This window comes from Falco peregrinus, chromosome 1 (assembly GCF_023634155.1).
Source record: "Falco peregrinus isolate bFalPer1 chromosome 1, bFalPer1.pri, whole genome shotgun sequence".
Lineage (NCBI taxonomy): Eukaryota > Metazoa > Chordata > Aves > Falconiformes > Falconidae > Falco > Falco peregrinus.
The window spans coordinates 6,168,004-6,312,182 of NC_073721.1; the positions used below are offsets into that span (position 1 = coordinate 6,168,004).

Sequence of the window (144,179 nt, forward strand, 5' to 3'; positions counted from 1 at the left end):
TAAGTATGAAATCCCACACAAGCATTGAAAAGACTCCTGTTGGGCAGAAGCCCCATTAGATTTCATCCCATTGGATTTCGTTTCTTGTTGGGTTCTTGTCCTGTCTCACGGCTTTATTATTTTTCTTACTGTGTGCAGCATAGAAAGCTGCTAATATTTCTAATTTTAGAATTGCTCATTGCTAATATTTCCACATTGTTAATATTTCCTGATAAAAGATATTACATTTATTCTTACCCTCAACTGTTACAAAAGGATAAGAAAAAATATTTTTTGTATGCATTTGGGCAGACTTTCTTCCCAGTGTGTATCTCGGATAGCATGCTGTCACCTTCATCCCTGACCTGAAGGTATGGTCAGCCAGTCTCAGTGCATCAGCAGCACCCATGGGCAGGTCCTGCAGGAGAAGAGGGCTTGCAGCACCCTGATGCCCTCTCTTCACTGCCCAAGCAGTTCTGCTTCAATAGCACTTCCAGATTGCGGGGCCTGATTCCCAACAAGCAAGAAGCAGCTCCGTGTTAATAGTAAGTACTCAGCTGAAGTACACAGCATTACTCAGCTAAAGAATACGACTCCTCCGAAACCTCTTATTTTTTATTCAGGAAAGGCAATTGTGTTTTTATCTGTTAATCACAAGTATTTCAATTCAGAAACCATTAACCAAGCGGCCTAATTAGTTCAGTGTAAGGTGCTTTGTTTTGCTATCAGATGTTCCTGTGGCCACTTCTGACCCTGTTCTCAACCTTCTGTGGCCACTGCTGAGCCATGGGTTTTATTAGCTCCACGCACAGGTTTCTGTACCCGCTGCTCGCTCAGACGAACAGGCCCTGTCTTGCTGAGCAGAGCTATTTGACAGGCTGACGAGCATCTTTCCTTGCACAGCCTGGGAAGGGCATAATGTTGGTTTATATTTATGAGTGCCATCAGGATGCTTTCAAGCTTCACAGCAACTGTTTCTGCTGTTCTTGCTCCCTGCAAGAAGCCTGTATATAAAGGGAGGGGGAACGGAGACTGCTCCTGAATTGCTGGCCCAAATTAAATGCCATTCTGAACAGTGGGTGAGACTTACCTGGGAAGAGGTGCTCAGTGTCAAAAATGATCTTTATTTTACCCTCTTAAAATTCATTCTGGCAGGATGTGGCTAGACTGGATAGTTTAGTGCAGAGGTACTTGAAGGGAACTCCTTTCCTACCAACCAGTATATCAAAAATATCTTAACCATAGAGACGTGCAGCTTCACTGTGAATAATTCGTCCAGGAATACTTCTTTGTAAGACTGTACAGGTATTTCTATAGGTAGAAAACACTCCCCAGACACAGGTGGTAATAATTTAAAAACAACAAAAAGAAGTATATGTCTGCTTTTTCTGTTTCCTTTCACCTTTACCAGACTGAGTATATTCTAAGGTGATAAAAACCATGAAGATGAACTTACATGGATGGGTTACCCTATACAGCTCTGAGAACTAACTCAGACTTTTTATCTTCATGATTCTAAAGCAGCATATACTGTGACAGTGTAAACTAGACTAAGCTCCCCATGTGAGCATTAAAGCAGCTAGCTGAGCTATTGCTAGCATGGACACAGAAGTAGGCAACCACTGAACTGGTTACACATTGTAACACCAGGACTTGGTGTGAATTCATGCCTCTTAATGAGTGAACTAAAGATTCTTTTGATTCTGTTTCAGACCAGTGCGAAACTCATAGTTTGATTTGACTTCAATATGAGCACAGGTGAGACTTGATGGATTTGACTGAATTTTGCCTTGAAAGCTGGTGTTGGTATTTTTTTTTTTTCCCTAAGCCAAGTAAAGGCATAGTAGAAATGTGTAAAATATTTGCTTCTGTGACTGTAAATATCCAATCTTGGGCTCTGGCCTTTGCAAACTGAACTGTGGGTTTGCGGTTTGGTGCATTTGCAGACCTCAGGCCATGCTAAGAAAAATTCAGCAAACACAGGCTGGGATTGTTGGCGTTGCTGGGAAGTCATCAGATCTCCCTCATCCCACCTCCTTCCTTCCTCCCTCGCAAGGTCTGAGCCTCCTGAAGGTATGTATGCATGGGAGCACTAGAAAGTGCAGGGAGGCTTTAAATGTGAGGAAGATTTTATTTGGGAGTCAATGATTTGGTTTGAGAACGAAGGGCTAAGCTCACACACTCATGTTCCTCTACAGCAGGAGTTAAAATCCTAGTGAAAAAACCGATTTGCTCTTAGCAGAAAAGCTAATCACTAAAATATTTCTTTTTTACTTCCACAACATGAGTCACACAGATGGAGCTGAGAAGCAGACTGCAACCTTCATCTGCCCATGGGGACTGTCCCCATCTAAGAAAGGCACGTTTCCTGCAGAGCATCTCACCGGCCCATCTACTGCGCGCCTCTGGCCACTGACAGAGGATGTCAAACATTACAAACTGGGGACCAGCTCTGGGTGAGCAAAGATCTAAAGTTTCAGTGCTCCAGGTACTAAACAGCCAGTGCATGACCAGCAGAGAAGTCCCTGCTTTGCTCTTGCCCATGCTGAAACCCAGAGTTCAGAAAAATGCAGCATAAAACTCGAGGGGGGGGGGGGGGGGGGGAGAGGTGTTTGGCTGGACACGGTGGGAAGGGGGGATGGGATGACGACCCTAACCCATTTCCTGAGATTCCCCTCATTCATCTACGTGAGGAAAGGATGATGTTAACAGCAAATCTCCTAAAAAGTTGTTTTGTTGTTTTTCTGCTTAGATAGAACTTGTGGGGTATGAACTTATATTTTCATATATATAAATTAAAATAGCCCTTTAAGAGTTCTGGTACCCAAAAGTAATCCTATAATAAGTCAAGCCCTCAAATTATTCATACCTTCAGTGGTCAACAGGTTCATAAAAGAGGCAACGAGGAAAATAAAAAGGGGAAAACTGAGGTGGAAGGTCATGAAGGGAAAGGAGACAACTGTGAGGAATTAAAGGTAGAGAACGGGTCTGAGAAATAAGGGGTGCTGGGATGAAGCTCTTCCTATTGTCCACATCCAGGAGTACGTGGCTGAATCGCAAGACTCCTATAGATAATTAAAGTGTTGGATGCACGGAAATACCTGCACCTTCCCATGGCAGCGAGCTTAGTTTGGTTCTGTTATTACTGTCTGTGAAGTAAACATGACCATAAAAAGGGAAAAGTCTTACCTTGCTTCATTTCTTTTATTCCCACCCAAAGTAATTTTATTCTTTATACTTTTTGTCACATACCAGTGGCCTTGCTTCCAACATTTTGACTTTGGCAAGAGGCAGCCTAGGTCTATAAAAAAGAACTCCAAGTGTCATGCACAATAAAAGACTGGGGTACAGTTTTCCAAATGTCTGATTTCAGTAAAATTTACTGAAAAGCAGGCAAAGAACTTATATCTAGAAATCGAGTCTCTGCTTGTAAAAGTCAGAGGTTAAATTCTTTTTTTAAAAAAGCTCTCGCATGCATCCCTCAGGCATGCCCTATCCTTGCTTAAATATTTGAGAGGGGGAAAAGTATCTGGATAGGCGAGAACATTTCCATAGTCGTATGTTAGAATTCTACAGCACAAAATTAAATTACTTCACTTTTTTAAATAACATTTCTAATTTTCACTTATCAAGTATTATGAGCTGTAATACAAGTTTTTAAAGGCAAAAGGAAAAGTGAAATAACAGCAACAAAAGGCACGTCCCAGTGTGTATTTATTTTACTTTGTAATTCAAGTCAGTCCAATTGTGCTGCAGGGTATTTAGTTTATGCAATGCTGAAGTTTGAAAACTACACCCAGAATTATTTTTGGATCGTATTTAGTGAGATATATAACACAGGAATGATTGATTTATTTGCGTGTTTTGAGGTTTTGTATTTTTCTCAGCGTGTGCCTAAATTCTGATGCAGGCAGAACCATACTCATAGCAAAGCAAGAGAAACAGTATCTAACTTCTATTTTCTAATGTGAAGACTAAATTTTAAAAGTAAGCACCGACAGTTGTATGGTGAAAATACAAGTTTCTTTATTGACTTCCACAGGTCAGAGGAAAAGATCTGTAACTGCTTCCCTCGTCGCCCAGTGCACATTCATGGAATGGCTGCTCCTGGCGGGCGAAGGCTGGTTTCACCGTCCTATTAATTTTACTGTGGTAAGTACTGGTCTTCAGAGAAATGGAGTTCACTGCTTAATATTTAGTGGCCAGCTTAATTATATAGCTTCTGGTCTGAAAGAATGACATATTAGGACGTTCTCATTCCCTTTGCTGGGAACTGGGAACAAACCTCCACCATGTCTCCCAGCAGCGCGGTCAGAGCTGGGAATGTGCTGAACGCCTGAACGCAGCAGGCTTTTCCTGCTGTGTCCCGGTGCAACCAACAGCATGGTTTCGGGTGGCCTTTCAGATGTGCCCTGCCAGGGCTAATTCTGTTTATTGCCAAAGGCAATAATGCTCCTGACTCCCTCTGGAACATTTCAAAAGCCTCCTCTAGCTCAGAATAGAAACGACTTCCCCAGAGCTGTGCGAACGCAGGGATTAATTGCCTTTTAACTCCTGCTCATCCTGTGGAATTAATACCAAAATCACGCACTCTTGGTCGGCAGCCCAGAGATTCACAGATCTGGTTTGTTTCCTGCTGAGGAACCTCAATGGTGTTGCAGCCCAGAGGTAAAGCAGTCAGGGGGAATCGGTCACGCTGGGTGGGGGCTGAAGGCTGTGCACCCCACTGCACTCCCCGTGTACAGGGGATGGGAGGCAGCCTGTCTCCCTGAGCATCTCCCCCAGGCCTTTTGGGTCATGGCCCCAAGCAGAAAATGGGAAAATGAGGTCGCTCTACCACCTGTGCACCTTGCCTGTAAGCGCTGAGGAGGGCTGCTCGAGGTGCTGGTCAGCAGGGTGGTGCAGAGGCAGCTGCCCAGTCCCGCTGCCCACCAGCAGCAGAAACCCCAGACAGCAAACCCTTCAGCTGCACCCCATGGCACGAAGCAGTTGTGGAGGGCACAGGTTCTTCCAGAGCAGCTACCACCCAATTCAAAGCCACGTTAAGAGGTGCCTCATACTGCAATGAGCTCATGCTCCATTTCACGCCGGGGGCTGGAGAAGGGGCCGTGCGCTGAAGGGAAGCAGTGGAGCACACCTGTAAGCACCAAGCAGGCTGGGGCTTGCCTGACTGCCACGAGACCTTCCAGCCGTACAAAGTAAACCTGAGCACCACGCATGTTTTTAAGTGGGTAAACTATATCCCCATTTCTTGGTTTTAGACAATTCACTGTCTGTGCCACCCGTCATTTGGACAAAGGGATATTCTCATGACACCTAACCTCGCCACTGCGGGGAGCAGAAGCTTGTCCATTCATTTTGAGGAAGAAGCAACAGAAGCAATATAGGAGCAAATACTTCCATAACGAGCACTCCTTAAAAACGTAAGACTGACTTCTTTGTCCCTTTCCAAGTCAAACTTCCCTTTAGGCTTAATTCACAATCAAATGGGATCTAGCCTTTGCCACTAACGGGGCTCACTTTGCTCTGCTGTTGTTGACTATCTCCAAGGGCCGGCGTGCTTCTTGTTGGGTTGGTTTTTTTCCATGGTAAGACAGAGAAAGTGTTTCCCCTGTATTATTTCTCTAGATCAGGTTGGACTTCATTAAAAATACATAACTTTGCTAAATGGATAACTAAGGATACATGTCAGGATATAGGTAGCTGAATTAAGAGGTGTTACATCTGCTTTAATAGAAGAGAAATACCACAGAATGCAACAAAATTAGAAGAAAGCACAGTCATGAAAGATGTCCTGTAGTATTTATTTGTATAATAAGCATGCCTCTAATACATACTTCCATCATTTTTTTCCTGTAAAATAAGGTTTACAAACCCCACTAAATGGTGAGGAGGCAGACTACTCATGGACATTAGCTTTTACCTCCCATAATCCAAAGAAATGGAAATACGTGGAGTAGCATCTGACCTAAAAAAAATAGTACTTTTCTTTCTGAACTATCAAACTGAGTCATTTAACAAAATCCATACTCTCACCCAGTCCATCCAGATTGTAGTCCTGCAGCTTTTGTCAACAGCAAAATATTTTATTTTTCTTTCCAACAGTTGTATTAGTGTGTTCAATGGAATCACTGGAAAGAAAGAAATGTCTTTTACACTAGTCTGGAAGGTATGAGTATGAAACAGATCTTCATAAAGAATTAAATCTTTGAAATCAGAGCTTCACTTTGGCCATAACACTTATATAAGAAATGGCCACTTAAGAGCTAGGTTTTTGACACCATCATAAATAAATCTGTGGCTGAGGAACGCTACTGAGTCACAGGCAGAGCTGGAAAAAATATGGAATCTAGCCCTGTTTGTGTCTTGCTAATTTTATACACATCTATCCAGTGGCAGAATGATTGATGTCATCTGTTTTTGACTCATGTCATTTTAGCTCCAGGAATAACAAAATAGAAATGCTTCTATGATTTAGGGAGATTTGTTTGGTTATGCTATCAGCACTGTTTCTGTAATGGCAAAAGAAATGTTAGCATTAAAAATAATTACAAGGTTAAAAGAAACTCCATGACCTAAATTAGTGGATGCACTGTGTTATCTACAGAAGGAAGAACTGGGTGTGTTATGTACTGTGCTCAAGGCTAACTAAATTCCTTAGCTTTAGATAGTTTAGCATTAATTACCTGTAATTATTTTGGTCCTTTCATTGAGATTTATGTTGGTCTGAATCATCATTTAAAACCTAATTAGATCAGCTATTTCCTTTTCTCTTAGTCCTGTTCAATGATGAGTTTGTTCTCATTTTCTTCATATTTGGATATTAACCTTTTAAATGTTTGCAAAAATCTCTGGAGAAGAGGAATTTGCATGAAACAAAGTGACATGACTGGCTGCAGTTCACTGATTTCTGAGACATTTTATGTGCTCAAGTGACTAGATTTTCCAAAGTATTTAGAGTTCTTGCTTGATGCCCAGCCTTACAGCTCCCTAGTATCCTCAGTTCAATCCTCATGTCAGAGCAAAAAATGATGGCTATTATAATTGCAGGACTAATACTAATTAATAGCTGTCACGGTTGTAAAGGGAATTTTGACTGCACAACTAAAGGATTCTCTCTTTGTCTTTTTTTCTATATATGTATACAAATACATTTAAAATTCATTTCTATGCTTCACTTTCAACAAGGAGAGAAGACTTGCTCTCTGTGAATTCCTTTTGTAGCTGTTTTCAGGCTGCGGGGTATTTATTCACTTCCTCTGACAATGAATCTGTAGAAACTCCAACAAAACCGAAGAAGCTGCACCTGTGTGAAACTGGTTTCAACACTACACCTACTGTGTAGCTTGAAGTAAAATGTACACATTTTCAGAATCCCACAGAACCCAAATATTTGCTTTAAATGGATGTGAGCGAGGTCACGGCAACACCTGTGGGATCCTCGGCCTGAGTTCATCACTGCTTTTTTAAATTCTTCTTGTATGATCCATGAAAGTTAGGAAGTAACAAAAACTCTTGAAGATGCAAGCAGTGAAAAAGATTTGTAAAACAAGAACAAACGTTGACGTTTGGAATCCAGAACTTGGTCTTATTAAAAAGCATAATAGGGGCTCACATAGACATAAAATTTTAATGCCTTCAGGTTCTCTATATGCAAGAATGTGAGTATACAGGTAATTGTCTCTTAAATTAAAGTCCTCCTCATAATCATGAAATGCTTTTAGTAATTTTAAGGCACTCTCCTCAAACTTTTAAATTTGTTCTTAAATTACAGCACCTTTTGCACCAGAATTGTATAGTGTACACTAATTACTGATCCTGACTTACTGCTTTAGTGCGCCTCATTCCCCTGTAGCTGTGTCTACTTCCACATAACCATGCCCTTTTCCACCCCTGTGCTATGCATATGCAAAGTGTGTTTTAATTCCCAGCAACCCCTCAGCACGTGCAGTTTCAGTTCTGAATTCTACCCCAAGGAACAAGGGGCTGTGCTCTGCAGAGCTAGTGAAGGCGTGAAACACAAACCCTCCGCTGCTACCAAAGCATTATCAGGCACACAGAATTCAACAGGAATATGCACAGAATAGATATATGTATTTTTTTCTTCCAAGCAGTGCAATAAAAGCGGATTATTTAACAGAAAAAAATACCATAATACTGTTTTGTGGAGGAAAACAGGTAGTCTTCAATTTAAATGCATTTCCAATTCTTGTAGCCGGCTTATAGATGTAGGTGGGGGAGCTTAAAACATTTAATGGAACTTTCTGATGATTTTCCTAGCTAATATCTAAGGAGAAGCAAAGTGAATTTTAGAATCTTATGCTGCATTTTTTTAAAGCTGTTCACAGATGTAATTTTGAAGTATGAAAATACATTATTAATTCTGTTAATTGCGTGAAATGTTGTCTGTTAAAGTAATTGGGGAGTAAATTGTTTTAGCTGGAAGTCAATGTCATGCAGCCAAACCACCAGATTCTAGAGGCAAATATCAAAATCCAATTTAAAGAGCAATGGCTTGTGTCACATCAAATCATATTCACATAAGCAGGAATAAGAGGTTTTAAGCTGCTCATATATTTTGTATCGTAAGAAACTACCTGATGGTGCAGAGGAAGAGAGTGTGGATTTACAGAGGATGATGACAAAATGTCTGCTCTAGCCCCAGTCCTCCACATATTCTAAAGTCTGAATTTGTTCCAAATTCCCAGTCCTATCTAATTTATCTCTTGCTGCTCAGTAGATGAGCGTTGTCATGCGGCAAGTCCACAGGAGTCACTGCAGTTTCACCAGGGATCACTTTCTCCCATTAAGTGTCAGCGTTGTTGGTTACCAGACACAGGAATGAATACAGGGGCGCACGCTACAGACCTGAGACATCATCTGCTCTGCAACGCATGTTTATTTCTGGCAAGCTGTGACACAGCCTGAGCTATGTGTATTTCATGCATACAGGTGGATGGAGTGAACGTTCATGAGGGCATAGGCAATAGTGTCTATTTTGCTAGAGCTATCCTCTGAAATTCCTTGTGTTTTCTTCTTAAAAAAAAAAAAAATGCATTAGAGTTGTTTTCCTTTTCAATGGTCGCTGACAGTGCACCGCGCGTTAAGCACAAAGGGACGAGAGCTCTGTGTTGTCAGCCAAAACCTGAACTGATGGAAATCAATATTCAGCAGATCAACATCTGTTTACATCAGCTGAGAATTGAGAGCAACACTGTAAAGTGAGTAGTGTATGCTGAATATGAAATGAGCTTCCTGCAGATACTGGGGCTGAGGAGAATACTGAGCTGGTTTTCCAATGTTAACACTAACTACTACATTTTTTTTTTTCTCAACAGATTGGATTGACTGGGACAGTGGGGTGAGCTCAGCCCCCCGGTAGAATCCTGTAATACAATTTCTTGTGTAACTGCTAACATATAATCTTACAGGTAATTATAGTTTAGGAGCATTTTACTTAAGGAAACAATAATTAGTGCTGTAATGGTTAGAATAAGGTTTGAAGGCTTTATGCACAGCCAGTAGCTGATAATCAGTGCAATGTCTAGAAATCATAGGGATGTGAGACATGAATAGATTTATTTTTCCTGTTGCATGTCCAAACAAGGGGAAAAAAAAAAAAAAGACAATGTAATTCATGCTTTTACGCTCATGGAAGAAGGAGAGGAGGGAGGGAATTGCAAATACACCTTGCTAAAGTGTCCCACTGTTGGATTGCACAGATGATCAAGAATAGCTCATTCACGTCCAGTGAAGTCTTTCTTTATTTGGCCCAGACCCTGAGCTCCATGAGGAACCACCTTCCAAAACAAGGTATGTATATCCATAGTTTTGTCACTCAATAGAAATGTTCCCTTTCCTGGGCTACCTTCTATATTGAAAAAAGTGGACAACTGTTATCATCTTAGACTACATTATCAGCTAGAGATCAAAAAATCTCCTTTCCAATGGCACATGAGATACGTAAGATGTGAGTCATTACACCAAATTTCAATTAGCTTGAAGTGAAGCTAACCCAGTGTAAGCCTATGGCCATCCCTTAGCTTCTTTGTCTAAGGCAAAAGGGCAAAGGCACTTCCAGAGGGCAATTTTCCCTTTTTTTCCCCCAAAAGATTTATCTTTGACTGCAATCACTAGGTTGTTTGAGAGGCCTACCTATGATATAGCAAAAATGAGATCTTAGTCCAAACGTAGTTTTGATGAAGACAAGTGGCAATATTAGGGGAAAATGATAAGCAACAGAGCTGAGGCCCAGGGCAAAGGGGGAGGCTTACTAGGCACGGCTCCGAAGCTCAGATGAAGGTTGGGGTTTACATTTCATTTACCAAGGCACCCTTAAAAGAGATAAGCTATTCATTCCACCCGTTATAAGGATACTGTGCATGTGTGTTGTGGGTCCATATTAACAAGTAACTGCTTTTCAAGGCAAACTTATTGAAAAAAAGTTATTTGACATTCCTTCTTATGTGCCGACACATAAGTTGAAGGGTTTGGGGTTTGTTTTTCCTGTCAACAAGTGAAGACATCACTAAAGAAAGGAAATAATTTCTTCTGCCTTGGGATTTAGCGGTTTTCACTTTACAAACAAAGCAAGCTGAACCTGAGTCTTGGGCAGGTGAAGAATTCTGGTAAAGAGGACCTTCACAGAGACATAGGACTGGATCAGGCATTCATCAATTTGATCACGCGGTTCCTGCAGAAGCGTACCAGCTGCTGCAGAGGAAAGCACAGGAAGCCTTACAGAAGGCAATTATGAAATAACTTGCTGACAGGAATAAATTCTTACTATCGCCCATTAATTAGAGGTTATCTTATGTCCTGGAAGCATGAAGACTTACATCCTTTCCAAAAAGACTGTCATGCTATTTATCATTTTTGATCTTCACTAGCTTTTAAACTGCATCTTAGAACATATTTCTTGGTTCAGCTTTCAAGTTTTACTGGCACAAAATGAACAGTGTTTATTTACAATGAAGACATAAACTCTTTTGTATAAATCAAACCAAATTCTCACAAATTATTGCTAAGGATAACAAAACTGAGTCATCTGGCACCAAAAAATAAGCAGAGCTTTGAGGATTTCCCTCATAAATTCAGCAGAACATAATCACGTTTTGTAACAATGAATTATAACAAACAAGATGAGTTTTCCCACTTTAAAAATCTGCTGTTAATTATTGACTGGATCAAGCTTCTCTCCACTTATCTGACCTTCTGTCAAATGTGTTTGGGAAGTTTCCATCTCTGTAGTTATGCCTGTCCCTCTCTGACACATGGTGCTAGGGCACACACTCAAGCTTACGTCTGACAAGTAGAAATATAAACGAGATGATTGTAGCCCTGAAGCTGGAGACTGCAGACATGTAGCGGTGGTGAGAAACACCCAGCCAGAGTCCCTTACAAGGTTTAAATATAACCGTATGTCACCCGAGGCGATTAAAACCAGCTTGCTGTTTCCCTCAGTGCTAGACACTGCTAACACTTCTACTGGTTTTGCAACCGATTTTTAAAACAGCGTGGCAGCGTAAAAGGCTTATGATGGTAGAGGCAAGGATGAGACCATGCAGCTGCCTTTTGGCCACCAGCACTCCCAGTTCGATGTGGTACTGGCCACCCTGCTGCCAAGTGAAGGGGCTGTGGGTGAGGAAAGGGGCCCGGAGGCTGACCATGCTCCTCTTCATCTCCCTTCATCTCCCCCTAACTCCAAATGGGTTGTGTTTTCGTTGGTTTATGCTGGTTTTGGCTGGTGGTATTCAGTATTGCCCTTGCTGCTGAAGCCACCCTCATGCAAACCTAGCATGCAGCCACTGGATTCAGCTGGGGCTGGAGAAGTCCTGACCTGCCTCTGCAGCTGCTGGCTGGGGTGGAAGGACCCCCTCGGCTCCCCTCCGCCTGGAGCAGCCTTGGCTAAGACGCCACAAACTAGGTTTGTTTTCACTTCAGAGACCCCTTATACCAGAAGGGGTCTGATCCACCCTCGTACGCTGTGAAACCTGCCCGGCTGCCTGTGGCTCAAATCCAAGAATGGTTTTACATCTCCTGTCATGTACCTCAACTGCTGCCCTTTCAAAGCATACAAATATTGCCTTTGTTTCCGTGACAGACACCGTCCTGCCCACACCTCTCAACGCTCCTGGGGTGGTTTCTGAGAATTTTTTTTTATTCTGCTGGAACTCCCTGCCACATCTGTTACTGAACAGAAACCCGAAAGGAAATCAGCTTTCACCTGTCAGGCGCCATGTGCGTATGACCTTCCCTTTTCCATCACTTTCCATTAGTGTCTTTCATCGTTTCAAGGGCTTTTTCCCATTTACTTCTTTTTCTACCTGTTCCTTTGGGAAGTGCCGTTTTCCTTTATAGCTACAGCCCCTTTGCTTGTCATGTTTACTGCATCAACCCTACACATAACGCCGGCTCCTCTTTGTCCTTGGGAAGTGCATCCCTTGGCTGTGGGAAGAGGTCTCCCCATCTGCGTTCCAGTGGTGGCCTTCCTACGAGAAGGGTTACCTCTGGCATCCACTGCTGCTCACCAGCCCAGCTCTGCAGAACCGTCTTTTGTGCAACAGCTGTTTGGCTCGCAACACTCCACCGTTTTCCCCACCCTACTGACCCAGTGCTACAGAACAGCGCCGGCTTGCAAAAAAACCAGATGGATGGAGTAGAAAGATGGGAGCTTTTTTTTATGTGACCCCGAAGACCCAGAATTCAAGCAGATTTGGCAGATACTGTATATACTCTATAGCAAGAAAAATCCCTAAATGCAAGGCAGAGGATTTCAGATGGAAGAAGCTTAAGCACAAGTTGTGTACTCCACACAACGGTTGCGCAGCAGTTGTTCTGCATTACAGCTTAGATTTACATACTTCCCAAAAGTCCCCAGTGTAAATAAACTGTAAGTCTATACTACTTACATGCATAAAAACACACAGCACTTAAAAAACAGCCGATGCGTCTACCATAAATACACAAAGAATTAAGCAACAGCACATGATCAGAGGCCAACTGCTAATGTGGAAGATCGATATTGCTTGAAGCTATGAATCATTCAGGTTTGATTCTTCTCAGACTTACATCAGAATGCTATTATTACGACCAGAACTGGGTGAAGTAATTTCTAATTTTATCCATGCAATGTATTTTTATAGATCTAAAAGTACAGGAAGAAATCTTGCCCCACAGAACTTGATCCAAGGTTGGCCATTGACTTCCATAGAACTAAATGTTCACCCACAGGATTTTCTTTCCTTTTCTGGCCTCCGTTGCAGTTCAGGGCTTAACAAAATACAGAGAAGCTCAGAAAATAACCATTTTATTTTGAGCACCAGTAAGGGATCAGTCTCGTGGAAATTTGGAAGCCTAAGATTACTGGGGATAGAGAGTTTTCAGGGGGCTGCCCTCAGATGGCTCACACCATCATGGTGTTGCTTTTGCAAAAACTCTTTCTTTGGAGGTTTTTGAAAGTGTGTCTTCATAGTACATGCACTGTTAGGTACTTTCCAGAGGAATATTTACGTTCATGACCCAACTTGGAAAACATTTCTTAGACGCAGTGCTGGTTTCCAGCGAGGTTCTGCCTGGCTCGTTTTGGTTTCCATGAAACAAAAAGAGCTCGTGACTGGCCCACGGTGATTCAGATCCTCATCTGGTGTGAGATGCCGGCAGCCTCCAGGCACTCCATCCTCCCATCTGACCACATAACCACATGTCCTCCTAAGTATAAAACTCTGAATTTTTCTGCTTTGTTCAGTTTTCTACATGCATAGGCCATGGTTGTTACACCTTACAGGTTATGTTACGATCATACACATAACCTGAGTGTTGTTCCAGCTCTGCTTCTTTCTTTGTTGTTTTCTATCTGGGTGAAGCCAGCAACACTTTAATTTCAACTAAATGTTTTTCTTCATGCAAATAGCATCAAGATTTGGCCCAATTCACGTTTTTTGTTTTATCCAGTAGTTAGGGTATCTAGTATAATTCTTTATATATCCACGCCCTAGTTACACGTTTTAACATTGACGTTTAACAGTCCCAGTCAGACGCTGTTTTGTGAGGACACAAAAATGAGTTTTTATTATTTTAATCATCATTTTAGTGCTTACTTTCATTTGACCCTTATCGGCTTCCATCCAGAAAGTTTACTCCCGCATAGTTAAAGATATAAACATGCACCCACACACTTATCTCTGTGTTCATACACATCCACACAAATAAAAATTTCCAAACATTTTGGGTGGTGGTGAACTGCTGCCTCTATGAAACAGGTGTGTGGACAACATGGCCCTCCACAGGCTCACCTGAGGAAGTGGTGGCCAGCAGAAGTGATGACACTGACTGTTGGACACTTGGTACCAGAAACTATCGTGAGGAAAACCGTAGTCTAGAGTTGAGAGGATCTGCAGGGTAATGTTATAGGTGTCCTGTGGACCTTCAATTATGACCATATTCCTGGATTAGTTTTTCATGTACGCAGCAGAAAGATGTACTTCTGAGGACTGCTTCTGGTTTAAGTAAATAAGAAATCTTATTTCTTATTTTGAAACGATGTGGCCCACAAAAGGTGCCTCAGAGAATAATGACCAGGAAGTTCAAGTGTTAATAAGCTTTCACGTTAACCGTTTACAAGTGTAAAACTTGCCTGTGGCAGGTCATCTTTCATTTTTCAAAGTTGTCAATTCTGTGCACAAAAATAGATTAACTGAAATGCTCGGGATCTATTTTTTTATAGACACTTTGCTCCCAATACAAAGCACCATTAAAGATCTTGCAGTAACGTTTAGCAGTGTCGTGAAGTGCTGGAGCTTGGAAAAGAGCTTCTTGGGACCTTCCCATGTAACAAAGGGCAACGCTGCTGGCTGCAACTGGGAAGGTAAAAGGGATTTTCTGACTTTCCAACCAGCTTGTGTTTGTGGGTTATGGGTTCACTCTGACAGATTATGACCCTCCAAGGTATTCATGCCCCTAAGCCTCCTTGGTGTTAGACCTCTAATGTTAGGCATTAAAGAACTCTGATCACTACTTCTTAACGCCATGATTCTGTGTACCCAGGTCTCTGCCTGCCTGTCCCTTCAAACCCACAGAAAGACAAGCACTGTCTGACACTCATACAGCTGCAGCAGGGGGGCTGGGGAGGAACTGCAACCCAGACTGATCTCCAGCATGGCTGTTGGTCATGACTTACAACTAGGAGATATGGTCTAAGTCTCATCTACCATGAACAGAAGAACGCTAATGCTCTATTTTTTAAAATAACAATTTGATATTTTTTTTCCTGATTAATTTTTGAAAGACAGTGACAGCCACGGTGCTTTTTTAATAAGCAGGATAATGTATCAGCATGTGCTGGACATAATCTGGGAATGTTTCCCTCCTGGAGGCCTCATGGGATGGGGTGGGGACCGTGTGCCTTTGGGGACCCACTGGAGCGGATGGCGTGCCAGGCTGCTTGGCAGGGTCAGGGCTGAGGCAATTCTGGGTTTGCAGGAAGGCTCAAAACCAGGGGAAACTTTAAAGCCAGAAAGTGACAGCCGCGTGTAGCTGAGAGGCAGGCCTCTGAGGTGAGGCAATAAATGATTAGTGGTTTCCATGATCTCACCTTTTGACTTCGCTGCCCTATTTAGCCTCTGTGACTGTTTACATGGAGCTAGCCCTTAGAAACCTACTCAAAGTGAGACAAGAAGTGTGTGCCCTGATTAAGAACCAGTCTTTCACATCTTTTTTTAATGCTTTTGGGGCTCTCACTGAATTTCCTCTCCTCTGTTTTATCCAGAAGGCTATACCTGCAAGAGGTAAAGCCACCAGCCCTGATACCAAAAAGGGGAAGGAAATTTACCCTTCACCAACTCACACCATGGTTTTAAGGAAACTCACTTTCCTGACTATAGGCAAGGCCCTGCTCATGCGGGAGGGCTTCCCTAAGCAGTGAACATGAAGGATGAATATTTTTTTCTATTTTCACTAAAACTCCCAAGTATGTTTTTTTAATAGCACATACTAAAAATGTTGGTGGAATAAACTCGGAATCAGGATTTGCCAAATTTCACATAGATGTATTTACCAAATTTCACAGCAGAAAATTACATGTCCAAAGTCTGGAGCCTCCAAAGCCAAGTTAGGTTTCCAGTTGTCTAATTTTTCTAGGTATTTGGTTTCTGCCAGTGAAGTTTTCAAAGCAACTATGTCCTTGTTTCTGCACAGAAACTGAGCCTTAACATCACTGAGAAGACTGGTACCTATCTCAGCCTTAAGCCACGCTGGGCTTCATGGAATTCCCTGCCTGTTGATCCCAGGTAGGTTTGCTTAAAACATCCATTTTTACAACTGAAAAAATCCTTCTTTCATGTGCAATCAGATACAAAAATAGGCCATCTGAAAGCAGCTGAAAGTCATACTGTCACTGCAAGTGAAAATGCTGGCACTTTCCTCAGGAATGTAATGACTCAAGTCCCTAAGTAAGACAAAACCAAATAAATAATAACAAACCTGGGACACCTAAATTCTAAAGCAGTGCTTCCAAACTGGTATTTAAGTCATTGCCTATAGACCACTGATTAAAGTACTCACCTATAATGTAAAACTCCAAGGATATATTTTCCTTTGGTTGGGGTGACTCAACTCTTACCTCCCACAACTGTGCTCTAACCCCAACCGCTAAAATATATGGGTTTCTGAAGTGGGGAATTTCTCATGTTAAAGGTATTTCACTTTGCATGGAGTAACTAAATAGTCCTTGGGCAACTGAGAGTATTTGGGAACTGTGCTTTAGCCTGTGTTTAAGGATATTAAGCTTCCTTGGCAGGTTGGCTGTCCCATACAGCATAGACTAGAAAGTGGGTTGTAGGTGTTGCCAACAGAAGAAGGTGCTTTTCTATTTCTTGACCAGGTATTTCAGCCACAAGCCCCATACTGGGCTTTTTAATTGGTTGATTAAGAAAGCCTGCTGGGAGTAAGTGAGCTGCCCCAGGCAGCTTGTGTGAAGAAGAGAGTTTGCTCTGGCTTCAACCAGCTGTGAGGGAGCAGACCCCAGCCCTCTTGCGGTATGATGCTGCTCTCCAGCTCCCAGTCCCGATGTCTGAATTGTTTCTACCAACTGCCTGGACCATTTTGCCTTTTTGGATTCAGTGGCCACCAGCAGTGTCTCATGTCCATTGCAACCCAATGCTATGGTCCTACCCTGTTGTGTACTCCCTCTATGGGTACCCTGGCCATCTCTGATACCATCCTGGTACAAGAGCATCCCACAATTGCACACCCCAGGCCACTGTTGACCCAGATCTCATCTGTTCTCGTTTGATAACAGCATCACCTTGTACCTGGGAGAGTCTATGACACTTTCTAGGCCCCTTAGTTATCCTTTGGGAGCTGCATATTCTCCGTGGGCTGCTAGCTGAAGAGCCCTGCCTGTGCTGCAACGCAAATGATGACCTCTTCTTTTTGGAAAGAACGTTACCATGACTGCCAAACTAAGTGTGGTGTTTGTATGTATTGGGCACAGTATGAGCACATGTAACTAACTAGTCATCTTACAGTACCGGACTGGTAGATGCCTTAGTTTCTGAACCTCAAATGGATTGAAGGATAAAGATATGCTCTGTTTTCTCTGTTCAGGCCTTAGGGCATGTTTGGGAGCAAAGCACTGAACACCAGGCAAAGTCAGTCACCTCAGACCTCAGTGGTGCCAATATGGATTACATGTCACTCTCTCTCTCTTTTTTTTTTTTTTTTTCTGGATGGCTCTTGAACTGTCATGGCTGATGCCTCCCAAGTTTACTTTCAGACTCTTTATTCAAATGTTGAATCTGCTCTCATGGCTGACTTTGGCTGTGATTTTGAGTGAATGCCATGGTAATGTTAAGGTTGTCCTGAAAATCAGATGTTAGAATGAGGAGGCTGAGTCTTCCCAAGAACGTTTGTGCTATGCCAACCAACCGTTGTGATAATACTTGCCAAAGATTTTAACCAGCTCAGCTCTTTGATTTCCTATTTTCTTCAAAGCTTTTAAACCATCCTTGTTCTTAATACTTTTTGTTCATAAAGCCCTGTGGGAACCCTACAATACCCCTGCCCTGGGCAGGACTGCTAACAGCAGGGTTAATCTAAAAGTTTTCTTTTTAATGTGACTTTTCTGGCCCCAGCTCATGCATACAGTTGCCCACGCATTTGCTAATGTGAACAGATGCTTTGCAAATATCTTTGAGAGGAAGGTCAGTTCTGTATTTCAAAAGTTCACAAGTCAAGCTGCACTGAAAGGCCTCTTTAACTTCAACCTTAAGCATCCTTAGCATATCGTTAGGAAGATTAGCAAAGCCTTTAGCACCCCACTGGATTTCCTTATGTATGGAAAGGCCTGGCAGATCAAAGGAAGCATTACTTCAAATAGCTGGTGACTTATCTTGTGCTTACCCTAGCACCACTGACCTCTCAATCATCATATTTTCTTCCAGTAGGAATTGCTTTTAAGGACAACAGTCTATCCTCCAAGAGCCTTGTTTTGACCTTTCCAGCTTTTCCTTACTAAAACGTGCAATTAAGACAAGCGGCAAACCAAATACTTGGTAAATAAAATGTGTTCAAAATAGAAAAGAATTGCAAGTCATAGTTACCACTTAGTTCTGCTAATGAAGTGACTAAGAATGTGAGTAAAGTCATGTTTATTGTTTATAGATTTGCCTTGTACTTGGCAGAAAGTCTTCACAAACACTGAGGTCAATGATATTTGACCTTCTTTGGCATTTTCCGCCTAGGAAAAGACTTTAGTGAATGGCTAAAGAGGGCTGAAAGGTTAGCCCTTGTTCCGCAGTGGCATCCATGTGGGGGTGTGTATGGACCTTTACACCCACACAGAGACCTAGATATGTCAGCTAAGTGTTTTCCAGCTGCAAGGCCCACCCACATGGATTGGTTGCAAGCGTAGGTGCCTGATTCATGAACAAGCTGTTTATAAAACCATATTATTCATCAGCTTAGGGTATTAATCACTTTATATTTAAATTTCCTTCAGGGGCTTGTTATTTATTCTGTAGGTGTGTTTTAGCATGTTTTAATATGAAATTCACTTTAATTTAATCAGCCATAAAATATTTTCAGGTTTATTACTTAGACTTAAAGCTGAATTGAGATATATACGCAATAACCAAGAAATGTGGTTTTGTAAACAAGGTATTTGACCTTTACCTTTTTCAAAATTACAGTGTTGGCAACTGATGCTTAAATGAATCATCTGAAGAATTAAAGATCAGATATATAATTGTTACTCCAACATATCTATTTCGGTTGAGCGTCAGCTGCCATTTCCATCGTAAGTCCCATTTTCATGGCTATAAAATTTGATGTTTTCCATTTTATGGGGCTTGAACTTTGCTTAGTACTCTTAACAAATAAGCATGGCAATTCAAAGTTAAACCACTGTGTAGTCAGAGCTGGTTCAAAAAGTGTCATTTAACAATAAAAGAATAAGATTTGTGTTGCAAGAGTTTTGTACAGATGGCGAAAATAACCACGATAAAATTATGTTTAAGATCAGTTCAGTTTGAATTTAATGACTGTGACATTTTAACAGCATTTTAAACTAACTCTTTTGTTACTTCCATTCCATTTCTTTTTTCATTAACTTTCAAACACTACACTATTCCAACAGCTGGAATATGTATCATCTACTACGTATCGTCAATCCCTCATCCTTAGACAGACAGGGTATGTAAACAGTCTAATATTAATTAGCTGCAATTAAAATCAGTATCAGACAAAGAAAACATAGAGTTTTTACGCAGCGGTCCAGAATCTTTTGAGTCGGGACCTGAGATATTTTTAAGAAATGTGAACGATGTAGTCCCAAATTCTGTCACATTTAACTCAGTGATAGCTGTCTTCTAACCCTGACTTTGACAGAGAAAGGGACCCTTCATACTCTGCTGTCGTGTAGAGATTAGATTTGTCAAAACTCCAGTGACATACAAAAGCCTAGAAAGAAATTCATTAAACCCTGTTGTTTTCCAGAGGATAAATTTCAGCTATTAAAGTCTATTGGTCTAAGAGGACTTGTGTGTAATAAGGGAAAAGTTAGTTGCTATATGAGAATTTTATCTATGTGTCACTGTTGCTCTGAGAAGCACAAGTCAGAATTCAAGCTGACAGACCTGTGAGGGTGCTGCGTACCAAAGCTGATGAGATGGTTATCAGACCATCTGAAAGTAGAAGCTCTTATTTTTGCCACATATGCTAACAGGGAATGTCACACCACCTATCAGTCCTGCTGCCTGCTGTCACAGCAGCATGTGCAGCCTTTGGGACAGGATTCATAATGCAGGAGCCCTGGGCCGTCAGTGGGAGAGCTCAGAAATGTCTCCTGTACACAAGCACATATGTATAATATGAAGCAATATTTATCCTCTCACTTTACATGTGTAGTGGTGGTAGGAAGGCAAAGATGGACTGCAGAACCGATCCTGTTTTAGTGATGAAAGGGATGTGTATTTGTCACAACTAGGTCAGTGGGCTGGAGAACCACACCATCACTGGTCTGAGAGCTGAGGAGCAAGCGTAAAGTCATAAATCAAAAGATGATATAAAAAAGTAACAAAAAGACAAACTAGCTAAGAATGAAGGGGGACTTACTGGAGTGAAATGTACCATCTCTAAGCTGATGCTAGCCTTGTTCCTCAAACTTTCTCTCCAAAACACAAAACCTCTTCTCTTTATGTTGTTCAGCAGGAATGACACTTTCCTCTTCTGCATGTCTCAGTGGTGGGTCTGTTACTGGTTATTGCTGCATGCAACAGAGCCAGTCTCACACAGGCCAGGGTAAGGATTGGCTTTGTAAAGGTGCCTTATGGCTCTGCTGGCTTAAATGAGAAGAGAATCAGTCTCCCATGATCTGATGGGACCCTTGATGTCACTACCTATGTATGGGTATTTGCAACTGTGTGAGACACGTTGCAGGAAAAGTTACCCACAAAAGAGATACAGATGCGCCTAAAATACAATCATCCAATTCAGCGTTTCTTGTAACAACCGTGGAAAAGACCATGAATCTTTAAGGGGTATGTCTGCTCCCCTCTGAAGGAGACACCACTGTTCATCATCACATAAACTGTTAAGGGGCTTGTTGCAGCAGCGGTCCATTGTTCTCTGTCTTATTTCACTGCTAAGGAATTCTTTCTCATTGTTTCCATCAGGACGTTTTAGAAAGGTTGATACTCTTTGCTGGCTGCTTGTACTCTAACACCAGGGAGGGAAGAAGTCCCCTCACTCCATGCACTGACCTGGGAGTCACGGCATGTAGGGTGCTGTCATCTGTTTTGTCACAGGCTTGGGTGAGTTATTTAGGCTTTCTGTGCATCCTTTATTCTGCATGATGAAAGGTGTGGTATAATATTTATCTACATAAAAATTTATTATTAATTGTGATGTGCCAGAAAGTGTACCAGGTACCTTACAGTACTAGGGGAGATCCGTCGCTCAGCTGGGCATGTGTGAAAGCCGCCACTGTGATAACTCACATTTTAGGACGAGGAGGAGGGATGTTCTGGGTGGAGAGAGGTAGCTGGGATGTGCCACGCATCAGTGACCCACTTAATGCTTTCAGGTATTGTTACAAGTCAAAGTGAAGTTGAAAGATTGCTATACACTGCCTTTGGGACTGGGCGTCAGCCCTGAGGATCAGGGAGTGCAGGATGTAGCACAGACCCACTTTCACCTCTCTGTGCTGGAGGTTACGTGACACACTTGCAATACCATGGCACCCTGATTTCTGATCCTCCCACACCAGGGCTTCTGACATGGCCCCACTGATTAGTCTGGCCCACTAGTTTACAAGAAAATTTTCTTGCACTCGCTAGAAAATAAAGGATTACCACACTGAATGTTAATGTCCCCTGGGAAGATCTGTAGATGTGATACGGTTCAACATGAATCCCATTTTCCACAAGTACTTCCTAAGGGTTAACTCTATTTTAATAATTCAGTAAAAAAAACCCCCAAAAAATCAAAGAAAGGGAAAGAAAAACAGATATCTCTTTTCTCTTTATATCCAAGAGTTACTAAATACACAGTCAAAGCCCAGGTAAACTTTGTAAGATAAGGTTAAGAAGTATATGACATATTTATGAAAAATCAGTAGTATTAGACTGAACACAGCTTTAGCCAAAGGATGCTGCCAGGGTTTGATTATTTTCTTACATTTCCCTTCTTCTTGGCTTAATTCACAAGTGCTGGCTGTTTTTTTCTTTTTCCCCTGAGGGTGCACTCATAAGTGCCTGGGCATGGCAGATGATAGCTGATCCCAGCCAAATGTAACATCACTGGCATCTAAGGACAAGGTCTTCCTATCATGCTCCCAAGTTTTTACCTGTTCACCTGGTATATAGTTGTAGTCTGCTGGCATCACTTTGGCTGCAGATAAGAGACTCTGGAGGTAGAGAACTAGACAAATTTGGTGCCTTTGGTGCTTTCACTTTTCAGGTGCACATCCCTTTTCAGGTAGGATCTTAACGGTCCTAGATCTCTGTATATCATGGCAGGTTTTCTGCCCGGGGTGGAAGCAGAGATGATTAGATTCCCTTTACTCAACTTTTTTTGGTGCTGATCCCCTCTCCTAGGTTTGACTTGGCATCCCAGGCTTCTCCTGGCCGCAGGTGAGCCACACAACAGCTTGCATACATGCAGTGCTAATACAGGATCCCTCCTGCATGCATGTCTGTCTGCCTGCGATGGCTGTCCTGGGAGAGGTGAGGAGACTCCAGCAACATCACCCGCTGCCATGCTGCTTTCCGGCAAAGGAGAGCCACAAACCCAGCTTGGCTGCTCCCCCCTTCCCTTCCTGCTGCCTCCACTCACCTTGCTGTTGCAAAAAGAAACCCATCGGGAGTGGCAGAGACCCTGCTGCACTGATGTATTTGGGGGGGGGGGGGGGGGGGCAATTTCTGTCTCAGAAGGCTCGGTAGATGGCTGCTCCCAAGGCTAATCCTACACAGGCACTGGGACTTTCTCCAAAACCTGTGGTGCAGAGCAGGGAAGGTGTGCGGTGCTGGCACAGAGCTGATGAACCTTTTTCTGCAGTGGAGGGAACAGAGCTGTGAGACGGGCTCCAATCATATATCATTAGCATTCATAAACCACATTTCCTGCCAGGAACAGCCACTTAGCACTGAAAAATCATAATTTCACAGTAGATTGCCATGCAAGTTGAAATAAATCCCTGAGGCAGTGCACCACACACTCTGTCCTGAAGCGAGGCATGCAACCCCCAAGAAGCCTGCTAAAGGAGATCGTTGACACTCTGTCATAAATGGTCTTTTTTAGATACATAAATATTTGGGGTTTTAAAAAATATAAATGTATATATATGTAAATGTGTGTATATGACAAACAGATAAGTACCCTGGGAAATATAATTCCCTACGAATGATAGTTATTATTAGAAAGAAATATGAGACTGTATTCCACCTCTGTACCATCTGTGTTAAAAAGCAGCTTTAAGGCTCTAGCATCACTAAAAAAGCCGGCAGTGCATTTTTTTTATTTCTACTGTCTCCAAACAGAAAATTAGCGAAGATTCCCCAATATTGAGCAATCGAACATGTTTACCAAAAGTGACCGCCAGCTACACACAATTCTGCTTTTGATTCTGTAAAAAGATGACCTAAATGTCTTCCTTATCATTTACTGTGCATCTTTCTCATACGCTTATTTTTCATAGTAAGTATTTTAAAATACCCAGCATTGTCTTCCCATTGAATTTTTCACAGTATTTTGAGCAGATAAGCCATTTCCTTACTGACTTCTGTATTTTGTTGAGTCAGGTCTTTGCACTCAATTACAGTGAACAGAGTAACAATCCCTCCTAGTACTAAGCATTTGGCTCTTTCAAAGGTAAGTTGAAAGCTCAAAATTTTTAGACTTTTTTTTTTCACTTTTCTGTCAGATTCAGAAAACAAGTAGTAGTTTTCCCAAATAACTCTTTTCTACGTGGCTTCTTTGATTGCAGACAGAAGCAGCACTATACAGCTGAGGTTGGTTAAGACATCAAAACCCGCAACAAAATTAAGGAACTGGAAGATGGATGAATTTCAGAAGATGTAAGAGTCAGGAATGCCTTCTGCCATCACTGAAACTGGTAATACAGCAAGTTATTGCTTATTGTAGCCCTGCACAGAACCAAAAAGAAGAAAATATTTTCACAAAAGAATCTGGTATTAGAAGGACTAGATTCTGCTCGTTATTAATGGACCTGGGGCCAGCCTCTGGTACCACTGCATATTACTCTTCTAAATCAGCATTAAATCACACATTCAGAGTCAAAGACCTTTCACTTAGGCAGCTCTTTAGCTGGTATGATTTGTTTCATGTCTATAGATTGTTCACATATTTAAATTGAGTTATAACATTGCAGAGTTGATCTCACCAAACTTGATGTGTCCTAATTCATCTTTGTGATGACTGCCTACTTTAAATCATATTGAACAGCACATCTTGGAACATAACTGTGTCTGAAAGCCGAGGTCAAATATGAAACTTATTTTTTATTATCCTGGTATTAAGAGCTGTGAACTGTTCAATATGTATGCTAGTCTTCACCAAAGACATAGTGCTTTATTTAGTTTAAACTTCTTTTAAATAGACATGCCTTTTTCTTGTACAAGTTACCTTTTTCAACCTACTTCTCCATGATGCAATCCATTAAATTAATACTAAGGGGCAAATCTGGGCGTTACAACCTGTAACCACAATGAGGGCATGCAGATAGATTACCAACGTGAACACAGAGGTGTGAGTTTGTGCTGTAAAAGTGGCAGGTGCATTGCATGACTACAAAGAGAAACTGCTCCGTTTGGGAAGCCTGCCATAAACACAACGGCCTAAGCAGTAAGGGTTACAATGAGCTCATATTTGTTTTAATATTGTTTGCTTCTCTGCTCAAAAAACTCCCTGGATTATTTTGACCTCAAGTGTTCGTTCCAAAAAGGCGCTTATCTGTAAACACCACCTGCATGGTAGAGCACATCATGAGCTACCGCTGCCACTGTATTGCTTTCTTATCATTCATAATGTGAAAATTTGATTGCCCATACAGCCAGCCTGCGGGCTGCCAGGCCCTGCAGATGGTAGACACATGTGTGCACAACATTTGCATTTTATAGCTTTGATGAGAACAGTCAATAAAATGAAGGCTTTTCCACCTCTGCCACTGTCTTGGTACAAATGGTCTTTTTTTAGTTGCTGTTTTATCTTTATCCCTGCAATTTCCAGATGATACTGTTTTTAAATATTTGTACTTAATTTTGGCATTGGTAAGCAGTTGGCCCACCCATTGGATTTTCCTGGAGCCAATATTTTCTTGGTGTTATCCGGTATTTTAATTCATTAGCTTCCCTCCCTAGTGAAGGATTAACTTCCATCTTGTCTTATCTGCTGTTGTGTTTGTAATCAAAGTAACTTCTTCAGTGTAATTCTTTATTAGCTGGGTTTCTGTGGCTAGGTGGTAGACTTGGAGGTTAAAATCAGCTCCCCTCCTCATGCCTGTGGTACCTGAAGGCTATGCAGTCACCTCACCCTTCTCAAGGCATTTGCACAGACAGTGATGCGCACCTCTGAAGGTGGTGATATCGATGATCATGGTGAGAGCAGCAGCAAACCCGCATTTCATACCGTTCAACAGTGTATGCTTTGGTTTTGAAATCACTACGCAGCGTTTATGCAGCGAGGGCTTCTACTGGTTTATTGTCTGAACGATCAACATCTCCAATGACTTGTCTGAAGATAGATAGAAATGGTAAGGACATAACTGGATTACCACAAAACAAGCTTTTTCCTTTGTCTTAGTTTGGAATAGGCAAATGGTTGAACCTCTTTAGGGACTGAAGAAGGAGAGGTACAAAACTCTTCAGACAGCAAAATACACGAAGCTCAGCCCTGTTTTCATTTAAGCAGACCAACTCACTGAAATATTTTCTATCTCTTCTGGCTTTTGAGAAACAGTTCCAATAATGCAGCTTTGGGTATTAAAAATAAAAGCTTTGCCTATGTATTTATTTGTTCAAATACCCGTTCCGGTATGATATATCAAATACACAAGTGGGGTCTTTATAACACTTTCTGTCCCGAAAAGTCATACCAGTCATGTAGACTTCAACAGATGGCACTTTCCACAGGTTTTCTTACATAAAAATATAAGGGCAGCGATCACACCAAAGGTCTGACTACCTCAGTCCGCTCTCCCTGACAGCATCCACAGGCAAAGAGCAAGAACAGAGCAAGCACGGAGGATTTCCCAGCTCAGGCTCTCTCTGCTTCTGGCCGCTCTCAGCTTCAGATGTCGTTTCCATGATTTAATTACCCTCAGTGGATTCCTATTCCATGAACTTGTTCAATTTCCTCTTAAACCAGACTAAACCTTTAGCATCTACGATATCATCATTCATGATTTTATAGACCCTGTCATTACCCTTGTCAGCTGCCTCTCTTCTGGAAGAGTCCTAGTTGATTTGATGGTTTCCCATGTGGGAGCTGAGAATCATTGCCACTTTGTTGTTCTTCAGATCATTTCCAATTACATAAAGAAGTGTCACAGGTAACCAGAATAGTAGGTAATCTAGCAATTTCCCATGTGAATTATTCTGTGCTGGGAAATGGGAGATATATGATTATCTCCCACAGATATAATCAATTCATAAAAATCCTGAAGCAACTTCTTGTCAAGTTTTCTAGCTCCTTCATGATATAATGATTAACTGTGGGTATTGGACTTCAAATTGCCATTACATGAATGACAGCCATCAGAGGAATGGTACATTTTGTTATATACCGTGTTTACAGGATTGAGAAAATGCAAGTTCTAGAAAATTGTTTTTCATGATGCAAGTGTTTTAAGGGCTTTCTGGTTCTTGGACTGAATAGAGGGATCGTTCTCAGAGAATATTTACTTTTTACTATAGTTCCGATAAGAGGTTGTGAGGAGTACTACCAGTATAACTGCATTCAGGAACACATAGATTAACCAAAGTACGAGTTGCCAGGGCAGATAATGGTTCTGTCTCCTTGACCACATGCCGTTCTGCAGAGATATGGGGATTCTAACCGCCCGAGTGCTCATTTACACTTCACGTGACCATTTTGATTGTCTTACTGAGGACTTTGAATATCATAATTATACTCCCAGGTTTAAAGCTGGGCTGAACATCTATTTTAATTGCTAGCATTATAGTAGCTAAATAAATGCTTGTCCTTCAAGCAGTGTGTATAGTCTTACACACTTGCTATAGAACTTGTTATTGTGTTCCTTCATTTTAAAAAAATTAAAAGCAATTTTAAGCTGTAAAACTGGTGGCACCACGAATAATAGCTCCCATCGATATGTTCTTCCAAAAGTGAGTCTACACGAACTGATGCAGTCATAGTTTGACTTATCTTCTGGCTTAGCCAGCCATAAACTACATCTTCTTTGAAAGCAAAGTAGATGCACTTATATACACCCAAGGAAATGTGATGGCTTTAATGTGGCTACCCAGGTTTTGGTCTAAAGCGGGCTTACGTCTAGTCAGGTAGGTCTCAGGGTGGAGCAGGCATCATTGTCTGCGCTTGTTGTTTAGTCATGCCCGTATGTTTTCCAGAGATCACAAAGTAAAGGGTACGACTGGGTCAGAGCAAACACTCCAGCTCTTTATAGCCACAAGCCTTTAGGGTAACTAAAATCAAACTAGCATTTTGTGATCAGGTCCATTTATGCTAAAAAAAAAAAATTAGAGAAGGGCTAAGTTGAGGTGCCTGACTGCCTCTTTTACTCTCGTTCCATTTCTTTTTCTTATCTGCAAGTGACATTTTTGTTTAAAAAATAAACACAGTAAAGAAAATAAATTCAGGAGGAAGGAAATGTGTATATCTTTGTCAACAACTTTGCATTGCCATAGTAAATGCGATGCAATAGGTCTAGCATCCACTGGAAAATAGCATCACATTTGCTGCTGACAGTATTATCACTCTTTTTTATGGCAGAAAACCAGGAGCTTTCCCCTATGTTAAGTTCTCATTTGCTTAATCTCGTTCACTGGCTGGTACCAGACTTCACAAATTGGACATTTTTCTTTTCAAGCCATGCATGGATGTACATTTTGATTCTACCATTAAACTTAATGGAAAAAAATTTGACCCATCTATGTCAGCACATTTTTATGAGTAAAACCCCAGAGCCTTTTATTCATACTCTTGGTAGCTTATAAGTTTATATGCAGCTTTGGTAAGGGCTTTTAAATAAGTGAATGTATTTTAAAACAGTATTTGTCAGAATTCTGTATTATTACATTTTTCCAATTCTGTTGATTTATATATAATCTTCTCATTTCCTCCCTCTGGCCTGTAAAAATGATCCTCACTGCTACACTGCTCATATAGCAAAAACTGGCTGACTTTAGTTCAAATAGCTATTGGACCGACTCTCTCCTGAGAGTGTCCACATGCCAAAAAATTCACTTGATAATTATTTGTGTCTTGTAAATCTTCTTTCCCTCATTTTTCCAATCCATTGAAACCCTTTCTTGACCTAGATGTGTTTCCTAATTTAACACAGTTTCCTTGTATACTCTAGTTGCCCTTGATCTTGTATACATTTTCTTCTCTTTTGCATTACATGTAGACAGTCTATACCTAGCATGCTAAGAAGGATCCTTACAGCTTGCCTTTCTACAAATTAAACACAAATTACAACACAAGCCCCTAATGAAGTCTCACAGCATGAAAACGCTCTCAGCCCTCATGTGGAGTTGCTTTGCCTTGTGCTTTTCTGGGGGTGGGTAAAGACTAAAGCCTCAGGAGGCAGAACCCATCAATGGTTAACCCCATCTCTCAGACACCTAAATGCCAACCAACTGTCTCTCAAATGCTTTTGGGCTTTGAGTACTCTCCCGACATGTATATTCCCCTAAAAAAAGTAAACCAAAAAAACAGAAGTGGAGTAAGCCCTCAGAAAATTTGCAGGTAACAAATACACAGAGCTGTTAAATTTACTTCAGTGCTAAGAACCACGCTGCCAGCCCTCGTTCCGTTTTCCTGCTGCTCCCAGCATGAGCAATAGCAGCCGTGGGTCAAACCTGTGATAATATTATGCACACAGAGTAAAGTTAGGCTGAGTACAGCTTCTTTTCTACTGAAAAAAAAAAAAACCAAAAACCAAACCAACTCTAAAATACAGTTCTCTGATCCTTTAGGATCTTTTGTGGGGAAATTCGAATGGACGTCTCCATCCCCTAGGAAACAGCTGCCTATCATATTTCCTTAAATCTATTGCATAGACTGAACTTATGAAACTAAGTTGCTGCAATACTTAAACAGCTTTAGTGAACTTACATACAATATACATGTTAATAATAATCTTTTTAAATAAAAGTGCATTTTCAGGTTCAAATGAAAAATTTGCAGATTTTTTAAACCCATTTTTTCAAGGTTACTTTTTTTCCAAAGTTTAGCCCCCAAAGTCACAAATTATTGGGTGATATATTTCTTTCTGTAAATGTATTTATTAATTTTAATAAAGAATTTTAGTTTCATTGCATTTTTCTAGGTTCTATATTTTAAAACACAAAATATTTACCAAAAGAGTTCCTGAAAAATAATAGCAAGTTAGTTAAATAACAAAACTCCTCTAAGATTGTTAAAATAACAGGCTTTAAAATAATTGGCTGTTTTCCTGCAGCTCTGCTTAGTACAATTATTACCATAAATTATATTTATTTTCTTTTCATACATTCCCAGTTCCCATATCTAGTTGAATACTTTCATTCTCTTTCCTTCCCCGGACAGAAGTCTACAGTCCCTAGAGACCACGTGGGTGCTCACTGTGCAAGTCCTTAGGTCACTATGGCCCCTGCCCCAAAGTCAGTACTAGTACAAAATTAAACAGTGGCACCCCAGTGCTATATATTTGTGTGCTTCAAACGATCTTGAACAAGTGACCCCATGGACACAGATGACTTCCATGAGCTGAGGGACATCTTTCATGGAGCAGATGACACCCTGTTCATTGAACAGTTGTTTGGCAGCCTACCTGTGGGCAATGTCTTCATCCTTTCATTGAAATTCCATCTGGGTCCCTGGAGAACACAGCTTTATTCACACAGCTGTAAGACTCTCTGACTTACAATCTGCTCCTGCAAGATAACCTCTTCTTAATTGGGTGTGTTGTGGGCTTTGCTTTGGCTGATGACTCTAGTTATCACTTTGCAGCCTGCATGAAAAAGGGCCTAGAACCTCTTAATGAACACTTTGTCTAGGCTTCCTGTCTCCTCTGTCACTGAGTGACTAATTACTAATTTCCAGCTATGAATAATTTACATTACATCCTGCTTCATAACCCCAAGGGTATTTCCTTGAACTTATGTGCTTTAAATTTCTGCAGACATCTTCATGCTCCTGCAAAGGCTTCACTGAACACCTACCTGAACTACACAGCAATTTTCCAAACAAGTATTTTTAAATATCTGACATCGCTCACAGCAATTCAGAAATTTATCTCTGAGTGCTCTGCTAAATCTAATGTGTCAAATTGTTCTTTTTCCTTATATAGGATTCTTTCAAAATGTCTAGTTTCCCAAACAGCTAAATGGCTGCCCTTCCCCACACACCAGCTCTTGACTAATCCTCTAGTCTTCCCCCAAAATCTCTCTGCAGAGCCTGGATTATGATTATTGCAATAGATGTCCTGGCTGCCACCAGCTGACCTGGTTATTTCATTATGCTTTTTATCACAATCATTTCTAGTGATCTGGGCAGACTCTGAATGCCCAAGGGGATGTTTTTCCAAACATGTAATTATTCTCAGTTTACCACTTCAATTGTCAGGACTAAACCCCTGGCTGGTCTCTTGATTAGTTAGAATTAGAGCCTGTGGCTCTGTGCTGTTGATCTCTCCTCCCTGCCTGACCTAAATTCCATTGTACACCTGCCATCATGCATCCTGGTACTTGATGTTCTGCCAGCCTCGGGTTTTAATTTGGGGAGCTGACTGGGTAAGGCAATTTGTCTCTGCATCAGCTTGTGGACCTGCCACAGAACTACCATGCACATGCTTCTGAGTCAACAAAGCTCACCAGGATGGAGGACACATCGGAGGGTGCAGCCTTTGCCCAGCGCCTCTCACTCCTCACGTGCTCAACACCACGCGGCTGCTTCAAATGCGGCTGCTGGTGGTGCTGCTCCTGCTTTTGGCTGGCACTCCATGCGCAGGGAAGTCTGAACAAAAAAATGAGCACAACACTCAGTGAGAAGTTGTGGAGTAAAAAAAAATGCCATGGAACAAACATATGTAGAAGTCATATTTAAAGAGAGCAGTGTCGCTCAAAGAAAAAGAAGTTTATTGGAGAAATACCTCACTGTCTCTACACACTTGTGCTTAGCTAGAAGGGATTTGTAGCCTTATTATGATTTTTTTCTAATACATGATATAATCAATGTTTTGCTCTTACAAATAATAACATGAACATCATCCAGCCAAAGCCTTGCAACAAATTGCCTCCAAGGCAGGAGGCATCTAGGGTACTTTCAACAGCTGGCAACAGCTCTGGGGCTATGAAGTGGGGAGCTACAGTTCTTGCTGTCTTCAGGTGAAGCTGTAGAATAATTTTTTTACTTCTGTAACTCAAACTGATAAAACCTTAGGGCAGCTGGTTAGAAATCTGACATACTCAAAAATTAGTGAACACTAGAACATTTTGGGCCAAAGAATTTGGTCAGAGCCATAACTGGAGTTCAACTGGAAAAGCCCACAGTATACACCAGTCCTATCCAGGACAGCATTTGACACTGCTGTTCTCTGAAACAAGATCTTTTGGAATGTTCCTGTAGCTCTACCAGAGCTTACCATGCATCTCTGCTCCCAAGCAGTGCAGAGGTCTACTCTCCATTTTCACAAGACAACAGGACGAAAATAATGGGCCAGTTGCCAAAGTGTCAATAATTTTGGACACCTGAAGGTTTATGCAAAAGATGGAGTGTCCTATTTTTGGAAATAGGCACCTAAATTCTGCCAAGATCCGATTTAGGTGTCTACATCCTTGAGTAGATCTGACCAAGGTGATATGATCTAGATATATTTAAAATTTAAAGACTACTTCTATACATGGATACCTAAAAACCTTCAGATTCTCCTTTTCTGATAAGAAATACCCAGATTATCTCCAACATATACTACTGAAATGTATGAAATGGAATAGTTTAATTAAAATCAGGAAAATAGGAAATGTTTCCAAGTAGTCAGAAATGTTCATGTTTCAAACTGTATGAAACTCATATTAATTATCACTGCAACATATAAGTTCAATTAATGGTGCAACCAGAAAGAAAACTATTGACAGAAAAAGTGAGAAAAATTATTAAGACAGGTAGTAAAATGAATTATTTTTGTCAGTGTGTCACCAGTAGTTTGTCGGGTGACTATAAATCTAAAATGCTTCCTTGTGTTCCATGAAGGTAGAATTATACTGAAAAGCACATCTTGATATTGTAGGCAGCACTGGAGAAAAATTAAATCTTCAGTGTCTCCATTTGAAATGTTCACTGTTGTCAAAAATACAGACAAGGAAATAATTTTTTTTTTCCCAATTGTTTGCTATATGGGCAAAGACTTTGCCTTTGTACATGTGTGCACAGTGCAAAGCTCGTTTTGGGTGTGACTGTCTTTTGGATCTGTTCTACTTTCTATAAATAATTACTTATGCAACAAAATCTGTTTAACTCACACGATGCAGCCAGGAGTGGTATTCGTTAGTCTGTTCTCTTTTACCACTAGCAAAATCTCTATCCTGAACTGACCACTTTTTTCTCGGAAGAAGGTTCTCAAAAACTTATTTCTCATCCTCAATTTTTTCTCTCAGTCCTAGCAGGGAGAAAATTTCAGAACAGCTTTAAAATCCAGAAAGAATCATCAGCCAAATTACTGTAACATTTGTAAACTGCACCTATGGCACAGAGTCTAGACTGGATAAAAGGTCTGACCCGTTTATTGGGTTAATTCTAGTATAATTTAAATACTAACAGTTCTTCCATCTGATACGATATTTGCCAGAGCAGCACTGCACATTCCTGCTGAAGGTTGTTAGAAGAGATTGGCAGGGCCAAGTGTCCCATTCCCGCAGCTCATGAGCACCGCAGGGCCAGTGAGCAGCTTCACGTCTCAGGAGCAAAGCTCTAGCACAAGCTGGCCTTTAGACCTTCATAATTAGTCATGAAGTACTCACGGCAAAATTGACATCATGAGATGAATGCATGTGTTAGGGTTTTCAAAAGAAGTGAAGGGATCAGAGACAGCTCATAGGCAGCTGGTGCCTACAGCCCTGTATCTTCCTTTAAAAATTCCAGCAAAACGTATTTCTTCTAACAAGGAGGAGCAGGGCCCTCGATATTGCTAGTGTCTTTCCAGTCAAGTACCCAACTCCTCTGGGGCCTTTTAGCATTGTAGCCTTGGAGACAACTAAAAAAAAAAAAAATATTTCTGAATCCATGCCAAGTGGGAAAACAGGACAAACAGCCTCCCAAGAGCACAGAAAGCAAAGATGAGACAGGAAAAAATAAACGAGGAGAGCAACAGTCCTATTTCATTCTGAAGTGGGGCTTATATAAAATAAATGATGATGAAATTGCTGTCCAAGTGGAACGTAAGAGAGAAAGAGAGAGAGAGCATGAGAAAAAGCTTTCATACATTAAATATCTGCAGTTAGCACTTTCAGTTAAGCTGGAAACTCCGAAGTTTCCAAGGCATCTTGCAGTAGACTGTACAAATGCCTAAGAAAGAGTAAAGGTGTCTTGGATCAGGCAGCACCCAATATGTTTATGCAGCCTTGATGGAAAGGGACATGTTTATTCAAGCTGCTAGCCAAAATTCTATGTGCTAGAGGCTGTTAAGGAAGGGAAAGAATTTATTATTTGTAACAGTGCAATGTTACATATATATATATATAAAAAACCCACCTAAGAAAAATGGATTAATAGAAATTTCAAGCCAGGCTTTCACAAACTGGAGAAGGAATAAGGGAGAAGAAAAACAGGGTGGGGGGTAGGAAAGCCCTTGGAGTTGGACTCTTGCTTCCCAGAACTCAACAGTGATTCAGTGTCACCCAGCAATCAGGCACTACAGTGAGGTGTGCTACCACGGGGGCTGCACCACGGTCTCACCCTCCCTCTCTTCCCAGCACTACGAGTATCTCTGTCCTTGCCCATCTGTGGTCGTGCTGTGCAATGGGGATCAGAGTGCCAGCTTAGCTAAACTCCAAATATTTTTTCTTAGGGATCAGATTTCACCCAGGTGAATAGTCTGAATCAATGCACAGCAAATTTGTAGGTATTTTGGAAAAGAGTATCTGTATCTTCCTCTAAGAATGTGGCTTCTCATCAATAACACACACACACAAAAATATATATAGCTGAGAACTCCATGTTTCTGTGTGTTTGAAAACTTGCAGAGCAATACTGCTAGATGCTGCAGTGACTCAGGAAGGCACATTTTCTAGGTAGAGCCTACTCACTCTAAGCACTGGAGCTGTATCTCCTTGTTAGACTGAGTTGCATGTCACTATTGAAGTATAACTCATGTGTAAGGGGCTCATATAATCTGCCTCAAGGAATTATTACCATACTTAAATTGTTTTGCAGGCACTGGATTTCTAGTTTGGTAATAAATTTAGAGTTTCTTTGTCTTGCTTTATTTTGTTTCAGTGCATAACATCCACTCACCGCCTTTTCTTCCCCAGATATTTGAATACTTAATATTTTCAAAGCAAGAGGATTTGTTTGTGTAAGTGTAAATATGTTTGTATAAATTTGCATACCTCAAAATGCATGCAAATAAAGACAGGGGGATGAGAGAGAGACAGAGTGTAGAGAAAATAAGAGGAGCAGGCTAAAGGAGAAAACCCCAGAAAAGACAAGCTTCCCCTGCTTGAGTCACTGCTGGTCTTTTGACTCGCGTTTGTGATTTTTGCAAGGGAGCTTGAGTTTACAGTTCTCAGATAGTACTTGTGAAGATCCAGCTATCTAGCAGATGATTTTGTGGACATCATGGTCCCATCCCACACAGCCTGTCTCCCTCTGTCCGCCTCGCCCGGCCACAGCCGGTGGCAAGCACAGGGGTAGGGTCTTGCAGAGCGTAGGCTGGCTGGGTCTGGGGCTTTTTTACAGTAAATGGGTCTGCAAATTCCCTTGGATATTGTTTCAGCATAAAGGAAAAATCAAGGTTTTACCAAGATTATTTCTGTCACTTGTCAAACCAAACAAGACGGGAGAGGAACGCTTTTCTGTTGCCCTACAGATTCTCTCACAGGGTGGTCCTAAACTGTTTGCCCACTCTCTGGGACTGGATCCTTACGTGCCCCATCCAGGCCCATGGGAAAGTAGCAGTCATGCAGGCAAGGGTGCTGGTTGCTCTTACGCTGATGGACGCTGTGGGTACAGTAAGAAATTAAACAGCTATTGAGCAGATATCGGAAATGTGAAGAAGAAAGGGCTTTGATGCAGGCTGTGTTTAGGCGTTTGGCTGCAGTGTGGGCAACATGTCCCTTCACAAAGCAGTTCACACTTTATCATATGGAAGCTGAATTCTTTGGGTTTTTTCTTAGACAAACAGAATCTTGCTGTACTATTCTTAAGGCAGCAGTTCCTCCCACTGGAAAAGCCCGGACACCTCAGCTGTAATTCTTGTGATCTAACTGCTTGGCTTCCTAGCTCAAGCAATTTATTTGTTTGATATCATAACTCAGTAAAAAGAGAAATTATAATAAAATCTTCAAAACATTTAACAGAGTGGACTTTGAAGTTTCATAGACTTGGAAGGCCTTTACCCTGTAGATTCACTGAAGTACTTTGCATCTGAACAAATTTAAAAACAAATCTAGGAAAGGATTTTGTTTTCCATGATTTAAGCATAGTTATAAAGAACACTTGGCACACACTAGCTTTGTGTTTTGTGTAAATGTATTAACTGTTGCCAATATTGTTTAATCTGTATCTGTATTACTTTGTATTTCCCATCTGTTCTTTGAATGGAACCTCTGTAATAGATTATGTTTAACATTAATTTAATGAAGAAAAATGGACCTATAATTAAGTTTTATAGTAAAATGTTGTATCAGCTCTATCTTTAGTGTCATTTACAGCAGGTGGGAAATGGCAAGGGATTTTGTGATGGTGCCTCTGGAGCCAGAGCGGGTCATGGCTAAGGCCCTCCGTGTGAATGGATTACCTAGTGCACTGCTGGGGTAAGCTGGTCCTACTGCCAGTGCAAGGAAAAATTCAGTAGAACGGGGCATGTTGGAATTCCTGAATGATGCTACGTAAGTGATGAATTACTAATAGTTCAGTTAAACAGGAGACACAATGGACACATCTGTTAATTTGGAGGATTCTACTTGATAAATTCAAAGTTATACATGAGTGAGTTTGGACCTGTTCACAGCCCAGTGAGCATACAGGAACTGGGTCACTGTTCATCAGGCTAGATCAGACGGTGAGCTGAGACTGGTTTCACTTGTGTCTGACTCTACCATGCTGTTACACACACCTTAAAAAGCTGCTCAATCCTATTCACTTGGTAGATCACAATATCAGGCAAAACAGGTTGCATTATACCTGGAACTGAATGTCACAAGCCAGGACACTGTGGCTGTGGTCCCCCATGGCAGGCTCTTCTGCCTTCGTCTTCCTGAACACGTGCAGACTCCAGCACTCTCTCCCATTTCTCTGGCACACACTCGCAGTCACATTCTTTTGCAATCCTCCTCCTCTGTTCAGTATCCTTTCCTCAGGGATCTCACCCCGATGTTGTAGAACTTCAGGACTGGGGGAGAGGAAAAAAAAATAAATAACCCAAGCCAAGATGCCCCATTACATCAAAGAACCTTCTTCCATGTTTCTATCTATTGGGTTATCCTGGTTAACAGCTCTGGTTAAGCCCTTCAGAGACACCATCTGTCGGAAGGCTCCACGGCCAATTGCATTCTACGTACATCAACATAAGGGATATTTATAGCATATATCGAGATGCTCCACAGCCAACTGCATTCTACTTACATCAACGTAAGAGATGTATAGCACATATAGATATTTATGTCACTATATATATATATATATATGTAGATATAGCAAAACAGTAGCACAGTCAAATTCCTTCTACCAGATTTATTTTTTTCATTTTGAGGCTATGTCCTTCCAGGATCCTTTTTCTTCATCACCTTCCCAGTGTACAGTACCCTTCCATTTTACCACCCAAGAGTTTTTAAAAAAACCCAAAAAGCATTTATAGCCACCCCCCTTTTTCACAAATGATTTCCTAGTTTCCTTTGTTGGATGAACACCTTTTAATTAGGGGGCCAGTGTGGAATAAAATGGAACAGAAATCCCTGTTACACTACCACAATGCCATAGGTCCCAAATACAGCACTAGGCCACTAATTAAAAGCAACAATTTTTCTAGACTGAATAGAAATCTTGCTATTCTGCTGCTACTTCTGCCACAAATCGAGACCGAATTCAATCTCTGAAACCTGGAAAACGGTTTTCTTTAAGGTCTGCTCTCTGGCTGATACTATTTCCAGGAATTAACAAGGCCCATCCATACTATGCAGTTGGGAAGTGCCCAACAAATCCCAAGGTAAAGCTCAGGTGAGACATGAAGCCTTAGATGCCAGCTGAAAGGAGCAATCTGATTAGTGTCAGCTCAGGTATCGGAGCACCAAAATCTCCAGCTCTGGGTTGTTAAATTATCTCTCTGATGTGGTAAAAAGCTAGAGCTGGGCTCTCCTGAAGTATGCCTGTTTGCTCACAAATCAGGTTTTATGATTGCTAGAACCTCCTTCATTAAGCCCTGGACAGTCACCAGTCATGCTGAGGGATGATTCCATTACGCACAGGTATAATGCTGGAAAAGCTGAACTGACTGTTATTTCATAAGAGAGGAATCCTGTTTCAAAAAATTAAACAGGTTTAAATGTCGTGGACCCTAATGGGCTTCCAAAGTTTTAATATGTCACATTCTACTTGGTATGGCATATAATTTATAAGGATTAGCTCATCTAATTTCTGTCCAAAATGTTCATTTAAAAAATAATTTGGGGAGAACATTTATGTCCATAGTCAGAGCTGAAGTGCTTTACAAAACCCTGAAGTGGCTGCTTGTGGTAAAGGATCCAAATCCCTTCCATACACTGTGCAACACATACAGTGAGCCGGGAGCCTCGTGAAAAACTTCCCTATCACAGGCATATCCCCTGCACTGCTACGGAGTGCTGCATCTGTATTATCATATTCAAGAATGAACAGAGCAATCACCCTTGCCAGGCCTTTTGCCAGATGGTTAGGGGAAAGCTTCTGTAAGTTTTATACCATAAGTCCTCATTGGAACATAAAACTACAAAACCACCATGAGAACACATCAAAATATCTAATTAATCATTCACTTCAGAGATAGTATAGCATATTGCGGCTGGAAAGGACAAACCTGTACTGCTAAGCCAGTATTTTCAACTGATGCATTTATTCAGAATTTTAGATTTGAAATAGTTGTCTTCAGAAGGTTTTAGAAAAGAAAATACTAAGGACATAAATAGTCGTTGTACTGTCTGATATCCCAAGCCATTTGTGTCAAAAAGGACACCCCAAAACTGATGAGCTTGGAATCTGTGGCCACTTCCAAGGAATTCTGGCCTAGCAATACAGTCCCAAGTGCACACACACGAGAGTCCTTTGAAGGCTAGCATGTCGCATTGAGAAGGAAAACCTGGTTCACACATCGTTTTGAAATTTCTTCCGTGCCTCATAGAGAACATACAAACAAAAAGAAAGTAAAAATACACAAATGAATCTTCCAAGAAAATGTTGCAATGAAAGCAAATGACAAAGAATTTCCTTTGTTTGGAATACCAAATACAAAGAAAATCTCTACAAACAAACTTCTTTCAGTGATGCTATGAGTTAAGTTCACAACGTAGGTCATGACATCCTGAACCATTACTGCCATTTCAGGAGGAATTCCTCATAACCTCGGTAAAGTCTGTTGTATTTGACAGCATGGAAAGGTCTCCAGCTAACTATTATTAAATGATTAACTAATGCTAACTAATAACTATTAGGATTAACACACACCGCCACTGGATCTGCTTATCTTAGTTCCTTCAGGAGAAAAGCTCGGTACAGAAAGCTGTAAGGCTGCACAGACAAATAGGAAGTCTCTGCTATTTTTTATATTGGTCATGCAACATGGAGACTGCCACCTCCAGCTCACTGGTTAAACTATGACACGAGAACATCAGCTGGGTCTGACGACTGTTGTGAAATCAACGGAGGGTCATTGCCCCGTTCCAAACGTGCCCAGCAGCCTGCCTCAGCAGGAGGTTCAGCACACAGCTGTGAAGGTCAAGCCCATCTGGCCTCGTTTTATGCCTGTGGTATTTTTTCCTACGCTTCACTGTCCTCTAGCTCGCTGATTTCATCTTGGCACTTTTTCCAAAGGTACATAATTATTAAACACTGTGCTCTTGAATTTATCCTAGCAGGTTCTAGCAAAAAAGCTGGCGTTTTCTACCAACCTTTTACCTGTGACAAGTAGAGCTGCTATCTATACGAATGATGCGTGTGAAAAGGAGGTCCTAGAAAATGCCGGGCACTGCCGCAGTGCCGGTGCTAACGCTGGAGGCTGCGTGCTGTGTGAATGCAGCACATCTATTAAAATGCAGAGAAGATTCTTCCCCTGAAATACCTGTGGAAAAAGAATGTTCACTTTTAATCTGTATTTGTTGCTTTCTGAAAAATGGAAAAAAAAAAAAAAAAAAAAAAAAGACATTTTAAACCTGAAACATAACATAAAAGGCACAAGCAGTGTCTTTCAGCGTAAACCTCTGGACATTTTCTATATGAAGGTGCCTGGATGATTCTTTGTTTTCTTCATGTATTTAATCGAAAGTGTTTTGCTTTTTCCAGCCATTTCTTTGAGTCACATAGCTGTGACCTAATGTCTTATTTCTTCTGTATTGCTGGTATTTCACTGCAGCGCTCTGAAACAGTAGACTGTAAATCTAGGGAGTACATGGCAAATGTCAAAAGAGAGGATTAAACTGTTAAAAATGCTCAGAACTGCTTCCTTTCTTTTTCTTTCTCTCTCCTTACTTTTTTTTTTTTTTTAAAAAGTCAATTATGGAAGATCCAAAAAGCGGCCAGAGCCAGCAAAAAAACCCCTCACACTACTAAAGGGAAAAAGCAAAGGGCCCTTTAAACATGGAGCTTTTTTAATCTTCATATTTTATCATATATAAAATGAAACATTTCAATGTTTACTTTCTTACCTCTTTGTTTTGGGTTTGGGTTTTTTACTTGGTTTAAAATCACTGTTGTCACTGTGTTCTTCCCTTTGATTTTCCATGGGGACACTGGTACCACAGGCATTGTGAACACTTGCTCCTGAACAGAAGAGATGGGAATAATAAACTGTATAAAAAGTTGCTTTAGAAACAGTTTCTAGCGGTTCACTTCAAATTCTGTGCCTGCTAGCCAAGAACATGGATGCTTTTTGAATACAGTGGAAATATCTAATTTTAACAGATGAAATAAATGGAACAAAGCATGTAATAAGGGTACTATGCGGTATAAATACGGCAGAGATGGTCCAATAAAGATTACCTAATGAGCATTAGATTGCCTACTCTAGTTACAAAGTAAAAACAAATAGCCCCTAACATTATGCATTAGTAACAGGCCCTCAGGAAATGCCCAAACGCAAACTTTAAAACATCAATCTCCAGTGTAGAAAATTTAATCTTTTATTTACCAACCATGATGCTACTAGGTATTCCTTGTATGAATATCAAGAAATCATACAGCCTAGTTTTTCACTGTCTTGAAAGCAAGTGATGACAGCCATGAGAGTACTTCCAGATGTTTAATGAACCCGCCACATTTCACAGATTCAGAGTTTTCTTTTTAAGACCATTTATAGAACTATGGAAAGAGCACAGAGTATCATGTTATTAAAAGGTAGGGAGGAGCATTTTATTTTTACAACAAATTAAAGACATGACTTAGTTTTTTGCAATCACTGTTAGCATCTGTAGTCCAAAAAGAAATGGCTCCAAGTACCTAAAACTAAAGAAGTTCCTACCATTACATTAGTAGATTTGCACCAAAGAACATGTCCTAAACTTGGATGTAGCAAGCTGTAAGGCACCCAGACATTCAGCTGGGTCTGATAATATTCTGAAGTTCACAAAATTTAAAACTGTTTAGGCTGCCGTGTTCGGTGCAACGAACTTTGTGATCCTTGAAGTATTAATTCCCAAACAACAACAACAACTAGAGAGCGACTTCTTAGAAGTATTGCAGAAAAGGGGTATCTCTGTGCAGTTGCAGGGAAACACAGTAAGCTCACAGCCAGCCTAGAGCCGAGCAGGAGCAGCAGCCAGTGTGCTCTGTTGTGATGCTTCAGGCAGCATCTGCTGTCTCCAGAAAATGGAACGGTGTATACAAATAATAAGAAGGGAGACAGGAAGATTAGGAATACCCACACATGAAAACAGGACTATCGCCATTTAAGACAAAGTTGAATTAATTCCTTTGCTCTAAAGTTGGATTCACTTTGATGAGAATTGGAAAGAATGATCAGCATATTTAACAATTAACGTGGTCTGCATTTTACGTTAACAGGCTGTCTACCAGCCAAGTCAGTTTGGTAGCCTTGTGCTTGCTTAGTTCTGATTAACTTATATCTTTTATGCAAACATTAACTCACTCCTGGCATGTACTGTTCTTGCAAGTACTAATCATGGCATAGATTAGACGAACATGAAACAGATTTAGCATATCAAGTTCTGCTAAGGATTATAGGTGTGCAGTCAACAGCAATGTGCTTGCCAAAGGCTACAAAACAGGGAAAATAATACAGAAAACACCCCCTCGTCTGCTTAGTTACACAGCACCATAGTCCTACTGTGTGACAAAGAACTTTTATGGCAGCTGTCAAGCGACCAGGAGTTTTAATGATCACTCTGTGAGATGTCTCCATGCAATGGTCATGGTTATTCAAAGCAGATTCTACTTCATGAAGCTGGTGACTGCATAATAAAGTTATCTACAGGTCCTAACCTATAAATTATTCCTTTTAGAAGATGAAAGTAGCTGCATTGTTTATGTGCATATTAGTTCTGCTATACAGGAGCAAAAGTTAGTGCAGGTTCTCACAATGAGATCAGTAAATCATACTTTTCAAAGCCTCATGCTCAGCAGGCTGAACATGCATCTGAAGCTGAGCTTCAGTTCTCGTCCTTTCTTTTACCCATGGCAATCTTAAAAAAGGTACCCACCTGTCATCCCATCTGGCTACAAGTCCAGTCTTTCTGGAGTTGCTTTTACATGTCTCCAGCAACGCCCTCGTGGAAATAGACAGGAGTCCCTCCTGAATCCTCAATCTTTACATCATTTAGGACCTTTCAGAAGCACTGAAACACACGAGAACACAAGGATGGAAATCTACCATTCCAGTTATTAATAACTCTGAAAAAATTAAATTGTGCAGAAGAAAAATGACAGTACCTGTTCTTGGCTTCCAGGTGCTTGAAACAACATTGTTGCTGAGCTTCAGGGCTTAAGGGGAGAAATTGTATTTGCCGGCTGCAGTTAGATACATAGTCTTTAGGGATTCCAAAAACTGCATGAAAACATGGAGAAGAGAGGAAATAACTCTTACAGAAAGAAAATCAGTCAAGCCATCTTTATAGTTTTTCACTCAAACAAGAGAGCATACATGTAAGCCCAGCTGTTTTTTTTACAAATAATATTACTAACAGAGGCAATTTTTCAGCCAAGTATTAAGCTTGTTTTAGGAGACAGAAATCAACATGATTTACAAGATAGAACACATGGACCTTTATTGTATAGCTTCTTACATACAGAAGGGCAGCTGGGGCTGGAAAGGGTGCTACAGGATCCAAAGGAACCTATCATTCCTTCTTGAAAGTTGCAAAGTCAAGCTATTCCTCACATATTGATTTTAATTAAAGGAATTTTATCGTCTATTTTCATCCTGTTCATCGGTGAGAGTGGCATCTGATCAGTAACCATTGCCTGTAAATACGTTGAACAGTCTCTGTGCTGGAAATTTTTTAGCTAGTGTGAGTGAAATCCTTCAGCTGAGGACACAAAAACCCCTTTTGAAGGGGAAAAGTTACTTTCTCATTGGTATGGTGGAAATTTGGCATCCTACTCCTTTAAACGATACGAAAAATCTTAACCTGAAACAAGCTCAGATATCACTCTAACAGCACCCAAATGTATCACATGATGGCAAGCCTTTAAGATCACAACAGGAACAGTAGCAGATGAAGCAGATGGACCACCAGTATAACCAGTCAGTGACATGGGTACCAAAGACCTGTATTTATACAGTGCTTTAACCAAGAGAAGTCTTACACCACAAAGTGGAGCACAAGGAAAGGCTGTGTGCTTTCCTTTTGCAAAAAGGAAAATAGCTCTGGAATTAAATAGATAGGCTTAGGCTTGTTGCCACAGTAAATCTCTCCTAAATCCTTTCACCCCACTCCAAGGGTGGGAGTGGGAGGTACAGGACATGGTAGGGTTAGCCAAGATTTCCATTTCTCCCAGGAGGACTGGGATTGCTTCAGCTGCTAAGACGAGGAGCATGGATTTATGCCACGTGTTTGAAATAGCACTTGTGTCAAGTAATACATATATTACTTAAATCGTAATATATTTTTTTCTCTAGCATATATGACATGGCTATACCATTTCCGGAATAAGGAAAAAACCCCACACACTTCAAGTTGTTTAAGATAAATTCACACAAAATTTCTGCGCAGCATGCATGGTACCACTCCACGGAAGTTACAGGGAGCCAGTTGTGTCTGAGGATGCTGGCTGATCTCTTGTTGTTTAGCCTTTTGATGACAATGACAGGCACTTCCCAAAGTGACACTGCACCAAGAAAGGAATGAATGGAAATTTGCTGGTTTACACCAGCTGTGAATTCATGCGGGCATTTAGTGGAAATATCACATGCTTCTTGTAGTGCAGTGAGAAAAACAGACTCAGCATTGAAACTGATCTCTGTATTATTCAAGTAGCCTGCGCGTATAGAGAGCAACATGGTGTCCTGTTGCTCTTTACAGTTTTAAGAAATTAACAGGTGAGTTCAGGGACAAAAATTCCCTTCTGTCCCTCCAAGAAAAACCACGTGTAGTCATCTAGTCCATTTTCCCTACAAACATTTTTAGTATAATGGATGAAGTGAAACAGAATCTGTAGGTGACTTCGAGTTATAAAGTTATAGCTGCTTTTTTGTAAGTCAGGTTATTTATATCAAGTTTAATATAGCCTCAGTTTCAATCACTGTTATTTTAACTTATTTATTTAAAAATTAAAGAATGCCTTAGGTTGCCTGCCAGCTGTATCACAGCCACATAAGCTATCGTGCAAGAGATCAGTCATTTAAAATCAGTGCATGACAAAGTGTAGGAAAAAGAAATATTCCCACAAATGCAAACATTATGAGGGAAGCGCTTTATACGTCGTAAGCCACATAGTCAGCTGGCTGTTTTAACTGAGACATTCACTTCTCTCTCCATGTTTATAAATAGCATTACGAAGGGTGTGTTGTATACTCTACCCCAAGAACATCATTTTAATATTCCAGAATTCGCATGTTCATTTACATATGGTGAGAGAATATAATGTTAACATTGATTTGGAAGCCTCTGAACCCCATATTGTCCTGATGGAAGTAATTATGATGAAAGCAAAGCAACAACAAAACCGACTTCCAAAATCCCGGGTGACACAAGAAGTCACTGGGCTCCACCATGCACCAAAGCGCAAACTTTCACCTTGTTTTCTTAACTCGCTCAGAAAGGTCTCTAGTGTAAAAACTGAACTTGAGCCTCGATTTCTGTGACAGGTCAATTTGGTTTGGGTTTGACACTGCTGGGGGGTTACCTTTCAGGCTGATCAGAAAAGACAGAAAAAAATACTTGCAGAGAATAACTAAGACACAATCCAATTAGTCAGTCGGAAGGTGATGTCAAAGGCAAGTTTCAATTACAGCACGATTATTAACTGCGGTCATGCTAGCCCAAGATAAATACGCTCAGTCTAACACTAGACATGCTAATTTAAGCCTGTATTGAGCAGCCACTATAACAAAGCGTTAGGCACCAAGTGCCCAGCGGCAGCAATCATCAGAGCCATTAGTGTGGCTGAGATGCTCACGGTGAAGACCACAACGAAGCGGACACAGTTTTGACCTGTTTCAGCAGCCCTGAGGGGATCACATCAGGGATGAGCCAGGAGCTGACCAGCTCCTTCGGCCCTGGCAATGGTCCTTGTGCAAAAAACAGGGGAGGAGTGGACACAACACTGTGGTCTGACTAGAAATATCATTATACTAAGGTGACCGGGCCTGGGGATGCCAGCTCAGTGGGGTGCCAACCAGCAGAAGAGGCTTGCTCTTCTGTTCCTGATGTGGTTTTCCATCCCTAGGATAAATTTCTGCTCCAGTGCATAGGGACTGGATCCTTGTGTAAGAGGCAGCAGCGCAGTGCCCAGGCGAGAGGTCCCAGGCTTCCAGCAAATTCAAGCACAAAGGAGAATTTACAGTTAGAGACATGGCTTTGAGAAAACATGAATGAATAATAGAATCACAGAATGGTTTGGGTTGGAAGGGACCTTAAAGATTGCCTAGTTCCAACTCCAATAAAGTGGGAATGGTTTAGGATTGACAGCTCATTTTTAGTGTTAGCAGAGTAAAAAAGGTCCTACTGTGCTCTTGTTATTGAATGTGAGAAAGCTGATAATGAGACAGCAAGAGAAAATCTACTGGGATCATAGGAAAGGGCAGATTCTTCCAAAGAAGTGAAGCTGGGTTAATGGGCAGGATGGCTTAAGCTACAGGAGTACAAACCTGAGCCTTTGACTTCCAAAAGAGTGGCCTCTTTGGAGAACAAAACCAGGCACATAGCCCATGCATGAGGAATTTAATAACCAAATAACTGCAAAACTTAGGGGATTTCAGGACACCTGAGGACTTACGTTTTCAAGTGAGTCAATGGGATCACAGATGCTCAGCACTTTGAGTCTCAGGCACTCTGTCTGTCATCATCTGAGTAGCTCCCGTGGGGCAGGAATCTGGTGCTGCTCTCAGAGGAGCTGAAACAGGCTGATTACCGCTAATCATTCCACTTCCCACCGCATTTTCTCCATATGTTTTTGACAGAAGGCTGTGTGAGGCTTTTCCACTTGGGGTGTGCAATGGACCTGAATCAGCTGAATCACAGTCTTGGATTATTTAAATGTGATTTAGGACCCCAGATAGCTTTGAATTCTTTCATAGGAAAATTCAAGGTAACTAAGTATCCAAAGACACTTCAGCAGCTGCTTTCACGTGTAATCAGTCACACAAAACACACACAGAGTTTGGACTAGAGGAATACAGAAAGCTGAGCAAACCAGCACACTAAACTGGATCCACTGAGGTAAACTCATTTCTTCTCTATTTGACAAAATTAAATCATCTCAGTAAATCATCATCAACTATCTAATTATTTTCTGAAGACCCCATGATTCTCCCTTTTTGCTGATCTCTAAGAATTCCATTACTGCCCCACAGGAGTTGAACCCAGAAGTCTGTAACTCTTGATATTTTCCAGAACTAATTGCCACATATAAGAACAGTTACTTGAGAAGTGCAGAGTGTTAAGAGGGTTATTTCAGAAACGCTGATATCTGAAAGGCACAGAGTTAATTAGAGGAATAGGGTTGCCCTTGTATGTTATGCTGCTATTGTTTTACAAAATTATATATAAAACCAACCAAAGGTCTAATGATCTTACAAACCAGCTTTGGTAAATTGGTGTTGAAAAGGCCATTTGTGAGACAGAGACACACAAAAAATTCTGAGATCATTCAACTGAAATACGTCACTCAGATCCTGTCTAAAACCCGAAAGTTTTGCTGGCATAATTTTATTGGTTAGGAAAACAGAAAAGAAATCCAGGCCTAACCAGCAAAGCTCTGTTGACGAACAACCTAAAATCAGAGCAATCATTGTGGCAAAAGCCACACTTTTGGCAGTTTGATTTATTTCTTTGATGATCCTGGGTGGAGGGCTATTATTTCGCCACTTCAAGTTCCATCTCTCCCAACAATACTGCTGATAAGCTTAATTGATATATCCTTTCTCATTTATTGTTAAGCAAAACACAACAGTGAACAATCCTTCCAATCCACAAAACCTCATAGACTGCTAATCTAAGTAACGTCTCCTTAATCTGAACAGTTACAATAAATTTAGTTGCTGATCATGGTCTAAGCCTGCTTTTAGAGTTTCATAACTCCCATTAAATGACCTTGCTTAGCCTGAGGTTTTTTGCTATTCAGATGAGGAAGCCCAGCTGAGAAATGGCAAATGACAAATTTTATCCACAGCTTCTCCACCCGACTGACTGTAAACTCGGCTGCGGTGATACTGGGTAGGTGACAAAACGGCTCCTTCGGTCTTATTAAATGACCAAAGGTATATACATGGGCACTGAGTAAGCACAAAGGAATTAATGCCAGGATTGCAGGGATGTTCCTATATAACAACTGCACAGGGATCGCCAGCCAAAGAGCCACTGGAGCAACCAGCTGCTGCTGTATGGTAGAGAGGTTCGTTTACACCAGAAGACTAAGCTGGAAGTTCCTACACACCAGTAGAAATCCGTTTCATGGTTAAGATCAACCCTGTTACATCATTTTCTTCCATTGCCACCATTCTATAACATTATACTTAACCTAGGTTCCAGAGAAGTCCTGCTTGGCTTGTCACAAGCTTGGATTACACCACCAGCTATGCACATGAGCGTTGCAGCCTGATCAGCCATAAGAGTTGACAGGATTGACCTTTGAATGAGTTGTCAATGTACCTTCTGACATCATCTTCCCCAAAATGGATATAGCTGCCTATCCTAAGGTTTGTCTGGTTGCAGGAAAACAAAGAGAAGTTACTTTTGAGTGATGTCTTTAATTCAGTTAGTGTTGTTATGGGTTGGAGAGTTAAAATTGTCTTGTGTGGTCAATAAATGATGCATCTCTTGCTTCTGAAAACATACTCTTTATAATAAAAATAAGAGTCAATGGAATCTAATAGTACACAGATGTTCTAGATCATGTCATCTCTGCCATGTCATACATGCCAACATGTATGGAGTTCTATGCTTTGCATTTGCTATGCAATAACAGAAAATGATACCAAAAATCTGTTCCTGGGTTCCATTTTCTCTTTAAAAAACAATCTTGCACAAAGTGAACCCTTTCCTCTTTACACGGTTTCTCTTCATGAATGTGATCTCTTTAGAGAAGACAGAAAGATTACTCTCCAGTTCTTATTAACAGAGGTTCTCTTTGTTTCAGTGACATCTCCATTTTACTATGTAAATCTATTTTAGAGTTCTAAACAAATATCAGCCCATCACATAAATTAAGAAGATTAAATAGGGGCAGCACTAAAAAAAGCAAGCCAGGCTTAACCCTGGTGTAAAGGATGAACTAAGCATAATGACATCAAACAGGAGCAGGAAACTTTGAAGGGCAGTAGGTGATTACTGGCTCTTAATTTATGAGGAGGATTAGAGCGTGAACGCCTGAAGAGAGCACACAGAAGAGAATAGATGCTTTTCACTACGGAATAATTACGCAATGTAAGACGAGGAGATCCTCTGCCTACTCATCTCGCCACAAAGCACTCACCTCTAGCCATAGAAAGCCTAAAAACTTCTGGTGCTCTAAAAACTTTTTCTCCATTACATAGTAATGAGAAATTCAGCCCTCCCTATAAATCACTTCAACCTGCCCCTTTTGTTTAATATTCTGTTCCCTTGTTCCTCTCTGTATTATTAACTTCAACTCCACAGGGCATTACCATACTTCACATCAAGGACTTCCAACCTGTGCTCCATCACCCACAGAGCTGACAGAGGTACGGCCAAAGCCGTGCATTGCCAGCGTCGTGCCGTAGCCATTTTCCTCCGTGCGGTTAAAGCTGTAACTAGTGATCGATGTGATCCAGCTTGACCTCTTTCTAACCTGTCTTGGCAGCTCCCCTCTTGGTACGGCCCCTCTGACATTTCTTGATTTAAATGCATAATGTACAGTTAGACTGTTTTCTCTTTCCTCTTCCAAAAAAGATTAAAGCATGAATGAGGGGAGCATGATTGTTTCAAGGCAGGGCATCTCTGTGATATTTTAAAACACACCAGAACATTAGAAAATCACCAGAAATTTGAGATGATCATTATAGAGCTTGCTACATTCAAGAATTTCAAAAGAATCCACCACAAAAACCGTTGCAAGAAGCAGTCACAGCTCTACCACTGAGAAGACATATGTGAATTTTTCTTAATCTTTTTTTTTGTTGTTTTTGTTTCAGTTAATAAACATCCACCTTTAAGACACAAGCCATCTCTTGAAACTGCCCAAAGGATCTTGTACATCTTGAACTAAGCTTTCTTGTAACTGCTAGCACAAAGTTCTAATGACAGAAGGTACCACTTACTGACATCTCTGTGGCTGTAAGCTGGCTCCAAACTAAAAATCACATTACATGTGAGAAAATGAAAAGCATCACAGAAATTCTTAGCCTTGATCAAAAACGAAGATGATAGCCGCTTTACTTTTATTCTGACAATGTATTACATTGCATCAAAACCACATTTCTATTAATTGCAAAGTGACATTCTTATTTTCTTTTTTGGATTGGCCTTATTGGGGCTTCTGGGAGTACTTCAAGACACAAAGGAAAATTGATTTTTCCATTTATTCATATCATACTTCAGTTTTCAACAACACATTCAAACCACTAACCAAAATGTTTTGTCTGACCACATCAAATTCATGCATTCTGATAAACTACTGCAAATATGTTACTCTTGTCTCAGCATGCCTGAAACAGTATATGTAAAAATGTCCTTAAAGGAGGGGAAAATTACAGCAAGAGGAAGGAAAAAAATAAAAAAATTAAAAAGCAAGACAGAAACGACATATTAGCAATGAAAAATGCTACTAAGAAGAAATATATTTTTGCTTGGCATAAATAAGTGGCTTATTTTTCATTGCCAAAGGAAAGTCAAATTACTTTTCAGAGTTATGCAAACCTCAAAGTTTTGCCTGGAGGAGATCCTGAAAGAGAATTTGAGGAAGGTTCATTCCGATTCCTGCTATTTGATCCACAAAGGAGAAATACTGCTGGCATCAGCTCAGCACGCCCTGGGATGCTATTGGCCTGTCATCCTTGAAAGAAGAGAAGTATTGCTGGTAGGGAAAAAGGCAAGTGGTCTCCATGCGTGACTTCCAGTGAGCCCCAGGCACAGGTTATTAGAAAAGTAGACCTTCACCAAACGGGATTCAAAATCCAGTGTGAAGTCAGTTGGCTATTTTCCAACAGTGCTGCTGTCATTTTCAGTATTTCTCTATATTTCAGCTCCAGTTAAGGATCAGAATCCTCAGTGCATTTGATAAACATAAGAAAAGCATTAGTTTCTGTGCAAAATGCAGAAATGACCTTTCCTTTTATGGTTCCAGATTTTAGTAGCAGCATGACAGGCTTCTGACAGCAATGGGATGTGTTTTGTTTGTTTGGCATTCCAGTACTTTATAGTGTGACACCAAGAAAGATGGAAAAGACACTTTTGGCACTTGCATACTTGTATCATGCTACAGCTTGCCAGGAGGAAAGGAACAGACCCTGAGCCTGCAGAGACAGCCTGTATTAATGGTCCATTAATCCAAAAAAGAGCAATCAGTTACCTGTCAGAGAACAAGAATTTAGAAAACATTTTAAGTAGCTTCTCTGCTTATCAGTAGCGTAAAGAGCAGAAATCTGCCATTTTCTACAGTCTTCTAAGCCAAAGTCAGTCCACTGCACTTAAAGCAGGAGTGCAGCCCTTAAACTTTCAGGATTCTGTTAATACAACATCAGCTTTCCTTAAGCAAAGCAACATTTCCCCAGAGAATCGTCCCCTGTAACTCTTTCTTCTCCCTGACCGAGATGATTATCATGTCACTGACTACAATATGAGCAGAATGTAAAGAGGTAAAGAAATAGGTTAATCCTCTTATTTTCTTTTCATCATGCTTTTGGATTTATTCTTCTTTTCTGACCTGCCTTCGTTGTGGCATACGGCACCAACTGTAATGCTGCCTATAGTCACATCATGCCAGCAGCGAAAGTAAGACACGAGTAATGTCCCATTACAGCTGGGACATGGAATTCATCGGAATTAATCTCTGTCTTATGAGAGATCAGTCCCTGGACTGCAAAGTCAGTAGTGTTTTGCAGGACACAGGCGCATAGCACTGCACTCCTTTCTTCCATATAACTGAAGTGGGGAGACTACCTGAGAGAGGAAACTTTGAGAAGAAAAATTCCCTGGCTCCTGTAGGACAGCAACAACATTTGAGCAAATCACAATATATTACTTGAACCCATGTCCTAGGATGGGACAGACATATACCCTGTCTTCTCTCTTCTTTCTTACAATGAAATCTCAATATAGAGCCATTTTCCTAAGTTGACTTTTCACTATGAAAACAACCCATGGAAGAAAACTTCAAACGGTTAGACATATGATCTTAATTTTTTAAAAAACCTGTAAAAATCCCAGGGTTTATAAATGTTCCCTCAACCTCAGATGGTGTCCTTAGGCTTTTTAATTCTATATTTTTTATATTATTCCAACGAAGAGAGAAGATCTTTCTTTTGCTGAGAAAACGTATAAAACAGTAGAAGCTCAGTGATGTGTGCTACAATGTGCTTTGTGAAAAGCAAACCTGTAAAAATTGCATCCTAGGAGTCCCTATTTATTACCTTGCAATTATTTCTTGATCAAACCTATCCAGTTTAGCCCTGAAAAGATGCGTGTGTTACTGCCTGTCACTGAGAGCTCAGCAAAGGTGAAGCCTGATATTTTCTGGGTCATGCTCTCTGCAAAGATCTTATAATGTGAATGTTGAAAACCCTCACTCACGGTATGTGAGCCAGAACCCCACTTACCTTTCCACTTCTCCAGGACTGAGCTGAGAAACCCCCTTAACGAGTAGCAATAGGTTATTTAAAGATGAAAGTAAACAGATCTGAGTCCAAGTGGATGCAGGAAACAGATCACTGTCTTGATTGCACCAGGGGAGGTTTAGATTGGATATTGGGAAAAAAAAAATCACCAAAAGGTTTTGTCAAGCCCTGGCACAGGCTGCCCAGGGAGGTGGTGGATTCACCACCCCTGGAGGTGTTTAAAAGATGTGTAGATGCAGCACTGAGAACATAAGTAGTCCTGGACTTGGCAGTGCTGGGTTAACAGTTGGACTTGACGATCTTAAAGGTCTCTTCCAACCTAAATGACTATGATTCTACGATGGCAAAATCTGTACAGCAACTTTTTGACAAGAGCCCCAAGCTGGGTGTCATCCAACAAGTCTTTCCACCAAGTGTTTGTTTAAGCCTATAGAGATGCAGATTAGCTTCAGCCAGTGCAGGATAGTGATGCATTTTTGTATTTCCTGTAATCTTTTAGTCTTGGGGCATGACTACACAGTGGTTTTGTAGACAAATATAATCCATTTCTATCCCTTTTCCAGTCTCTCTGCAGGGTTTTTTTCCCCCCTTAGAATTACTCCCATATCAGTCATAGCTACATGACCTCCACTTTGCTTGGATCAGGGAGAGAGAAAGGCCGTGCATGCTGGTAAAATATGATGCAAATACTTGTTAGAGCCTGCAGCTAGAGTCCAGGAAAAGGCTTTTGACAAAACAAACACACTTTGTGGTCCAAGACCTCTACAGCTCCAAGCTGTAATACTGCCACGTCTTCAGACCACTGCTGTGATGGGTTTTATAGGGATGCAATGACATTAAATAGTATTGTACATAACCGTGGCATTTCCCTAAGTTGTTACAGATTAGATGAGTTAAGTCAAACCTTCTCATAGCAGAAGACCTACTTTTGGGGCATGGGGCTCCTTCAGTGCAATTCCATTTATTCTAATTTACTGTACTTTGGGCTGTGTTCATGAGGATCAGGACACCCAGGGGCCTGGGGAGAAGGGGACGTGTGCTGTGTCTCACGGCAGCTCATCAGCTGGGAAGGTGTCAACCATGTTACAACCAAGGGGCAAGTTTATAAAGAAACATAGAGGGAATAAGAAATTAAAAGACCTAATCTGGAGGAATTGTATGTATTACTACTGTTACTGAAACATCAGAGCCGGGTCAAAAGGCAGATGAAAGAATACAACAACCTGTAGACAATTTGGAATAATTTTAGATACTACATGTATTCAAGCTTCCAAAGGTGACCTGCCACTAGCTAGACCGTAATCTAGAGTGAAATGGATAAAAAAAAAAAAAAATATCTGAGGATTTTTAAAAAAACATATCAGGCCAAGCCATAGTAAGACTGAAAGATTGGAAGCTGAAGCTACATAAATTCAAACTGGAAAAAAGGTGATGACTTTTACTCGATAGCAGTCAATCACTGCAATGACTTCTCATGCATGGTTTCCCCATCACTTAAACTTTTTAAACAAAAGCTGGTGTCTTTCTAAAATACATCCTTTTGTGGAATAATGCAGTCTGCCCTGTGTTACATAGGATGTCAAATATTCCCTTCTGGCCTTAATCTATGAAAGATTATAAACTTGTTATACGAAGTTACTTGTTCCTATATTAGAAGTTTGTCCCCTCCCTACTCGAGGTGATGATATTTTCAAGACATCACATGCAACTAGCCAAGACAAGGTGTGTTTGACAAAAATGTGCTGTTAATTTGACATCTGTGAAGCACAGCTGTACCTGTGGGGATTGTAGTAAGTAAATCTTGAGGCTGAGATCTGGAAACACACTGGGTAAACAGCCGGTGCTGTGTCACACAACTGGTTGCAGGTGTGCCATCCTGGGCTGGGCTGGAGGTGACAACCACCCCCTCTGGCCCATTCTCTACCCCATCTTCCCCCACTAATAACAGGGAGACAATTTGCATTCACGTTTACAGTGGCTCTTGTGTGCCCCCGTGTTCATTTTCACAAACAAAACATGCCCCCTCAATAGGTGCATTTTTTTCCCCTGCCTTGCAGATGTTGTTGCAACAGCTTTGCAGAGAAGTTGCAGGTGGGCTTTGCACTCCCATCAGGTCCCACCATAGAGTCCCATACAACAAAGGCTCGCAGGTGTTTCCCATATCTTTGTGGTTATTCCTTTTGAAACGCATCTGTTGAAATGCATCTTGCCTACTGCTTAAAATAATATTGCTTGGCAATGCGGGTTGTTTACCTTAGCTTTAACTGCCCACCCACACTGAAGCAGAGTGTGGTTTATGTTATTTAGAAAGGCCACGGGTACAATGTGAGCCTTTGAACAACGAGGCTTCCCTCCAGAGTGGGAGGCTCAGAGGGGAAAGGTGACCCAGAGATGTGGTAACATTTTTCACCTCCACTTTACTTTCCAGAAGGGCAGTGCTGTAAGATTTGGCACCGGCTGCTTTACCACCTGCCGTCTCCTCAACATCCCAACAGAAAACTGCACAAAACCCAGCCTGTCTTTAGGTAATTGCACTTGTAAAGTAGAAGCGGGTCACTTCAGCATTACACATGGCATCTTATTAAGCACCTCATGATACATAAAATTAAGACAAATGAAAAAAAATTTCCTAAAACACTTCTGTGGTCACAGGCTGTGTAGTTGACTTGAATTGGGTAAAGTTTCCTAGGCTATGAGTCCCTACTTCCTATAACCTTTTGGAAAAACTTTGATTTAATTTCATTTTGCTTCTGTAATAATTACTGTTATCCTGTGAAGCAAACAAAATAAGTGATCAAAGCAGGACATAGGAAAACAGACCCAAAATACATCTAGCCTAATGTAGACGGAGGCTGTACTCAATTTCCTTCTGAATTCTTAACGTGAGGTAATGACTAAGTTGGACTTGCAAAGTGGTCTGGAAGGGACCTGGAAGTCAGAGGGTTATATTGGACAGTACTAATCTACTTTACTCTGTTAATTTTATTCCAGGAGCAGCATAAGGGTGGGATTTTTTTCAAGATATGGTTTAGAAACCACTGGGAGTTATTTGGATGCTGCCTTCCAAATTCAATGCTTTTATTTTTTAATATCATCATTCATCGGACAGGCCAGCGCTTGCCAAATTCTAAACAGTTCCTTTAGAAGCAGAGCCCAAAACAGGCAGGACCTCACTAGCACCTAATTGCTTTTTGGAAAATAAACACTTTACTTCATATTTCCAATGCTCTGCCTAACAACATGGTAGGTCCCCTGCTTCTCATACATGAAGAGAGATTAATGAGGGCTCAAGTACCCACCCCTTCTTCAGACAGCCATCTACAAATAGGTGGGAAGAGTTACTAACTGGTGTCTACCTACTTCCTTTGCCTAGACTAAATAGGATCCTAACTTTTAAACAGTTAATGGCTAGCGCAATAATTCCTATCTCTACTCTGAAGTTGAAAAATATATTTCACAGAAATTTTTTGCGCAGAAAACAGCATTGGTAACTGTAGAAGTCTACCAGCGTGCTCCTAACCTTGAAGAGCAAGTCTCTAAAGTTTCCATAGGACAGTAATCTACACTTCCCCCCCCCCCCCCCCATTTGCCTGCTAAAAAAGGAAACTATATTTTTGGTACAATAGATTCCCTGAAGTGTACATCTTTGTAGCCAAATGCTCTGTAGAGCACATTCCTGCCATTCTGTTCAAAAATTGTATTTCATTAGCTTCCAGTTCAGTCGATTCTAAGCAGCAGTGAGCCCTAAGAGTGAAGACTTTTAATGTACTTGTACATTATGCATAGAAGTCCTAAATTCCCCGTCTTTTATGATTTTTGGTATTGTAGTGGTAATAATAGAAGTTTCAGAAGAGTTGCATATAAGCAACTCTATGCAGACAAAATTCTTCCAGTCATGCTGAGTTGGTGTAGGCAGCTATCACAGACTGGCAGGTCTAGTCCATATCCCTGAAACTAGGCTTCTAACTGAACATATTTACTTAACTTCATTATGCACCCGAAAGGTAAACTTTCTTATGTATTTTAGTCTTTTGTGTATCTTCAGATAACATCCTATATAATTTCTCTTAAGAATGTCCAAAGCAATTGACATATAGTGATAGATTAATGAATGACACTTTACTTCACAGTCCTTCTTGTTCATCTTTTCCCCCTAGATACCTTGGTCTTCATGTGACAGGTACTCAAACATTTTTTACCTTCTATTTCTTTTTACCTTAGGCATACTGAGTGTTTTAATGGTAAGATACACTGTCGTAGTCCCTTATTTAGAAGCTTTTAAAAGTGTATCTTTACCCACATAGTCCAGGTCAACTGCATTTGAAACAATTGCCCTTAAACAAATTCAGCACCTTCTACCTCTTTAACAAAGTCATTTTGTATCATTGTTGAGGAGATGTTGGATGGGCAAGGAGAAATGATGCACTGCACAAAATTTGGAGCTACAGAATTGCACACTTGACACCTCCATCCATAAACATGTCACCTCATTTCCAACAACCGGTGATACAAGGCTGTACCAAATGTTATGCAGGGCCGTGTGGTCGCCTACTCAAGCAAATGAAAGGCAGCGTTCATAACCAAAGGCTCTTGACCTGATGATGGCCCACTGACTCCGCTTCTTAAGAGACTTCTATGAGGAAAACCCCCAACACACTAGAGTGCTCGTTTGGGCGGTTTTCTGAGGAGAGGCAGAGGGAAGCTTGTGAATCTTGAAAGACGTTTTCCTGAACCTAAGGAAGGCTCCTCTGTATTTTTCAGATTCGTTATCCTGCTGTAGTTAAATTAACCAGAATATCTTTCCGATGCCTGTTCTGTCATTTACGAACAATACTTGTCATTCTGTCCTAAGATGCACTAAAAATGTGGAATGGCTCTTTCTACAGCATGACAGCAAATGCAATGCTGAAGCGGTCTAGATGAACAGAGAAACACATGGAACAATGTAGCCTAGGTGCTACCTTAGTCGTCTCAAATACTGCAAAAATCTCATTTAGATGTCTGTAATTGGCAAGAGAGCTGAAGACAAAAACTAAAGTATCAGTGGGAAGGCTAATGCAGGTAAAAACAAATTTGTAAGAGAAGATGGAACTGACTTCACTCTAAATCTTGATGATTTAAATCTGCTTTAAACTCCACAGATCCTGTCGGTGGAAAAACAAATAAAAGACATGAAAAAATGGAATGGGAAAAATACAAGTTAATGCTGTTCAAATACAAAGTGAAATGAGGCACCTGAAGGCAGTGGTGCCATTGAACAGGGCGTTTTTACACAGATGTCACCTCAGAATAAATGCTATTGTTATTTCTGGGTGAGACACCCGGGACTGGTTTCACAGAATGAGTACATGCCTTACAGAAACTCTTCTCAAGTGAAATGCAATGAAAACAGAGCACAGTGCTCCACCAGAGGAGTACCGATGGACACCAGCTGAGGTCCACCCTGCAACAAGACAGCTTCAGCTCCGGGCTGCTACCACCCAGCTCCACCTGCACCCAGGAGCCACCCACACGTTATTTTTGTCTGGGATTTACAGTTTGCTTGATGGGCACTAGGGAAAGGAGGTCTGTATTAAGGAAAACGGGAGACATAAAAGGAATGAAGTACACATCTAAGAACATTAGATGCATACAGTAAAGATTTAGTAGATAAGAGGGGGAAAAAAGACAGAAAGACAAGAAACCTCATTAGTATGTTAAAACATACCAAAAGATCCATATAAAAGAGATACAGAGCCATTGGACGGTTCACAAGTCAACACCTTTGTTCAAACTTTGGTGAAATCTATACCACTTAAATAACATAGGAAGTATATTGTCTAATGCTATTGAAATCAGTCCAGCTGAAACTTCATGCTCAGGTTTGAGAAACTGTGAAAACAGTTTTTGAGAAATTCTGACAGAAAGAACAACAAAACTGAGATTTGGGTTCATGTTTATCACTATCAGAGAGTAACATCATTTGGAGGTTGTCAGCATGAAATAAAAATATTCAATATAATGTTACCTCAGACAACTTTCTTTTTTTTTCATTGGGCTTAAACTTCACCTAAGTCTTTGGTATCGAAAGCAAATTTGGCTCCTCAAATGCCAAAGACATAAGTGAAATATTTTCAAAACAATTTTTGAAATGGGGCAGAAGAAAAATGACCTGTAATCAGACAGTACAATTCCAAATAGAACTGTTTTCACAGGTAGCATCGCCTCCCTTTTATCAAAGAGGTTTTAGTTTTTTCTCACTATAGCATTACTGCCTAGTCACCCCACCAATGTCAGCCTCGAAAAACAAATAATTAACCAACCAGCACCCACTGGTCGTTCAAAGCCCTTTACCTTTGCAAAGAATACATTTCACAGCAAGTCCACTGCAGAACGATGTTACACTTCAGTTGCACTGGACCTAGAGCAACACTTGGCATTGTCCCCATTTCCCACCTCTACAAAAATAATGGCTGGACCTGCAGCCTCTTACCCTCCCGCAAGCACTGGCCTCTTCAGCAAATTCTTGTTACTGTCTTGTCCTCAGGGAAAACCTTAGATGTACAGGCTTATCTCAGTGATTTAAACACAGCTACCTAAGGATGTGATGGATTTCCTTTATTTGCAGTCTTCCAGTCAAGACTAGATGGATATCTAAGCAACATGTTATAGCTCAAACAGGGAGAGAGGTGCCTGATGCAGAAATTACAGGGTCAGATTCAAAGGCCTGTGTTATGTGGGAGGTCAGACAAGGTGAGCTTGTACTTCAAACCAGAGCATCTACACTATAAATTTCAAGGATGTCCGTAAAAGTATGAAATGCACAAGGAATTTAACGCAAAGCATTTAGCTTTTCCCTTTGTCTGAGCTGTAACCCCAGGTTTTGCCTTTCCACCACATCATTCTGAAAGGAAATTAATTTCCCTGCTCACTACTTTTACTGAAATTATTTAAAGTAATTGCTCAGCTACCACTTACTTGAGCACAGAAACTTTCTTAACCCCAAAGCTCTCTGATTTCAACACTTCCCTCCAACAAGAGCTCCACCTGAAACAAAAATAATTTCTCTCCTTAACCTTTCAACCCAGAACTCTCCATTCAGCTTAGAATGTAACCCTAGGGAAGAGGATTTCCCTCTCCTTTTCCTTCATATTAGATATTTACTCACCTACCTGTTTTCATCTTAGCCTTTCCTCAGACCCTGTCCTGGTTCACAGGACAGCCATGGAGCATCATTGGAAGCAAGGAGGGTCGACCTGCAGGGAAGTTCCTCAAAGGGTTCAGGAAATCTTCAAAGAAAGGATGGAGTGGATACACACACATATAGCACACTGGTGTGATGGAGCTTCTGCCTCTCCAGGACCTCTTGCTGCTGTAGGAACATAAAATTTAAAACTTGATATATGGTGTTTACTAGATGGCTGTGGGACAGAAGTCCTCAGTAACTGCTCAGGCTCCCTTAACCTCCTTGGTTCTCTATAGCTTTGTGGCTTTTTCTGCCCCTTCAGGGAGGGGTTGGAGAGAAGGGAAGGGGGCAACAGAAGGTGGGTCCACTCCATCAGGCTAGATGTATCCAAAGGTCGCAGCCAAAGGCTGAATTAACTTGCCTGTTACTTTCCTCACCCACAGCCAAAGGCTGCCTTTGGTTACTACTTCCCTGACCTAGAACCAGTCTTTGCTCTGTAGCCAAGAGTGTCAGCTCAGGGGAAACACTGGCGGTGTCCTATTAACACGTTCCTTTCTTAAGTCCCAACTTCTTCCGAAGATCAGGCAAGGACAGCATGTGCCACGCTTGGCTTCTGTACAGCTGCTAGGGAAGGGTGGGCATGCAGCACGCTGGACCTGACTGCAGGGTCATTCCTGGAACCTGAGGAAGCTCAAAAAGAGAAGGAAACAACACTGCGAAAACAAGTCTCCTGCTTTGTAACAAAACAAGCCAAGGAAGTGCCAGGTTATCGTGAAACGGAAGCAGCTGAAAAATAGTAAAAGAGCTGATACCCGCAGTATCGAGGAAAGAGCTCATTCCAAATACAGTGTTGGGGGGAAACTGAAGTCATGTAACTCTAAACAGAAACGGGATCACGTTGGCTACCTGCAAAAACACAACCGTAATGCTAATCTCAGAAAGTGAGAGCTGCGAGCTGAGCAAGCCCCAGTGGGGGTGCCAGCAGCTGCCCAGATTTCTTCGCACGGGGCCTTTATGAGCTGAGCACTTTACTGAGCATGTTTTCTTTAATATTTATTTTCCCAGAACCAGCCTGACCTCATGTTCCAAGAATGAAACCCTGGCATGGAAGTGGCATATCTGCTAGTTAATGTCAACATTTGATGTGCAATCAGACAGCAAACAGAATTTCATATTGTGGTAAAAAAAAATTAGTTACTATTTGCTTTAATTCCATTTTCTTTCTGTCAGATACATTAAGAGTCTTGTAAATAAGTAAAAGAATTTCATTCTTACCTGTAAAAAGAAAAAAGGAAAAAAAATCCACCTCCTTCTACAAGTTCCAGCAAAATGTTACAATATCCAGCTAGTAATGAATAGCTTGAAATATCTTTTGCAGAAAATATCATAATAAAAGACCCCAGTGACTTGCACGGTACTAAACTATTAAGGAGGGAAAGAGCAAACTTAACTGTGACTGTACTACCCTGTAGCAAAAGGAAATTCCTCCCCGACTTAAAAATTGGGAAGGCTAGACTAAGTGATCATACCGAGTGGGTACAGCTAGCTGTCTAAATCCCACCAGCTACAGAACCTGTGCCCTGAGCGAATAACCCAGCTCATCCGTGTGCTTTATTGTCCAATACTTTTCTGGACAAAAGACCACAGGAGATCACGTTTCATACCGTGATGTCCCACGTCCGGGAAGAAGCGAGCAGTTGGGACTCCCACTCTGTGCAGAGGTGGTGCTCACAACCACTAGGACTTAGTCTTAGGCTCACAAATACGCTCATTAATGACAACCACCGCTGGCAGAGCACTTCTGTAAGTCTTAGAGCAGAAACACCTGCGGCATATCCCACCCTGGCAGGGAAATGGAGCTGGTGACCTAACAGTCTTTTCCACCTCTAACTTCTGGGGTTTTATGAATTGTCAGTCACACCTAAGTGTGATATCGCTATAAAATCCCAGCCACGTAAGAAGCTGGCAGAAATCTTGGGCTGTGCAGCTCTGTGGTTTTAGGCTTAGCTGTGTCCCAAAGACTGAAAGGAGGTAGAAGACTTTTAAGGATCAGTGTTGACAGTTGCCTTCAGATATATTCAAAGGTACAAAATGCAATTACGTAGACAGCAAACTCACCTGCAGTTTGGGCTCCAGGACAGACGTAGCTTTGAAAGAAACAATAAAGGAAAAAGAAAAATAAACCCAACTCCCTCTAAATACCACCTGTATGGAGGAGAGACTGATACGGCTTTGGTGTTCCAAAGGTTGGCGAGGATTTCCCTGTGTTGCAGGAAGTCACTAGAGCAAGACAAGGGAGGTAACGCAGAGCCTGTGCCCACTGCTGGCTCTCTGCTGAGAGATGGCCACCTCAGGTCCATGGAAGTGGTTGAACATGGGTTCTCCATGACCCCTACCTGGCCACTGCTACCTTAACACTGGGGCAGATCTCACTCTTCAGTGCATTTAGTGCACTGCAGTGGGATGGTCTCTTTGTTTCAAGTATGGCAACAGTTTAATAAAGCAATAAAAATGCATACGAAACAGAAAGGCAGAACTGTTTTCTCCCCCCCTCAAAAATCCTGTAATGGGGAAAAAAATGCTGGAAACCAGGTCTTCAAATCATACACCAGTGCTCTAAGCCTGGGGCTGTCCTTCATCTCGCTGTATGACTATCAGAGAGATAAGTTTGTCTATTGTATATATGTATACGGCACCTGTGTTTTTCCAGAATTTGGAAGGGGTTGTTCTATAGCATGATTTAAATCATGCCATAGAAAAGGGCCACTCAAAATGCAGAGCTGCAAAGCAGAACTGCCGAGCCATCTGAGGTATTTTAAATGAGATTTTGGTCCAGGTCCCTCTCCACCATGTCCTCATGTTGGGAAAGTATATCCAGAGCTGACCCGGCTTTCCCAGGTGTTTTCTACTGGGACAGAGTGCAGAGTGTGCAGTTAATCACGAGTGCATTCAAGTGTCCTAAGGTCTTTGGGTGAAAGCTGCTACAGACATTGAAAAAGTGTTTAATAATCAGAGCCCCATGTCCTGAGTGCAGGCTGGGTTCACGAAAGTTCACACACCTCTGAAGAGGTTTCAGCCAAAACGTAAGCAAGCCAGAGCCAAACTGCGGTTTCAGGCGGTGGCAGGGACTGCACGTTGCTGGGAACCCCTCCCGGGAAAAGCAGGGCAAGTACATCTGCAACGCCCTTTGGGGTGACCCGTGCGATGCACCTGGGATGGGAACCAGTCTCAGAAGGTGCCAACACCCTCTACCCAGAGAGACACCCATTCAAATCACCGCTAAGGGATCTCGATCCAGGGGGAGGCAGCTCAGGGGTTTTATCTTGTTGTGAAAGGCAAGCGCATGCTGAATTTCCAGGATCGTGACTATGTCGTAAGGGGCATGCTGAATACTGCTGCAGGCACAATGTTACGGTGTGCAGTGGCTTACAGTCGACAAAACCATACTGTTTATCACAACTACCTTACTTTCAAATCATTTCAGTTGAAAATACACATAGTGATCATCCTCATAAGAAATCAGTATATGGTCTTTCAACTAACTGGAAATGCATTGGCAAGTCAAAATGCCCTGTTTTTTCTCATGTGCAGTACGCTCTCATATAAAGAAACCGGACATATGAAGGCTTTTTCCTCTGGAGGAAGAGGAGTTGGGATGAAGACTTTGCCTCTCTTTTAAGATGAGGGTGGAACAGATTCAGCATGTTCCTCTTACAAATACAGACAAATGCAGCACTCCAGTCCGGTGGGGTCAGTAATGAAATGGACACCGTATTCCATGGTATTACACTGTACGGACTGTTATGGCACAGCAATCGAGCTGTGAAACACACACAAAAATAATAATAAAAAAAAAATGCCAAAAGAAAGAAGAAGGTGATTTCTACTTCTGCTTTATGCAAATAGAGGCAATGGAAGATCTGCATTGTGTAAACTTATTCTTAAGAGAAGAAAAGGACAAAATCATCATAAATTAAAAAGTCACACCCATTGTAAAAATTTCCTAGCGCTTTTTCCTTAGTTTTGATCGATGTACTTTAAGACTACAATTGCAAAATGTTTGGTGTATTTTTATTACATAAAAAGCTTGGACAGGATTATTGTCCTCTGCTGGGATAGGAATTATCCCAACCAACCTTAGCTGGCTGAAGATGCATTTATCTGCAACTTCTGTAGCAGTCAGAGAGAAGATAAGTAAACTTCTCGGTTCTTCAGGAACGAGGCACGGAGAGGAAAGAGACTCTTACCCTATACAAACCAACATATATGCAAGGAGGTATCTGCAATAAGGTTGGCTTAGGGAGTCATGTCAAAAAAGGATTGCATTCCCATTATTCTCTGGTTGGAAGTTCCCCACAGAGGTCGCGCCTCCCGCCGCCAAGGTGGGGGTAGAAGCAGACCTTGGCCTTTCACAAATCGCTGGCAGGGGCCCACCTGCCCCCACCCCCTCTGTCCACCCCCCCGTCCCCACTGCGCCGAGCGGGAGCTCTGCCGTGGGCCTGCAGCACGCCGGGGCAAGCGGGACACCGGCCTTGAGGCAGAGGGACTGGGGGGGCGGGAGGTGGCACAGCCTGACACAAACACCTCAGCAGCACAAGGACGTCTGCATCCACTGCGCTCCTGCAGGCTGCAGGCTCCCTGCTGCCCTCCTCATCCTCCTGTGTTAAATGCTTTTGATTATCATTGCATTGTTTCTCCGAGGTGTATCATACAGTTCTCTGTACCAGCTGTATGCAGGTTTTGTATCACTTTAGACAGCGCAGCAGACACCTTAACACAACACTGAACCATGCCATGGCGCTGCGGGTTTTTTCTACCATAAACTGATTAAGTATCAAGAGAAGTTAATCATTAGACGGCTAGTTGTACATTAAGACAGACTCCCTTCTTTGTCTTCCAGCATATTAAATGCCTTCTTCTTTGAAATGCCACATAAAAGTGATAGATACCCTTTCTTAAAGAGTCAGGCATCTAGTCAAGTTACGTTTTATATTAGTTCAGTGACAAAGAGCCCTCCTTGTTTAAATATAGAAGCGTAAAGCAGATAAGGTGAAGTAAGCTGGCTGCAGCGAGAGCGCCAGCTCTGCTCCCCGTCCAGATAAGCAGCTGGAGGGGCAGGGGAGTATCTGCTGTGCAGGTTTGCACCGTGTGAATTGCAGCGTGGAGAGTGGAGACAAGGGTACGGGGAGAAAATAAATGAAGCTAAGGCCAAAGATGCAAATGGTCAAATGTATTTGTGATAACACGATGGAAAGCTGTTGGCATTTCCTAAGGGGCATTTAATGGATTTGGAAAGATAGTTTGGCATGGAAGCTGCTTCTTAAAACAACTTCAGAAATGGAGCAAAGTCTCCCTGTGTACGCTGAAAAGGGTGTGTGCATGTGTGTACGTGTGCGCCCGGGTGTGCTCGCTTGCGTGTGTGTGTGGGGGTTATCCTTCCAGGTAACATTTGTGTTTAGAGAGCTCCAGGAGTGCTGTCAGAAGTAACGCCATCTCCTCAAAACACACACACAGAGTTCTAAACAAGAGGTGAATGAAGAGGGAGGCAGAAAAGAGGACTGAGTGAGAGACCAAGCAAATCCCCTTCCTGAATCAGTGGGAAAAAAGTTTCTTCCCAGAGGAATGATAAATTATATTTTAGCTTACCAGCTTTTACAAGGTAAAACTGTTGCTCAGGAGAATAAACGCCTACTTTGTGTGTCCCCCTGGAACCAGAAGGCAATCAAGTCAGGGCTCAACTAACGTATAATCTATATTTACATGTCAGAAAGAACCAACCACCCTTATTTAGATTCTTGATTTACAATCCCTACTTTTCATACAAGCCTGTCATTCCTAGTGAAAGAATGCAGAGTAGATTTATGGGATCTGCATTATGCCTTAAATCTTAATAGCATTTTTAAAGCACTTTTATGCCTCATCCTAAGTAATGTTTTCCCTCTATTTTCAAGACATTACTGTGTAAAAACAGATTCAAATCTTTACCTTAAAAACAAGATCATTTTAACTAACCATGCTGGCATCAACACTACTGCAATGCTAAACCTTGTCAGCAATGTCCTTATAAGCCTCTGTTTTCCAGGGTTCATGGCCTGAACGTAAAATGTGCTTTGTACTAAGGTTTGTCTGATAAGATCTCAACCTGCAAGAACAGTGAATTTGTTTTCACCATCACAGTCAAAATAAAATAAATCTCTGGAGGCTCTGTAAATTAGATAAAGGTAAAAAGCCTGATTCTGTGCCTTCTCCCCCATACCAGGCTCCTCTTTTCTTTCAGAAGTCTACTTGAAATATATGTCAGCTCAGGTTCAGTTCAGTTAAGAGCAGAAATATCCCAAGTATATTAATCAAATGCATACATACAAAAATGCTGGCTGGGCACAGGTGTGTGTATCCACGCATGGACACAGCAATGCAGAGCTGGTGGTTAAGCAGCACTCTCAAGAACTGACGTCCTTTAGGTAGAAATTTAAATATTATCAAAGAAGTAAATAGTGAAATGTCCTTAAATGAGTTTGTAAGGAATGAGTTTCTTAAGCTTTTTTTTTTAATGAAAGCAAGCAGCAAGTAGGTCATGTTAATATGTTATTAGAAAATATAAATATATACACTATAGTCACTAGTAAGATCTTTCAGTGAGACCACTGACAGCAAGCACAACATTTAGGAGATATATTTGCAGAAATGATGTCCTTCATTAATGACAAATCGCATAGATATGATGCAGAGATCTGTGCTAAACTGTTGCTAAAATTTCCTCACAATGATTGCATCTTTTGCAAGAGTCCTAAAAGAGTTGACATGGAGCTGTTGGAGTGGGTCCAGAGGAGGCCACAAAGATGGTCAGGGGGCTGGAGCCCCTCTGCCATGGAGCCGGGCTGGGAGAGCTGGGACTGCTCAGCCTGGGGAGGAGAAGGCTCCGGGGAGACCTTAGAGCAGCTCCCAGCACCTACAGGGGCCGGCAAGAAGCTGGAGAGGGGCTTTGTACGAGGGCACGTGGTGACAGGCCAAGGGGGAATGGCCTTAAGCTGAGAGAGGGGAGATGCAGATGAGCTGTGAGGCAGAAATTGTTCCCCGTGAGGGCGGCGAGGCGCTGGCCCAGGCTGCCCAGAGCAGCTGTGGGTGCCCCATCCCTGGCAGGGCTCAAGGCCAGGCTGGATGGGGCTGGGAGCAGCCTGGGCTGGGGGGAGGGGGCCCTGCCCGGGGCACGGGGTGGGACTGGGTGGGCTTTGAGGTCCCTTCCAACCCAAACCGCTCTGTGATTCTATGACTCAGCTTCACCAGACAGGAACACCAGTGACAGGGACTAGACAAGTATCCCCAGCATCCCTCTGGCTGCAAGCCCGACTGCCGCCCCCTCTCCCGGCAGCTGTACTCATACAGCTTGTGTTCTCGGCGGCACGGTAACTCAGCCTCAGCGAGAGATGGGCGATACCTCAGCACAGAACAGCCAAGAGCCTGGAGTGATCCACACAGTTTGGGGAGAACTGGGAACTGTGGAGGCAAGAAAGATCAGTTCACCTACCTCTCAGCTGATGCAGTGGTCATGAGTCAGCCATGGAAAAGGTGAGCTTTGGTGACACTGCCCACAGCCATAGCAGACGCGGTGCCATCCTGGGAGGAAGCAAGAGCTCCATCAAGGCAGCCCCGCCAGGTGCTAGGCACTCAACTTTCAAAACCTGGGCAAGACACAAGGGACAAAACCAATCCGGATCACTTTCTTGATATAGGTCTCTCAATTCCAATGACATTTTAAGTATGCAAATTTCCCCCTGGATTTTGCCATCAGGGTCTTCAAAATGACTTCTTGGAAATGCAAACATAAACATATAAGAATCCATTTCATGGCTCAGATTAAGCTTCAGTATCTTTATTTTATATTTTATCTTAAGGTCTTAACCTTTTCTTTATGATGAAAGAAATGGAAAAACTTCGGGGTTTGTTTTTATTTTTTTAAAAATAGAACATGTTCTAATGTATGGTTACTTAATGTGAAAGTGTTCAAAATGGGTAGAAAAGTCTGTTATGCACCGGGTTGTTACAAGCCAGAGTAAGTATATATCAAATACTATGAACAGAGAAAGAAAAATAAATTGGGAACAGCAAACACTTCCAGTAAATTATAAACATGCTTTAGACCATCTTGAATAACATTTAAAAGCACTCAGAATATTATCCCACTAAATTATGTGTTTACTCTGGATTCAGCCTCGCAACCTTCAGCCATATGAATAGTGTCATCCATAGGAACAGGATTGTGAAGGTAAAGACCACTCGCTTGAGTACATGTTAAAATTTTAGAGTCTGCTGTTATTTCCTTAAATCCTTTAAAACTAATTTTTTCCATTTGCAATAGCATTTGATAAGAAAACCAGTTTTTAAAACATCAGTCTCCATTCCAAGCTGGTCAAGCTTTACAGATCAAAATCAGTCATAAACACATCTACTACCTTGGTAAATATTTAGATTTTTCAGTAGCTTTTCTTCAAGTGTCAGAAAACCAAGCAATTGGTTTAATTTTTGTGTAAACAATATTAAAAGTCAGTATCTACTAAGCACAGAAAAGAGCTTCAAAATATACCATCACACTGTGACACACTATATTAAAAATACCTCCTCCTCAAGGATTTTATTAATAAATATCCATAAAGTCTAGTTACTGGTAGGTGTTAAAAAGAAAATCATATTTTGGACACATACATGCCACTTCTAAAGCCACAAAAGAGGTCAGGATCAACAAGTAAACAAACTCAAAATTCCTACCTCCTACATTCCTACTGATGAACATTGATATTTGTATACAATTAGGCTAAATTCTAGGAGAAGAATAAATAAATAAAGAAAGAAGAAAAAAGAAAACCCTGGGGACTTAGCAACAGAGTTCAAATTACTTGCAGACACCCAGTATTGATAATACTCACATACTTTAACAGGCATCAACATGAGATGTGATTATACAATATTTAGTGTTCTTGGCTTTGGTCAGCCAAATCGTTAAACAGATGCTTAAACCGGAGTGTGTGAGGAGTCACACTGAAACATCACGCAGCTGCGTGCCAAACACTTCAGCTCCACAGCCTGCTACTCCGAAGCGTGGGTTTGCCATTCCCCAGCTATTTTCAATATTTAAAGTTGAAACTCGAGTGCAGTTTCTGTCCTTTGCTGCTAATCTTTGCAGCATGGGAGGCGAAACAAATAGCAAACCTTTCCTCCGAGGGAAGGAGGTCCACGACCTAGCCTAAAAACTCACAGCTGGGAGCTCATGGGGGGCACAGGGTTAAAGCCTCTGAAAGCCTGATCCGCTGTTCTGCCATGACAACGGCACCTGAAGCCCCCAGGAAAGCTCCTCGAGTCTAGACAGGGACCAGACTGCAAAAGCTCCGTCTGGCACTATGAATCAGCGACTCCTCTTCCTTCCCCTACCTGATGGACTCCATCCAACGAGCAGAGCCCCCCTGCCAGGTAAGACCCCACGTGAAATACTGCACAGCAAAGCATCAGCAGGTATTCCTGCCCACCGCCTTCCAACAAGGGTCCAACCAACAGACTCCTGCTCGGTTTACATACCAGAAATTTCTTAGTTGGAACAGCTCCGTTGGGACAGGTTGGATAAATACTTTCCCAAAACAGGGTGCTCTAGTGACAAAGTTCCGCCTCCAAAGCCCAATGATGTACGTTCCTGTCTTTTCACAGAAAAAGACGTGGCTCAAAGGCCATTAGTGGTCACATTTGTCTCATGGTTTCAAATATCTAGGGTCAAGTGGCTTAACATGCTGATGGAAAAGCTTTCCCTCATAAGGCTGGTGGAGCGGGTTGCCCCTAGAGCCTGCGAGGTCTCCATCCTTAGAGGTTTCCAAGCCCAGGACTTCAGGAAGCCCTGCACAACCTGGTGTGATCCCAGAGCTGACCCTGCTCAGCGCAGAAGGTAGGACTAGAGCTCTCCTGAGGTCCACTCCAGCCTCGATTACCCTGGAGTGCTAAGAATGCGTTCTCCCTCTCTCCCTCTGCCCCCAAATTATGTTTTCTGTAGGAATATTTTCATTTGTGCCTTATCACTTCCTTCAGAATGCCTGCTGACACCAAAGGAAAGCTCAGGTTTGGTCAGAATTACGTATTTATCGATACTGCTAGCCATCTCATCCATACACTGTTATTCTGCTACTGTCAAAGCCACAATAATTTTCCCCCCCAAAGTGCCAGCTGCCAGCTGCAGCCTCCAAACGACCATTGTAATGAAACGCTTTATTTTCAAATGTGTCATTTATAGAAGCAGGAAATGTTTTTCGACTACTGAACTTTCCAATAGTCAGGAGCACACTTTTTCCCTCTTAACAAAAGCTTTTACTAGTTCAAATGTATAACCTGTGTGGAGGAGTTTATGGTTGAACGCATTGGAATACCTGGATGCCTGTTGAAACTCAAAAGGTCTTTTAAGCTAAACCAGATAACGTAATTTATACAGACAACAAAAATATTTAATGCAGACAGAAAATTAGAGTGTAAGAGTCCGTGAGAAGCCAGTTACCTAAACTTCTGCCTCTGCACGATCAATCTGCGCTGTTCCTAGCATATCTGTGCCTTGGTTTCCTTACAAACGAACCTTCTCTGGTACAGATTCCAAAATCTCCCTTGGCAATTTTTACGTCAAGATGCTATCTGACAAGGATATCATCACACGCTCTGATGGCTTTGGCTCTCATTGCTACCTGAAACGTGTCTTGTTTTCAGTACGATTTTTTTTCTCCCCATCACGTATATACCATCTAACTGGAGCTCGTGCACCAACTGACCTCGTGCTGAGTAGATGTGTTTACATGCTACCTCACCAACCCATACGTGTGAGGGAACCTATTCTCTGACAGCTTAGGAATTGTTCATTTAAGCATTGAATCTCTTGACCACTAAAAGCTGAACATTCATTTAGCTGGAGATAATTAGCATTGACAAGTAGGGGCAAGTTATCAACAACAGACACAAAAATGCATATAACTTGTTGAAGCATGAGCTATCCTTGCTCTAGGACTGCATTAGCTCACGCATTCCTCTCTTGAAAGCTTTTTATTAAGTATACACTGTGTATGCCTTAAAGCTAGCGCTCCCTTTTTGGCTTCATCCAATTTGGGGTATGAATAAACCACTTCAGAGAAAACTTTTCTGGAGATGATGAGAATAGTATTGGCTAATGCCGTGTACTCCCTGCCTTAACTTCATGTCCCAGTGCTGGCTCCGAGCCTGCTGATCTGGTTACCTTATTGCATGACCATAAGCAGACTTTACAAAGGTCTCTTGTGAGATACCGAACCAGCAAAGATGTGACGGGATGTAAGCCTGAGTCTCCATCCCAGCTATAGGGAAGCCTTTAGAGGAAACGGGAAGGTGACACTGAAAGAAAGAGAGAGAGAGGGGTCAGGAAAGGGATTCTGAATGAGGAGTGACAAGACAACAGGAATTCATTCTACAATAGTTTAGAAAAACAAAAGGTTATCTGTGGATTTCCCTCCCTCCCCCACCCCCCTGAAAAAAAAATGCAATGGGAAAGCAAATACTTCTGGAGATTTACTAGGTTGGTGGCCAGCTACTGACTTGGTGGTCGGGTGCTCACAGGTGTGTGTGACCTCCAGGCTGCTGACTTGACTCTGATGTCCTCATTTGACCAAGATCCATCGTAGCCACGGCAATCTTAGCCGTAAGATCTGGTTTTGGAATCAGATGTGTTGCTATGAAAATTTCAGTTCAAAAAAACTCCACTTACTATTGAAAACAAAACTTTTATTCAGCTTTTACCTTCTGACCAGCTCTGGGTACAGTTTGGTTACAGGACAGATGACTTCTTTATCTGGGCCACAGGATCAAACAATCATCTGCCAACCGAAATGCAGGCTCATTGACAGATCAGAAGCTATGACTACTTCCCAGGGCATAATGTAAGAGGTAATAACTTATATTTAGAAGATGGTAAAGAAATACGTAGGATTTTAGGTCATTTCTGATCAAAGCGACCTCCACAAAACTCGTAGTTTACTGTGGGTCAGAAGCTATCTGAAGGTCACGCAACTAATGTTGCATGTCCTACCTAAACTTAGAAGATGAAGTATAAAACAACACCGTAAATCAAATACCTGTGGATCACAAACATCGTTTCTCAATCTTACAGCTACCACAATAAATGTGAAAGCTCACAGTTCATTACGGACATCCCTGACAGAGAGATTATTCCTGTTTCCCCATGTGACGGCGTAAAATTCTGGAGTGAAGGCTCAGTAAAAAGCCACTCATGATTTCCTTCCCAGCTGGCATACAACAAAATTTCATTAACCTCAGATGACCAGAAATGAGATTACCAAATACCTCGATAAGGACTAATTAATCTTTTTTTGTGCTTGTTAATTTTGTGATACTGCTATATATCTGAATAGTTTTATACGAGAAAATATAGCAGCATGGCTGCTTCTTCCCCCCTCCCCCCCTTTTTTTTTTTAAATTGAGATTCTTATTTGTTACCTTTTTAGAAAAAAATATCAAAAAGCATGAACAGCTTCTCTAAACTAGGCCTGGGTCTGCAGAGGGATCAAAGGCACGCTAAAGCAGTCATCATCTTAAGTAGTTCACAGTTTGGTTTTCTTTAGAGGATTTTAAATTTGGGCTCAAAATGCTATGAGACAAAACATATAAGCAGCAACCCCCAATAAACTCAAATCTACAAGGATCATCCATGAAAATTGTTATATATTCAACACACAATTTTTTTTGTATGAATACAGTTTCACACGCAGTGAAATTTGGTGTTTTGCTAAACGCAATCTTTGCGTTTCATCAATATTAAAGTAAGTATCATTAACCTGTTGCGCATTAGTGTACACCCGAATTAGCAATGATGATCCCGGTTTAACTGCCTGAGTTTGCACAAAAACCTCAAAGGCTTGAGAGGGGTAGATAACCTCTGAACAGCAAATTTGGACAGTATTCACCATGATTCAAAACCATATGCACCAAAAAACTTACCAGACCCCACTAACGCATCTAACTGAACGTTTTTCACTGGAAAGTTGTCCTGCTTCTTTTATTCCCCAGGCAATTTTGGTGAATTTCATGTATTTTTTCATCCAAGTTGAGCCAGACAACACTGGAAAACTCAGGACAAGGACAGTTTTATGGGTACAAATTCTTCCAACGACTTTATTTACCTTGCCCTAAGATGATCCCTCTTGCTTATTTTTAGTGCAATTGTCCGGTTTTTTAGGAAGCCAACCTACTTTATGTCTGACCAGTCTTCCCAGAAGGTCTGTCCTGCTATGGAAAGCTCATCCGAGCAGCTTTGGGTGTTCAGTCACCAGAAAGTCTCTCTGCCACCAGTGGATCAGAAACAGCTCGTATATTTGGAAGCTGTTGACATTGCTTTCTTATTTTACCAGTTTGTTACGAAACCTTGAATTCTTTACCTTGGGACATTTAGGTAGCATTTAGGTTTCTGCATTGCAACCTGTGTGTGAATGAACAGCGGCAAAGGCATCGTGTTCGCCAGAGAAGCCCACTGCAGGGCACAGGAAGGGTTCAGTAAATACAACCGCTGCAGTATTTCCTCATTCCATGATTTTGCGGCAGCAACAAGTGATTATACAATAAAGTGCATTATACGCTTTTCCATTTACTTTGTCTTTCCAGTGCTGAATCTGCCCCTAGGATCCTGTGAACTCCTAGTCTGTTACGCCACACCTTTTAACCTACAGATTTCAGACAGTTTGCTATAGGAAGACAGAAACCACTCTCACTTAACAGACAGGTAAGCACAGGAGAAAAAAGCAAGTGACTCAGGGGCAGAGCAAGGTGTAGAATCCATACGTCCTGCATCCTCCTAGGAAAGGCTGGGGCATTGCTGTGGAGACGATGCAGTCAACAGTCTTAAGGAGAAACTTTCCTATGGTAAATTGTTTATTGACATTTGCTCAGCTTTACCTTATTTAAACTCCTGTCCTGTTATACGTAACCTAGGTAAGTTAGTCCAGCTTTTCAGATGAAATTATCTGGTGCTGTAGGCAGAAAGTAAACACTGCACCAGGAGCGCTCCTCCAGCCTCCTTCATTAGCTTTACGTCTGCCTGACTTAAAACATTTGTTACCATTTTCCTGGAATCTTTAAGTTTAATTTGGAAGACGGTCACTATAAAAAGATTCTTCTGGGTACGACATGTGAAAATATGATAGCTAATAAAAGGTGCTGATTTACCAGCAAGAAGAGATGACAGCTTCTGCTTTAAAAAAAGAATAAACCACCAAACAAATTCATCAACAATGGTTCTACAATGTTTCCACTCAATTTGAATTCATCCTCTGGATTTCACTCGACAGCACGGGACAAAGCGAGTCCTTGCAGCATTGTGCCAAATGTGCTATACACTCTCCGTTAAGCGGGCTGTATACAATATTTAAACTGAACCATATTCCTTAGAGTTACCAGTCACAACTGCCACTGGAAAGCTGGTTTTATTGGGACCAGTAGTGCTGAACACACAATTTGCTTTGGGCTATTCGGGACAGGAGTAGCGAAGGTTGCCTGCTTCAGAACATCATGCTAGGGCAGCATGCAGAAATGGAGAGCAACATTGTAGGCATGAGTTTAACTTTCTTTATAACCATTGATACCTATGGAAAAAATAACAGATCAGGCAATTATTTGTGTCTAGGAATGTCACCAGAACGTGCGAGTAAGGACACATTAGAGCGACCACTTTCTATCAATTAGCAGCCCGAGAAATATTTTTAGTGTGTCCATGTCTAGATTTTTCTGTTTTCATTAGGTGACTTGCCCGATATTACGGAAGACCTCCTGATAAAAGTCTTTCCTGAAGGAATCACTACCGCTGGGAAGGTCAGAAATGATTTTCAGCATCTGAAATCTGACCACAATGCAATCTGCGTTTGGCTTTCAGGCAGAGGGCTGTGCAACGATGCCTTGGCGAAAGCACTCCTGAGCGGGAAGGGGAGCAGAAGCCATTTGGCAAAACTCACATGCCGCGTTTCAGCTGGGGCTTCGAAAGGAAAAGACTGACCCTGTCCTGCAACGGCACCAGCAACGCTGAACGTCACTGCACGTGCCGACGTAGCCAGTGGCCTTTCGTACTTCGGGAAGAGCCGCAGCGGACAATGATGGTTGGCGTAAGCAGGGGGAGCCGGCAGTGAAAACCTCGTGCACCCGCTGCGCCCGCATGGTGTGCCGGCAGAAGGAGCCCCCCCGTGCTGGGATCTGGGGGACCCCGGCCACCCGGCACTCCGCCTGAAGCACCCAGCCTTGCACAGGGGTCCGACCTGGCCGCTCTCCGGCTTCTGCACGCCGAAACGCCCTCAGCTTGACTTCGTGACGAACGGCTCGAAGCTGAAGCTGGACTAATTCAACCTGGAAATACAGCAGACGTTTTTTCCAGCAGAAGCTGCAATTTTAAATGAGACTTCAAATCTGGAGAGGGCACCTAAGAGCTGACCTCCTGCCTAACCACAGCCACCGGGCAGATGCAGAGTCATGTGGCACCTTGGAAGACAAGCTGGCTTTTCTACCTAAAGAATTCATGTATATCAAATACGGGCTTCATTTTTATCCTTTCCCACTGTCCAGAGACATCAGAAATCAGTTTAATTGTGTAGACTGTCAAGACTCCCTGGGAATTATGTGCATTTTCTCTCTCTGTCTCTCATAGAGAATCCATCTTTGCTCTGAATAATTACTGCCAGAGCTGAATTAGAACCTGCCAACGTTACAGAAAAGAATCCAACCCTTTTCTACAAACTTTCAAAGCAAATATGAGTTTGCTTTGCTGGCTTTTTTTTCTCCTCCCCTTTTTTTTTTTTTTTTTTTTTTTTTTATGTGCATTGTCATTTGATTCTCTTTGAATAACTTAGCATGAATGAATTTAGTGAAGGCGTGGTATATAATAAATCTTTGGGCAGGTCCTCAGCTAGTATACAATCGGCTTCAGAAAAGCTGTGTTCAGTTACATCCTGAAGATGCATCACAGTGAATTTGAAAAGCTCTCTTGGAGACGATTCACCTCACGTGACTGTCAGTGTTCCCATCAGCTATCTCAGTTTAAGGATTTTAGTTATTGAGTCAGAGGACAGACAATCGTACGGGATTGAGCCCAAGCAATTAACTCTTTGCTTGGTTTTATTACAGAATCCTGAACTGGAGTCCCACAGAGAACCTGTAACACTGTTTGTCAAAGAAAACAAAGAAAAAATTTAAATAATCAAAAGTTCGGAAGACAAAATTAAACAGCAGTCCATGATTTGCACATAGAACATGTTTTTAAAAACACAAACCCAGAAGGACGTTAATCGAAACCTTTAATCCCAACAAAGTATTCATTCTGAGATAATTACTGCCACAAAATCCTCTGCCACAGAGACATGGAGAAGAAAACCATCTTCAAAAGTTACATACGTAAGCAGCGTGGAACTTGAGAAAAGAGTTGGCAAGGAAGAAACCCTACAGAGACATGAAAAGAGGGAAAGATCTTGGAGGGAATGGAGCCTTTCAGCATAAGTCATTCCTCTGTGAAAACACGGTATCTTTTAGAAGACTCTGAAACGGGAAAAAGATGGGGAAGATTAGCCAGCAGAAAGCAAGTTCCTCTTATAAATAAGCAAACAAAGCGTAAAAAAAAAAAAAAAAAAAAATGAATAGCAGCTAACTGGATCTTGAAAAACAGTTGGGCCAACTGTAAGCAATACAGGTGATGAAAACTGAAATTACACAAGTTTTTACCCATGGCACAGGAAGTGCTATAATCCACCAAAAAATGTCTTCTGCTATTGGGATTCCTCCATTCTCTCCCATTACAATAGTTTCTGAGACACCCAGCGTTAAAACTGGCAGTGTCCTTTGCTCCAGTCATGCTTATTTTGGCATTTACCCAAGGATGTTAGCAACTCTTTGAGCAAAGCAGTGTTCAGTCCCTGCCATAGCCGTGTTTCCTAAGTGTTGGGTTTGGTTTGTATTAGTGGGGAAATGACACGTGCTTTTTAATATAAACAAGGTTGACCAATATCTTGCATCACTTTCTCACTCTCTAAGAAGCTTTAGAGCTCTCTAGCTCACTGGCTAAGCAGCTTTAGACTGCCAAATAAACACACTTGCAAAGATCTCCAAAGTGCTCTTTTCCTCTGGAGCAATATCGCTACAAGCCTCCAAAAAGCCACGTCCATGGGTATGTATGTCACACCAACAGCTGTCCCAGGAAAACGCTCCAGCCCATACACTAGAGTTCTTTCCCACTGACTACTTACTCCTATAGGATTTCAGATAAAGATAGCTTGGACATAATTTTTTCCTGAAATTTCTATATGGCAAAGGGATATATTATACATATCAATGTTGTTGATATATTTTAAAATGTTTTCAACAGCTGCAGAGCTAGTCAAACATATCTACCAACAAATGTGTTGAAATTTTGAAACAAAACAATTTGGGCTTCCCCCCCCCCCCCCCCCCCCCCCTTTTTCTCATCAATTCTAATTTTATACTTTGGAATACAGATGTATACTTGATACACAGAGAGGTCACCTTCTAACAGTTACATTTAGCTACTGTGAAAAATATTCTTACTCTAGTAAAGCTAAAACCACATACAATATAGAAAATGTTAGCAGGTATTTTTTTTTTTTCCGCCTTTTTTCATTTTGCTATCTGTACTCTGACTATTATGCCAAGGCATATGGGCGAGTCCAGAATTTGGTAGCCATTCCCATGAATTTAATGCAAATCACCAAATCGTTGCACTGCACATCATAACGAAAAACTGCCTACATCTTACACGTATGGACCCTTTCAGAAGCCTGCCTAGAGAGACAAGGTGTTCAGCTACCAGCATTGCTCTGAATATCCATCGTGACGAGGGCTGGAGAACAAAGGCAAAAGTTACTTTAAGCCCTAAAGAAAATCGTTTCAGCTTCCTCTGCCACAGGCTTAGAGACGTGGTGACTGAGCAGGCAAAATCAGGAGGCAAAACCATTCCCTCGCTTTCCTTTCTTACTGCTGCTGCTGCTGGGAGCTGCGCTGATTCCCTGCCTGCAGGCAGCCCTGCCGCTGCTCCCCGCAGCAGTCCCGTTCGCTGCGCGCCTCTAGCAGACAGTGTTCAAGGAGCCTTCCAGTGTCCGTGCATCAAGCATTAGACACGGTGTTGAAGCTTGGGTGAATTAGTTTTGTGGAACACTCAGTAAACTGGTTTTTAATCAGGCTGCTTGTCTTCATGAGTCTTCTGGCCTTTCCAGCAGTCAGGGGTGAATTGTGGCATTTATACTTATATTCACAGATAGTGAATCATCCACCAAAAGGATGCTTTAGAAGTTCTCACCAACAGAGCAAGGAGCCGTGAGAAACAGGTATTTTAAAAAGGAAATGAAACTGATTCTTTCAGAACAGATATTCCCGATTCATACCAGGGTAAATGACAAAGCCCCTTGCAGCCAGACCTGTAGCACGGATGGGGGGCCGAGGCAGCCCTGCCAGCATGGCCCAGCTTCGCTGCTGGGAGAGGGAGATGAATTTCTTGGACCTCTTATAACAGGAGAGCTGAGCACAGGCTGCATCAGTGAGCCCAGAACTGCTTTTGGGAGGGAGTTCCCCTAACATTGCCAGTGTTTACATCATCTTTATTTATGTAAGCAATTTATCACTCTCCTGGGGTGCAAGCGCTGTCAGTCTGAGCTGGCTTCAGACTAGAGTTGCAAATGAAAGAGATAACGCTTGTTACTCAGAGCATCTTACTACCTCCTCAGACTCCTGGGTGAACAAGCCCAAAGCGAGCGCAGCCCCCAAACCCGTGGGGCAAGGGGGCACCTCTCCTCCGTCCCCGCGCTGCGGTGGGGCCAGATCCAGGCAGCAGCTGCTGAAGCCAGCCCTGCCGCAGGCCAGCCTTACACCCTGCCATCGCCTGGTCCCTCGGGCACACACCAAATGGGACCCCAGAGCGAATTAAGACCTTGGAGGGGGCCAATTCAATAAGGACTAGGAGCTTCTTTATACATAAGCATTTCTTAAATCCCTAGATTCAGGGTATGAGTGTGAGCAGGTCTGCGCTTTAAAATAGAATTACTTGCCTCATAAAACATCAGTATTTGAAGAAAGCATCAAGCAATACTTATCTTTGTGTTTGCTGCAAACCCTTCTTCCATAAAGACATTGCACAGCACGTATCTTCAGGGTTTTTGGTGCGTTTTCTTGCTGATGAGCTGTGATCTTTCCTGAGAAATGGTGTGGATGATGTGCAAGGTACAAATATAGTCTCCTTGGTCCCCAAACCCATGTAATTCTTAAGCCTGCAATAGAAAAAGGGCAAGGGATCGGAGGGGTTCTGGGGAGGTCAGAGGATGGTACAAGCTCCTTGGAGATACTGTCAGGGTGAAGGTGAGACCTTCCAGTAAGAAGGTCCTTTTTGATAATAAGGTTCTCTCGATATCAGATTCATCGCTCCCCTTGTTTTCCCACCACTTTTGACTACGTTAGCAGAAAAACTCTACCTAGCAAGTGAGATGCTTTGCTTTAAGCACAGGAGCAAACCTCCCCGTACTGGTCACCCACCTGAAGCTCCGCAGGGACACGCACACAGTTTGAACAAACCCACCACCTTTTGCAGAGCTGAGCCTCAGGGATTGGCCCTTCTCTGGACTCTTGTCACTAGTTACAAATGTTAGATGCTTCTACCAAAAAAAACCCCAAAACAAACCTGCATTGGTTTTCCAGCTAAAGATGCAGGGGTTGCTTCCTGCTGCAGCAGGACAGCTCTGGGCTCAGCGTTCTCTCCTGCAGGGCTTTAAGCACCATGGCAAGTCTGCATGTTGAAAGAGAAACAATCCAGTTTGGTTTCCCTTCGAAGGGGATGCCACGAAGCCAACAGGAGCATTCAGTGCGTGATGCAAGAGTTAATAAGCTTTAATAACAATAAAAGATTATTTCAGCATATTTGTTGTGCAAAACGCACCGGTGTCTCTGGCCGGTTGTACTCCCAGTGCTTTTAGTTGACTGAAATACGCTAAAAATCATACTCAAATTCACGGACAACAATTCGCTGCTGACCAGAAACGCTCATACCAGCAAGTGCTGAGGTATACATCTTTGAAAACCAGAGATAACTTTTCCTGTCATAAGTTTTCTCTGCTCCTTTCTTCTTCCTCCACATACACATAAACCCCAAGCCTCTGTGATCTCTGCCGGTAGGCAGGAATGCTGCCAGGCGTGCACGGTGGGCTATTGGCATCAGCATCCCCTGATCCTCCAGGTAACCATAGAAGCAGTTTATTTCTGTCACCTGAACATGGGATACACTTGCTGTGATGTCTGTGTGCATCATATCTACTCTCACTATTTTCTGGAAAGCAAATCTCCCCTTTATTGTAAATAATTAAGAGGCAATCCTTCAACACCAACATAAACTGAACCAGACTTGACCACTACCAGCCACCAGGTTTTAAAGCAATCCCTTCCGTTCCTGCATTATATGCAAAATAATGTTTTCAATCGTACTTATTATTTTCAAGCATTTCTTATTTGCCAAATTAAAACAGATTTCCAGTGGGGTGTGCACTCTTGTTTAATAACAACCCTCGCTGCTACTTCTTGCTGCTTTAGAAGGGAAGCGGACACTCTCACTCTCCTCCTTTCCTTTCCAAACCACCTGTGGCTATTTATCAATTACACTAAAATCTTTTATAAGCTACACGAAAATCTGTAACTGAGATTGCTCCTGCTTGGCTAGTGTCTTGGTGCTGCCAATCGTTAAGGAGTGAATATAGGGAAGAAAAATCCCAGGTTTTGGTTCCTGCTCCCTCACCCCTGCAAGTGGCTGCCCCCAGGCTGCTCCATTCGCTGAGCTCTGCTGCCCTCTCCTGCAGGAGCTGGAAACTCCTTCGATGAAATAATACGGGTTTTATAAAAAGCTGTTAATGGTGATTTGTTTAAATCCCGAGGGAACAGGACAGGACTTCTAGAATTAAGGAAAACTGAAGCTGAAAAGGGAAAGCGATCGTGACAGCTTCCTGAATGGAGTAAGAGACAAAATAACAACAATCATTATTATCATTAATAATAAATAATAACAGTAGTAATAACAATAGTAGTAATAAAAATTAATCCAGATATTGATGTGTATTTGAAGGCTATGCTAGGGAGATATCCAGCAGACAACAGAAATTTTTAAAGTGGTAAATGTATCTATTACACGTATATAAATAGGTAGCTGCTCTGTTGCTCCCCTGAGCAGCGGAGTCGCTGGTTTTGCACGTTGGCTTTCTGCTGCAGCCACAGGGTCAGCCTGGAGCCCAGGGTGGTGCTGGAGCCCGGTGCTTGGGGAGCAGGATGCTCCGCTGCCCTGTGCTCCCCGTGGGCGGCCACCGCCTCGGAGATGCTCCCGCTCCGGCTCAGGAATGAAGCAGCCCCATCTTCACACTGCCTTCAGGTGGTAGAAGACAAGTTCCGTGGCTCCTTCAGTTTAGAGAAAAAATGTCCATCTTGTTCTGCATACAGAATCGGTGCACAACTCGCTCACCTCCTGCAGAGTCTGATCTCCTTTATTTCTCCTCTCCAGTCTCAGCATTCCATCATTCACTGACTTGCACTCTGCATGCTGTGGTTTTGGGCTTTTGGGGTTTTTTTCCCTATTCTGTCTAACTTTTCTGTTATTATTTAACTCATTCAGCATTTCTTTGACTAAAAGCTGAGGAATATTAAGAACTAGGATTGCCTATGGGGGCTGCTTGGGACAGTAATTTGTAAGACACTGATTTCACACTACCTCTTGGGTTTGAAAGCTGAACTCACGTAAGATACTATCAGAAAGCACTGGAATCTCACAGAAACATGAACACTTTAAACGCTCATCAAAAATGAAAATGGTGGAATGGGAAATAGAAAAAAATGTTCGCAAATAATTTTGTGGCTGAGGAATTTGCCTGCAAAGCAGTCAGAAAGGATAAACAGATGATTTCAGTTCAGTTCAAAGAATGTCTCGGTTTTTTCGTGAGATGGTTGTGGCATAAAATAATAATAAACCCCCTATGCATTGGCTTAGTCCTACTGGGAGAAAAAGCTGCTACCAGAAAACAGCACATCCAGGACCAGGCGACCACTGACAAATTACCTTCCTGCTCTCTTTCCATATTAGCAAGGCTGCTTTTTCTTGCGATGCATTAATCTGCCTTTCAGCTTGCTTTTAATCAAAACCAGGCTTAACTTTGCAGAGTGGAAAAAGAAAGCAGATGCTGAGGTAAACCACAGAATAGGACTGGAAGAAACAGTCAGAAAGAAAAGTCTCTTTGGCTTGATAAGTATTTAAGAATTGTTTTTCTAGAGGGAAGGGAGAAAGAAAATACTCCATTTTGTTCCACTTTGGAAAAATGGCTATGCCTGCCGCCTTCTCCCAAACGTAGGAAGGATGAGCTGGTTTGTACAGCATTTTGCAGGCAGCAACACTGATTTAGTTGTGCAACATACAAAACCCAGAAAAATCAATGATGATACATTGCAAACGAGTCCTCTCAGATCGTGGAAATAAAATTTTGGGGTTGTCAGGAATTAAGAAACAGGCAAACAAGTACTCCAAACTAATCAGTTGATTTATACGCCAGGGAAGGATTGTATGCAAGCAACCAGAAGTCATGATACAATACTTCAGTTATTGTAGATAGCAGTTAAAATTTCAGAGGTAAGAAATTACTGAAATAACTACAAGGTAAGATAGAAAAGACTCAGATACTTGCAACTTCATACCTTTGTTTTATGCTTTTTGTTGTTTGTGTTTTGGGATTTATTTTTTTCTCCTTGTAATGATTTCCAGCTACTGACAGTACACACCATGAACACCTGATGTATGCTGCCTCCAATGCAAATGGTTGTCTTGGTAACTTCAAATATAGATGTTGCAAGTCAAATTTCGTAACTCAAAATAAAAACCAAACCCCTCACGTGTTTCTTTCTCCCCTGAGGCTTCAAATCAAGAGTGCGGTTTCACGTCTGCACAGGCAACCTGAAGCCAGACGACCCCCCGCTCCAAACCCTCAGATCCATGCCTACCCCTCTGTGCCTTAGTAAGCACATAGCGAACCAGGCCAGGGAACCCATCCAGCAAGACGTTCATCTGAAAAAACCCACAAAGACCTTAAAGCAATCAAACCCCACTATTTTCCAGCCAGTTCAGCCTCTGGACCTCTCTCGTGACGCTGCCACACAAGCACCAGCGCCACGTGAGCGGGACCGTGCAGAGGAGCGTGGGTGCGAGGGAAGCGAAGACGGGCACGAGGACGTGACATTTACTGCCCCAGCTCACCAGGGAGTGACTCAGCCCTGTGCCTGTGTGACCAGCTCCTAGCTGAGAGGCTGGCCAGTGCATGCTCCTTTATTCCTGAAAAGGACGTTACGTATAGCCCGTATATGACATACGACATGCATACACACATAAAGTGCTGTGGAGATATGCCAGATTATTCAAAGAATTAAGAGCCAAGCAGAAAAGACATTTAGGGGAATTATTTAGGGGAATTTTCCTATCAGGCAAGGGAAAAAGACTAATTAGTATTATTTATATTCAAGAGAACTGGCTTATCTCAACTTGTTCAGGAGGAACTGCAGAGCAACAACGGCGTGTTCTTGCTCCGTGGAGATGTGGATGCTCAGAGAAACCTTCCTTCAGCACGTGGCTTTGGCTTTAGGTTGAAACCCTTCCAGCCGGGGCGGTTCTGCCAAGCCTCCTCTCTCCAGCCAAACCCATGTGCTAACAGCACGGCTCAGCTCGGCTTGTCCTCACCCCAAACCGGGAGCGGAGCAACAGATACGTAGCAAGGGAAGTGTCAGAAGCCACTGACCTCTTGAATTAAAAAACCCTGCGCCTTGCCATCCTGAGAAGCCAAGGAAAGACTTCCTGATTTTGTTTTCCGTAAGCAAAGGCCAAAAACAATTCAGAAGTTGTGAGGGTGTGTCTGATTATGAAGAAAGACCCAATTATTCTTAAAATACGAACTTACGTTCATACGACTCTCGACGTGCATAACTCCTGATTTCAGAGATACTTCCTCTGGCAGGATGAGGCGTGGAAATCCTGTGTAAAAAGGAGTATAAAGCTGCTGTGTTTGTAGCTGTGTACCAGTGCCCAGGATGCCCTTATCACCCAGAAATGAATAGGAAACGGCTTTTTTCTCAGGCAAATGGAATTCTGTTAAAGTGGAGAAATAACTTGTTACTTAATAAACCATATTTTCTACTCCCAAAGTTCTCCAGTTGTTCTCCAGACATTAGGTCCATTGCTTTAATACGTGCCCTCTTGTTCCCAGGGCCATTTTCTTCTGCAACAGAAAGGTGCCTGGTTACCAAACCACGTAGTACACAAGGAAGAAGTTCATCTAGGAGCCACAGAAGATAATTGATCAAGAAGACTGAATAAAATCCATTCTGACAACAAAAAAAGAAGGATTAAAATAGGTTTTTTCAGCCCAGATTATGAGTTTTATGAAAACCTGCAAATCTATTGTGCAAGGGACAGTGGGGAATTTGACTGATGGAGTAAGTCAACGTGCTTTAAGAAGTCTTGTAGTTTATAGCTGGAGGTTACGAGTCCTGAACCATCCCGTATTACGTGTACAAACTTGCACACCGTGATAATGGCAGAGCAGCTTCCTCAGCAGAACCAGAGCAAGCCGAGGTGGGAGAAAGACAAAGCAGCCAGTGGTGCTCTTGGGCCGAGCCAGGTTTGGATCTCCTCCTCCTCTTCCCCTCCATTTCCCCAGCACAGCCTGGAGCTTTTATTGTCGTAGCACTGTGCCATAGCTCCACCTTGGCTTAAGGAGGTGGTTGCTTTGTTTCATTTTCTGCTGCCATTTCTGTGCTTCTGTATCCTGGCTTAATAGTAGGAAAGCAAGGAAAAACGGGAGGGTGGCCCAGAGGCAGAGCTATGACAGAACGGCGTATTTCCAGGGTCATTTTGCTGCCATTCATCTGTCCGTAACTTCATCCTGCACTGTCCATCTGATAAACAGCTTCTTTGTAAAAAAAATGGGAAAAGAAAGAAAGAAAAAAACCCACCCAGCTTTCTACCAAACATAAGAAAACATCAAAGCCCACAAAAATCAAAACAAGTGTTCAGAGGGGGAGTCCTGCGAGCTGAGGCTGGAAGATAAGACCAACTTCTTGACATGGTGAATAAGGAGTTCAAGAGCACGGTGATGTGATCAAAGCTGTGGTCTCGGAAAACGACTCCTGCAGCAGCAATCTTGTTAGTTTTCCGTCGCACAAGATAATGCTAGGGCTGAGGCAAGAGGAGACAATTACACAGTAAATCCAGATAAGAGATACAGAGCCCAGAGAAGATGAATTATATCGAAAGCCTCACCAAAGCTTGCTGACAAAGCTTGGATATAGACTAGACACTAGTTCTGCAAGTAACGTGAAACACCAGATTAATTTACTGCTTATATAGAGCATTGCTAGAGACAGAAAACAGAAAGGTAAAAAGAGATGTGTCGTAAGTGGCAGATGGAGAAACTCTGAAAATGAGGACACCGATACTTGACAATCACTGTTATGTGGCATATTAAAAAACAAGTATATGTCTCGGTAGTAGAATACCCTGAGTATTTGGAAATGTTCTGAAATGAGCCTGTATTTTATTTCTATTTAAGTATTTTGCCTCCAAACCTGCAAGTGTTAGTGTTATATTGCACTTCACCGTGAAAATATGTTCAAAAACTCGTCCTGGCTGCTGGGTAACACAGTGACCGCATTTCACAGACTGTCCGAGAGAACCAACCTACCTGCTGGAGAGACTTCTCCCACCTTCTGTCCAGACAGCCATTTCAGATGCCACACCAGGAGGAAGAGGAGAATCTAAAAGCCTTCCTAACAGCCCAGCATACTGGAACAACCTTGAAGACAGTAACTGAAAAATACACTTGGAGAAGACAGATATGCAGAAACACGGTAACCTTTGCCTTTGTATCCGTGAGCAACCACCAGCGACGAGGGAGCATCGCTGTGAAAAGGCTAGCAGCTTCACCAAGAGGGGTTTATCAACGTTATGTGGTATACTACCAAGGAACTGTGACCCGTGAAGACATATGCTATGCATTTTGTACTTTTTTTTTTTTTTTCTTTTTTTTTTTGTCGTCAAGATCTGTGACTGCTTGTAAGCTATGGTAAATTTTCATTCACAAACACCACTGGAAAAAAACATTTTCAAAGGGTCACCAAAATACACAATTATTCATGAGTCTACAGTTGGATTCAAAAAGCAGGTGCCTCAGCAATGACAGATTGACTCACTAGGGTCATGGCTATGAAACATGTATTTGGAAAAAATGACCATTCACAAAAAAAACCCCACAAAGATGACCTTTTTGCAACTGAAAGTTGTGGCCTATAGCTTTTTATTAATTACAGCAAGTGAAATAGGAGCCAGACAAGTGTAATATAACTCCATTATCTCCTGCTACCCTAGGGTGGAAAGTAATGACAAAACCCTGCCTTTCTTTTTTTTTTAAAAAAAAAAACAACACAAAAAAAACCCCAACGCACCTGTTGACATCTGGTTTGAACAATATATAATACCACCATTCAATAACCCTCTGGAAAGCAGTCACTGAAATGAGAGTTTGTCAGTGGGGAACCACACCGAACTACAGCCGGTATTTGCTAAATGAAATAGTGGTGACAATGACATGGGAAAAAAGTATTTTCAATTTATGGACCTAATTCCCAGAAAGAAAACCATTACGTTGGGCCAATAGTGTCACCCTGAAGACGTGTTTAAATGTCCTTTCCTTTACCACCTGCTGAGTTTGGGGTCTAAGAGACAACCCCACAGCATCCCTGCCCTGCTCATGAGCTGCTCCCTAACGCAGGCGGTTACAGTCCCCGCCGACCACCCGCCATCCTCCTGCTGCTGCTGCACTGACAGGGAAGGAGGGGGAAATAGGAAGGTGGAGGGGAAGTTCTACCTACGGAAGGGGACCAACAGTTTCAATGAATACCATGGAAATGAACCTAATGTCGTGTATTTGCTAATCTCAGGTTTTCAAGACTGAAATTCAACTTAAACTTCCCTTCCTCCAGCAGGCATGGAGCAGGGGGCATCACTTACCTTCTGCAATTGCGTTTTAAAGATGTTAGTTGGTTCCCTCCTCTGACTATGCACGTTTTTCCTTTTCTTCCACAACTGTTATGTGCAAGCTGAAGAGCCATTTACATCTTAAGACAAACAAGTTAACAGCAAGTTAGACACAAAAATTCTAGAATTTTCAAAAAATATTAAAAAAATCTAGATGCTTTAGTTCAACTATATTTGCACGTTTTCTATTATTATACTGCCAAAGCAGATGGAATCAGATGGATGAGGTACCTCATCCACAAGGTGTACCTACAACCTATGCCAAGATGTTATGTTTTACCCCTTTCAGCATTTCACATTTTAGTTGTGTGGTTTTTTCCACACCCAACCCATTACAACTTCATTTCTTCAGATGGACTGAGGAGACAGCAAAATAATAGCGAACTCTGAAAAGATCAACGTTCTCTGTTCCAGGAGGGTGAAAGCCACCTGGTAGTTGACTCTCGACTGTACCTGTGCAACTCCAGGCTCCCTTTGTTACTAAAATTTGCAAGAGGTAAACCAGCGACTTCCATTTCAGTTGTCAGCACATACTTTCGTAGGATGTCTTAACTCACTACACATAATAAACACTTGACAGAAGCCAGACGTTTTTTGAAAGGTAGACTTTGACTTTTCAACAAGGGAGAAAAATACAATAGGGAAGGCCAGTACTTTGCACGTGGGCAGCAAAGTTTAATTGTATGGGCTGACAGCTGCCCATCCAAAGGGAAGCCGGCTTTTAAGTCCACATAGAAAGTTTGTACATGTTCCATAGAAAAAAATCTTCACTGTGTTCAAATTCACCAGTCTGCTTCAAAAAAAACCCAACTAATTTCAGATTTTATCAAGGTCCCCCTCCTTCCTTTGGATCCACAGGTGCGGACAAAATCCATTTTGCCTGGGGGGTAACTTACTATTGCTAGGAAATTCCCACCTACACAAAGCAACATACAACATTGCCAGCAACTCATGCAAGCAGGTATGAAGTTGGCAAAGAATCTAAATTATCTTGGAAAATGAACATATACTGACTTTGCTATTTAATTTTTTTTAGTACTACCGCCTTTGGAGAGGTAAGAACATAGTTCTACTGAATGCCTTTAAGAATAAATCTGTATTAAAGCTGCCACTCTTAAGCAAAATGTTTATGCCTTGAGTATCTGCCAATACATCATCAGCATCTAGCCCGCGTTTGTTTTGCTGTTCTCCCATTCCCACATTTTAACAGAAGCCTTTTAAACACTCTTTCCCCCTGACACTAAGAAAAAGGACTTTTCCCCTCCAGTTCAATTTAAGAATTGTCGAGTTCTCCTTCCTTCCCAATTTCTGTAAGTTTTTCTCATTTTTCTTGGAAATTTATGATGAGCTTTGATATCTGTTTCCACCTGCCTTTACCGAACCAGGAGGCAGGGACAGTTCTTCCCACAGGATCGCCTCTGCACAGCACATCGCTGCGATGTCCTCTCCTCTGACTAACAGCTCAGTGTGTGAAAAATTGTGCAGGATTAAGGCCTTCACGCAACCAATTTCAGCCGATTTGTTTTTCTCCCGATTTTTCTGATGTAATATAGAATTTTTAGGTGCCAGTTTTTCACTAGTCCTCATACAAACCGACCAGTAAGATAAGTCACGTGAAAGAAACCACATTACGTGCCAACACGTTCCAATCTCAGCCCTTTCCTTTTTAATTTTGCTTAACACTGCCGCCTCCCAGCAGAAGCAGATGAGATACCTGGAAACTATCACGGCTGTGGCTCCTATCTTCAGTGTTTAAGTAGAACACAACTATCAAGTTTATTTACTATCAAGAATTCCTAATTCAAAAGTACTAAATACTAGTATGGAAACAACACTTTTAGCTTGACCTCATTAATGAATTCTCTTACCAGTGTCACGTTAATATTGAAGTTGTACTGAATTCTTCTGAGAAAGTAATAAGCTAAATAATTAAAAAAAAAAAAAAAAGCAAAAAGCCCTTACTCTTTCCCAAGCTGCTGTTATTCTACTGTTCACCAGCAATTCGATTTTTAGTTGAGCTGCTCTGGGCAGCCAGTGATCACCCAATCCAAACCCATTTCCCATTAAAGAATCTGTGATGGTCCTTGTTTTCTGCCTCTAGGGTCAACTGCTGAGAAGCATCATCTCTTAGATTATTGACTCAGACACTCAACACATCAACGTTCTGGAGCAGGTTTCCTTTATGTATCATATATGCCCCTATCTGGCTGCAAAGTCTTTAAATTGGCAGACTGTTTGCATTTTAATGAAAGTAAATAATAAATAATTCACAATATAGTAGTAATCATTGTTACACTGCAATACAATAATTTTGTCATTCTCCATAATTATTCCCCCAAATAAAATATATGCATATGTGTATATATATACAGACATATAATATACATATATATTTTTGGAGAAGTACTTCAGAAACAGGTCCAAGTTAGACAATTTTAGAGACACTTAATGATTAATTTACAGAGACTGCCTTTATTGTGAGGCATGCCATGCTCCAATTAAAACTCAAATTAGGGCTTGCTTATATTAAAACTAAGCTGCCAGACTATTTTCTAGACTTTTTATTTACTGCTAGAACAAGTAAATCCATTATCGTAAAACTGAAAGAATCAAATCAGAAATTTCAAAAAAATAGCCCTGTTTTAATTTAAAATTAAGTACAGGAGTCCCATGATAATATTTATCATAAGCTCCTCTCGGGTTGTAAAACCACTAGTTGAGTATGAGCACAGAGATCCAGAAAGAAAATGTCTGCAGGACTGGATGAGCTCCACACAGACGTACAAATTGCAGAATGCTTCACTGAAATGGAGACAACTTATGCATCCCTATAGATCCAGTCATATGCACGGTTTTACGTTGGTCATACAAGTCCAAAATGATTCACGTAACGCAATGAAAGGAGTAACCATCGCTAGTTATGCTTTAAGATGTTCTCCATATAGCAGTTCTTCATCTAGACAACCCAAATGTGCAAAACCCTCCTTATTTATGGACAAAGGTTCTGGCCTTTTGCAAACAATCTTAAAATAGCTACTGAATAATCTGCTCTGATAATCAACCATCATGTTCCGTTGTTCAAAGACAAATGAATAAAGAATCTCAATACATTGGCTCGCAAACCCAACTCCTCTGCCGTTTCTTCATTGCCAATGGCCAAGGACAGGTTCCAGAATTAAGACTCTACTGTTGACAGAAACTTCGAAATGCAAACCCAGGAAAACACGGATTATAAACTGCTGCTGCTACTTGGGACTGTTCACAGTGGTTCCAGGAAAGAATTCTCAAAGGGATTTAAAGGAGTTAAAACTGGGAACTTCAGAAAATTTATTCAATTCTGTTTCTTTTACATTCCAAACTCTCAGGCTTGCCCTTCAAACATAAAAGTGAGGATCTTCTCACATTTCATTCTGTACAAGCCAGGTAGTGATCAGTTACCTGTATTTTTTTAGACAGCTTCTAAGTCAAAGCGACAGAAGCATCCTAGGAGCCAAGAGGAAAGCTACGTGAACTAGGAAGGAGAAAAACAAGACTTCACTGACGTCTATCTCAGCATGGCTGAATACATTTCCTATTTTTGAGAAGCTGATTACCTGCACCGACGTAAGTGTACCTGCCTCCTAGACAAAAGCAAGATGTGCAATGCTCACCGGCGTCAGCTGAGAAGCAAGGAAGTCTTGCATTATTGGTTGCAGGGCAGCACCAAAACAGAAGGGAAACATTTTTCTTACATCACCTATTTTCCTGCATTTAAGAATCAGAAAGCACAGACAACGTCCTGCTCTAATTTAACCCGTACAAATGTTATGTATGTTAGTAAAGCTACTGCTCAAACCCAATGTCTCATCAGTACCGACATGGAAAATGTGACTAGTGTGTACGGAGGATAATCACTTCCTCCACTAAACCCAGCCGTGAGCATTGTTCTGGTCCAGAAGGCAAAACAACTGTTTTTAACTACACAATCAGCATTCAATCCCAGTGCAACCGATGACAGTTTTATATTGAATCCAGACACACAGAGATTTTAAAAGTTTGGTTTTATTATTGTACTGTGACTGCATTATTATCTAAATAAACTCTTCAATCACTTTTACACTCTATTTTCATCATAAAGGTTTCACTTGGGAATGCCACACAGTATTCTGCAACCTTCACACTTCACAGTTTATAGAAACATTCAGTATTAAAAGGCCTTTGCAATGTGTTTCGTTTAAAGACATCACATTTATAAATCCAAGTGTATATCAAAGCAGATTTTATTCCAGAGACCCACTGACAATTCTACGCCATCTGTCAAAGAACAAGCTGGTGCGTGCTTACGCCAACTCTGCAGTAACCTTGCCCATGAGTATGGCTAGCACAAACGAGCAGGAATTGAGGAGTGTTGTAGCCGTCAGTGTGAGCCAGAATTTAGGCCTTCATTAATGGCAGTTAATTTTGCTCAACTATGTTGCTCACCGGTTAATACTTAAGGCAAATTTAATTGTACACTTTTTTTCCCCAAGCTAATGTAACTATGTAAGCGTTGTTTGTAACACTAAACAAAGTATTTTATGGTGTATTTAAGATGTGCCAAGAAAGAATAAGATACACTGCAGTTATAACAGTTTTCTATTTAGTGATGAAACTCACATTTTCAATTTGTATAAAAAATATCATTATTGAAAAGCCTAACCTTTCCAAAGTTATTGAAAATGCCATCATAGAAACTAGGAGGTTTATGGAGTTAAGAAATGTCCAGAAGCTGGTGCTCCTCTAGGAAGGCGTGAAGAGTATGTATCCACAAATACTCAAACCTAAGGAGAATCCAACGCACATTAAGTAGACAAGCCATTAATTACTTCCAAACAAGAGACCTCTTCCATGACCTGATTCTTTTCACTACTGCATACTAAACTTCAGTAGCTCCAACAACTTGGTAATAGTTCTATTTCTTAGCCAAGACTAATTTTCACGTGCCACGGTCTTCAATTTGCAAGGGCAGTTTAACATCAGCATCCACTCCTCAGCTGTAAAATTTCTCAGTCAATCAGTAGTAAGTAGAAAAGACATATCTGACATAAAAAGCAGTGATGAAAACAAGTACTTAAAATACTGAAATACTGGCACAAAAATGAGAACAGATTCAATCGGTGGCATCCTTAAGTATCTGGACCATAAGATGTGTTAGCATAAAAAGTATCTAATTAAAAAGCCAGCATTTTGGCTTTGAAAAAATGCTTTTTTTTACCTATCGTTAATCCCACATTCAAATAACAAACAAAACAGTAACTGTGGAGACAGAATTAGCGATCTCCTGAATATTACACAGGAGCCTACCTTGCTGCTGTTGAGGTAGGGTCTTGTCCCATCCTTTGATGCCATGAACCAGTCAGCACAAGGCAGAATTTATTCCCTGAGGCGTGCAGGGAGTGCACACTTCAGAATAACAGAATATAACAACACCTTAATTGAAAAGCAGGTCGTTTCATGGATTTTTGGAATGTTAGAAAACTTTCATCAGTAAAGCTGTTAAAGATTCCATTCGAGACAGTTACGAAAATGACAATACAGCGAACTGATTTAAACAGTAATTTTAAACAGGAAAATTGGATTGAGAAAACACAATGTTCCAGGAAAGACCCATGTGTTTTCTGATCTATATTTATTCTTTAAATATATTGATATTTTTATATTACAGACTGAACCATTTATACATATAATTACAACAGTAGTGAAGAACTATAAAAATTTGATTTTTTGAAGTAAATGGACTAGACTTTTACACAGGTACAGAAGTCTTTCAGCATGTTTTTAAATTCGGTTTCTGCTACGGTTGAAAAAGTTGGAAATATCCTTGTATAATTTTACCATAGGTTTCTTTCTCCTCTTGTGAAAGTGAGGACAATTTTAACATAAAAATAAACATAAACCAGTTCTTAATCTTGCCTCCACACACATTTAACAATATTTGCTCAGATCACACATATCAGCTAGTACAGTGATTCAAGAGAAAAAAGTATTTTCACACAGTGGAATCTCAGCCTGATAAAGAACCCAAATCTCCTCATAAATGCAGAGTTCTTACTCTTGTATCACTTCCTCTTTAGGCTGTTTGAGCTCAGTCAATAAGTCTTTACCAGCTTCTCCTGCTTTTGAGGCAAAAAGAATAGCTCCCTGTTTAAAGCCCAGGAGCTTCAAGCTTCTGGCATAATCTGCATATACAGCATGGATCAATTTATGTAAATGAAGCATTAAGGAAAACACTAAATAGCAAAATGAAAAAAATATTAATCCTTTTCTTTTTTTTTTTTCACACACTTTAGCTCTCCCAAGCTGAAAATGCTGAACATTGCTGCCAATTGTGCTAACCCAGTATTTTTCAGCACAAATATAGACAAAAAATTGCTTTAAATTCTACTATTGACGCATATTATCATTTATTAGACAATATGCAGAGTGCTATAAATAAAACAGATAGGTTTCAGATACACTTAAGTACCTACTATAATACCATGTCATAACTTGCAAAAGAAGTTAAGAAATTGTAAGCTCACACTACAAAATTCGTTCGTTAAATTAGATTTGGAGTTATCTACATGACTTATTAGTAGCCTTTTTTATTTACAAGCTGACATCAGTGATGACTCCATAAAATACAATCAGGTATTATTTACATATTTACATTGCATTATTTTTTACTGCACATAATACAGAAGTCAGCACAACTGTTGAGAGTTTCCAGAACGCTATGTTAGATGTGCAGACTGCAGTGACCAATATTTAGATACTATTAAAATACTACATTTTCAGCTCATCTGATCTTGACCTTTAATTTTCTTTGTTGTCACTGTCTCAGAACTGACTCCTTCCTAAAGAACCTCAACTGCTAAAACAGTATGTTGATCTGTAGAGGGGTTCAATGAAGGGATTATTTTTCCTGAGATACAGAGTTTAAAAAGATAACTGAACCACTATACAGGCTGCAGTAATGATTTCAAGTTCTGCAAAGAACATTTTATCATCCGCTCTTTTCTCTCCTATGATTATTTTTTTCACTTTTAGTTTGGTTTCTAGTGCCACAGGCCTCACAGAGCATCAGGAGGAGGTAATGTTAAGGATTTATGCAAATGTCTTCCTTCCACTTGTTTCCTCATACTTCCTTCAAACTACATTACCTGGAAAATAAATACTAGGAACACCTATTCCTGTGCAGACCAGTTCACCTAACACTGGCTCACGCATACTCACTGTTTACGAGCACAGAGGTGCAGAAACAGGATTTCAGAAAAAGGATATTTGTATCATCATTCATTTCAAACGCCCCGTACTTCAGACAAGCTTCAACAAATAAAGCCGCTCTATCAAAGTACCTCATGCTGTTAAATGAGGAAAAGAAGGAATAATGCGTTAGGATGCAAAACAAAGTATTCCAGGACATCGCATCAGAAGACTTGCATACAGGCTTTTAAAACTTTGCACCTAGATCTGGAGAGGCAAATCTCTTCTGCCCTGAGGGCTGAACAAGGCTTCTGATCATCACCAAGGTTAAGCAGTCCGGCTGTTTAGCTGCCACTCCGGCACATATCCACACCTACAGCACATGCTGCTCTACCTTGCTCTCTGCTCCTCCACGTTTCACAGCCTTTGAGTATTCACTACATCACCATGGTGCTAAGTGCGTTCCTCGGGCAGGGATGCTGCTGCCCCGCTCCCAGGCAGGATGTAGGAACAGGTCATACTGTTACTCTGGTCCCTTGTACTGCATCGTGCTCCTCTTGCACCTGTTAGTCTGGCACTTCCCTTTCCCCAAGCTTTTTTTTTTTTTTTTTACATCTCCCCTTTCTCCTTGCACTCAAGGAACTGACATTTGATGCAAAGTTTTTGAAAGATCAAGGCTCAACTTCCTGCAAAATAATCATAGCTATTATAAATTGTTACTGCTTGGTCAATGGGGGCTAGAAATCTTAAAGCCAGCAGTAAATTTAAATGCCGGTGTATCTCCTGAAATTTCACCAAAAACATCAGTTCCAGCATGCACAAACGATGCAGTGCTGAGGTTAAAGAAAAACATTCTAAAATAGAAACAAACGTCAAAACTGCAGACTCCCTCCTTCCCCTTTGACTTCTAGTCACAAATCCTTACATAACAATTCTGGGCGTGAAAAAATACAGATTGCGCAGTTTCATCTTTACCTGTGCAACATCTCTGCAACTTTTGTAAAGCATCCAAGTGACAAGAGGACAAGAATGGCTCTGGACTTCTGGTTGACTTGTGGAGAGCAAAGGTGATCTACCCAGCGCTTTAACACATCAGCACACTCCTCTGAGTTCAAACGAACCTTTAAGAGATGGGAAAGCCCATTATGAATTCTCAGCTGCCAGTTAAACAGAGCGTTCTGCTTCTGTTTCATTTTTTTCAGTGAAAGACTTTGAGCAGAAGTAAAAGCATCTGAAATTACCAGTTTTTTATAAAAAGTACGCTTATCCCTTGATATAATAAGTAAGAAAAATTAGAAATATATAGAGATAAAAATACTCCACTCAGATCACTCCACGTTTAGATGTGATTAACATTATTTTTACCACAAGGCTTTTCTAAAACCCCAAGTATCAAGCAGTTAGAAATTTTTATGCTTTACTGAAGACTTAAGGACAAAAAAAAATAATAAAAAAAACATCTTATTCTTCTTAAGAGTGAGAGTCACTCATTTAGAAAATTTGAGCAGGCCTTTTTCCATACTTTCTGCAGGAAATTTAACAGAAACTTTTCTTAGAGGCAGTGAAAGGTCATTCTTACTGACTCCTGTCCATTATAATTTGGAGAATGAATGCTATGTCTAGGTTCCTTTACTGTAATTACATCTGCATACCAAAAGAGAAGTTCATGCAAATTTATGTGGTTGGTACTAACCTTAAAATCAGCTCACACACTACCTGGAGCTCAGCACAAAGTCACTGTCTAATTGCCTCTCCACTTCCAGGAGTGGTTTTTTGCAGTTTCTTATGAACTCTGTACTGCCACAGCTATATGCAACTTCACAAACCACTGCTCAAAAATTAGATAATTGAGTATTCCAATAATTTTTAGGTTCCAGTCCTGTAAATCTGGACAGGCAGGGCAGACCTCTGTAGTTAAAAGGCCGAAGAGCCAGCTGCCAATACCTACTGAATGGATCGGCTTGTTACAGCTCAACACATAGTAAGAACCAATGATACTATTTCAAATTGGTGTTTCAGTTTTTTAAGTTTTGAGAACTATAGCACTCTCATCAGCCTTCATACCTACATAAACTAAGCAGGTCATTTATGTTAGCAAACTGAAATGTGAGAGGTGACATACCTTTGCAAGCCATGCTGCACGATTCCACTCACCATAAGTTTGTAAGTAGCGACAGGCGTCAGCAGCCTTATCAATCAGACATAGTAACTGCACACCCTCTGGAAAATAAAAAGCACACAATATAGTAAGTTAAGGGAAAAAAAAAAAAAAGAGTTGCTACGGAAGTGTGAGCAGGTCAATCACCCTCAGGAAAAGGATCTCTAGATCCTTCTTAGATATGAAGATATCAAAAAAACCTGATTTCTACCACCTGGCTCTCCATATACCCTGGGTGTCAGTTATTGTATCTTCTTCCTGGGCTACAGAGCTTAGAAGGACCTCACAAAGCTCTCATTTATCTTTGTCCTAAATACAAATGACAAAAGAAGTTCACTCGACGTCCCACCATCAAGAGATAATGATCTTTGTAAGTCAAATAAATGGATTTTGTATGTAAATTTTAACGCTGTCTGTAGCGTAATTATTAACAGTGAAGTCTTAATTGTCCACAAAGTGGAAAGGATTTTTTCCAGGCAAGTACAGGCATTTGTACTTTCTCTGGGTATCTTTGAATATTTCAGTCAATCACCGTATGGTGAACATATCTTGCATTAAGCAAAATTAACCTGTATTATAAGAACACACACTTGTTGAAACAAGTTCTGAACTGGAAAGGAAACTAAGTCCATATTTCTATTTCAGTAATAAGACATCAATAGTTAATTAATTCTTTAGATTGGGATGTGGAAAATATGTAGCTTTATGTGCTCGGCCTCTTTTTGTGCAAAGAATTACTAAGAGAATCACTCCAAAAAATGGTTTCCAATGAAAATCAAAAGTTGAACTTCATATTTGAGTTACTGATCATTTCTGCATTAACTACTCTAGGTAATGGACACTATAACATATGCAACATATAAGATCTATTACAACAGGACTTCCTCCTCTCCCATCTCCATTAGCAGCCTTAATCATGTTCAGAATTACTAGGTAATAAGCAAAAGAAAAATTCAAACCATATCTTACCTGCGAGCTTTCCATTGGCTATCATGTTGGTTGCTACCAGTTTAATAGTACTTTGAGATGGACCTGATGAGGTGACAGTTGTGACCAAGCAAGCTTTGAGTGAATCGCAGTAATAATGGGCATTCTCGGAACTTGTCTCTAAGAGTAGTTGCACTGCTCTGTCAGTCTGGCAGGAGAAAAAAACACCACAACTTTGACCACAAAGTATTCACTTTTGTTTAAAAGCCTTTCTGGTTTTACCCTTTTGAAGACACGGAACAAGCAAAGTTATTCTAAAACAGACTACAACAATATATACCAGCATAGTATTAATTAAAATTCTATTTAAAGAAATCATCTGTAGGAAGTATAGCATTTAAAACCCCACCATGAATATAATGTTTAATCACAGACTAATGCTTTTAGAACAGGCCAAAGAAAAATTTTGTTCAGTATATTTATTTCCTTGTTTACTTAAACTTTTGCTATGTTATAAAAGGAAGAAAGGCATTTAAGGTAGGCAGAGAAGAAATAAAATTGTAAAGATGCAGAAACTGGCCAGATCTCAAGGACTGACTCAGTACCTGATATTTTAAAATAAAGGTAGAATTTGGCCATTTACAATGTTCGCTACAGCTGAGCACCTAATCAGCTGGGCTCATTACACTGCCTGCAGGCACCTGTCTCCAGCTGGAATGAATCACTGCAGGTATGTCATCTCTGCCTGCTCCTGAAATGAGGTGCCTAACTTTGAGAGGTCAATTTGGTAAGGTCAGTCAAGCTGATGGCTCAGATAATTACAGAAATAATGAAAAGTCACATTAAATACATATTAAAATCCAGTACAGTGATTCAAGAAACCGGCATTTTAAGAAACTGGCATTTTAAACAGACTATCTACAGACTAAATCTTTCTGGCATCTTTTACTGGTAACATTTGTTGACGTTTTTGCAAAGTGGCATAAAAATCTTTTAAGTTCAACCTAGCATTACCACAGCTATTTTTGGAAATGGATTCAGCACAACTGCATTAGTAGGGAATAGCTCATGATATATACCGTACAAAGGCAACAATACTATCAGAGTCTCAGTGAGCAGCTCTGTACAGCATCTCTGCTCAGTACACAACTCCCAAAAGCTTAGCTACATCCTTTGTTACCTAAAATGAGAATGTGAAGTGCAGACTGAGTTATCCCAGAGATGTTAAATTTTAGTTATTTCTGGGAAAAGTAAGTTTTTTCCAGCCACAAGATGGAAAGAAAGATTTTTATAGGGTTCCCATGTAAGTCTGAAGCGGGTAACAACAAACATTACCATACAACATGTCATTACACAAAGTCTGCAGTGTAATAATAACATATTAGTACAGCAAAAACCATGCACTGGCTGAATCGAAGTATGAAACAACAGGTATGATTTAGACAAAACTTCACTTGAATAGGGTAAGTACATAAAATGTACAGGGAAGAAGAATAAAAAATTCAAATATTACCCACAAACCTGGCCCAAGAGAAGAAGCTGATCAGCACATTTCCTGGTATGATCATATGTTGATCTCTTCACTTCCTGGAGATTTACCCTTTCAAGTTGGAATTTCTGTACAAAGAACAAAAAATGTTTTAAATATTAAGACTACCATAAGAAATAAAAATAAGCATTTAAAAGATATGGAAGTATTTTGAGAGGTTTTGGAACATCTCCTATTTTTAAATAATAGGGAGTGATTTAATCCAGAGTGGTATGATACTAACAGAAGTGAAATATGTCTAGTGAAAAGCTGTAAGATAATAAGAATGTTACAACGCTGAGCATTTATTCCGCTGATGACATTCTTATTAGAACTATTTTTTAACTCCTTTTGAAATACCTGGAAGTAATGATTTTCACACAGTGTGTCATAGCATATATCCAAGGGATTAACCAATTGTTCTTGAAGGATAGCTGTGTCCGTTGGTTTTGCAGGCTTTTCCTGGGATAAGCTGTGCAAATAGTGGGCAGCAATAGTCCAAAAATGCAGTTCAGACTCATCCCCATACAGTCTGAGAAGAAACAAATCAGGACAAGAAATATGTATTTTTTTCATATGCCACACAAAAATACACATTTAAAATCTTTTTACAGAGACCACGCATTCTTGAGGGCACCACAAGTACTTTGTATGATCAGTGGGACAAACTACATGAAAAAGATTAAGGAATGACAGCAAGCAAGCTAGGTAAGTAAGAGGTTGGACAAAAGACTGTTACAATAGCAATTAATCTCTGTGAATTTCAGCAATGTGGAAATTTATATTTTATTACTATTTTACACTTCATTGCCAATATCCTCTTTCAACCACACGACAGTTACCAAGTTTGAAAAACATCTCTGAATACAGACAGATTAAAGTTAACTATAGTTTAGGCAGAATAACACAGAACAAAACATTTGAAATAAAAACCAGGCCTTCCTCTGTTTGCATATAATCTATTGGGTGTTCTGAAGTTCTGAGTGACATTTTTGGGCATTGTCCAACTAAATGTTGAGTAGTTAGCAGAAGGACATTTATGAATGTATCTCTAAGACTGAAGGAAGTTTTCTGCATCCAGGAAGTTAATAAAACTAATCATTTCAGCAAGGTAACATTTCCATTCTCAGTCCTGAAACACTCTAATACGGGCATAACAAAGTAGTTTAGGAATTGCACTGACAGAAAGGAGAACTAATTGAGTACTTAAACTTCAGCACATTCATATGCATTAACTGGATCAAGATTTTATTAGGAAACACTTGATATAGTTATCTGAATCGCTACTACCTGGCAACTAGGAGACATCTTTGCAAGAGAGTAAAATCCGGATCAAGCAGAAGTTTTTTTATGTCACTGCAAGAAGACAAAGCCATAATATAATCTGTTAAATGCCGTGCAATTATTTCTGTTTCGCTGGTTTTGAACACAAATAGAATATATCAGCTACAAATTGAAAAAAAAAAAAAAGTCAAACCAAAAAATACACATTTTTTTCTGAAGAGAAAAAAAATGCACCTATAAAACCAATTAGAACAGGAAGCATACATAATTTGAAATATAACTGATCTCAAGGAGCAAGTCACTCTACCAGTTTAAATAGAAATAGTGAGTCTATCAGGAACCCCTTATTCTTGTAATAAAAGGAACAACCACAAGGGTGTATACAAAGCTATAAATTAGCCCACAGTGATCCCACAAATGATAAGATTAATTCAATTACATATAACTTTGCAACTATGTAGTGCCATAGCTTAAGAGATTCACATGCATGAATTTAGGTTACCTAGGTTTCAGACCGGATAAAAACATGCTAAGTTATCTTTTCCATGCTACTAAATGAAAGGACAAAAGGAAAATGGAAAAACTTCTGTTTACTAGCTTTAAATGTAATTTTCATAGTTTAAATGGAATGTCAAAATCTGTTCTTTGTATAAGCAGTATATGTTCAACAAAAGATTTTTAGAATTGTTTGTCTTTTCTTCCTCGGAGCTTAAGTTTCTTAACAAACCTTGGAGCATTTAAGTAGCAGCGTCCAAGACAGCCTGGACCAACATCAAAGAACCATACATCACTGAGAAGTATTGCCTAAAAAATTATGAATGCTCAGTGGTCAGTTACAAATTATATACTAACCTTAATCAGTATCTTCAAAACTCTTGTTGTCAACCAGTACTGCAATAATGCACTGTTAAAAATTCAATACTGGCTTATCACACTTCATATATTCAGAACAGTACATTTTGAATGTTGAGTCAGTATTTAACAAGCTACTTTGAGATAGTTTGCTTGTTCAAAAAAATGTATTTCAGATGGTATTATGGTTTATATTAGAAAAATAAAAATATAAATATTAAAATCTTCAATAAAATTAATACAGCACCACCTGTAAGTTACATAAAAACAAAAATTAACTGTTTAAAATAAAAGCTGTCGTTAATCTTATTTTTAGAGAGGCAAAAATAGTTTTTTTTCATTAAATTGTGAGTTCCCACAGATTTCACATTTTTTGCCTTCTCTGAATTCCTTAACTTACTCAAATATTAATAGGAAAATTCTTACTTGGACAATGAATTCAACTGCTCTTGAAGAAGGTTTTTAATATTTTCATTCTCTGGATAATCACTGGATTAAAGAAAAGGAAAAAAAAAAGGAAAAGAAAAAGGTTTCCTGTATTACCAAAATGATAGAATTATCTGAAATGGAAGAGTATTACTGGTAGTAGAAAAACGCAAGAACATATATGGAAACAATCTTTTGTAATCTTATGGTAAGCCATTCATGCAAGATTCCTTGTCCAGTTGCTAGTTCCAAAATAGTAATGAAAGATTGTTCCTGCTTTCTCTCAACCTCAAGAGTCAGAGGTTTTCCGTTTCCCACTTTAATTCACTAACTTGAGATTAATGAAAGGGTCAATACCTCCTAGCCCGTTGTTACGTGGCCACCAACAGCACAGAAACACAATGAAGGATACAGAAAGGTGCCCCTACTACGATGAGAAGCATGGCTCTCAAAAGTAAAGACAGGCCTGTCAGACTGGCAGTTAGACTATCACTTTCAATTACATTTTAGGAACCAACTCCTGACTGTCCTTACACTAACTTCTTGAACAAAGAGAACACAGTTTTTCTCTGAAATTATATAACCTTTAAATGAAATAAAAATACTGCCAATACCTTAAACCAAACAGTTTTCAATAGCCAAGTGCTACTGAAAGTCAAAAGAAATAAAATACTTGACTTTAAAGCTTTTTCCATTTATTACTTTTAGTAATAAATAATGAAGCTATTATCTTTTCGACTGTCCCAAAGAGTGAGGAAACTTACAGTTTCAACAGTTATTTGCACAGAAAGACTAATAAAACATGTAGGGTTTAAAAAAATACTAATATTTTTTATAGAGATACATATTTCTTCTTACATGTTTGTAATTTCTAGAGAATATTTCTCATTCCACGGCTGATGCAACAAGAATGCTTTTAAAGCTAACGAAGCCCTTGGAACAAGCAGATAGGGACACCATGCAGGTTCTGAAACAAAAGGGAAAGATTCATTGTTGAGTGGCTAACGTGTAATAACACTGTGTTCAGTAACCGTAAAGCGTACCACCTTGTTTGCAAGCACCAGAAGAAAACCATAAATCACGGTCTTTTCATATACACAGCATGGGTTACTAGAAATATAAAGCTTATCTTTACACTCAAGCAAAAACATTTCATAGAAGATACAGGGTTATCAGCCATGCTCAAATGAGAATTTCAGGATATTCCATATTGAATTTCACCACAGACTCCTGGAATAGATTTTACTAGCACTAGGTAGAGCTGTATATAATTATTATTACTATTGCAAGGACATGCTGAAAAAATAAGCACAGCTATCCCAAAATGTATCATAATGCACGTTTCAGTTTTACTTTGCATTTGTAGTTTGTACAGTATAAGACAAGGATTAACACCCATCATCCAAAAAGGATGTTGTGAAGTTTAATACACGTCTATACTAGCAAATAAGATGAAAATTATAGTACTAGCTGTTGCAATACAGATTTAAAAGTCTGTAAGCCTGTATTCAGTACAAGGTTTGGATGATACGCTGTAAATGGTAGCCAGTGAATTAGGAGCAAAACAAGTACCAGCCAGTCACATTACTAAATATACAGCAACTCCCTGTACTTCATATGCGCTGAATGTTGTAGGAATCTTGTAAATGTCATTTTGTAACTAAAAGATTATCACAGTGTAGAGGCAGAAGGAAGCTAAACCACACTCAACCTTACCACTGGCATATCCTAATTTCAGCGTGCTTGATTTTATTAATTTTTATAGCTTACTATTAAAGAATATTCACTTGATACTAAAAAAAACTAAGCTGTGATAAACTACATATTTCCTCAAACAGCCCACACCACAGCTCCCCACATCATGACTTTGTTTATTACATATGTCCTAGTCAGAATCGACATGTTTTAATGAAATTGTATGAGTAAAAGGCAGGATCAACCAGAAAGACCAAACCAAAAGCAGTTATTTGGAACAACAGTAATAAAAAGTAGAAAAATGTATCTTATTTAAATATTTAAATTCCCTTCTTAAACATGCGGCAAAAAAAGTCAAACAGCCATAATACTGCTATTTCAGAGTTCAGTGGGAAAATCTACTTTGGAAAGTAATGAACCAGTCTACCAGTTGACAAACCGCCTTTTGTATCTGGAAATATCAGAAAAGACATTTTCATACATTAACAAATGTTTCAAAATCATGTAACTAATATCAGTAATGTAGGTACTGATACTAACTGATTTACCGATGCTTTTTAGGTCAACTTGCTAGACATCTGTACAAAAAGCTCTTATTTTGTTAATTTATATTCCAATTAAGACATCAAAAAGTATAGTTTATTAATTAAACCTCTACGAAAAAACACCCCTATTATCTAAGCCTAAAAACATTTATCTGCATCTACGAGAACACTATAGGAATTCCAAATCCTCTACATGTGACAATTCCCTGTTCTAATACAAGTGCTGAACATTTTTATGGTCTACTTACAAAATGAAGTATCTAGCAGTAAACAGCAAAAAGGAAATCAACATACCTATTAAGTCCTGTTCATCCATTCTAAAACACGATGCTTTCATGGACAAGTCTAGAACTCGAATGCATCCATCATCTGATGCCAAGACCACTTTGTCTGAAGTGCACCAGTCCACATCCAGGATTCGGAAATTGACATTTCTTCCACTTCTTATACTGCTCACCATTTGTACCTTGAAAAGTTGAGTTATTTTTCATTTTTAGTAGGCTTTCCATCACACGGTGTAAGACTCTGTCACACGCCCGTGAGGCAGACCACAAAATTTGCAATAAAAGGTGAAGTTAGTCATAAATCATTTTAATGATGGTCTTTTCTGGAGAGAAGGGAATTTAAAAACCTTGGAGCAAGGCACGCGGTTGCCCAGAAACAGTATTTTCCCCAACTGAGGGCTGGGAAAAGATCCTTTTGAGGATAGCTGTACAGTTGCCTTTTTTGTGATCTTATTCTGACGTAGAATTTTCACAGTAAACTGGTGGAAATTTACAATCCCTCTTTAATTCCAGTCTGTGATCTAGCATACATGCACCCAGGCAGAAGTGAGGTTCTCATTAATTAACTCATGCTCTTCACAAACATGTTTTTCCTTGATAAATACTGAACTTGTCTAAAAATACATTTAAACATACTATTCACATAAGATTATGGGAACAGGATGATTTGTTGTCCATAAACAAAACATTCCAAACCACACTTTTAACCACAGGTCAGTAGTTCGACACCTTGTAGCTCTTCTGTAACATAACAGACCATTACAGTTGTTAATACAAGGAAATATTAACAAAGTTGCTGCTGCAGTCAACACTCCTGTTTCCTTTCACTTGTCTTAGAGCAAAGCACGGAGTTAGATGTAAGATACAACAGTCTAGAGCATGTTTACTCTTAGCAGTGACAGAATTAGAGAAAAACGTGGAAATACTGCATAACTGATTGTAGGCGAATGTAAAGATCTAAGGACAGGATTATATGGATAACAGGACTGAAACTACAAAATATTTCTACAGATATTCTGAAAGATTTTTGGCTGAAAATGTGAATTAATTTTAAATGCTTTCATGTAGAAAACTCCTTCCCTTGTTCCAGAAAAAGAAAGGGAACAGCTACAGGAGGAGCATCCTATGGCATCAAAACTATTCAAACTTCAAGGAGAGACGCAGGACAATATTCTGCTCTGCCTATGTAATTCACAGTTGTTGGTCACATCTGCTCTCCAACTCGTATCATCAATGGTGAGTTTCATATTGCTCAAATTACGTGTCTGATTTCAGAGCTGATGCTCATTACAAAGTGAACAAAAAAAAATTAAAATTCCTGTTTCATACCCTCATACCCTGAACTTACTCCGGGACATGTAAAAGAGTATAATTCCCTTTCCTTCCCCATAGTACTATAATCCCCTGAAAGACCTATGAAAAACTCCAGAAGATTTGTGAATGTTACTACAGAATTTCTGAGTAAGATGAGAAGCTAGACAATGCTAATTACCAAGTGTCTAGCTTTCCGGTATATCCTAATAAATTAAATACTCTTGACTATGCACAGAAGTTAAGAAACCTGTAGTAAAAATACTCTCTTGTCCACAGATTAAATTCTAAGATCAAGGACTCCCCCTTCAATTTTCAATGTCTGCCTCAAAAACATTATAAGGGAATGACAGAGTATCTCAGACACATTGGCAGCTTTATGAGTGAAAGATGCTTTTTTTTTATTGATGACTGCTTAGAAATGCTTCATAGGAACGAGAAGTCTTCCAAGAAAAGCCATACAACTTTACCATACAACTGTCAGCAAGAAATCATGACTAAGTAAAACTTAATCCTTGACTCATCCTGATTTTCAGATGTAGTATGTGTATTTTGCAAGGTAGCACGTATCAAACAAGAGATGCTTACCTCTTTGGAATCCCAGATTTCTGCTCCATCATTGTACATTGCAAGAAGCTTTTGATTTCCTTTCCCTGGGGCAAAACGTATCTTTTTCACCCAGCTTCGGTGTGTAGGAATCCCCCTAAGAAAAGTACAAATTAATATAAATCCTTCTACACCTAACATTAGGGGTAGTTAAAACCTTTCAATGAACCCTGCATATCCTATTATTGTACAGGTCGAGAAGGAGAACTATCTATCGATATACGCACAAATGGCTATCCAAATTATGAAAACTAAGATCAAATGCTTGAAAAAGAAACTACAATACTTTTTACCAAAAGCAATTGCAGATTTAATGTAAGAAAGATATCTAGCTGTTTTAAAAACCTTGACAAAATGTTAATCCATTTGAAGACACAAAAGATGAAATACAGTAAATTGTAACACAGTGGGCATTTTCTGAAATTTTATTTCAAAATGCTTGCATTTTTCCCCCTCAAACACCACAGATGACCTCTTACAGTGAAGGACAAAAATGAGGAGGGGGGGAACACTCTAACACTCATTACCTCATATTTGTCAATTAAATTGCATTCATACCTGGATACTCTAGCTTTCAAATCCCAGAAGTTTAAGTTTCCATCAACATCCCCAAGAACCAGGATATCCCCTTTCCAGGCAATACATGTAATGCTACCCATACTTCCCTGGGAACAGTTAAGAAGCAGAACAAAATCTTGTGATTAATAGAGTCAAACATAGGAACAAACATTTCAACATTCGGATTTAGTTTCTTTTTAAATATTATATGACATGACAGACCACATTCTGCTCAGTTAAAACAGAAACAATTCTGTTGAATAGAAGTATTTATCTAGGCAGTCATATTTGCTTCAATATGCTTCAACATATGTTTCCTTCCAAGAAATTTTGGGTTTAAAGCAATGGAAATCACTTCTCTGTCTCTTGTTGCAAGGAAACATCAACATGACAGACTTCATTAATCAAAATAGTAGCCTATACTAAGGTAGGAAACAAAAATAAAAATAATTCCTATTTGTGAGTTCAATTTATCAAAGCCTTCAAGAACCACTGAAAAAAGAAAGACCATTCTTCAGAGTAACTGGGAAAAAAACAAACTTAAAACTCACAAAAGGGTGCCCTGGCCCACTTCAGTTGTCCTTATGATGTATAATAAAATCCATTAACAGAACATAGCCATGTTTCAGTAACATTCTCTTTTTTATTTAACCTTCTTGTATATGTTTTACTAAAATTCTTTAAAATATGCCATGTTATTTATTCAGAAAGCAAGTCAGGGCCTATGAAGAGTCTAACTTGTAAAAAAGTCATTAATTTCAACAGCTTTTTCAATAGAAAACATGTAAGATTGTGAAAACAGAATTGCTACCGTTTTTGAAGCTGGGCTTTTTATTTCATATTTCAAACTACTATATTAATGACCATGTGTCACCCTAATGCGTATCACCAATCCTTTTTCTAGCAATCACAGCTAAGAAAAAATTAAAGCATCAATGATATGGAAAATTGGAACTCACATCAGGAGGAATTCTTGCACTGTCTTTTACAGAGTTTCCTTCTACTGTGAGGTGATAAACCTGCCCATCAGCACCTGTAAATACAAAGTGCTCTCTGGCAGAAATGTTCTGGCTCAGCTCCGATTTACTTTCGGCTTCCTGTAACAAGCTTTAAAGAGAATGCAATGAGACACAAGAGTTTCTTCCTTGAAATTTGAACTGCAAGGGAAATTTTCACTAACTAATGAACAGAGGCAGCACAAAAATGCATATATCCTCCAAAACAATGTATCCAGAAGCAACAGTTAACCCATTTATCCACATGTGTAAACATTCCGGGGCAAAAAAGAGCTTTATTTCAAGAATCAGGTAACTAATGGACTGCTATGGACACAATGGAGAGAAACAAGTACACTCTTTCTCTTATTCAGCAGTAAATCAAAGTTTCACATCTAAAAGATAAAGGGAGACCCCTAGAGTTGCTTTGCCTGGTGTGTACTCAAGAATCAGTTCCAAAATATTCTGCTCTATAGATAGAACAATGGCACATGGTGGAAAACAACTGATACAATATAGAATTATATCAGAATGAGAAATACCTAATCATAGAAGATTCAACACTGCTGACTTCGGTATCTGATGCAACTGTCTGCCGCGCCATGGCCTCACGGGCTGCTAACTGCTTCTTCCTCAGGCTTTTCAAGTTATGAGAAGGTGACCATTCCTATGAAAAATTGTCCAGGAAAAAGGGAAAAGACAAATGTTTATTCCTTGAGTTTACTGGGTGTTTTCCTGTTAATTATGATTTCAATGAAAACTGCTTTCTATGACATCTCCCTCTGTCACCCAAGTTGCAGACCGTATCTTTCCACCAGTACCTCCTTTTTTCTTCTTTTTCTATTTGATGACAGATGAAAAGGGACAGGTGAAAGCACTTATCTGTATGCTACCGGTAAAGCAACATTTTGCTGCAAAATTGTTCATATATTTTTGTACTATCTCAACATATTACATTTACTAAACAATAAGTAACAGATATTATTCCTTACCAAAGCAGTCACTGTAGGGAAGTTTTTAGACATTTCTCTGAGTAGAGTGCATGTTCTGACATCCCAGATCTCCAGTGGTTTGTCTTTAAACACGACAGCTAGATACTGCCTAAAACAAATAAGAGCTTACTATGTCAAAAGTAATCATTCCATTTTAATTTGAGCATTTTACTTCACACACATTGTTCATATCAGCTCTGGAAACCCTCATAAACTAAGAGGAAGCAGAGTAAATTAACTTGGCTCAAATCCCACACTGAAGCTTGTGATTTCCTTGAGTTACTAAGGTACAAAAGAGACCTCCTTCAAAGCTAAAAGAATTAGAAATTTCTGTCAGGTGGTACTGCTCAATTACTGTAAAGGAGACAAGGGAAGTAATTCAATTCAAGGGAAGGCAGCAGCACCTCTCACTTAGCCATATTCAGCCTGAGCCGATGACTGCACGAGATATCAGAAAGGCATATCAAGACTGTAGGCTGGACAGATATTTTTTTTTTTTCCTCACTACTCCAGACGCATGCCACTTCCCTAATCCAGTGATAAATGAACACAAAATCCTCTTACACTAAACCATTTGTCACTCATGTCTTCAGACCTTTCGCCTGTGGAGCCTGCCGAGTAAAACACCTTCCATCTACCACTTTTCACATTTAACTTGAAAATACAGAGGCTCTGCAGCTATACACACTCTTTTCAACTGCATTAACCTCTATTCAAATGAGCTATCCTTTCTTGTTCTCACTTAACCTTCCAGTCTCTTCACCTAAACCCACGGCTGTTCTTAATTCTTAATGTATTAATAAGACCATTATATAGTTGAATTCTTCCAAATCCTCTGGAACACATAAATACTTCTGAAAATATTCCTATGCAAGCTAGAGAACATTAATCTTTTTCCTCCACTGTAAAGAAAAGACACTTAAAATTTAGACAATGCCTTATTCAATGCAACACTAATTTCATTTACACAGGAAAGTAAAGTAATCTCACAGAGTACTGCTGATGTTATTTTTGATACTATGAAGATGAGGGCCTCCTGTCACAGGCCTAACCTCAAAATAAGCAGGATTTGATGGTAAACAATGTGGTTATTTATCAGCTGACTTCCCAAACAACTAAACCTCACACGTGGTTTTCCAGCAGAAAATTATCATAAAAGGTATGAAATATATAGTTAGAAAAAATTAATAAACACGTGAAAAATCATCCCACCTTTAATACCAATCTTCTGGTTTTAAGTAAGGCTTAAGTTACAGAAAAGGGAATGAACTCCTAACATAATCAAAGCTGACAAAAATTGTTCAGCACTTTTACTCTCCCTAATATAATCAAAACATCTGTTCAGTGCACACAACTCTGAAAAGAACCAAAACATTAATGACTGACCCTGCAATGTGATCGGGTCCTGAAGTGACAAAGTCAACGAGGGGAACACTCAGAGTTTTTGCACTTTGAACTAATACTCTGAATAGTTTTCTCTTGATGCTGTTGCACATTTTTCTATACTCTCTGGACTGTTTTTTCCTGGAATTTCTATTAGGTCATGAGGATCTTCATGCAGTACAGTAAAATTTACAAATGTCACAAGGCTAATTACTTACTTCAAATGAGACACCTTTATCATTTCAATAGCTGGCTCGTCATTGCCTCGCTCCCCACGAAATGAAATGCTCCTGCCTGGAATACAAAAACATCAGGGAAAAGAAAAACATTTACTAAACTAAATATAAATACAGAAATAGTTTATAAATTGTTCTGTGTGTAAACAGAAACAGTTTACAAACTAAACCAGAACATCTCTAAGTAACCTGCCATTTTTTATATTAGTCTTGTCATTGTTGAAGTTTTACTGCATTTCGAAGGACTAAACATAATGTAAACTTTACTAACGTAAGAGTTGACTTGCATCCAGAGCACTACTGAAACTGATGCATCATCAGCGTTACATAAATACAGACTTATTTTGCACTCAAAGCCAACGAGCACTTATTTCCCCAAGGAGGAAGTTCACCAGTTTTCAAGTTTTGTAAGAGAAATTAACTCTGCAAGTATTTCCATGGTGAAATTAACAGAACCATTCTCTCTTTCCAGCTAAACCAATAAACCTTAAGAACTTACAATCTTATCCCCAACAAAATTTTCACCCATATGTAAAACGTGTTGGAGAATTAAAAGTGTTATACATATCACTAAAATAAATAACAATGTACAAACACCAGGGTATCACAGCAACTCCTATGCAAGTTTCATTCTCCTTAGCTTTCAAGAAAATTTCAAGTTTTCGAACTCCAGCTGTTCTTGTGGCTACTCATACCTAAGTTACTTATGCCAGTTATGTGAATAAATCTAGTTATCAACAATGCTAGTTAGTGCTCTCATGTCAGAGGCCAGGCTAAGGAAACCTTCCAGCTCTATTTTCTTCGTCAGTGATGAAACACCTTTGGAATTTTTGTCCTATTTGTTTGTTCAGAGATGTAAATGAGAATTTTGTCACAGTATTCATGAAGTAAATACATATCAGCAGAGTTTTCCTAGCACCAAAACAGAAAGTTGAGCTAATTAGTGACAGAAGAACCAGCAATCAAACAGTTAAGTAGTTATGCCTTTCTTGTAAGTTTTAAAAGAGGAAATGTACCTATTTTGAAGCAAACCACATGCTAAGGTCTCAGGTATTCACATTTACTTTAAACTTGGTTGCCCGTGGAAATACTGAACCTTTTATCACTTATATTTATGATTGTTTCAATACTGATTTAAAAAGTGAGTGAAAAATCAAAATACCATTTTATATGAGATTAAAATCAAAACAAAAAAGATACATATTTTGAAAAATTAAACAAATCAACAAAAGACATATGGAAAAAAATACAATACTGTCATGTTAAAAGAATAGCCTCTTTGTGCAGCACCCTGGAAATAAAAAAACCTGGTCTTTTCCATAAGCTTAAAAAAAACCAATAAAAAAACCCTTTATGCTAGATAAAGCAATTCATAATTAGCCATGTGTTACAAGATTTAGGCTCTTCAATTAGAAATTAAATGGCTTCAGATTTTCACATTCAAATATAATTTAATATTATTGAAGTGCTTCCTATTTTTGATTGTCTGATCTCCCAAGTTATACGTCCTAGTATTGTACATATATTGAGTTTAGTCACAAATATATTTGTCATCCGTTAGAAAGCCAGAATGTTTTAAAAACACACATAACATGTTAATTTTGCTATCAACAGTATCTTCTAAAATGTAATTTATTTTTAAACATTTTCAAATATTTACAAAAGTATCAGATTTTATTATTATAATACCCATTTTACATTTATACACCCACTCAAATTCTGGCCACATGCCTGCCCTAACTTGAAAAATTATCTGTTGCTGACACAAATCACAATAAACGGTTCAACGCTATTTCAGGCACACAGAAAACAATGGGTGTAACTGTGACAAAACACATTTTGAACTACATGCATTTTGTGAACAAAATACACCGCTAATACCCGTGGCTGCGGGAATGCTCCTAAACCTCCTGCTGACACATAGTCATTCTTTTAGTAAGTCCAAGCCAAAAACATCTTTGCAAAGGTGGTGTTTTCAAGTCTGTCTGCAGAGCACCAGATGGAACACATTATGTGGCTTCACAAGGACAGAAGAGCAGAACCAGTTAAAACTCCTCATTACTTTATTTTGTCGTGACAACAGAAGGGAAAAAAAAAAAAAAAAAAAAAAAAAAAAAAGGTCTAAGAACTTATGTTTGTCACTCCCCAGCAGATCTGTCAGCCTCTTGTACAAATGTCTTAGGAAATACTAACCTGTTGGTAGGTCCACCAGCTGCAGCTCATTCCTTACTAGCCCCAGATTGTTAGGTGTTGATGTGGCAAAGGAAATAAATCCAGTCAAGCTTATCCACTCGATTCCCCTGTCATCAGAAGAGAGTATATGAAGCATATTAGCCAAAATAATCAAATGGCTAGAAAAGCATAAGAAGCAGCTATACATTCACAACTATGATAAAAAATTACCAAATTTAAATTAAAGAGCAGCTTTCTTTTCAGACTACACTAGTTCTTGTCTGGTTAGAACAGAAATTTCAGTTAGAAACACTGGTAAATTTTGAAAATATCCCTCACAGATACTCAGCGCTTGAGTGGACTATAAGCACTGCTCCGATTAAATCAGTGGTTTACTAGATGGGAAGCACTATCAAGTAACACAATTTTGCTGGCATACAGAAAGAAAAAAAAAATTAATATGGAGAGCAGGGTAGGTAGACTTGATTCTTTCAGTCCAGAGAGGAGAAACAAAGATGATTAAAAAAAAAAAAAAAAAAAAAAAGGCGCCGAACAAATTTCAAAGGCTATTACAAAAGAGCTGAAAACCTGTTCGTTGTTTCTCTTCTTTTAGACCATGCCAAGGCAGCCCTGAACCACATTACCTTGAAGTGTTGCAAGTAGGTAAAGTTACACTGTGTACAACATACTGTCAGCACACACGTGTTCTAAGCAAATTCTTGAAACATAACACAGACCACAACATGACAGAAAGCAGCACTAGGTGGTCCTGTTCCAAAATGAGAGCGTCCTCTTGGCCCATTTCACACACACACTTTGTGCCAGCAAAAATTGTTAAGTGCTTTATCTGTGAAATAAATCAAGGAGCATAATCTACAAGAAAACTGAGACTGTTCTAATACATACATATGCCCAAGTTTATTTTAACACAAATAAAAGGATTCAGGTTCTCCTCAAATCCTTGAAACAGATTACTTGGGAACTATTTTCAGGACAACTAAGTCTTCTGTTACATCAATTGTAAAATCATGGTCTGTTTTGCAAGAACATATGTGAAATACGAGAGAGATAAATGACTGTATGTATTATTTACTGTCAGTAAATCCAACTCACATTGTATTAACTAGAAGTTTCCTAAATGCAATGTAGATGGGTGAAAGCAAAAGCACTCCCATAATACTGCGCACATGTAAGTTACAGCCATATTTATCTTTATTTTTTGAGTTCAAGCTTTAAAAAAAGGGAAGCTTTACTCCTAAATCATCAAGTAAAATTAAAAATTTAGGACCCAGCCCTTTTCCCACCAGGTCCTATGAAAGTCCAACCAATAATTTCAATCAAAATGAAAAGTATTCAATTATTAACTTAAACGTTACAGGAATGATTGAATAGAAATCTAAAATTGCAATAACGTGTGACATTGCAAGTCTCCGAAGGGTCATAAATACAAGGAGCTTTCTGAAATGAAGAAATACGAATCCTGACACCTTTCTAATGTTTATCTATTATTCACCTATGTTTTTTGGAAATAGCAGAGGATACCCATCATGCATGGTTACTGCCAGGAGCTATTCACCATTCTCGTTCACAGACCTGAGGCATTTTCCATACTTCTTTCATCAGCTCAGATTTAACAGGACAGGCCCTTTTACTTTGCTGCTGGCTGGCCATCTGTCAATACCAATGGAAACCTTCAGAAACCCAAGGCGCTCATAACCAAAAGGAACCCTTAGCTAACTGCTAAGCTACCCTGAAACAATATAATATTTGTTATCGTCACACATGTAAACTGGGAATCTGCAGACAGTGGTTCAAGTTTTAATGAAGGAAACAAGTAATGCCTTCCCTATTGAAATAGCGTCATTTGCAAAAATTCCTCATAAAAGACATCTCTGTCTACTAGAATAAAGGGCTACACTCAGCTGTAAACTATTTCTCAGACTGGATATGAATTTCAGCTATTCTGTACTTTCAACTCGTCTCAGTTACTTCAGGGGTAAGATTCAGTTGTTTTGATTAATGTTTCCAATGCAAACAAATTACAGAGTGTACTGAAGCAGATAAAAACACAAATGACTTTTCTAGCTGGGAATGGATTGTTGTGGCTTTATGACAAGGCAGCTGCCACTCAAATTAATTACAAGAAAAAGAGGTAAAACTGGAAATAAAACCATACTTTAAAGAATACTACGTTAAAATCTGAATCATATTATCAGAAAATACCCTCAGTCTCCAATTTTGTTACTTAAAAATAATTTTCCTAGTACTTCAAAAGTATTTGTATGGTCTCCATGTCCAAAAGTGAACATCAGCAACGAATCAAGGTTTTCCTTTTTAATAAGGGGAAGGTTAAGAAAAAGAAATTACAGTTAAATGCTGAAAGTGGAGGTAATTGTATATCCTGTAATGGTGACTTCAAATTTCAATTCCAAATACGAGGATTTCACTGCAGCACTGCTTACGCTTCTCAGGCAACGGGTATTTACTAATGCACAGAAATAAAACCAGCACACCAGCACGTGTGTGACGGAAGTGGTAGATATTTTTCATTCATCTTTCTCTACGTGAAGCAAGTTGTTTTTAAGGAGGTGATGAATGTTTGCAAAGCAGTTTCCCAAAGCGGAGTCAGCTTAAATTCACCTGCTAAAACAGCTTAAATTCAACCACTAACATCTAGTTGCAATGCAGTAATTTTCAAGTTTTGCCTGCAGGCCATGCAAATTCTTGTTACAGTCAGGGAGATTTTAATTTTAAAAATTAAAGCTGTTGCAATCTTGAACTTGCTGAGCTTCAGTGAAAAAGAATGAGAAGCCCTGCTCTAGTCAATTATCTATCTACCAGAATAAGCAAAAGTAGCAGTGAGAGGCATTGCAAACGCATCAGTTTCACTGAACTAGAAGTTACATCACAGGCATTTTACTTACATGTCTCAAATATTGTCTTCTCTGCATTGAAGGTGTATTAGCATCTCCTATCTTACCACAATAGCTCAGATTGCTCCACTTTGAAGACAGAACAGGTATCAGACTTAGTTATTTCATGGATCTTCTTATTCCTCTTAATAATAGCAATTACTTGCTTTTCTCTATCCTGAAAGAAGAAAGACTGACCTCCTGCTCACAGCTTCTTTCACCCAGCATACATGCTCTAGTCTCCTTCTGGATTTTTCCCTCACTTGCTCCTAGCAGTAGCCCGACTGACTTTTCCTTTTGTGTGCTCTGAAGCGTTTCTGCTGCTTCTCACCTCAGTCTCCTTATAAAAACCAAATTAAACTCAAAAGGAGAACGATTTACTCACACAGATCTAAACAAACAGTGAAATAGCCAACTAATAATCATAAATAAAATGAATATTTCAGCGTTACTCACGAGTATGAACTATCTTAAATGGAGGACAGAAAGACAATTCTCCCTCCTCCTAAGCACAATACAGAATTGCAAAGTTTAAAAAAAACCCAAAAAACATCATGTAGCATGTGACTACATTATGTAGCTTCTACAAAAGAACACTTCAATAGCCAAAAAAAAATATGTCAGAATTGCTAGTACCTACACAATTCAGTGGCCATGGTTTTAGCACACTTGTTATGTACAGGACAGTTGCCATTCCAAAGACCTTATTTGTATTACATTCTCTTCTCAAACTACAGAGCGCTGAAAACTCTGCTGGCCTTGAGTTACGATTTCAGGTTATTCTAAATTACATACTAAAATAATGATGTTTGCTGAAGGTGTATTTTCAGGTAAAAATGAAATAGAGGCATTATCCAATCTATCTGCATTTTAGAGGTAAAATAACAATTCCCACTGAAAGAAAAACTGTTGCGCTCCATGAATATTAATTAAAAAAAAAAAATCCCTCTGCCTTATTCTACATTGCTTAAAGCATTCCCGTGAGCCTGTAAAAATTATGTAGAAAGTCACTCAGATCATTAAGTACAGAATTGAGGAAATTAAAACAAGTATTTAAGACTTACCCAGATAACAGCTCACAGCTAAATAAAATTCACAATAATTTTAATTGTGTTCTAGAACTACCACTTTTATGAGGACAGTTGCTAAAAAGACAAATGTATTCTTTAAGTTTTTCAAAAAACTTTGGAAAACCTTTAGAAATTGAAAAGCCCAAACTAACAATACTTCAAATAATCATGAAGCCTAAATAATAGATAAAGAAGTATTTTTTAAAAAGCAGAATTTCTTCTGTCTCCCCATTTTAAATATTTTTTTTTAATCTCTGAAATGTTATTAGTGGTTTTCACTTTGAATTCTATAATGACCTTAATAAGAAAAAAGTAATATCCTCTTGTGCTGCACGACAAGAAATAAAACGAAAATAATTTTCTGAGTAGGTAATGGCATGAAACCATAAAACTGAAATGGTTTATAACAGAAAGGGACAATGTTGACTAATCACACCAAACAAATATACTGAATAATTTGGTGGTAGATTCAAAGCAGGTTTCCATAATGAATTCCTAAAGCTATCTATTCTCTGTCACCTGTACTTTTCTTAACATTTTGTAGAATGAATAGTAAAACGAAGACCTTAACCTGAGGAAGGCTTCATGCCACAAGTCTGATACAAATTTTTACTCATATTACTACCAAAATATGTTTTATTTCCACAATTAAATCTGTCTGGAAATATGTATCCAGCAAGCAACATCCTGAGTATCTTTGCCATTAGTTATCCAAAAAGTTATGCCATTGTCTACACACAAACACACAGTACAACAGCTTTAAAACTAACCCTGTGCCTTCTGAGGATGCATAAATACTGAGTCCTGTATTCAATCTTTATAATGTTTCAACAATAAAATTATTTTTACTTCGGTTAGGACTAGAACTGTCTCAATAGCAATTTCAGCCCCAAGGGGGCAAAGTAAATAAACCCTGGCGTACAAAACAGAATTATTTCAAAGAATGCAATCTATGAATCATAACAGTTATAAAAATAAGACACTGTAATAACGTTTCTTGTCTTGAAAAGACTTCTTTGTACTACAATGGACTCAAGAAACGAAGTAGTTGATATCCATCCCAGATCAGCAGGCACAGATGCAATTCTAATATTTAGTTCAATGTAAGTTTCACTGTGATTTTGACAGTGTATTACTGCTTATATATTGCAGAGAAACTCTTAGGGTTTGTTACTCAACAGGAAATTTTCTTGAGCATCACTGACAAATGAAGCAAGACTTGCACATTGCTGGTACAATGTTACATGTTTTAGTATTTGTCTCCCAGAAGGATTATAGAAGGAGTTAAAATCTTACTTGACTTCACAGGAATGGATGCTTAACTCTTTGTGTAAGAGTCCACTTGTAAGATGAAACACCAGGACAGAGCCATTACTTGTACCTATAAAAAGTGATTTTAGAAAAAGAATATTTACACCCATTTTATTCTTCTCTTCTGTAACTTAGTGCAAATGCAGCATTTACAGTTGTTTCTCTTTCTCTCGGTTTATTTTTAAATATCTTTAACTATTATATTTTACAATTAAAGAAGTATTTTGATATCTAGTGCTTAAATCCCGAACATTAAACTCTCCAAGGTTCTCCACAGCCAGTGATATCCATTTGGATCAAGACATTTTCCTGAACCTATTTGTAGAGCCTGTAGAAAATCTGCTTATTCTTGCATTTTCACAACATACCCAGCTGCAGGAAAAAGTAATGTTTCTTTTTGTTTTGATTACTCAAGATCAGGAAAATTATTAATTGCTACCCACCAATAATCCCAGGGGTGAATATTGGGTAAGTTTTACCAAATCATTAAAGCAATTCTGCTTTCTCATCCCTGAAATAATGACCTCTTTCAAATTACAAATCAATAACTAGTAGCTATGACCTTTAATAAGATCAAAACCCTCCAGAAACACCAAAAGTTACAATTTTCTATTAGACACTGGGAACACTTACTTGTTCTTCTCTTTTTTCTTTATATCTGTATCAACTTTATTAAACACAACAATGGATACTTAAAGAGCAATTCAGGTACCTTAAGTGTAGAAAGTTGCATACCTTGCTGTAAATGTTCTTTATACGTACTGTTAGTTTCCTAATCTTATTATTTCACCTGTTTTAACAGCCACAGCTTACATAAAATCAAAAGTTATATTTCAGTAGCATCACATCATGTAATGATAGCTTGCCTACATTTTAGAACACAGCTACTGATGGTACATTTAGCTCAGTAATAACTGAAGTACTACGAGAACTGCGCACATACATACATGCATTATTATGGTGTTTTCATTACTGGAGTGGGATCCTCTTTGTAAGCTCCTGTGTAACATTCATCTTTGCAATACCCCTGTGCTCCATCCAAAACCCTAAGGCTCCATACCACAGGCAACCTTAAGAATAACAAGAATCTCCCAAGTCTGACTTGCAACAGGCAGTCTTGACTGGGCAGCTCAGAATCAGCTGATATCTTAAACATATCAGAAGCACGTTTCAACAACCTAAATCTGCAAGTCTGATCTGAGAAACTACTACAATCTTTAAATTACAGCATCTCTGTATCTACAGTTCCAGTCTGCTGACTGCAGAGAAAGACAGCAACCTGTATCGATACACTGTGAAATCCGTGGTCTGAAAAGGCATGCCAGAAGAATCACACTTAAATAGGGAGAACTTACAGTTAAAAATCAGGTGCTCACTGGCAACTATTCTGATATCTAGAGGAGTTCAACAACATTTGTAATAAGACAGAATAGATTCATTCGGGGAAAATTACGTGCTTTAAGTGTAATTTTATGAACTTACACCAGAACAAAAATACAGTCTCTATGAAGCTCATTTACTTACTCTAGCAACGCAGTGCTGCAGAAGTCCATATTTATTGGTGTTTAGAATGAAGTGAAAGCAGCACTTAACCAGAGTGTGTCAACAGACCAATATCATAGTAAATGAAAGGATAAATACAAACCTGTTAATATATTGCAATTCTTCAAGTAGCATTACTTAAACCCTAGACAGAAAAAAAAATATCCAAAGGCTATCACGGATGCAAACTAATACAGTGGTTGCTACCTGTGATTAGTTACAAAGGATCAAAAGACAGATTGATTTGTTTTTTTTCTGTATCAGTAACTATACTTGTATTTTATATAGAATATATGATTTTGAAAGCCATGAATAACCTATTCAAGGCACTTACCAACAGCAAGGATTGGTTCGTACTGTTTAATATTTTTTGTTGTAAGAGGTGGGCACATACGGATAGCAAATGGAGGCAAAGGAAGTCCTGAAAGAAGTCCCGTCAGCAGAAATTTGAGGTGCACTTCTTGCAGAAAAGAGCTCTTTAACTGTTCTTCTCCAGCAATTGTGCCTTGCCCTGCTTAAAAATTAATACTTGTTAGTATTAAATTTTAATCAGAGGTGTTATGGAAAGTTATCAGACACAATATAATAAATACTACAATAAAATAAACAATAATAAAAACTACAAATAGCCTAACATATAAAATAGCAATGTTTATTTAAAGACACATTCCTTCCTGTTGAACTTTTGGTGAAACTTTTTGGAAGACTGCACTTCTAATTTCTCCAATACTAACCGTCTTCCCTAACAGTAAGGAGAAAAAAAAAAAAAAAAAAAAGGAGGGGGACGATGATGACGACGGAGTAAGTGCAATAATTTCAGTCTTCTTCCAGAAGTCAAGGGTAGCTTTATTTTTTTATTATTAGACCAATTCAAAAACTTATGGAGATGTAACTCCAAACAGTAAAAACTGAGTGCAATCTACCACTAGAAATACAGTGAATTTGCTCAGATACAAGAACACAGATGGGCACAAAAAAAGATTTAATTCCACTGCTGTACACCACCTGCAGTCAGGAAGTACAGGTAAGCAAGGTACAAAATAACAATAGCTATGATGTCAATGACTACAGGAAATGCAGGTAAGAGAAAAATCATGCCCTAAATGTCATTTTTAAACATAAAAGATAAAATGCGAAAGAACCTGCCACAGTGGTAAGCTGCCTGCAGTGGCTAATATAATTTTTAATAAAAGCAATCCCAAATATGCACCTTTGTATCTTTGAGCAGCACTACTCGCTTTTCCAGCAAAAATTAGTTTTAAAACATAGCAGTAACCATTATCTTTACGGAACATTTATCAACATTGAAGTGTCGGATACTATCTAGATTTCACAAAGACAGGATGCATCACATAAATTCTCTTCATCCGTTTAAGATTACTTTCAAAAAATGAAGGAGCTTTAGTCAAATTCCATTTGAAATTTCTTTTTTCTTTCCTCAGAGAAAATGAACTTTGAACATCAGTCCTCAACACAAAATCCTCAAAAAGATTAACTGGATAATTTCTTTAGCAAACAGGAATTCTTTTCTTTCAGATTTACTATTTAAATTGCATATAAAATAATTCTAACATACATACTTCTTAAGTAAGCTAAGATCTACAAAATTATTCAAAAATCCTAGAAATGGGCAGCAGTAATATTAGCGAAAGAAATTCTTACCAATCATATTGTCTAACGAGAGGTCTGGAAGTTTATTTTGGAATGCTCCTACAGGAATTCCACAGAATGAGACTGGGGAATACAAAGGTGATGCACTTGAACTGCTGTAAAAGAAATGAAAACAAGATCTTAATACAAACTGCATTGCCTGTTGACTTAGGTCCTTGACTTTGTTTTTCCCCCAGGTTGTTCTTTCAGTATTCCTACCACTTATTACTTGCACAATATTTTAGGAAGATTATTCCCCCTATCAACTTCCATGAGCATAATGCACACAAAAAGGAACAATTTACAAAACAACTTTAATCTTTCTTAGAGATATTTGTAAGTAACAGAAAAACAGATACATCCCTTGCTCTGAAGCGAGCATTGAATGAAGGCTTTTAAATATATTGTGTATTAATATGCTGAGCTATGTTAATCAATACAGCTGAGCACCAATCATAAATATTTTGACATTTAAGAACAGATTCCCAAACTTATGGAACAGTTTTTGTTAACCTAGGTAAACTTCTTATGTAAGTTCCAGATGACGACACCCGTAACTGAAGCAGTGCCTTTCACCTAAACATACGAAACACGACTGCCTCTGCATATACAAAGCTACAGCAGAAACTTAATGGTATTACCTACGTTTAGAGTCTTGCGGGATATCTGTGCATCAAGGGCTTGTGTTATTTTTTCCCCAATGAGGGTGACTAGGTTCCAGCACATCTCCATCTAAAAGGGACTCAAACAGCCCTTGCAGCATTGGCAGTCGTATCTTGCTGGGCTGAGGGCAGGTCTAGGTCATAACAAAGACCAAAGACCACTGACTGCACCCAGCTGTACACAAAAATGCACTTTAAGGCACATACACAGCCTTTTTTCTTTAAAAATCACACTTTAACAGACTTTGAGTTCCAATTTTAATTAAGACCATCAAATCCAGCAGGATCAAGAGCCAACAGAAGAAGATTCCTTCAAAATCCATTACAGCCTGTGCCAACTAGAAATAAGCTTTACCTGTCAGTACAATTCAACCATACCCAGAACCTTCTAGACTCAGTAGTTCTTATATTATTATTACATTTTCCCTGGCTATATAATCATGACAAAGATCAATTTTTTAGAAATGGGTCTAAGAATACAAGTAGTAAAACCCAGCAACATATGGATCCTAAAGAATTGTCTTGGATATGCATCACAAAGAATGCATCTAACAGTATTTTTGTAGAACACCAAGAATAAAAACATTAAATGACTGATAAGCAACAAAGGGATCTACATTGACAATATGGTTCTACTGTCATTTAAAAGTGTACTAAGAATTCTTCATTTCTTTTATGGCAGGAAGTTCTTGATTTTATTCAATAATACTTTAAAAGTTTATTGCAGCTGAACAACCTTAATACACCGAATGTTCAAAAAACAACGCTACTTTGTAGAGTATTTTTAGAGACCGCTCAAAATATAAAACTCTAAAGGTTTTGTATATAACAATATTTAGACCACTGTATTCCAGCCACCTGCTGTGCAGCCTCATATTGTGCCGTGTCAAATTCATGCATTATCTAGCAGAAAGCCCTACTAAAAATTTAGTCCTTTCAAGACTCTCATTTTGAAGTCCTTTCATGTAAATGAGAGGGAAGATCCATTCCTGAGGAAAATTATGCAGTCTGAAGAAAGCCAAATGAGAAGAAAATGTTTCCCCCAAATAATATGAACATTCATTCTATCTTTTGTTTCCTTATTCCGATCACTTAGTATGGTATTACTTTTTAAAGAAAGAAGAGTAAATAAGTTCCTTAACTTCCCCAAACCAAGGGAACTAACCTATTTCTATGATGTATTTTGTTACTATTCCTTTCATTCACACAAATGTATAGCACATGTCACAATACCATACACACAAGGACATCACTGTTGCTTTTAGAATATAATTTAATATTACACACCACTTGTTAATATAACAGATGGAAACTTTGGTAAGAAAAATAAATCCCATTACCTGTTACGCACATTTCTGCCAGAAATACTGGACTTTAACTCCCAGATCATTACCCTGCCATCACTGACTATGAGAGCTGCAGAGTTCTCATTCACTGGGCAACACACCATACTGAAGGGCCGAACAGTTTTTGTTACTCTGATAGCATCACACTGACTTCTTAAATCATAAATCAGCTCCTGAACTGGGTCTGGATCTGTAACATCAATGTCCCACAGGGGACAAACAATTAGAGTGGAAAACATGTGGACGTGATCAATCAACAGAGGTAAATTTGCAGCATGACTGAGTTCTTTGGTTGAAATCCACGTGCTTCCTGTGCAACAATTAGGAAAAACAATCAAAAACTATACGCTGTTCATCTTGCTGTACACAACACAGCTCTGAAAAGTTCTCCAAAGTGTAACTTAAGTCTTTAAAATCTCTTATTCCACATCAATCTTGGAAAATGTACAAAATTACTGTTTCATCTCTGGGCAGAAAGTGCATCTGCCCTCCACAATCCAAAACTCATTTGGTTTATTGGTAACACTGGAAACAAGTAATTTAGCTCACTAGAAATTACCGAAGTGTCAAAACCAAAGCGAAAAAGCCAAACAAACTCTAACCAAAAAGAAGGACTTTTTTACATTTACAGAACTATGGTTTGTCTTCTTTTTTCCAGTCTCCTCCATTATACTTAAAAGGCTATTCTTGGTACATTACGTAAAAGAGACAAAGGTTTAATAATTTAAATTTTAATCTTTAAGCCCATGTCTTAGTTCTAAACTCAATTCTTCCAATTGACCATGACATCCAAAACCTTGTGTTTCCTTGAAAAATATGGTTTTTTCTGAAAGATAAAAAGAAAACTCTAATCATCTTGTATCTAAAACATTCTTGTATATGTGACTGTTAAGCCACTTCCATAACTGAGATATTATTTAGTGATAAAAGGATTTGCAGGATATTAATATATCTTACTTTGTACTAAATATCTGAGAAGTCAAAAACAAATTTGGGAAAGCACAGCATAAATTTAATTTAATTTATAAGAGAAAAAATACCAGAAGGGCTGTAACTCACTACCCTGTATGAAGCATGATGGTTAATATTGGTATTAAAGTATTAATTAAAATGCCTCAAAGTTCACTTCTGGACTTTTTTGATACAAAACTTACCTGGCTCTTCATTTGGAGTTCCAGTTATAGTGCAGTTTGATCTGCGAACTCTTAAAGTTATACAACCATTTTCATGTAGGCAGAATAACCCATCACGCTGAAAACAAGGAATTACCTAGGTAAAGAGATACTACATTATATTCCATTATCAAAATTTTATCCTTTGCAAAGTACACTTGCAAATGAACATACAATTCCCGATGTATATACGGGTCAACAAAGAGTTACCATTAATGCAACATTTCAATGATTTCTTTAGCTATATTACTTGTGACTAGAAGTCCATTAATTTGAGAAATTCATTGAAAGTTTTTGTTTTAATCATTTGCTGGTTTGGGCTTTGTTTGGGTTTGGTCATTTGTTTTTTTATAAACACCGATGCACTCCTACATACTCCTTTTAGCTATCACTTTTTTAAAAAAACAACACTTTCTTTTTTGGCATCAGAATTCACGATTCCAAGTGAATAATGATGTATCAGTAAGACCACAGGCTAGACTTAGCTGTCTAATTAAGCAAAGGCAGATTATCAGAGATCTAGTATTAACTTGTGCATAAGCAGCTTCACCACCGAAGAATGAAATGTCCTTTTTCCACAGCACTATTTCCACACCGGTAACTTTTGTAACACCTCAAAATGAAGTGGGTTTGCTGCAGACTTCAGAAAACTAAATTAAACAATGCTTGGTTTAGAGGACCTTTTTCCTCCTGATAAGCTAACTCCTTGTCACCCTCTAGAACTAATCAGAGGGTCACGAACTCGTATATCATCTTAATAAACTACCACAATGATAGAACCCAATCAAATTTTCATTACCTGTAGGAAAGGCACACCTGTTCTTTCAATTGCAATCACACCCACTGTCTGATTCACTTCCAAGTCAAGAATCAAAATTTCTCTGGGATACAACAGCAGCATGTAGTTTCTTTTGGAAGGCAAATAAGACAACTGAAGACAGTCATTGAGTGTTACAGATTCAGCACTGTAAAACATCAGATATAAAATTTAATCAAGTTGTGTCAACAAATACGTCAAGTTCAAAATAAAATTAACAGTACACATTTTCCTGCAACTGCATTTTTTCAAATATTCCTTATTTTGATCACTAGGCAACTGTAGGTTTCAATTTAATTGCTACAGCTATAGCAAAGCATCACTGACCTTCAAGATACACACGCTGCTGACTTTTGTCTAAATAAGATTATAAAATAGTTTTTAAAATAGTATGTGATTCAAATGGAAGAAGTGTAACTCTTGCATATCTCAAATACAAACCAATTCAATTATGAACACTGCTAGCTGCAATGACATTTACTGGTATTCATGGGAAATTACTCTTAAACATACTGCTGAGTTCAATTTTCATATTATTATGCATATTACTTTATTTTGAAATGAATTGAAGTAGCCTATCAAGAACACTAGCCTTCCAAACTCAGATAAAGTAGCAAAGAGCAGGAAAGCTCATTATTTTGTTGAATGTTAACAGAAGATTGACTGCAAGGTAAAGAGGTTCATTAGGTACATGCAATCCAATGAACTGTACTTAAGTGACACTGAAGAAAACCATTCTCATAACTGTGCTCAGTTCTGAAAGCCTCTGAACTCATTTAACGTATCACACCTTCCGAGTCGTGTTTTTTAATCTCCTCATTCTACCACACAACTAACCCCCCTAACACAGTTGTATCTCCTGCCTTGCTTCAGAAGTACAAGTCCCCTTTTGTCTGCCATCACCTTCCTGACAACCTCCTGCTCCTCTTTCCCCAAAGTTCCCCTAAACTCATGTAAAACCACATAAATCATTGCTGCTATAATTATTCTTCCCTTTTTCCCATTCTAGTTTTTTCAGGTGTTCCAGATGGAAAAGGAGGGAGAAAAGAAAAGACTATCATACCTTTGGCAATATTCACATACAACTGAAAATGCAGTTGGCAGAATGCAGGGAAATTGTATTTTTGTGGATTTGGTGTTACTACATAGCACATATAAGGCTGAAGCAGCATATGTACTGTCTCAGTACTTGCAAACCATGTGTTCTGTCCAATGCACCATAAATCAGTCATTATAAAACACAAAATGACAAGATCAATGCCGTTAACTTCACAGGGAAATCACAACTCTTAAATGATTACAAGAGGAGGTATCAAGTCTTCTCTCCAGTTTGCAGTTTAAACACCTTATTAAAACAGATTATAAATTTCATAGCTTCACTAAATTTTGGTGTCAACTGCTAACTGATAATTAGCTTGTTCTCACATTCACTAGAGGTTTGAGAAATACTTGTATTACTTAAGTAGAAGATACAAGAGGAAAAAAAAGAATTATACTGGACAGGAAAGTGGCCTAGAGAATTTCTAACAAAAAAAAGTATATCTCAAAACACAACAACTTCAGTTTTAAAAGGTCAGAAAATACACAAATAGGTATGTATAAATTCTATTTTTATTTATACACTATTAACTTAAAAACCGCCTCCCTACTGCAGTATCATCTACATCAGAATGACAACTCTTCTCAGGGATCTGTACTTACATGATTTTTATTCTCTTATTATATCCCTTCTCATTCCACAATTGAAACTAATTACATTAGGCCATTTTCAACATTTTTTCCCCTAAGAAACTCGTTTCTGAATTTATACCTGCACGAAAACCTGTTAGTGAAGGGAGAACATTATGGGATTAACTCATATACAATATACTGGGATGATACGTCTATTTTTACAAACAGAACAGGATGAATGACTGTCAATGTTTTATTCTTAAATAATGTCCTCACCTAGCATATCTATCTGCCTAACCCAATGAAATTTCTTTTTTTAAAAACTAATTACCTCATTATATATATAAAATATGTAAGTATACAAAGCATTATCTGAGAAGAAATATTTGCAACCTACCTTGGTTTTTCGTTACTGATCAAGATTTTTACTTTATCAAGGGCCTTTTTGGCCCCTGTAGCAGCAGCCAGCTTGTTGTGAGAAGGACTGGAGTGGGGACTAGAGATGTAAACTTTCTTCCCTGAGCTGGCAGGAGCTTTGGAAGGGGAGAAGTCAGAGATGAACACTATTCCTTCACTGGTGAGCACTGTACCAAGAAAAACAATTTTTATTATAGCAAAATGCAATCTGCAATTTGATTGCGACATTCCATTTTAATGAAATTTTGGTGGAGATAAATGCTAATAACTTTAATAATACTGTATTAGGTAGAAAACTCTTACCCTGAGACCACTGGCACACTCTACTGAAAAAATGGTCATTACAATTAATTAATATCCACAAAATTAAATTTTTCAAAATTAAATCTATACTAAAAAAATACTGTGAGGATTACTGGCAGAAACCTCTTGGTTGCTCAGAACAGTTATTCTCTCTCATCAACTTTTTTTTCTTTAAGCTTCACAATGCAAATAGAAGGCAGGGTTGCCCGTATCAGCTACATCACCAGTTTCGTTCTCATGCAGAACATAGCTTAAAGAATCATTAACTTACATTGTTTATGTTGCAGCATAAAGATTCAGCTAAGCTGTAAAGACGGAGCTAAGATTTTACTACACGTTTATAGAAGGTTGAACGATATGACAGATTTTTGAAAAATACAACTACAAAGCCTCAGAACTGCACTGTCTCATTACAGATCAGGACTGATGAAGATTAATTAAAGAATAAAACAGTGACTCTTACTTCTCTTGGGGTTTTTTTTCTGCTAAAATGTGAATAAATCTGCACTACATCCCCCTTTGATGTCTGAATTGCTTCTGAAATCGATGCTCACATTGTATTCCTTTAAAAAGAAATCCTTTTTGTTGAAAAAAGTATTTATTTTTTGTCTACTCATCTCACTCTATATTCCCCCAGCATCCATTCTTTTCTAGCTTTTTATGTCAGTTTAACAAGCCTCTCTGTACTTGGCTTCCTCCAGCTCCCTACCTACATACTTTACACCTTCTTTTGTAAAGTCTCAAACATTTCTTTTCAGAATTCTAACCTCTCTACTCATGCCTACTTTTCATCTCCCCTTTACACAATGGCATCTTATTTTAGAAGATTCTACACTAGCCAAAGACTCCCGTCTTTGTTCTGAAACTTCTTCTTGGCATTGATGACATTATTCTCTCCAGTCCATTACTTTTCATCTCAATATTAACATTTTAGTTCAACATTTTTCCTGGTCACATTATTTTATACATATAAACTTACAAGCTAAGTGTGATGGATCAAAGGGGTCAAATGAAAAAGACAGGATATTTTCAGCATAACTTTTCTTCCAAAGTTTGGTGCCTGTGTCTGCATTCCACAGTACAATATAGTTAGGCGGGTGAACTGCAAGCAGTAAATCTCTAGAAGCATCTTGATTCCACAACCACTGCATGTCTGTCAAAAGAAAGAAGGAACAACAGTGAAATTAATTCTCAAAAAAAGCCTGTTCTATTTTAAAACTATTCTTCTTCTGTAATACCCCACCTTTAATGAAATGAACAGTGACTTGCTAGTAACAAGATACCTCTATTTCACAATTCTAAAAAAATAAATTTTTTTTACGGCCTGAATTTCTGTTTTTACCAAGCAGCAATAAACTGGGTTACACACATCTACCCACATGCACACAACCCACACCCTCTATCTGAGGAAGTCAGATCTTTTCAGACAGTGAATTCCTACCTGAAACAACATACCGCACTGCACAGAACCACTGTAGAGTAGAAACAAAAGAACCATGCACCATCCCAGGTAATATCTGGGATGACACCACAAACGAACCATAACGCCATCCGAAGTTAATATTTGAGATGGTATCAGTATTGGACCTGGAAACAAATGTCTTCTCCACTTCAAATACTTTTAAACAGAGTCTTAAGTTCAAGAGTAAAACGAAACGGACTGTAAAGCATCATCAAGCATACAAGTACAGTGATTAAATGCTAGGGTCAGCCTGAAGAGGTCTGGTCACCAGTTATCATGGCTGGGCATCATTTAAACATTCCAGATAAATGGACATGAAATACTAAGTTTTCTGTCAGTAAGAACAGTCAGAGATGCCTCAGTGACTTGAAAAGAGCTGTCTTAAAGCTACCTGCATGCTCCATGGGGCAGTACTTTAGACAACAGAATGGGTCACCCAGGCAGTGGATGAAGTCCTCCCAGTCCAGCTCCTACACTCACTGCCTGATCCCACCAAGCCACACCTTCTCTACAGCATATTCGTATGTATTTAGATACCAAAAAAACTTACTTCCTGAGCTGTTCCTCTGTACTATCAATTCAGCTTTTTCAGAGCTGGGAAGTGCTCTTCACTGGATTTCATAGAAAATAAATAAATAAATCAGCCATGTGTGTGCTAATCAGCTACACCGTAAGTTAACAAAAGGTTAACTCCTCCTCAGCTGAATGCTGAGTTTGGATCAAATAAAGAGTGCCTTACACCGACGCACTGCTTTTATCCTCACTGAAACAGTGAGGCTCCACCCGTTATCCTACAAAGCTCTTACAGGTACCACACAGAGAACCAGCAGGTGACTCTGGTGCTCGATCTCTGTATTTGCACCATTTTCTACAGGCTTGTAAAAAGCCAGAGGCCTCAGAAATGGAAAGGAAAAGAATCTGCTTTTGTTAGAGGTTATTGTTGAATCAAATCAGGGACTGAGGACAGAACAGAATTTTAATTCCGTTGCTTACTAACTTTTTTTCTCACCCAGCAGACTGGAAATTCTTCATTGGGTCTGAAAACCTAGAGAAATCTTCAAATGGCATGGTCAAAACTCCACCAAACATTCAGTGAACTGGTGTCAGGAGTAAATAAAATGCAACTTATAAACACACACACACAGAGAAATAAAATAATTAATAAAATCAACTGCAGTCAACAGAATAAATTTTCAGTGTCCCACTATCAGACTTACAATATTGCATCTACTTTCACAAGATTTATAAAAATAGAATAAAATTAAACCCACTTAATCTCATAAGTGGACTTTCATATAGAAATCAAAAATAAAAATCAGGTATAACACAATCATCATCACAAATTTTTAGAATAGTCCAAATAAACTATAAATTATTCTTAGAAACTCATTATGGTAGTTTCCCAGAGGGAAGGGGGAAAAAAAAAAAAAAAAAGTGTTCTGAATTTTACTTCAGAAATAATCTGCAGACATACTGCTAGCATAGACAGCAGTAGTAATAAACAGAAATCTGGAATATGCAGCAGAGCGTGTAGATGCTGCTGTACTTGCAGAGTTATTCCTCCCAGCTAATTCTGAAAGAGCCACTCTGATGCTGGCAACAGTCCACTCGCTGCATCCGCAGGTTCTGGAAATGCGACAGCCACAATAGCACAGCCACAAAGCTAACCAGATGCCAGTGCCCCAGCCAGCTCCTGGTCCACTCTGTTAGAACTGGTTCCAACAGACAGAAAAGTGCCTACCACAAGTAGGTAGAACCAAAAAAACCAAGTGTTACAACAGTAGTAGAGTACTTAGTACCAACTACAAACTGCACCTGTTAAAGCAACACTAAAAATGGTATTGAGTGCGTGATGCAGCAAGGAATGAAGTCTAGATCTTTTGATTCCCTGTTCTAACGACTACCTTATCTTTTTCACTGATGAAGTAAAAGATGCTAACGAATGAAAAGGAGCATCCGATGGACAACACCTTGCTAATAGACGAGCACAAAAAAAAGCAAGCAAAAAGACACTCATTATTCCTCTCCAATACATTCTCTTAATTGTGTTACACGTGGTCAGTGGCTACATTTTCCATTCTCTCTCCTTCATCAGACCAACTAAGATAGTACTGACTTCTGTGGCAGGCTTCTAGCTTCTAGAGATTTCTGCCTCTAGCACAAGCAAACATAAATCTTCTATAGCTTACATCATAAATGCATAGCTCCTTTCTCCACGCTTGTTTGTTTGTTTTGGTTTTTTTTGTAGGATTTTGTTTGTGGGTTTTGGTTTTGTTGTTTGGGGTTGTTTTACTTCCCTCAGAGACTTGTGAAATTCCTGAATGAGATCACAATTTCTTCTCTGGTAATGGGATAAAGAATCTCCAAACATCCACCTGTCCAGAACTGCTCGCATAGAGTTTATTGGATATTTTTCAGACCTTCCCAGCTGCACTGGGCTACCACCCACAGAACAGAATCAAAGGACGAGAACACTACCACTAGATTTTTTCAAATGAAAGCCAAACTCAGTTATTTATACCATCTCTAAATTTCTTTTTTTCTCTGGACTGTTTATGTCCTCACCATTTACATCTACTTAATTACACTGAACCTACTCAAACATGTCATACTCAGTTTCAAGACTTCATAAGACCAACTCCAATGTGAAACCTACCTGATTTACAACTGTCCCCTATGCAAGAATTTACACAGTATCTCATTCTTTCTCCATTTCACTTTTCACATCGTAATATTACTATGCACAGAAAAGCCTCCCTGCTGTTGTAAATTTGACAACTGCACAGATGCCCAAAATCCCTGTCTCTCTCTAGTTACATTGCAAAGGTATGTTAGCATGATAATATATTTGATCAGAAGTAGCTACATAATGAACGATCTAAACAATTGTCAAAGTATACGTGCATAATCAAAACTATCAGTATTACATTGCTGTAAGTTAAGAAAGTACTACACCACTACAGAAGGCATTAACGTTCAGGTGCAAACTGCACTACATCGCCAATTCAAAAGCAGGTTGAGGTGCCTGACACTAAATATTCCTATTTCAATCAACAACATTAATAAAAATAGATACTTTTTTTGCCACATTTTTTGCCACTTTTTGCCAATCTTGGAAGGTATTACCATAATGAATTAAATCTCACAGCATCCATCTGGGAAACAGTAAATCTTACATTTACACATAAAATGAGTAAACAAACATACAGGCAGCTAGTATCCCACCAGTAAAATTTAATGGCAGAACTGAGCACAATCTACAAAATCTAGGTGATGGATTTGTACACAATGCACCATAAAGTAACTTCCATACAAACAACACGCACTATCATTACCTTGAATTGGTTTCGCGTGTTCTTGTATTTCACAACGAGCTGTTCCTGTTGCCACATCCCACACAATTATTTTTCCACTAACATCAGCAGAAGCTAAACGTAAAGAATATGGAGAGCCAATATTGTGATGGTAATTTTCTTTAGCCCATTTAACCTGAAGATACAGATGAAAATTGGTCAAAGGTGGCAAACGTATCTAACAAAGATACCAAACTTCACGTTTTTCAGATGGATACACAAATAACAATTAACTTAACAAAAAAGCGCAGTAATAGTTAATATTAATAGCATCTCTGTGAGCATACCTTTAAGCGATCATGAGTTGTGCAAATTTAAGTTATGTTGTAACTGTGCTGCGTGGCTGATGGTTGGTATTTTCAAATTACATAAATCAACAACCCTTGTTCCTGATGGTAACTAAATCAATCCGTAAATATATGCTATATTTATAAAAAGTTTACACAAATGTTTATAGAGGAAACTAAATGGCAATGTTTAAGGCTCTGTGGGCATCCACAAACCTATACCCAACGATTTCCAAACAAATGCAAGGTAAAAATTTGCCACCTAACTTTCATATACCTCCTAAACCATGTTGTTTTCCTAATCCATCAAATATAAATGTATTACAGTATTGGGAAGGAAGGTTAGTCTTTAATCTATGTGTTATCTCATGCCACGCTATTGCTGACATCTACTATCTTTTTTGTCCTCAGCCTGTTGCCCCCACTGATTTTTCTACATACCAACTTTCTGGTTTGGGATTTCATGCTGCACAGGCTTGCAAGTTGGAAATACTTACGAAAACTGTGTCTTAAAATTTGAAACATTGTCTACATTATAAGGACATTATAATTAATGAGATTATAAGGAGATAACACTGACCTCTTCCTGATCTATTCAATACAGACTTGTTTTGCTTTCTGCTTTAAAGGAGAACTTCTGCCCCTAAGAGAGACTGAAGACAGTAACAGAATAAAGAAGCCTTAATGCTAAGCTAATGGGAATTTACCTATTACAAAAATGATGCTGTAGATCGCTATGTGCTGTCACAGTACCAGACCAGAGAAACAGTGAGGCCAAACACAAGACTTTTTGCAGATATTGAAAGCATGACATTAAAAAAATACAAATAGAGTTCTCATTAGGCATCACTAACTTTGCAACATAAATTAAGATTTATAACGACATTCAGAGCACTGTAGCCACCTTTGTGCTACATCCTAGTCACACCTCCAAGATACGCATCTCAAAAGCCTAGCAGAATAAATTAAACACAACACATGCACGACAAGCAATCTTCATAGAGCTTTAGCTGTAAACCCAAACCATGTTTCTACCAGAATAACAAAGAATTATTGGGAAACTCTCCTCAACCTGCAAATTTCAGTTTTGCAGTTCCTGCTTCCCTGCTGTTCAAAAAAAATTACCCATAAGGATACCTATACGTAGCTATTAAAAAAAGGTAATTGTAGATACCTACAAAGCTATTTATTCCTCAGTTAAACATATATTACTTTGAAGCAAATTCCAAGTCTGGAAAACATTATTTCCCAAGGCAGGAGTTGTCACCAAATTATGAAAAACAAAAAGGAGATCTTTACACTATCAGTCTTAACCACAGCTCAGGTGGAGATATCTTAAGCCCCCTTTCCTTACTGCAGTCGCACTGCTCCAACAGTGTCCCCACACACAACTTGAACCTCTGCTACAAGAAATTATTTTCTGACTGTATTGGTCACTGCGAGTCTACTCTCTACCCTGACTTCAAAATACAGCAGCATTTGTCAGAAACAGGAACCAGAGGCGAGGTTTTTAGTAACTGTATTTTTTTACAATCTATCTCACCTAATTTATAATGCCTTATTATCTGTTTATTAATACACTGAAACAGACACAAATACAATTTCAATCTTCTCATTTTTGTGATAGATCAAAAAATTCCTCCTGTAACTAGATTTTCTTTTGTAAAAGCACTCTTTCAAGTACTCTTTGTTAAGATTCAAAAAAATCAGACATAATCCACTCCGTACAAACTTATCAGTCTCCCACAAACACCCTGTGGACAGATGGACAACTAAAGATGGATCAATTTTCAGTGAAACCACGACCTATTCCATGCACAGTTATGACAGCCAAAGGCCAGGAAGTACTTCTAGAAAAATAGTTAAATGGACTGCAGAAGAATTATGGAACAATTGGGTTTTTATTACAGATTCACGTGTGTTGAAATTCTTCAGAACTGGAAAGTGGGGTTTTGGGGAGAAGACCACCAGCAGACTGAGCCTGCTGGCGTGAACCTCTGCTACCAAGAGTTTAAGTCAGACATACACAGCAGACTTCTTACAGATCCCCTCCAATTTATTTATGCTGTTAGCACTTACAAACGCTTAAAAAAAAGTTAGGAATTGTACAAAATTTCTCAGAAATGTAAAGGTATCTGCAGTGTTCATGGCCTTATAATAACTTCTTCATATAATGCCTATTTCTTAAAGTAAAACAGAATTTCACTTCATTCTTCCTCCTTACAAATTACTCTCTTTCTTCCAGTCTATTTCTATCAATAAAGTATCACATAGTGGTTTTGAAAAATTATCTTATAAATTATATAAAAACTATCTGGACTCCAGCATTTGGCTTCCCATCGAAATAACGCTGCTTCTCAAAGCCAGTGAATGTAGCTGAAGCACATTAAAATATTATCGCTACATGGACCAAAAACGGATTTTGCGACAACTTATTATCCAAGCTAAGTGAAAACTTTAAAACACAGTCACCACTACAGCTGCTACCTCTGTACCACTTACATTTTCTGTTTTTTACACAATTACAGACATTGGAATGGATATGTTCACCTTAAAGGGCAGCTTGAAGACAACTGAGGCTACAGGCATGTTTACCCAAAGAAGTTAAGTTGCCAGAAGGCAAGCAAAAGTATTGATTCACAGTGCTGCTCATTCTCTGTGGTTGCTGTCATGAACACACCTTTGCTCTGAGATAACTGAGAAATAATCTCTCCTTACCGAGTCAAAGAAGTTGCCTAACATTTACCACCAACGAATTCATAACAGTGACAAAAGCTGTAAGTTGAAAGCAATGTTTGGGCAACCCTGAGAACCCCCAAACTTCACAGAAAGATTAGGGTACCTACACAAACATGCTGGAAAAAATCAGTTTTCAGTCCTTTGTGATGTTTCAGCATTATTTTTAAACATGTCACAGTACACAAGACTCAAAAAACAACATAAATATATCTAATTTGAAACCTAACCCTTCTACCTTCCTTTTTTGCCAGTCAGTTTAAAAATTCTCTCTAATCAAATAAAATTCCTTAAGCTTAAATTTTAAACATTTTTTATTGCTAAATACATGTTCAGTTTAGTCTGCTATTGTTTCTTTCCTATAGGTAAGAAGAGAAGTAAAAACTTCAAAGTAACTTTCTAGTTGAATGGTGCACTGGTTACCCACACAACAGGAACGATCAGCCAGGATATCAACGAAGACATTCATTTGATATTTTGTGATGTTCACTTGAAATTCTGTCACATGAAGAGCTTTCTTGGAAACATTTCTGTCTGTGTTCTATAATGCTACCAAATGTTTCTGTATATTCTGTACCTTCTATGAAGGTATACAACCAACCTCAGCTCGAATTTCAGCATGTAAGGTTTGATTTAGCTGTAAAAGAGATCATGTAAAATACAGACATGTTACAACAGATTTTATGTGAAAATCAAGGGCAATATAATGTCAAGTATTTACAGTGATCTAGAAAAATAATACACACACCAGAATCAAGTAATATACCTTAAAACACGTACATCTCACCTTGACAACGCTAGCTTTGTGTCTTTCCAAGACCTGTAAAGTCTGAGCAGTATTGGCATCAACTACCAGCACCAGAGAATGACATCCATATGCAATCAAACCTTGCCAGCCCCTAGGAAAGCATGATCATCATCAAAGAACAAAAAGCACTTCACATCAAGAACGAGGCTTTTTTTTATAAGTTGGTTGCGTGCTACTAGACACAAACATCAAACAGTGAAAATTATTTAATAACATAAAACTCAAAAGTATTATAAAATGCCATTGCTGCACTATCTGTTGAAACATTTGCTGATGGAAACCTATGCCACCGCAAAGCATCTCTTTGTGTCCATCTATAAAATCATCTTCTGTAGATTTAGGACTTCATATTGGAGTTCAGGAAAAGCATTCCCAAATTTTATATATAAGCACGCAGGTAAGCTATATATTTGAAATCGTATGATTAATTGCATCTCTCTTTTTTTTATTTTATTGAGACAAAAAGGAGCATGTGAACAATGATACAGTAATTACAAAATCTGCTTAGGCCTGACTTCAGGAGAGGTTACTGCGGCCAGAGATGACAATTATAAAATGATGGTGGAGTTCAAGCAATGGCAACAAAGGAGAAAACCAAAGTTTTAAAGTAAGAACTTCAGAGTACTTCAGCGTTCACTGCTTTGCAAGCTGACAAACCTAAAAATTTCAAAAAAATGACTTGGTCCAGCTCTCAATTTCTCGCCCTAAGATTCAGCAGCGTTAGGGTAATGCTTTACAGCACAACTGGGTGAGCTCATTGTTCAGAGCAAGGAACACAAACCCCGAGGTATGTACTGGCTTTGCACATCAAGCCTCAAAAACAACAGAAAGGCAAACCAGAAGCTGCTCTGATCTGTACAGTTCGCTGCACCAACGAGACCTCTGCCCGGTGAGGCAGATGCCATCGCCAGGAGGGAACGTTCTCCCCTAGGGCCGCGGTTTCGCTCATGCCCGAGCCAGGCAGCAGCAACCCCGCCCGGCCCCGCGGCGAGGCCGGGCACGCAGCAGCTCGCACCGTGGCTAGTGGGACGGGGCTCGCCTCGGCCACAGCAGCACAAAACAAGACCCAAGTGCCTGCGCTGGCCACCGCTGCCCCCCGCCGCCCTGCTCGCCCGGCAGCTCCGGGCGCCGCTGGAGCCTCGGCACCGGGGCGTGGGGCTGCGCGAAGGGCCCGGCTACCAGCGCGGGCTGGCGGGCGGCGGCGGGAGGCAGAACCGGGGCAGGCAGCCGAGAGCGAAACCCAGCCCGCGGCTGAGGCGGAGGAGCCGCGGGGCGGCCCCGGGAGACGCCGCGGGGAGAGGCCGGGACCCCGCAGCCGCCCCCCTCCCCTCCCCGAGCCCGGCAGACCGCCCCCGCCGCGGCCCGGCCCCTCACCAGTCCGCCGCGCCCCTGTTCGGCGCGCTGAGGGCGCCCGTCAGGGTCCGCGCCGGCAGCTTGATGTTCACCGTGAAGCGCTGCATAGCGAGGCCGGGGAGCGCCGGGCCCGCCGGGGCAGCCCAAGCCCGGGCGGTCGGTGGCCGAGCAGCACCGCGGCCCTGCCGAGCGCCGGCGCGTAGGAAGCGCCGCCTCAGCGGTGCCGCCGGTCCGGCCCGCCGTGGTCCGCCGGGGCCCCGTGGCTCGGGAACGGCAGTTCCGGCGGCGGCCACGCCCGCAGCTGCTCGCTGGGCCTGCGCTAGGCCGCGGCGGCCCCCGCACGGCGGCGGCCCGTCGTCTGGGCCACCGGCCCGCCGTGTCTGGCTTCCAGCCCGCCCCACGGTGCCTGCGGGCAGCGCCAGGACAGCCACCGGGGCCAGGGGACACGGGCTTTGCCTCGCTCGCTTTAAATCAGCAGTCGGGAGGGAAAACACGCCGTGGGGCTGCGGGAGGCCCCGTCTGCCTTGGCTGAACAGCTCCAGGGAAACTCGTGCTTGATGTCGGCCTGGGACGCGGCACCCGTAACACCTTGCCGTGTGAAGGGCTCCCCAGCCATCTCCAGGTGCATGGGTGCCGCAGGAGCCTGTACTAGAACCAGAGAATTTAATTCACCATAGTAATTTCTGGTCCAAAGTTACCTCATAAACGCCAGAACTCAACAGCAATAGGCCTCAACGGTATTCACTGTGTTGCTGCAGCATCCCTCAATGGCAGCATAAAGCGCTTGCCTTGCATGATAAGGCACCAGGTCCTACCTAAAGCAACTCCTCCTCCAACCTGCTCCTCAGCTGCGGCTCACACTTGGTAGTCATCCCAGCCTGACACACCCGTGTGCGAGAACACCGCATTTGCACGGGCACACACCAGGCTGCAAAGCGCTGAAACATCCAGAACCTTTTCCTGTGCCACAGCATTAAGGTGGCCAGACTCAGGTAGCTCTGGGCACGTTACTTGACATAACATGCACTGTTTGGGCATTTCTTTCTCTTCAAGATAGAGATGGCTAGTAATTGTTTATTTCTTATTTTTCGTAGTGAAAAAGATGCCACTAGATGGCCAAGGTCGGCAAGATTGTAACACCAGCTACACGTTTTTGCGATGCCGCAGTGTCACTTTGTCACAGAAGAGGCAATAATGCTATTTCACTCCCCCCCCCCTTTCTTTTCTTTCTAATCACAAGTTAATTTGTGCAAGTGTGAATGAAAGAAACAACTTGCAGCTGATATGCAAAAATCCCTTCTAAAGAAATCTGCTTTTGAAACAGTACATTGCCCAATACCGCTTTAAGGTCACTTTAATATTGGAAGTTATTTCTCAAAACCTTCTCCTCCCAAATTATCTCTCTTTACTCTTAAAGCTTAAAAATCACTGGAGAAGTAAAGGGCTTTATTGTTCCTTTTTCTTTTGAGAACATTGATTTGAGGACATGATCTACACCTCCAGATATCAGTTCTGTGGGAGCCTAAGCAGCCACCAGCATCATGACTTTTAATTATTTTTTGCTAATTCTGTGTTTTTACTCTGTCCTTGGACAACCTGCTGCTGCTCATGTTTTTGGATGGGTTTGGTTCTCTGCTTGCTTTGCTGGATTGGGATTTTCTGAGAAGGGTGCTTTGGAACTTCTTTTTTTTGCACAACAGAGCCTCTTCTTGACAGCTTTCGGTCCATTTTCTTGACATGAGAAAAGGGATAAATGAAATGCTTAAAGAAAATAGGTACTTTAAGGTAGTTGAAGATAAGGACAAAGGTACCAGAAAAAGGGACACAAAAGAAGAAATGGGGGCTGTGTCACCAAAGTGGATGAAAAATTAAGAATCTAAGTGTTTTTCAGGGTCAGATAGTGGGATGAAAGTCAGGGTGCATGCCACCAATACATGCTGAAGATTCGTCAGGGGGATAGAGAGGAGATGAGGAAGAGGTTTGTGAACAATGATAAGGATCATTGGAAGAGCTGAAAGGAACAGGAATGTTGTGAGATGTCAAAGAGAAAGAAGGGGGTGTGCTGGCTGAACTACACGTGATTCCTGGGGTCCATCCATAGCTACTCACCAACACAGAGACTGATGCACAGTAAATGGATGTGAACTAAAACCAGAGATGCTAAGTGGTCCTTAACAGCGTGCCCTCTTTTACATCCTATTGTTAATTTAAATCGTTGCCACACAAGAATGCAAAATACATCAAGGCACTTAGTCCTCTCATTCGTCTGTAAATGCAGCAATACACTTTTCCCTGCTATACATATAATAAATACCAAACTTAAAGCTGTTTAACTGCATATTCAGTAGTACTATTAAATCCACAAAAATCTCTGGAACTAGCAAATGTCCAAGGTATGATACCCAGTGGGAGAGACTTAATTCCAGACAGCTTGAGCTCCAGTTGTCCTCTGAAAGTACATATGGAGGATAAAGTTGTGGGTGATGATAAAAAACATTTGAATAAATTAATGATTAAATAAACAGTGATAATTATGATTTTACATAGCTTTTGGATCATGATTCTAAATAATTGTTCTGTGAGTTTGAACAAAAAAAAGTGAGACCAAGGTAGAGTGCAGTCTCCCTCTTTAAGGTTTCTCTTTTATATAATAATTACCGCAGGAATAATCCTGTGAAAGCTTCTGAGACTTCTTTTAATTACCAGGGTCTTACATTATTGCTCCAGAAGCTCTGGGATCCACCACTGAACCACAATGGTCTGAGACTCTGTACTGTTGCATTCCATTATACAAAACCAAGTTTGAAATCGGGATATGTCACCAACCTATATATTCTATGGGACAGGGTTATATTTGCCTTGCAAGCTATGTTGCTATTGCCTTAGTGTTATCATTTCTACTCTATGCATTTAAGGCTTCTTAAGTTCTCTCCTAGTTAAGTGTCCCTTGTTCAATGGGGTCTGACGATGAAAGCTATGCACAGAACTGGTGCCTTTCTCTCTTACCAGGACTCAAGCACAGAACATGAGACTTGTGCAGTTGTCCTTTGCCTTGTACAGCCTCACAGCTGTGTGTAGTATACCTTACACACCCCCAGCTCCAGGCCATGTCCTCTACCCCCACAACTGGAACCTTCTCAAATGGCAGATAGCTCATCTGAAACAAGCTGCCCTTCTGCACCTGCAGCTTGAGATCACCAAGTGTAAAGGCAGATATGGTACAGCCGTGTCACGTCACAGACTCTGTGTTCAGGAAGGTAGTTCCCTTGAGAAGACATGTTCCCCATCACTTTACCTGTCCTGACACTGTGTTTTCTCAAGAAGATAACCGAGAGGTCTACATTTAGAATCAGCAAAGGATTAGGTCCTCTTTCAGTGAAACACTCCAACAAAAAAGCATGAGCAATCACATCCTTATTCAGCAAACCATGCTGTGCAGCAAAACACCTCAGGTATTTCTAAAGCTGCACTAAAGAAAGGGGATGGAAGCATCTCAAGGCACCCCGGAACGCAGGTGGGATTCAATGTGCCCTCCCTTGTTTTGAGTGTTAGTGTAAACAACTTTGTTATTTAGTATCAAGCAAGTGGAGGGTTTGGTTTTGTTTGGTTGGGGGTTTTTTTGGTGGGTTTTTTTTTTTTTTTGCAAAGGGAATGTGTCTGAAGTCAAGACTCATTTAATCACAGCTTAATTTTGTAATCCTAATTGGAATCTTTGTATTTCATGTATTTTCAGAAAAAGATTAAATAAAAGGTATTGATGAAAAAGATTCTATTTCTGGGACTTCAGAGTTCTGCTAAAATTAACATAAAAATAAGTCACTATATGGATTTCAGAGTGTGAAATATTTGGTACCTAGAACCCTATCAGCTTTATGCAAGACCAGATGTTTTTGAACAAAAGCTCAAATACTTGTCTCCCTTCCCTAATGCTTTCAGCTTAAAAGATCAAAAATTAACCAGAAACTGTCCTCCAAGTGAGCACCTGTGGTCCAATCCAGTTCCACTGAAACTGTTGGACCTGTAAATGTAAACTTTCAAGGGCAGTGGAGCAAACTATGAAGAGAGCCAGTTTCATTCCATTTCTTTCTGATTTCATCCTAGCTTCGAGTATCTGTGACTGCTCTAACACCATCACAGAGGGGCTCTGGCCTCTGTGTTTCCTTTTGTGTCCTTCCTTTGCAAACTGCTACTGATGAACATTCACCCACCTCCCTGAAACATATTGCTATAACTGAGGTCACAGCTGGGGTAGATTTGCACTCTGCCATCGTTAAAGAGAATTTTCACTAAATTTTAACTGTTTGGGGTTTAGGTGTGATTTCAGGAAATCTTAGGGACAGCTGTTAAGAGAACAGTCCTCTGACCCATGATGCTCCTCTTGCGTCTGGTAAAGGTGATGCTGGCAGCCTCTGTCAAGGCTTCTTTTAGCTGTTTTGGGGGCAGAAATCTCACCCCATGGGTGTCTGTTCTTAGTGTGCAGCTCAGGATGTGTCTGAGGAGATCTGGAACGAGAGTGAGCATCTGGTCAACATGGGAAGAGCATGTTGAGCAAAGGCCAGGATGAGCTTCCTACTGCTAGTGGTTCTATGTGACCCATGCTGCCTGTGGTTGATGAAGATCCTACGTGTAAAAGCAACAGCTTGTGTCCGCTCTCTCTTTTAAATGTGGATATGTGTATTTTCCTCTTTTGTCTGGCTTTGGTAGACTTTTATGAAGGGAAACTAAAAAACTATTTTGGAGCTGGAAACATAACAGTGTAATGATGCTATACCAAAATATTGGGGTGGCTTAATCCTCTGAATGAGGGATGAAATGAAACATAAAAGATTTAAAGCTTTTGTAAAAAGAAGAAAGGATTATTCTGTTACCTGGGCAACATCTCTTCTGAGTGTTGGTGCCATGAAATAATTAACTGGAATAATCTTGAACAGGTAAATTACTTCTGCATCAACCTTGACTGTTATAATAGTTTGTTGAATACTTTGAAACACAGCACCAGAGAAGTCATTAAAAAAAAAACAAAACAACAAAAAAACCCACAAAAACACAAAACAACAGAGAGGGCTAATTAATAGGATAGAGCTCAGTCTAGTTCTACCACAAATGTGCCGATCTCTAAATCATTCCACCTTATCTAGTGCTGACCAGTGTAGTCCCATGCATTAAATAGTACCCAGGGAGAGTGAGTTTATGTGAGTTTATTAGAATCTACATCTCTTTGCCTCATTTCCCAACAGTACAAGACAAGGAAGCACATTTTTTCTTCCACTTCTCTCTTGTCTGTTCAATTTATGAGGTCTTGAGACAGGGTTTGTCTGTTACTCTGCATTTGTACAGCATCTCATGTGCTCAGAACTCATGGAAGTTCTCAGTTAAATTGCAGCATAGAGGCCCTACATGAAAATATCAAGGCAAAAAAGTGTACCCATCAATCCTGTTATATCCTGCACACTAACTGTGAAAATTCTCCTGAGAAATCCATCAGATAAACAGATAGATCTGAAATATGGGTGTAATCACTCATAGACACAAAGAAGGAATGAGAATGCTAATCCCAGACATTCACATCCAATGACCGTTTGATTTATTTGGACTTCAAAAATTATTTTTTTCCTAAGAAGGGAAATTAAAAATTCCACTAACATAGCCCTGAGCTTTTTTAGTGGTGACTATTGCTAAAGTTCAGACACTGGCTCTTGTGCACACATATCGGCTGTAGGTAAGCATGGGAGTTTTGTGCCTGGAATGCCAGACTGTGCAATAAACATCCGTGCCAACAAATGATTAAAAGGAGAGAAGCTTGGAGTATTTCAGAGAAATCTGAGAAAGCATTTGTTTACTATGTTATTAGTTGTACTCAAAGTAATATTTTTTTGTAGCTAATAATTTATCAGCATCAGTGCATTTTAATATACAGGGCAAGAGTAACAGTGATGTGAAGTTGGGATTTGAAATCTATGTGAAACAATGCAGCGTACTCAAGACTGATAAACCAGTCAGTGATCCTGACAACCCAATGTTCCATGACATAAATATTTAAGGGAGAAGAAATCTGTGAGAAGACATGCTTCATGAAAAAAATCAAGGAAAATGAAGTAAAGATTGATTTTAAGAGCCATCTGCAACTCCATGACTACAGCTAATGAAAATGTGAATGTAGCAATTTATTGGATTTTATAAAGTGTATATTGAGAAGTAAGAGTGTCTTTGTGTATATTGCATATTAAATGGATGGAAAAGTTTTAATGCCATTAATGTTTCGGGTTGTGTGTTTTTTAAAAAAAACTGAATTCGGATATTCAAAAACCCACAGTAACCATGTATATCCAGTAAAGTATCATTAATTTCTGCATGTAATATATCCTACACACCAATATTTAGATTGGATACAGCTCACAAATGATTCTTATGAGAGTATAAGCCTTCAGTTATTCTTATTTCATAATGTATAACATTTTCATTAAATGGTTTTCACATTCTTTGGAAAAATATATATTAGGATTTGTCTAATTCCAGTGTCCAGTGACATTTGGCAGTTGATGCCAAGTATGGCCCTGCTTCCAGGATTTAGATGGAAGACATCCATGGAAAATCTTGATACAGTGCAGAATAACTGTGTGTAATTCAGTATGTGGCACTGCAAACTGCACATGGCAAGGAAACACACAGCCTAGCATATCAGCCACATGAACCGCGGTGATTCCTTCGCCAGTGTCTCTCCTCCACAAAATGGGATGTGAATTCTGTGGTCTGGCCTGGTTTACGACCAAGTGATAGCGTGGAGCTCTGAGCCTCAAAGGGAAACTGGGGATGCTTAAAGCATGGCAAGATAATACGATATAAAGAATCAAATCAAAGGCCAAGATGGCCTGTGAAAGACAAAGTCCCTGTTTAAACACAGACGGCATTAGCAAGCAGACAGTGATATTAAAGTAAGGTTTTGTTCGACACATTTGAGAGGCCTCCAGTCCTCATGGCAGTGGCTTGGCTATCAGTTGTTACAATAGATGACCACTAGTACAGGTTATGGGGGTATTCCCACCAGTTCCTCTGAGAGGTATCAGGAGCTTTAGGTAGTAGTTTCTGATGAAGCATTACGTATTCAGTCTCAGTAGCAGCTTTGTAATTTCCCATTTTTTCCTAATAAAATAACTTTTCAGAGCCTTACAAAATGTTTTGCTGTGGGATTGGGGTTCTTTGGTGAACCTTAATGCTCTTTTTTGAATAACCCCCTGGAAAACGCTCTGATCTCTTTGATATATGGATGTATACTAGGTGGAGGACCAAAGCCTTGCAGGTAAATGAAAGCAAAAAATAGAAGTTCCAGAAAAATTCTGGAAATACAATGCACAAAGTTTGCTTTCCTTCCTACTTGGCACAGTGATGACCTGTAACTTCTCTCTGGCTGTGCCATGATTTCTTTTTCCTCTGGAGTAATTATGAATTGATCACAGGCAGGAGGAAAAGATGCAGTTTTTGGAACACAGAGTGTAAGTGCATCAGAGTTCCTGGTCAAATTGATTTGGGATTTGCCACTCTTTCAGTCTAAATAAAGCAAAGACTGATCTCCTAGGAACCACTCTGTAAGAATCAGAAAATCATGCAGCAGTCTGGCAGAACAAAATTATGGTCTATACAGTCTGTATATTGGCAGCAGAAAAAAATACCCAGATTTGTGACAGTCAGAGAGAAATTCTACAGAGTCATTGGAATCCAAATATTAAATAGAAGTGTTTAATAAATCAGTTTCTGAAGTTGGTTTCCTGATGATGCTTTACAGGCTCCTTCACAGGTTGTGGCCCTTGG

General features: G+C 40.0%; 1 protein-coding gene and 4 long non-coding RNA genes across 9 annotated transcripts; 3 read left to right on the plus strand and 2 right to left on the minus strand.

The window, feature by feature from the left end:
- Nucleotides 1–1,497: 1,497 nt before the first annotated feature.
- On the plus strand, nucleotides 1,498–7,093 carry LOC114013912 (uncharacterized). Its single transcript, XR_003557171.2, has 4 exons — nucleotides 1,498–2,435; nucleotides 4,022–4,131; nucleotides 5,241–5,402; nucleotides 6,085–7,093. It is a non-coding gene; the product is annotated as an uncharacterized LOC114013912 (long non-coding RNA).
- A 637-nt stretch (nucleotides 7,094–7,730) lies between these two features.
- Nucleotides 7,731–9,786, plus strand: LOC114013917 (uncharacterized). Its single transcript, XR_003557180.2, has 3 exons — nucleotides 7,731–9,200; nucleotides 9,318–9,410; nucleotides 9,702–9,786. It is a non-coding gene; the product is annotated as an uncharacterized LOC114013917 (long non-coding RNA).
- A 4,934-nt stretch (nucleotides 9,787–14,720) lies between these two features.
- On the plus strand, nucleotides 14,721–19,412 carry LOC129785061 (uncharacterized). Its single transcript, XR_008748556.1, has 3 exons — nucleotides 14,721–14,845; nucleotides 16,174–16,265; nucleotides 19,167–19,412. It is a non-coding gene; the product is annotated as an uncharacterized LOC129785061 (long non-coding RNA).
- A 6,251-nt stretch (nucleotides 19,413–25,663) lies between these two features.
- Nucleotides 25,664–71,172, minus strand: LOC114013913 (uncharacterized). 2 transcript variants are annotated; one of them, XR_008745424.1, is made up of 12 exons: nucleotides 70,459–71,172; nucleotides 66,736–66,889; nucleotides 59,197–59,396; nucleotides 42,523–42,637; nucleotides 42,266–42,428; nucleotides 40,766–40,935; nucleotides 40,284–40,398; nucleotides 39,538–39,700; nucleotides 36,577–36,784; nucleotides 31,050–31,191; nucleotides 30,008–30,053; nucleotides 27,090–29,054 (listed from the first exon to the last, which is right to left on the minus strand). It is a non-coding gene; the product is annotated as an uncharacterized LOC114013913 (long non-coding RNA). The 2 variants fall into 2 exon arrangements; XR_008745425.1 differs by lacking the exons at nucleotides 27,090–29,054; nucleotides 30,008–30,053 and adding an exon at nucleotides 25,664–26,593.
- A 19,197-nt stretch (nucleotides 71,173–90,369) lies between these two features.
- On the minus strand, nucleotides 90,370–136,628 carry WDR11 (WD repeat domain 11). Of its 4 annotated transcripts, none has more exons than XM_055811962.1 (29): nucleotides 136,395–136,625; nucleotides 135,000–135,111; nucleotides 131,172–131,325; nucleotides 127,354–127,527; nucleotides 126,052–126,238; nucleotides 123,966–124,131; nucleotides 123,149–123,263; nucleotides 121,989–122,184; nucleotides 119,999–120,102; nucleotides 118,671–118,847; nucleotides 116,780–116,864; nucleotides 111,523–111,629; nucleotides 109,312–109,387; nucleotides 107,711–107,819; nucleotides 107,261–107,385; nucleotides 106,683–106,830; nucleotides 105,724–105,830; nucleotides 105,148–105,262; nucleotides 103,259–103,430; nucleotides 101,583–101,691; nucleotides 100,725–100,787; nucleotides 99,453–99,518; nucleotides 98,523–98,694; nucleotides 98,156–98,251; nucleotides 96,677–96,842; nucleotides 95,672–95,769; nucleotides 94,525–94,670; nucleotides 93,625–93,707; nucleotides 90,370–92,567 (listed from the first exon to the last, which is right to left on the minus strand). In XM_055811962.1, exons 1-29 carry the CDS (start codon nucleotides 136,478–136,480, stop codon nucleotides 92,413–92,415), a joined length of 3,669 nt encoding a protein of 1,222 aa, XP_055667937.1. In that variant the 5' UTR covers nucleotides 136,481–136,625; the 3' UTR covers nucleotides 90,370–92,412. The 4 variants fall into 4 exon arrangements, with proteins under 4 accessions (XP_055667937.1, XP_055667932.1, XP_055667945.1 ...); XM_055811957.1 differs by having other exon boundaries at nucleotides 118,671–118,850; XM_055811970.1 differs by lacking the exons at nucleotides 131,172–131,325; nucleotides 135,000–135,111 and having other exon boundaries at nucleotides 118,671–118,850; nucleotides 136,395–136,613.
- Nucleotides 136,629–144,179: the final 7,551 nt, after the last annotated feature.

Bases quoted from the DNA above. Each gene is read 5' to 3' on its own strand.
- WDR11 (XM_055811957.1), bottom strand. From the start codon at position 136,480: ATGCAGCGCTTCACGGTGAACATCAAGCTGCCGGCGCGGACCCTGACG. The intron at 122,185-123,148 runs GTAAGTTTTGTA...TTGATGTTACAG, and splicing joins AACTCCAAATGAAGAGCCAG to ATCCAGACCCAGTTCAGGAG. The intron at 98,695-99,452 runs GTAGTAGCGATT...GTTTCTTCTCAG, and splicing joins AGATGTCTCCTAGTTGCCAG to ACTGTATGGGGATGAGTCTG.